Raw genomic sequence first — 144,179 nt, forward strand, 5'->3', positions numbered from 1 at the left:
GTGGTCATGCTAAATTGATCCATTCAATTATAAAAATTTATCAGACATGCATGAATATTCTATTAGGGATGCACCAAAATTAAAATTAAAATTAAATTATAGCTTGACAGACAGACAGACAAATAGATAGATAGAGTTAGATTTAGATAGATAGATAGATTAGATAGATAGATAGATTTAGTTTGATAGATTTAGATTTAGATAGATAGATAGATTTAGTTTGATAGATAGATTTAGTTTGATAGAGTTAGATTTAGATAGATAGATAGATTTAGTTTGATAGAGTTAGATTTAGATAGATAGATAGATTTAGTTTGATAGAGTTAGATTTAGATAGATAGATATAATGAGTTTGATAGAGTTAGATTTAGATAGATAGATAGAATGAGTTTGAATGCGTTTGAATGAGTTTAAATGGCTTAGAAATAGGAATGGCAGTTTAATTGAGTCTGTGTGTTTGAATTTGAATTTTGACAGTTGGACGGAATGTTCAGATCAGTCAAGGCAGTTCAATGAAAGTCAATGGGAGTTTTTTCCAGGTTTAATCAGCATTTTTAGGAAAACCGTAAGTCGGATCAGTCTGAAAAGATATAGCACACTAAGTCAGAACAGTCTGAAGGTCTAGTCCGAGTTTGGTGGTTGTAGCTTGAACAGTCTAGGAGGAGATGCATTTAGAAATTTAGTCTAAGAAGAATAATAATAATAATAATAATAATAATAATAATAATAATAAGCTTAAGACGTAGATCAGTAAGTTGGCTTTTTCAAGCCAACTTAATTATTATCTTAATGAATAATACGACAAGGAAGAAGCATGTAAACTGCGTTGTTTGTTTATTAAAACTAGTTTAAAATGTTTCCATACCTCCGATTTTCCTCCAGACTTGCTCAAAGTTAATTCTCCTGTTTTAATTTTTTTCTTTGCTTCTTCAAGCTCCATGTTGTACTTAAGCCTCGTTTACACTGTTCGTATGGCTCCGACAAGGTTTTGTTCCGTCCTCTGAGCGGTGTCAACTCACACCAGAAGCATTTCAGAAGCGAAGTTTTCGTGTTTTTAATGGCTAAATGGTTATATTTTGTCCGGTTTGATTGTGTTTATTGCTATGCCATACTTTATTTTGCTGTAGCCATACAGATGAAGTTAACACACTTAAAATTCCAGTTATGGACAACAAAAACAAAGAAATTTCAAGTTTTTCAACTTCGAATCTCTTGTCTTCCGTTTCTGTCATTGTAGTGATGTGAAATATCAGCAGGAGTTTACAGGATTATTTTGACTTTATTTTGTATTTGAGCTGCGAGGCGCCTATCTTTAGCGAAGCGGCGCAGTGAGCCCCTTCTGGGACGCTTCTCAAACGCACTGCGGCGCGGCTGGTGTAAACACGAGCATTGACTAGAGTAGCCGCGAATCAGCTCCGGTAGCCGCGTCGCAGCCGTAACGTGCCGCACACGCGTGCAGTGTAAACGAGGCTTTAAGCTACTGAATAGTACAGCATGCACAGCAGGTGTGATGCGTCACGCGTGCGAGACTGCGAGTGGACGAGACGCTGCGCATGACACGTGACGTGCTTTATCAAGGGCCCGGCCCGACCCGGCCCGAGGACGGTGGCGGGAAATATCGGCCCGACCCGACCCGCGGGCTCGGGCTCGGGCAGAGAATCTAAGCTCTACCGGTGGTAAACAAATACTCGTGTTCCAATACTCGTGCACGAGTTTTGGGAGGTGTTCCCTCGAAACGAGCTGTGAAGGAGGGGGGTTGTTCGTACCCATGCGCTCATTTCAAAAACTCAGTAACGATCTTTTCGTCGACTGAGAAACCAAAGACTCTCTTTAGGCACCTTTAAGTAGGACTTAATCTTTATGTGTAGTCTAATTTCATAATTACTTCTATTGTCTTTGAATTATGTGACCCGTGTTCGCAAAATGAGTCGAAATGCGCACAGGCTAATTACAAGCTACAGGCAAAATAAGCCAAAAATCACGATTTTGGTCGAATTTGAGGTTTTTAGAAAAATTGGTTGATTTAAGCCCTCATCTAGCGATCCAAATGCTTCAAATAGCAATTAAATGTCTAAAAGTATCTTTAGTTGTATGTTTTTTGAGAGGAGTAGGCTACCTTTCATTTGTCCATGAAAAATGCTGTTTTTCTCTGCTCGCTTCACCACTCAAGCTTCACTTCCCCTCAGCAATTTCCTCATTAGTCTAAGTTTGATATCGTTTTAAAGTGCAGCATTCCAACTTTGTGAATATTCATAGCGATGGCTTGAGTCTGAACCAATGAAATGTGATTTTCAATCTCATGCTGATGTAAACAAATCAGTGCCTGACCTCACAAATGCGCTTCTAGAAGAATGGTCAAAAATTCCCATAAACACACTCCTAAACCTTGTGGAAAGCCTTCCCAGAAGAGTTGAAGCTGTTATAGCTGCAAAGGGTGGGCCAACTCCATAATAAACCCTACAGATTAAGAATTTGGCAATATAGTGTATAATAAATATTTATAAAACAAAATAACTCTAAATGTAGTCAAGTACTTTACATGTCAACACATCAAAATAAATGTACTTTTTTAAAGCATGAAAAAAGATTGTAAAAATAATTATTTATATGTACTTAAGTAAAACAGTGAACTTCATTTAAAGTGTGCTTAAGTGTGTTAAGAAACACAGTCATAAAAGTGTCTCACACTCACAGTACACTTAACTCCAAGTACACTTTTATTTTATAAGTATTATATAATCTGCAAGTACAGTTTTCTAAAAATATACTTTTAAGATTTGAATATTAAGCACTTTTTCACAAGGGATGCCTATATAAGCAATATATTATGCTTTCTCTAACATCTGTCAATAACCGTTACACAACCGTTATGTGACAGGACCATGTATTCATCAGCACATATCTTCTGTAACAAATACTAGACATGTTGGAGAAATGTTAGTCTTGTTTGGCCATTGTGTCTGTAATCCATTTTCTACACTGAAAACCATAAAATATCTGACTTCAAGGGCTTTAATGTGTGAGTGTGTGAGAACAGCATGCGGCCATCTTTGATAAAAGGTTCCATTTGGCAATCAAATACACACAGATATGATCAGACATGGTTTGAACTCTCCACATTAAAGCGTTACGGTGCCTCACAGGCAGCACTATTCTCATTCACCCCATGTATCAGGCATTGGTTACTCTAATAATGTTCCCACAAAGAAAAACTGCCCCCCTCCTCAGTTCCCTTTCCTCCCTCACAGACGGAACCGCCTCCTCTCGGGGCTCTGATTAGGTTTTCCTTGTGCTGAAGACGCTCATAATGTGTGACTTATCACAATGGGCTTGCTCTAAACATGAGCCGCCGCAGACAACTGGTGAAGGGAAACGTAACTCCGACCGCCATGCTTCAAGACCTCACTATCAATTATTTAATAACATGGAAATGGATACACTCTTATAATCTCAGTTGGACCGCTGCGCTCATTGGCCTACTGACCTCTGTATAAACACAAAATTCATTTTTATTAGTGTAGGTGTGTTGTTAAAGTCATTTCTTGCACCAAACAGAATTGTGAATATAACTTGGTTTTAGAAGAAAATCATCTTTGTGGTGCTTGTCAGGATGACACTATGATGCTAGCATGTTGTGAGATAGGCAAATACTTAAGAGTCTATGGATGGATCATTATTACAGTGATTATTATTTTTCTAGCATGTTATATGTTTGACAACAGTTCTTCTACCCCTAACTGGTGGAGTGTGTAGCTTTTCATTTCTTAAACAACCATGTAGTAAGACATATCACGGACATATTCCAGGATGACAAAGCCAAGATTCATCAGGCTCATATTGTGAAAGAATGGTTCAGAGAGCATGAAGAATCATTTTCACACATGATTTGGCACCTCTGAGTCCAGACCTTAAATTCATTGAAAGTCTTTGGGATGTGCTGGAGTAGACTTTACTGAGTGCTCACCTCTTGCAATATCAAAACAAGATTTTGACCAAAAATTGATGCACCTCTTTAATGGTAATGTAAAAGTAATGTAAAAACATATATTGCCATGACTTATTGATCATATCATTTTTTTACAGTAGGATTTACCATTGTGTGAAAAAAAAAAAATCACATGAAACCCAGTCAATAGGAATCCATGCAGTCAGCAATTTTGCAATATTTCCCCACACATATTTCATTGTGTTGACCATCAGGTTTGAAAGTGACTTCTGTGTGAGCCGTGCTTCATACATCATACTTTTGACCATATACAGTGGACCTTTTATGCCCGCAAAATTTTGCTAATGTGATCGCAACTAACAGCCAGGCTAATAGCACACCTATCCTCATGATTTTGATTTGAAACATTTATGTCCATACCACAAACTTAAAGTATACATGAAAGTCTTATGAAGTTTGCTCGGTAATGCTTTAGATTACAGCCCGGAAAGTACTGAGTAATTACAACAAATTTACAGCGTAACTTTCAATAATTATAGTGTAACTATACAGTAAGTATGTGTAAGTCTACACAAGAAATAAATCATCTGGGAACGCTTTATAATGTAAGCTCACGTGTTCCTAAAAGTCAAAGCATCAAACAGCACATACAGCAATAACTACAGTAATCCATACGACCCCAATGGATAAATCGATGTCTTCTGAAGTGAAACGATACGTATTTGTAAGAAAAATACCAAATATTTGAATATTTTTAAAACTTTCGACCAACTGTCTCCTGCGCGTGCATGCGAGGGTTGAGAGTTCATGCTTGACGTAACTTGAAGCGTGACGTAAGCGTGCCGAGAAACTCACGCAGATGATGGATGCCGTCAGTGTTTTTTTTTTTATTTTTTTATTTTTTTAGTAATGCTCACAACAAAATACACAGAATAACAGATGATGAGAATGAGAAACAAACAAGACAGAATAACAGAGACGGCAGTTCTCGAGAAACAACAACAACCAAAAAACGGACAAAACGTGTTACTTTCTGTCAGGAAAGTAACTCTTTAGAGTTTGAAATGAAAAGTTGATTTAAAAAAATGAATAATAAGTGTTGTAGACCTGTTTTTAATGAAGTTGTTTTTCAAATAAAGGTTTCGGAGTCAGTGATATCAGATTGTTTGCATTTTATTAATTACTTACCCTATAACTACATGAAATAAGAGGGTAACAAGCTCCACTTTAATTTACGGCCCGTAATGTCATACGTACCCCTTAGTTATACAATATTTACAGTATAAATAATTTGTTATTTTCCTGGTTGTTACCCCTTTATTCCAGATACTTTGCATATTGTACCCCTATACTTACACATACTTACTGTATAGTTACACAATAATTATTAAAAGTTATGCTGTAAATTCATTGTAATTACGCAGTACTTTCCGGGCTGTAATCTAAAGCGTTACCATTTGCTCAAATTAAACTATGAATGGCATATTATAGGCTTATTATAGTTTGCACTTTAAACTTGAATAGGATTATTTTCACATGGAAAAAAACATCACTTTTAACATCTAAATTGGTAACTGAAAGGTCACTGAGTTTGATAGAACCATGAACAACCAGCATTTGCCCTTGAGCAAAATACTCAGTTCCACATTGTTCTGAGAGACTGAGCTCGATAACTTTTAAGAATTAATATGTTTGTTGTATTATAAAATTCCAGCCTTTCAGAAATAGGCTGTGCTTTGGTCAAGCTCAGCCACTTCAACTTTATTAATTATAGCAGTAGTATTTACACAATAGCATGCATGTAAAGAGCTAGAGTTGTCCATTTACAGTAGATTAAGGGATTAAGATTAAGATGACATTAATTTTATCTAAACTTTGTCAGTTTTTTTTTATTATTTTATGTTTTTAATTTTGATCATAAAGTGATTTCTGTACCAGAATGGGTGAGACAAATCAATATCATAATACATCACAGAATTCATGAAGTACATTGCTAATGATGTCATTGAGGAACTGACTATTTGAGTATTTCTGGTATGATTTAAAGGGATATTACAAATGACTTGAGTACATGGGATATATACACTGATCAGGCATAACATTATGACCACCTTCCTAATATTGTGTTGGTCCCACTTTTGGTGCCAAAACAGCCCTCACCCGTCAAGGCATGGACTCCACTAGACCACTGAAGGTGTGCTGTGGTATCTGGAACCAGATGTTAGCAGCAGATCCTTTAAGTCCTGTAAGTTGCGAGGTGGGACCCCAGACAGCAACATAGTCTGGCCCAGATCCGGCCCACATCTGGTACATGTAGATTATACGCGGACCACATGTGGGCCAGATCTGTGCCGACACTATGTTGCTGTTAGGGACCTCCATGGATCGGACTTGTTTTTTTTCAGCACATCCCACAGATCCTCAGTTGGATTGAGATCTGGGGAATTTGGAGGCCAAGTCAACAACTCAAACTCATTCTTGTGCTCCTCAAACCATTCCTGAACCATTTTTGCTTTGTGGCAGAGCTCATTATCCTGCTGAAAGAGGCCACAGCCACCAGGGAATACCGTTTCCATGAAAGGGTGCACATGATCTGCAACAATGCTTAGGTAGGTGGTACGTGTCAAAGTAACATCCACATGGATGGAAGGACCTGAGGTTTCCCAGCAGAGCATTGCCCAAAGCATCACACTGCCTCCGCCGGCTTGCCTTCTTCCCATAGTGCATCCTGGTGCCATGTGTTCCCCAGGTAAGCGACGCACACGCACCCGGCCATCCATGTGAGAAAACGTGGTTTATCAGACCAGGCCACCTTCTTCCATTGCTCCGTGGTCCAGTTCTGATGCTCACGTGCCCACTGTTGGCGCTTTCGGCGGTGGACAGAGGTCAGCATGGGCACCCTGACGGGTCTGCATCTATGCAGCTCCATACGCAACAAACTGAGATGCACTGTGTATTCTGACACTTTTCCATCAGAACCAACATTAACCTCCTGAGCAATTTCAGTAGCTCGTCTGTTGGATCGGACCACACGGGCCAGCCTTCGCTCCCCACGTGCATCAGTGAGCCTTGGCCGCCCATGACCCTGTCGCTGGTTCACCACTGTTCCTTCCTTGGATCACTTTTGATAGATACTGACCACTGCAGACCAGGAACACCCCACAAGAGCTGCAGTTTTGGAGATGCTCTGACCCAGTCGTTTAGCCATCACAACTTTGTCCTTTGTCAAACTCCTTACTCTTGCCCATTTCTCCTGCTTCTAACGCATCAACTTTGAGGACAAAATGTTCACTTTCTGCCTAATATATCCCACCAACTAACAGGTGCCGTGATGAAGAGATGATCAGTGTTATTCACTTCACCTGTCAGTGGTCATAATGTTATACCTGATCGATGTATATAAAAGTGATGTCCGGCCCAGGAAAATTGAAACGTTCACCCTTTATTCAAACATTTTTAAGCATATTGTGTAGTCATGCTTGGAATGAATTTTATTTGTAATAATGCAATGAAACATGCCAAATTGTGCGGACATCATTTTTGGCCATGCTGTCATACGAAAAAAAAAAAAAAAAAAAAAAAAACTTGCAAAAACAAGAGAGAACCAATGACATATTAATAACTGTTTATGTTGTAGTCATTGTATGCTTTTCCCTGTATTTTTTTATATAATTTTTTTAGCTCCCACCCCAATCAAACACACCTGAACCAGCTAATCAAGGTCTTAGGCATATTAGTATCTTCCAGGCAGGTGTGTTGAGGCAAGTTGGAGCTAAACTCTGCAGGACAGTGGCCCTCCAGGACCAAGTTTGGGCACCCCTGGTTTAATCGAACTTGTAGGGTCATTAAAAACAAATATTTCCCATCCGGACATCAATTTTGGCCACTGCTGAACACACACACATACGCTTTTACCACATGTTCGCTTGTGATAAACAAAAAACAACTAATATAATTTCCAATTTAATATTTTATTCAGGACATTAAGACATGTTGAGATTTTATGCCAGTCACGATTTAAAAGACACAACACCACAGACACAGACCGCCGACCTAGCAGGCAGCTCTGGTGAAAATGTTTCCTAGCTTATCGAACTATTTGTGCAATTTCAATTCAGCAAGAATAAATAGGTAATGAGATGAACGAAAACACTTCAGCCATCATTGTGTTCCCACTGGTATGACGATGAGCTATACCTGCAGAATCACAATCACTTCATCTTAGCTCGTTCTTTCTTCTGTCCTTTCTGGGAAATGCTTTTCTTGATAAAAAAAAAATTCTGACAATGTGGCCACTCTTCAGATTTGGCCTGTATGACCTTCACACACACTACCTAGAAGAAGAAGGTAACTATAAAGCCCAGAGACTAAAAGTGAAAGCAAATGTCAACACACACACACACACGTTGGCACACCTATCCTTATGAGGACATCCCATAGGCGTAATGGATTTTATACAGAGCTAATGAGATTTTCTAGAACCTAACCCTAACATCTAAACTTATGCATCACAGAAAACTTTCTGCATTTTTACTAAAAAAAAAAAAAAAAAAAATCATTTAGTATGTTTATTTAGCGTTTTGAATTACAAGGACATCAGAATGTCCTCATAAATGTAGGGGGCGTGGCCTGACACCTGAATACACACTACAATATAAGGCCTTAGGGTCCTCATAATGTAGGTCATACTAGTACACACACACTCTTTAAAAATACATTTGTACACACATCAAACAGGAACACTTTTAATGATCATACTCCTTATACAGCATGTGCAAAGTTCCGCAATAAGCCTTTTAATTGGATTAGAGCAAATTACCATTTGTAATGTCAGCTAAGTTTTAGTCATAATGATAATCTCCTGATCCTGCCACTGCAGCAATATTAATTACTACCTAAGACAATGAAAATGAAATATGACATGCTATCTACTATTTTCCATTGGAAGATCAGCTACATGTTCATATCACAGCCTTCCAGACTGTTTTTTTTATTTTTATTATTTTACTTCTGGGTAAATCTGATGAAAACGTGCAGTCTTCATATGAGTGTACATAACTTCAAACAAATTACGAAACTATTGGTAACGCTTTACAATAAGGTCCCATTGGTTAACTAATGCATTAACTAAATTAACAAAAAGCCACTCATTTGGTACAGTATTTATTAATCTTTGCAAATGACAGTTAATAAAAAAATACAACTAGTCATTGTTAGCTCATGTCAGCTCAGGTCCATTAAACAATATTTATTAGTCTTATATAATGTCTTATTTCACCCAAAAAAGAAATATGTGAGATTGACCCATGTAATTCTCTCTTACTAACAACAACAGGTACAATATGATGAATTGATTCTGCAAATTAAAGACAACCGGACACCAAAAGAGCAAGCAAGTCAGACAGAATGACATCGATCGAATCATTTCAGCTTCAACTGTTTAATAGAGATGTGGGATTTGCTCATGTTTCTCTGCTTCAGCCTCCAGACTTCATGGATCAGAATTAGAACAGAGATTTTAATATGGGATAGATGAGTCCAATCAGAATGTTGGCATTCAGGACACAACCTCCAGAGCTCAGCCTATCACCATACTGGTCCAGCAACTGCAGAGCAATCCCATTTGTCCATCCGAATCCCAACTATGGCAAAAAAATCAAGAGTGAGGGTTTGGGTTGTCAGTCATGTTTCTTTGCGCAAGTTATTCGCCCAAGTTTAATACGGTTAGAGTTCAGCAATAGCAATACTGATGCTTGCGACAGCCAAAGTCTGATAAAAAAAAAAAAAAAAAAAGACTTTCCATGATACATCTTTTGAAATTTATTCTATGAACTTGGAATTTGATGATCTGAGCTTCTATTAATTTGCCGTTTCTTCTCTAGACACTCTGTTGGTCCTCAGGGTCCGGGAGAAAATGAGATTCTACATTTCAAGAATGGTTCTGCTGGGCTGAAGAACTCTAATTTACCCCTAATTCCTCCAGAGATTAAAATGTCTCTGAAGCGCTGTGCCCAGCTCGGAAGCAGATTTATGAATTTGAATATGTAAATATGAACAGACCATTAATACCTGAACTTCATACTCGCCACCTCCTCCGGGCTTTCCATCACCATTGACATCGTACTGTAACAAGGACATGGGGTGAAGAGAATTGCAGAGAAAAAGAGAGTGAGGAAGTTAAGTGAACACTAAGTCATAACGTATTAATTTACAATCTACATATTTTTAAAGAAAGCAGTATTTCCAATAATATTTTACATTTTTAGATCCATTTAAAGATGTTGTGTGTCATTTGTGTGCACCATTAGCAAGAAACAATGGCTGTTCAGAATGGAATTTTACATTGAGCAGATCGCCTCATGGAGACTGCCATAATGAGATCACATGACCAGCTCAATATTGCTCACTTTTTCTTGGTGACTGCTAGAGTTCCACTTTAGAACTGGTTCTAAATTTCAGAGAACTGGAGATTCGATAAGAAACATGCATTTCAATTCTGCATTACGATTTCAAAACACTGCTTCATGAAGCTTTGAAGCTTTACGAATCTTTAATTTCGAATCAGTGGTTCGGAGCATGTATCAAACTGCCAAAGTCACACCCCCCAGTGGTGAACCACTGAAATTTCGAAACACTTATGACATAACGAAGCCTTGTTTACTGAAATCACGTGATAAACGCTCCGAACCACTGATTCAAAACAAAAGATTCATAAAGCTTCGAAGCTTCATGAAGCAGTTTTGTTTTTTTGGCGCACAAAAAGTATTCTCGTCGCTTCATAACATTAAGGTTGAACCACTGTAGTCACATGAACTATTTTAAATAGCTTTGTTTTTAGTAGCTTTCTGGGCATCTGAAAGTGTTAATTATTTGCTGGCAATAGAGGCTTCACTGAGCCATCGGATTTATCAAAAATATCTTAATTTGTGTTCCGATGATGTATGAAGGTCTTACGGGTGTGGAACGACATGAGGGTGAGTAATTAATGACAGAATTAACCCTTTAATCCACCCAATCCTTAAACTTAACAACTACCTTATTAACAAGTAATTAGCAGTAATTAGGAGTTTGAGGCAAAAATCATAGTTAATAGTTAATAGTGAGTATTGGACCCTAAACTAAAGTGAGACCAAATAAATAAAATAAAAAATTTTGTTGTTGTTGTTGTTGTTGTTGTTGTTATGACCCATGTAACGTATTCTAGTAAATAAGTCACCAATATTTTAGATACCGGTGAAATTTCACAATTCTCGATTGATTGAAAAACTACTAGTCTAACTAACATAAAGCTCAAAATTTATTGAAGACAAGTGAGTCTTCACTAATAAAATGAGAACAAATAAACAAATTACAAGCAACAGCTCAAATAAATACAACAGAAGTAAATACTAACAGTACTCAAGTACAGAAATTAACCAAATGTGAAATAACACTGCATAGTCTTTACTGTATAAATTAAATATAGATTAATCATTATTAACGTTACAGAAGACAATCAAGATCAGTGAGTTACTTTCTCTTTGTCTTTTGTTGTTTGATTAACATTGACAAACAACAGCAGAAATATTAGGCTGCTGTCACTGAATGCACGGATCCAATATTCTGTTACACATGTTTTCTTTCTCATTATGCTCAGTTAAGACATGACTGACAGTGTTTATGTGAATAATCGCAATGATGGGGATTTTGACACTGTATTTTTCCATTCAAGCGCAAGACGACGTGAAAGAGAACTCGATTCAGTACTCGCGAGCCATTTTAAAAACAGCGTGCGAGTACTGAATTGGGTTCTCTTTCGCGTCATCTTATGCTTAAATCTGAATGGCTAAAAATCGCTTGAATGTTTAAATTGACCAGAATTAATAACACATGCAAATGATAAACTTTTGTGACAATGCAGTGCTGTATCCAAAAGTGGCCCCTATTACAAACATTTTCACTATTCCCTTCATTACTCCACTACTATAGTCCACTGCGTGAGTGAATAAAAATGAGCGAGTGTGCCGGAAGACGACCTTTTCTACAAGACACAGGATCTCATTGAATTAACAGGAACCATGAATATTCTCTAGCAGCTAGCCATTGACACTCCTTGTTGTGTTTCATTATGGGATTGAACGAGTGCTCTCTATAATATTCATTATGGTTTTGAACACCACTACAAATGGTTGTTCCCTCAAATACTGCACTATATAAGAGTATAGGGGGTGATTTTGGACACAGCCCAGAGTGAATTTTAGTGGACTTAACCTTCTCAAACATGGCCTCATATTTGATGTAAGCCCGCCAGTTGGTCTGCATCCACCGCTGGGCCAAACTGAAGGCGAGCTCTTTAGCGTGGGCTGAATCGAGCCCGGAGAGACCTGCAAAGACATGATGGATGGGGTGAGAAGTGGGTGGGTCATTTAAATGGCAAATTCACCAACTACTGAGAATCATTAATCACATCTTAATAGTCACTTCCCAAACTCATAGACAAGATGTGACAGCAGGCAAATTGAATTTTGAAGGCAAAAATTTGATTTAGTTCACACTGAAGATTTTTCAGACACACTGCTTCAAGTTATAGCTAAAGTGGCTGATGTGCAAAATGTGTTTGATGCTGATGTATTACAGCCTGTCTGTGCCTTTGGATACACAGTAAACCACTGTCAGGAGTTGGAAGAAAACCAAACTGTTATTGTCTAGGATTACACTTTTTTTCAGGGATGTTCTCTCCCAATCATTTGGTTCCCAAAACACTCACACTCACTCACACACTCTCTCTCATATAGCCAAAAGTAACCCCTCCAAATCATTGAATTCAGGTGTTCCAATAACTTCCATGGCCACATGTGTATAAAATCAAGCACCTAGGCATGCAGACTGCTTCTACAAACATTTGTGAAAGAATGGGTCGCTCTCAGGAGTAGGGTTGGGTATCGTTTGAATTTGAACGATTCCGATTTCGATTCCTTGTTTCGATTCCGGTTCCTAACGATTCTCAATTCAGATTCTTTTAAAAGGCAGGGTCAAAGAAGTTTAGGATATTTTAAATGAGCTAGCTAACCAACGGTCTTTCTGAAGGAAATAGTTTGACCAATTTTAATTCTATGAACTTTTTACTTTTTATGAGCTTTACTATGAATTTCTCACAGGGCCGTTTTCAACTACAATATAAATATCAAATCTATGAACTTGAATATATTATAAATTATGAATATATTGAAAACACATTTACACATGAGTGTATGGCTGCATTTACACTGCAAGTCTTAATGCACAAATCCGATCTTTTGACCATATCCGATTTTTTGGCCAGTGTGTTTACTCATTTGCGACTGGTATCCGATATCTGCGTTTACATTACTTCCTGCCCCAAAATGATCGTCACTGATAGTTTTAAATGTACATAGCCTAGTAGATCCTCGGGTTTTGAATGGCCGTGCTATTGAAATTATTTATATATTTCATGGAGTGGCCATGATTAGCCTGTCAGAATGGATAGCCAAGTTAACAGCTGTCATGGATGTATTGCAGCGCGAATTCTGACTGAACGGATATAGACCGGAAAATAAAGGTAATTTGTGTTTGATATTTTATCTACATTTATTAGTTTTAGAATTCCGTTTTTTGAATGAATTCGAGCGAGCAATGGAGAGAGCGCGCGCGCGCGAGAGAGAAAAAGAGCTACAGTGAAGCTTTTGGCTTATAAGAAAAACAACACGGCGGTCTTTTAAATTAACCGGGCAAAGTTTGAAATTCAGCTGCTGAATATGTGTGTGCGTAATTTCTTTCACGACAAAGTTCCCACATCAATATAGAGCTGCGAATTTTTAGTGCGAGTGCATACATGCACGTCTGCTTCATAATACAACATAAGCTATATAAATTTAAATATATAATTAAATATATATAATTTAAATATATATTTTAGTGAGCAAACGTGCCGCCCTCGCCGTTTGATGGCTTGGAATTACAATGGGAATCGGATATGCGTGTTTAGACGTAAGTCGCAAGTTCAAAGATCGGATATGTATCGGATTTAAAACCACATTTGGAAGTGGCTCAGATCGGATACGAAAAAATCGGATCTCGTGTGGATTGCCAGGCTGGGGGTCGGAGCCAGAGGAAGAGGCAGCGGAGGACGGTCAGCACAGCGCGTCAAAGACATTTATTTATTTCTACTCCATGAACTCGGAGGTGCTTTATGTTCGACGTGCACCCTCCTATGCACGAAACAATCTTGATCGAGATTTCGTTCCATTTAGAAAAGTGAAGCCACACTTTGGACCGCCGACGCACGCTATCCATGTTCGACTCGCTCGGTTATGCCAACACTTCCGGTTGATGCTTCTTCGTTGGTGTTCAGCGGTTTCTTCTTCTAGTCGACGGACTGTGAATCGAAACTAGGAATCGAAATTTAAACTTTTGAACGATTCCGGGAAAATCGCAAAGCTAGTCCCGGTTCCAATCAATACTCGATACTCGATACCCAAGCCTACTCAGGAGCTCAGTAAATTCAAGCGTGGTACCGTGATAGATACCTGTGCAATAAGTCCATTCGTGAAATTTCCTCACTACTAAATATTCCACGGTCAACTGTTAGTGGTATTATAACAACGTGTAAGCAATTGGGAACAACAGCAACTCAGCCACGTAGTGGTAGGCCATGTATAATCACAGAGCGGGGTCAGCGCATACTGAGGCACACAGTGCACAGAAGTCGCCAACTTTCTGCAGAGTCAATAGCTGCAGATCTCCAAACTTCGTGTGGCCTTCAGATTAGCTCAAGAACAGTGCGTAGAGAGCTTCATGGAATGGGTTTCCATGGCCGAGCAGCTGCATCCAAGCCTTACGTCAAGTGCAGTGCAAAGCGACAGATGCAGTGGTGTAAAGCACGCCGCCACTGGACTCTAGAGCAGTGGAGACGTGTTCTCTGGAGTGACCAATCACGCTTCTCTGTCTGGCAATCCGATGGATGAGTCTGGGTTTGGAGGTTGCCAGGAGAACGGTACTTGCCTGACTGCATTGTGCCAAGTGTAAAGTTTGGTGGAGGGGGGGTTATGGTGTGGGGTTGTTTTTCAGGGGTTGGGCTTGGCCCATTAGTTCCAATGAAAGGAACTCTTAATGCTTCCACATACCAAGACATTTTGAACAATTTCATGCTCCCAACATTGTGGGAACAGTGTTATTTATTTTTATATATATATATATATATATATATATATATATATATATATATATATATATATATATATATATAAAACACTATTTCAATGGTTTCAAGTAATGTCAATATGTCAACTACCAGTAACTATATCTAACTACCAGTCATTAGAGTACTAGACTGTCTGCTTAATATCTGCTAACACTTTATTTTGATGGTCCCCCAACAGACATTCTACTGACTATACGTAACTTTACAATTACACGTCAACTTATTCTACTAGCATGAACCCTAACCTAACAGTGAACTACAGCCTACAAATACTCTAATGAGAGTTAGCTGACATGTAGTTGCAGAGTGTCTAAAGTGGACCATCAAGAAAAAGAAATTAAACTGCAATTGTAATGGCATACAGTGTTGATTCGCCACTTTATGTCCAAAGTAAAATGTAATAACCAATGACCTAGAGAGGTACTGGCTACCAGATAACATTAACCAATATCCTGCGCATTCTTGGAAGGGTGAACATTAGATCATGCATTCATACAATTGCAAATGTTGCAAAATGTTTAGCCCAACAAATGAAGCTCATTATTTATTATTTTCTGTTCTATTAATAGGTCAAAGAACTACACAGCCCACACACTCTCATTATATAAGGCTAAACATCACACTGCTGCTGGGTTTGCATGAGAGAACAAGTGTGAATCACAGTGTCAGTTAGCAACCAGACTAAAGATAGGGCTGATTATCAGGACAAATGGCATTCTGATGGAGACAGAGTCAGGAACAGACAGTCTAGTTTGTCAGTTTGAACAAAAAAAATAATACAGACAAATGGACTGATGAATAATGCACAATGAAACCAAGAATATGTACTTAGAAAGTAAATAGGGTCCATTTAAAAGGATAGTTCACCCAAAAATGAAAATTCTGTCATTTATTCACCCTCAAGTTGCTCCAAATCGTATGAATTTCTTTATTCTGCTGAACACAAAAGGAAGATATTTGGAAGAATGTCAGTAACCAAACAGATCTCGCTCCCCATTTACTACCATAGTAGGGAAAATAAATATTATGGTAGTCAATGGGGGGCCAGGGTGAGTAAATGATGACAGAATTTTCACTTTTGGGTGAACTATCCCTTTAAGCTACATACAGTAGTACACTCACATAAAGTGATTTATACTATATAGCAAATTAGAGTTATTATCATTAACAAAATAAAACTATTAAAACATTTCTGTTAATTGAAATAAAGCTGAAATATAAAATACAAATATTATTTGAAAAAATTTAAATGCTGCTTTACCAATAAAAAACTGAAACAAGTTTAAGTTGAGTCACTAAGATTATTAACTGGAAATAAATAAATAAATAAATAAAATTAAACTAAAACTGAAAAAAAAAAAAAAAAAAAAGACAAAAGCACATTACATTAATCTAAAATTAACATGAAAACTAAAATTATAAAAAAAACAAATGCTCATTCAAAATATTATAAAACCAGAATAAAAACTAAAATAACACTGTAGCAAATCTGCCTGTTTTTTCCCCCTATACAAAATGTAACTATATTAAATCACTCAGCCCTTTAAAGTTGGATGTATAAGTATGTTCATCTTTATCCGCATACAAACAGTATGTGTGGGGCGATATTTACTATATATCATATATTAACTGCTTGATTGTTTTAACTGTCACAGCATGTAAACTATATTATCACCCAGCTCTAATATGCTAATTGCGACTGTAAGGCATGAAGATATGAAGAAATTACAGTACAAACATTAACATCATGATTTTCTATAAAGCTGCTTTGAAACAATGTGTACAATGCGATACAAATACATTTGACTTGACTTACTTTGGTTTCATGTTGACTTTAAAGTCACAAAAAACAAGATTCGGTGACCATATACCTTCTATAATCATGTGTTGAAGCGGAGGCCAGGCGTTGGGCATGTCCCACTGCTGCCCACTTTCACTAAGAGATGTGGGGACCCCATTAGGATAGTCCAGACCTCCACTAGCCTAAACAGAGAAAGAGAAAGGTTTCAGAGAAGGTTTGTAAAATAATGTGCAAAGAGTGCCATCTGCTGTTGAGCATGGAGTTTGCTTCAGAAACAAGATGGGAATTGGGAACCTCCCTGTTTGAAGTCTCACTTCTTCCTGTGAAGCTTAAAAATACTGCTATTATTTAAGACCCTTTATAAATCAATACAGAACAAGCTGGGAAATGAACAGTGGTGTTTCTCAAGAGGGAATATATTATATATAAACACATTACAATATTAATTTACTGTGAGTGTGCATGGAAGGTGCTAATTAAAGCAGCATTAGGTCAGATGGTGAGACATCTGGAGCTTGTCTGCAGGAAGGAAGCATTGCATATGTTGTATACAGTCGATGTGCCCACAAAATCACCCACTATAAAAGGGTCAGTAAGTGACAGAAGGGTTTGTAATGTGACCGGCTCACTCTTAGGTACTGCACGGCCTGATCGCCCATCTCCGGCTTAGAGTAACAGCGCGCCCAGAGAGGTGCCAGGTTAGATGGGTAGAAGGACAGGTGCCGCGTCTCGTTCACCAGGCTGAAATCAAACCAGGCTCCTTTCTTTGCATCCCACAGTAGACTTTCAACTGCTTCAATTCTAGCAGAAAGTGCCTTGTCATATTCTGCTGCCTTATCTTCATTACCTACAGGAAACAGAAGTCAGAAAAAAAAAAAAAAAAAAAAGAAATTTTTAATAAAATTTTTAATAAAAGCTTTTAATAAAACACACAAATCATACACTGCTACCTTACCATGTTACCTAAGGGAAAAAAAACAAGCATTTTTATTTAATATACACTACCGTTCAAACGTTTGAAAGAAATGAACACTTTGATTTTAAAGACTATGTATTGTTGCAAAATATTTCTATTTCAAATAAATGCTGTTCTTTCAAAATGTAAAAAGGTTTCAAGAAATATATTAAGCAGCACAACCATTTAAACAACAATAATAATAATAATAATAATAATAATAATAATAATAATGATAATAATAATAATAAGAAGAAGAAGAAGAAGAAGAAGAAATGTTTGAGCACCAAATCAGCATATTAATTTCTGAAGGATCATGTGACACTGAAGACTGGAGTAATGATGCTGAAAATTCGCTTTGAAAGGAATAGATTAAAATTAAAACAGAACAGTAATTGTAAATTGTAATAATATTTCACAATATTACTGTTTTTACTGTATTTTTGAACAAATAAGACCAGAGCATGAGACGTCTTTCAAAAACAAAAAATCTTAACCTCAAACTTTTGAACAGTAGTTTTACCACACCCGTTATTATTTACATTTACAGTGGCCCTCAAAAATATTTAGATACTTTGTGTGAGTGTTTGCCCCGTTAAATACATATTAATATACAGTACAGTCCAAAAGTTTGGAACCACTAAGATTTTTAATGTTTTTAAAAGAAGTTTCATCTGCTCACCAAGGCTACATTTATTTAATTAAAAATACAGTAAAAAACAGTAATATTGTGAAATATTATTACAATTTAAAATAACTGTTTTCTATTTGAATATATTTCACAAAGTAATTTATTCCTGTGATGCAAAGCTGAATTTTCAGCATCATTACTCCAGTCTTCAGTGTCACATGATCCTTCAGAAATCATTCTAATATGCTGATCTGCTGCTCAAGAAACATTTAATGTGTACAATTGTACAAAATATTTGTGTACAATATTTTTTTTCAGGATTATTTGATGAATAGAAAGTTCAAAAGAACAGTGTTTATCTGAAATCTAATCTTTTGTAACATTATAAATGTCTTTACTGCCACTTTTGATTGATTTAATGCATCCTTGCTGAATAAAAGTATTCATTTCTTTAATTTCTTTTCAAAAAAATAAAAATAAAAATTCTTACTGACCCCAAACTTTTGAACGGTAGTGTATAATGCTACAGAAGCTTTAAATGCTATAAATGCTGTTCTTTTGAACTTTCTATTCATCAAGGAATCCTGAAAAAAAAAAAAAAAAAAACTGTTTTCAACATTGAAAATAATCATAAATGTTTATTGAGCAGCAAATCAGCATATTAGAGTGATTTCTGAAGGATCATGTGACACTGAAGACTGGAGTAACGATGCTGAAAATTCAGCTTTGCATCACAGGAATAAATTACTTTGTCAAATATATTTAAATAGTACACAGTTATTTTAAATTGTAATAATATTTCACAATATTACTGTTTTTTACTGTATTTTTAATTAAATAAATGTAGCCTTGGTGAGCAGACGAAACTTCTTTTAAAAACATTAAAAATCTTAGTGGTTCCAAACTTTTGGACTGTACTGTATGTTAATAATTATATTAAAAAATACTAACAATAATGAACACATTTGAATGTGTACCTAAATATATATTATTAAATAAATAATAAATATCTAATTTCAGTGCTTAGAGAACACAGATGACCATCGTCCATCCTTAACGCACTAGCCTAATGAAGTTACTAAATTAAATGACATTAACTGATTAACTACAGGTGATAGCCGAATATTTGAACCATCAATTAAAGTATAGTTTCCTCTATGTGCAATCTTCTGATTTAATAATGAGACCTTAGTAAAAGATAAAACACTTGTCATTTAAGTTGTTAAATTATTAAATATATTAATAAAAATTAATTAAATCAATATATCATTACCATTCTATAAATATTTGTTATATGTAATAATTATATTTGATGATTTATTAAAATCTTAAAAAAAAAAAAAAAAAAAAAAAAAACAGCATGACAACCAGCATGAATAAAAGGAAGATGGAAAAATGGAGTTCATTACTTTTTATATATTATTAATTCAACTGCATATTCAGAATTCAGACAATACTATAAAATGATTGACGACTGCACCAGGAGTAATTTTGGATAGGATTTTCTGACAAAGATTATCGATAAGTATTATAAATTAATAGTTTTGTTTGTTTAGTTGTTTATTAGTTTGCTGTATTCCAATTTTGGCTCAAACACGTCCTTTATCAATTTGTTATTTATGATGTTGTGAAAATAAGGAAATTAGTTTCATTCAACTAGCATCATCCATTTGAAAACCATTGAAAATGTGCAGGCCACTGGTTCAGCTGGACCATTACAATTTACTAAAGAATATTTATGAATATGTATATTTATTAAAATCAGGATTACAGTACATATAAATACAAATAAGTGTGTTTTTACTCTTTTACCCAGAATCCTGTGGAAGGAGGCCAGCAGGCGCTCATTGCGGCACATAATGGCATTGAGGTCAGCAGGCAGGACGGAGCTTGTCCGTGTGTCGCTCAGGGTGCCGTTGTTTCTGCCTGTGCTGTCTATATACCAGCGAGAAGAGAAATCCCAGCCGGACTCTGCCCCAGATGTCAGTTCCATCCAAAGTCTCTTCTGAGCCTCTGTAATACACAAGCACATAAACGCACACAAGGACAGTGAAAAGAAATGTGACAGTGACAATGAAAACCATAGGCTGGGATTATGAATATTTGTTACAAACCTACAAAGGTTTGTGTAGGAAATAAGATCAGAATTACTGACAACCAGTTTTGCAAACTAGATTTAGTGACATTTCATACCCCTTTAGTGACTTTTTTTTTTTTTTTCTAATTACAAATCTAGCAAATTTTTGGACTGCTGGTTAACATGTAGTCAGTCACTATATCATACTCGTCCAGTTGTCTGACAGAAAATATGTAAATGTGAACAGCTTTATTGGACATTCGCCTATATTTTATATTAAAATAAAGTATGTGAGCATGGATGTAAAGTGGAGAGAATTGGAACATGACATCATCTAGCGAAATTTATCAACTTTTTGAACAGGCTCCAGCTACTTTCCATTGAAAATATCTGGGAACACTGCTGATGACTCGTTACATGCAGTTTCAATTCTTTTCTCTTTTTTTGTGAGACATGTAACGTCTGGACCAATCAGCCACACAATTATTCATTGTATTTAATGAATTACCCATAAACTCACTCTCACTATCAAAGTTCTCTGAACTCATCCCCCTAAAACTGTAACCAGCATCCCAATGTTGCTAGCACACAGGCCAACCTAGGTGTCCTGTTACAGTTATATGGTACTTTTATGATCCAGAAGAATTCTGGAGAGACTAGTGACTCATTCTTCCTGAGAAGGACAAATAAACTCTCTTAATCCTATGTATTCTCTATATAACCACTTGGGAAATGTATAAACATGTATCCAATTTTCCCATCTCATGACTTTCCTTTTATAGGCTTTATTCTATGTATTAATTCTCTCTTTTGAACTATTTTGGTATTAATGTTCCATAGTTGCAAATGTATAGTTAACTGAGATCACATGGGCAGCATGTTTGGTATCTACGGACTCCAACTTTAATTTCCTATTTGGTAATTTATGTTACATGTTACTAACTCTGTGACATGTTAGAATTATAGGAAGCTAGAAGGTTATTCTCTCATTCATCCAATCCAGTGTCTTATGCTAATATCTTGCTACAGAACAAAGACTCGTAAAACTTCCCTCTGAAAGGGGAACTCCTTATTGGCTCAGACACCTCAAGAGGGTATGACATCTCCACCCCTTATATTCACTGATCACAAGGAACCCCTGCTCTTCCTGCTCGTCGTCCTCTTCTTTTCTTTTACTGACAAATGCTGACGTCAAGATGACGCTTTAAGAAGTTAGAAGCTTCTAAGGAACCCCAAGCTTGTGCCAGGCCTCGGCCTAGACCTTCCATTCACCAAAGATCCTCTGAATCCAACTGGTTCTCCTTCATCAAGACAATATCAGCCAAGATTCAACGGGAGCCTCCACAAATTGCATCAGGACAGTTTTAATTCAACTTGGAGAGACATGCAAGTATTAAACTTAGTCTCATTATCGGATACATTGAGTATCCTTACCCCTTTGAAAGATGGGCCTGTTAAAACTAAACTGATGGTTTGCTCAAGGCTGTTGATCTGCTGAAATGTACAACCATGCTGTAACCTCTTGCTTCCTGTACTCTGCTTTAGCCCTCCGTCTCTTGGTAAACTGTATGCATGTATGTGTGTGAATGTTAGAGTAGTTTAAGTGTTTAGTCTAGTTAATAAAGTCTTGTTCATGTCACACGTAAGGTTGTCCGTGTTTTGCGCTCATATACGGGAGTCCCTATTCATGTCGGTCCTGACTACAGGCTTTTAGTAGAATAAGATTGTTATTTCCCATAACCTGGAAATGAACATTTCTTAGAATTAATAAACAATTAACACTGTGTGTTCATTGAACAACAGGTTAATTGATTGTAATATTAATTTTATTACATTAAGTTAATTTTATTAACTGATTAAAATATGAATAATTAATTATAACTAGTTATGATTAATTATTCATATTTATTTTGAGCTAATTTGCTACAGACAATAACTCCATTTATCATGCACTTTGATCTTTGAAACTTTGCAAAGCTTTACATTCACAAACAGCCATATTACAAACTACATGAATGGTAATATCTTTATTAAAAAAAAAAATATCAAAAATAAAAGCATAATGGGGCACTTTAATATGACCCCTTTAATCTTCATCTTGTTGTGGCATATGCAGGCATTTAAATATTAGTAGGTGAAAATACAGTGTGATGATTCCTGAATCAGAGCTCAAGATGCCATTTTGGCATCTATAAAGCGCCTGGATTCTTACCTGTTGACAGACCCTCAGCCAGTTCGACATCATCACTGTAGGACTCAGGCCTGCAAATAGTCAGATTTCTATACTGTAAAGCATCCAGATGTTTTACTTTATTACAGTATTCACAGAAATAAGAATGAGATTATTATTAGATTTTTCCCCCCCATTACTGCAGTGTGAATTGGGGGATGTTATATTACATATATATATATATATATACACACACACACACACACAGAGGTGCTGGTCATATAATCAGAATATCGTGAAAAAGTTATTCTAGATTCCCTAAATGTAAAGTAAAACATTTCAAAAAAAAAAAAAAAAATTTTAATTTTGATGATTAGAGCGTACAGCTCATGAAAGTCCAAAATCCAATATCTCAAAATATTAGAATATTTACATTTGAGTTTCATTAAATGACCATCCCTACAGTATAAATTCTGGGTTGTCTTGTTCTTTGAAACCACACTAATGGGGAAGACTGCTGACTTGGCAATGGTCCAGGAGACAATCATTGACACCCTCCACAAAGAGACAGATGGTCATTACTGAATGTGGTGGCTGTTTACAGAGTGATGAATCAAAGCATATTAAATGCAAAGTTGACTAGAAGGAAGAAATTGGGTAGGCAAAGGTGCACAAGCAACAGGGATGACCACAAGCTTGAGAATACTGTCAAGTAAAGCCGATTCAGACACTTGGGAGAGCTTCACAATGAGTCAAATGAAGCCGGAGTCAGCGCATCAAGAGTCACCACACTCAGACATCTTCAGGAAAAGGACTACCAAGCCACTTCTGAAACAGAAACAACGTCAGAAGCATCTTACCTGGGCTAAGGAGAAAAAGAACTGGACAGTGAACAGTGGTCGAAAGTCTTTTCAGATAAAAGTAAATTTTGCATTTCATGTTGAAATCATGGTCCCAGAGTCTGAAGGAAGACTGGAGAGGCACAGAATCCAAGCTGCTTGAAGTCTAGTGTGAAGTTTCTGAAGTCAGTAATGATTTGGGGGGCCGTGACGTCTGCTGGTGTTGGTCCATTGTGTTTTATCAAGTGCAAAGTCAATGCAGCCATCTTCCAGGAGATTTTGGAGCACTTTATGCTTCCATCTGCTGACAAGCTTTATGGGGATGCTGATTTCCTTTTCCAGCAGGACTTTAGCACCTGCCCACAGTGCAAAAACCACTTCCAAGTGGTTTGCTGACCATGATATTACTGTGCTTTATTGGCCAGCCAACATGCCTGACCCCTGAATCTATGGGATATTTTCAAGAGAAAGATGAGAAACAGTCGATCCAACAATATACAGATGATCTGAAGGCTCAATAGTGCCTCAGCAGTGCCACAGGCTGATCACTTCCATGCCACACTTCACTGATGCTGTCATTTGCTGTAATATGTGCTGCCGACCAAGTATTGAGTGCACAAATTAACATACTTTAAAGAACTTGAACTTTTCTGTTTTGAAAATCCATTTTTTGATTGATCTTAGGAAATATTCTAATATTTTGAGATACTGGATTTTGGACTTTCATGAGCTGTAAGCTCTAATCATCAAAATAAAAAAAATAAAAAAACTTTTGAAATGTTTTACTTTACATGTAGGGAATCTAGAATATATGAAAGTTTCATTTTTAAAAATAATTTACAATAAAAAAAAAAAATGAACTTTTTCACGATATTCTAATTATATGACCAGCACCTGTATATATTTTGTATTGCAGTATTTTTTCATTACAATACTGTAACTGTATTACAACAAAATATCACAGTCAAATGACAGTCAACACTAAGAATAATCATAAACACAAAAAATGCATTACAATAATGAGTATTTTTGGAGAAATGTGCCCCTAAATAATGGCTAAATAACCAAAATGGTTCAAAAATAGCTATTATTTCTTTATGCAAAATATACTTTCTTATTTTTCCATTTTGCTTTTGCAGTGACCCTGAGTGTTAATGCACGGTCTCACCTGGGCCTGTCCACTGGTACGTTATATTGATTCAGGATGTGAGTCAGTCCATTTATTGCCACAACATGAGAGCGATTCTGCATCCAAAAGCTGTACTCTCTTTCCAGCACTGGCAAAACCTGCCTAAACACACACAGAGCACATGCGGTGCAGAGGTGTTGTTCAGAGCAGTTGAGTGCAACACCTCAATATTCAACAACCCTGCAGGAAGGCAATTTAGTAGGAAAGGTTACCCGAGGAAGTCTTTGTCTCTGGTGACCTCATAGAAGCTTTCCACCATTAGGGGAAGGAAGGGGGGCTGACTGCGGCGCTCATAATAAACCCGACCACCGTTTGGGACAAAGCCGTATCTAAATGGAAGTAAAGGGATAATATTTAATGTTATTTATTAAAATAATTACGACATGAGGGTGAATAATGAATGGCAGAATTTGAAGTGGAATATTCCTTAAGTGTTATTTAGTGGCACTGTTTTGAAACAATACAACTGGAGTGTGAAGTGTTTTGCACAGCATTTAATTGACTGTTAAAACTGTTAAAAGGCTATTTAGATCTGCAGCACATCTATGTGTGTGCGCGTTTGAAAGAAAAGAGTGCACCTTTCCACAAGGAACATGAAGTTTAGAATCATTCCTCGAGCTGTCTCGGTCATCTCAGACAAAAGAAGGCCGTTTATTACCCAGTACGAGTCCCTGAATAACAAAACCACAGAATCAACTTGATTATTACATTTTCTGAAGAAAATACGAGTGGTTCTTGCCAGTGCAGAACTCAGCATTATGATGCTTGGGTGTTGTGCGTAGTTGTCAGGGCACTGCATTGTCACCATGAAATCAAAATTGACAATATTGAATGTGCATGAGTGCATGCTGGCCAGTAAAGCCTCCCTTCAGCAACCTGTCACTCATACTCAGCAATCACAAACATTAACAATCCAATCAATTCTTGATTGACAAAATCAAGTCCCGCCCTACATTTTTTCTAATTTGAGAAATTATTTCACTATATGCGTCACAATAGGGAAGAAAAGACTATTGCAATTTTCATTTCATGTGACTTTAAGGTGTTCTGAGTAGTTTTTAGCTTGCTGCTATGGTTTTCTGGGTGGTCCACCTTGTGGATAATAATAATAATAATAATAATAATAATGTGCATGTGCGACATGCACATGCATGATCTAATTTTGTGCCTCTGCAAAATAGTGATCTATGTTATTGTATCATGTTGAATGTCAATGTTTTTTTGTGTCTATTTGTTAATGAGGGATTTGTGGACAGAATGTTTTTGGATTTGTGGAGTAAAAGTTTTATTTTGAAGTAAAAAGATAAAATTAGACCCTTGGGGTAAGACCCCATGTAGTTCCAAAACCGTAAGACTTTCGTTCATCTTTGGAACACAAATGAAGATCTTTTAATGAAATTTGAGAGCTTTCAGTCTCTCCATTAACAGCCTATGCAACTATCACTTTCAAGCCCCAGAAAGGTAGTAAAGACATCATTAAAGTAATCCAGTGACTCAATTTTATTAAGCAACATGAGAGCTTTGTTTGCGCAAAAAAACATAATTTACCAATTTATTTACAAAATATTAAATATTAACACAGACGATGTTGCACGAACACGCGTTGGAGATTAATATTTTGTAAATAAAGTGGTAAATTATGTTTTTTATGCACAAACAAAGCACTCATGTCACTTCATAAAACTGAGCTTAAACCGGACCCAACCATTTCCCTTGAAAAAATAAAGTAAGGGGTTACTCTTAAAGGGTTGATTCACCCAAAAATGAAAATTATTATTATTATTATTATTTATTACTCACCTTCATGTCCTTCATTCATCTTTGGAACAGGAATTAAGATATTTTTGATAAAATCCAATGGCTCAAAGAGGCCTCCATTGCCAGCAAGATCATTTCCTTTTTCAGTGCCCAGAAAGGTACGAAATCATATTTAAAACAGTTCATGTGACTACAATGGTTCAACCTTAATGTTATGAAGTGACGAGAATATTTTGTGCACCAAAAAAAAAAATAAAAAAAATAACGACTTTATTCAACAATATCTAGTGATGGGTGATTTCAAAACACTGCTTCATGAAGCTTCGAAGCTTTACGAATCTTTTGTTTCGAATCAGTGGTTTGGAGCACCAAAAATCATGTGATTTCAGTAAATCAGGCTTCGTTATGTCACAAGTGTTTTGAAATTTCAATGGTTCACCACTGGGGGGAGTAACTTTGGCAGTTTGATAGACGCTCCAAACCACTGATTCGAAACAAAAGATTTGTAAAGCTTCGAAGCTTCATGAAGCAGTGTTTTGAAATCGCCCATCACTAGATATTGATGAATAAACCGCTATTTTGTTTTGCTTTTTTGCCGCACAAAAAATATTCTCATCGATTTATAATATTAATGTTGAACCACTGTAGTCACATGAACTGTTTTAAATATGTCTTTAGTATCTTTCTGGGCATTGAAAAAGAAAATGATCTTGCTGTCAATGCAGGCCTCACTGAGCCATCGGATTTTATCAAAAATATCTTAATTTGTGTTCTGAAGTGGAACAAAGGCCTTTTGAGGGTGTAGAATGGCATGAGGGTGAGTTATTAATGACAGAAATGTCATTTTTGGGTGAACTAACCCTTTAATTTTTTTCTGTAATTACAGTTACTTCTGATATAATTGCATTAAATAAAACAGGGGATTTAACATCAAAATGTAACGTCTGATGTTAAAATGTATGTTTTTAAAGTAACCATCTCCCTTTAAATACTTTGGTCAGTTCAAGAATAATTGATGCAAATTTATATTTATTTGAAAGAATTAAAAGAGCAGTTTCATGCCTATCCTTGTTTTGTTTAACTGGTCGAGGTTGATATGGGATTTAGAAGTAATTAGTAATAAGTAATTAAATACTTTTTAGAGAGTAATTAGTACAGTAATCCAATTACACTGTTGTGATGTAGTTAGATGCAATGAAGTAATTAGTAACTAATAATTGATAACTTTTTTAAAGTAACTTACCCAACACTGGCTATGACGTCTGAATGACTGAAAACTTGTTCCGACCTCGTTTTATACAGTTAAGCATAATGATAAGCACTTAGGACACAATGTGAGTATGTACAATAACAGTGATACTGGCATTAGCAAGTACCACTAATTATTGTGCAAATACTTGTGTGTATGTATTTGATAAAGAGAGAGACTAACCAGTAATAGAGTTCTCTAAAGCGGCCACCAGGCACGACGACTGGGTGTGGAGTGTAAATCTGTGAGTACAGCTCTGGGTGGTCTCTGACATCATCACGGATCTGCACAGCCACGTATATAGTAACGAGATAAATATTAGGTAGCGGTTCATACATAGTCCCATACACACACACAAAAAAAATTATTATTATTATTATCATTATCATCATTATAATAATAACAACAATAATAACAATAACTAATTTTATATATATATATATATATATAAATATATATATATAAAAAACATACATACACAAACACAGGTGCTGGTCATATAATTAGAATATCATCAAAAAGTTGATTTATTTCACTAATTCCACACAGACTGATATATTTCAAATGTTTATTTCTTTTAATTTTGATGATTATAACTGACAACTAAGGAAAATCCCAAATTCAGTATCTCAGAAAATTCGAATATGAACATGAAAAGTATGAGCATGTACAGCACTCAATACTTAGTTGGGGCTCCTTTTGCCTAAATTACTGCAGCAATGCGCCGTGGCATGGAGTCGATCAGTCTGTGGCACTGCTCAGGTGTTATGAGAGCCCAGGTTGCTCTGATAGTGGCCTTCAGCTCTTCTGCATTGTTGGGTCTGGCATATTGCATCTTCCTCATCACTATACCCCATAGATTTTCTATGTGGTTAAGGTCAGGTGAGTTTGCTGGCCAAATAAGAACAGTGATACCATGGTCCTTAAACCAGGTACTGGTAGCTTTGGCACTGTGTGCAGGTGCCATGTCCTGTCGGAAAATGAAATCTGCATCTCCATAAAGTTGGTCAGCAGCAGGAAGCATGAAGTGCACTAAAACTTCCTGGTATACGGCTGCGTTGACCTTGGACCTCAGAAAACACAGTGGACCAACACCAGCAGATGACATGGCACCCCAAACCATCACTGACTGTGGAAACTTTACACTGGACCTCAAGCAATGTGGATTGTGTGCCTCTCCTCTCTTCCTCCAGACTCTGGGACCCTGATTTCCAAAGGAAATGCAAAATTTACTTTCATCAGAGAACATAACTTTGGACCACCCAGCAGCAGTCTAGTCCTTTTTGTCTTTAGCCCAGGCGAGACTCTTCTGACGCTGTCTGTTGTTCAAGAGAGGCTTGACAAGGAATACGACAGCTGAAACCCATGTCTTGCATACGTCTGTGCATAGTGGTTCTTGAAGCACTGACTCCAGCTGCAGTCCACTCTTTGTGAATCTCCCCCACATTTTTGAATGGGTTTTGTTGCGGTTATCTCTATTGCTTGTACACTTTTTTCTACCACATCTTTTCCTTCCCTTCGCCTCTCTATTAATGTGCTTGGACACAGAGCTCTGTGAACAGCCAGCCTCTTTTGCAATGACCTTTTGTGTCTTGCCCTCCTTGTGCAAGGTGTCAGTGATCGTCTTTTGGACAACTGTCAAGTCAGCAGTCTTCCCCATGATTGTGTAGCCAACAGAACTAGACTGAGAGACCATTTAAAGGCCTTTGCAGGTGTTTTGAGTTAATTAGCTGATTAGAGTGTGGCACCAGGTGTTTTTAATACTTTTCACAATATTCTAATTTTCTGAGATACTGAATTTGGGATTTTCCTTAGTTGTCAGTTATAATCATCAAAATTAAAAGAAATAAACATTTGAAATATATCAGTCTGTGTCTAATGAATGAATATAATATACAAGTTTCACTTTTTTAAATGGAATTAGTGAAATAAATTAACTTTTTGATGATATTCTAATTATATGACCAGCACCTGTATACATGTATGCATGCATGTATGTATGCATGTATGCATGTATGTATGTATGTATGTATGTATGTATGTATGTATGTATGTTTTTTTTTCTCTCTAAGGTTGTAAATAAAACAAATATAATTGGGAGTATGTTTTACAAGAAACTACTATTTCAGTCGTTCTACTTAATTTCACATTTAATTCAGTGTTAATTGACATTTCTTTGCAATTAATTGTGAAATATACCAGCAATTTCTGAATTAAAACTGTTTCTACATTTCCCCCCCACCCCCCCTCAGCATACATTAATGAAACTCATTTACCTTTCGACCAAGGGACTTCCACAAACCATGCAGTTCTTCAGCCCAACTGCGATATTTAGAGTCAGACACCCTGGATAAGAATTTTGGTCTGTAGAACAGGGAACAACATTAAAATTAAAATAGATGCCTTTATAAACTCACACGAATTACTTTCTTCAGTGGAACACAAAAGGAGTAATTTTGCAGAGTGTCCTGGCTAATGTTCCATATACTAAATGAATGTTGACTGAGGCTTCAAGCTCTACACCATGCAAAATTCCTCCTTTTGTGTTCCGAGAAAATCAGACTGGAACGACATGACACGACACAAAACATTCTTACTTTGAATGCCAGTCTGGAGGAGTCCACTGCTCAAACTCCTTACCCGGCTCTTCAAAGTATGTTTGCAGGAACTTCTGTAGCTCTGAGGATGGGACGGTCTTGTTTGGGAACCCTGTGGTCAGATTTGCAAAAGCCTCCACAACGACCTCTATGGGTAAGCAGGGGAATAGCAGGAAATCACAGGCCTTTTCAGAGGAGCATCAGAACAAATCAAACACGTTTGACTCACCAGGAGCTGTAGTCAACTTCATATCTACAAAGTACTTGTCATCATCAAACAGTTTTGCCATCTGGACCTGTCGCAGGACTTCTCCTGTGCAGTAGATTGGGCTGGTGGCAACAAACACATGTCAGGCAACTGAGGCACAAGAGTAACAGGGTAGTTGGTCTGGCACTCACAGGTTAAGCTCATAAAACCAAGATCAATAATGTTCTCTCTACTGCTCTTTAACAAAGGTTCAAAGCTCAGCTTCTCAGCATTCAACACTCCACCTGCTTTGTTAATGACTCAAAGTTCAGCCATAATGAGAATACCATCTGGTGGCTGTTGAAGTCTTTTAAAATATGGTGAGGACCAACTTCAAAGCTCATTTTACATCATAAGAAAACCCAAGCATCAGAGACACATTTGCAAATGTAAGAGTTTGTGCGCAAGTATTAATCACTAATATATTCAGCTTAATATTTAATGTGGTTATCTCATTGGATAATTCAGAAAAGCTGCTCAGATTTAAGCAATGAAGCCTTGATCAAGAAGATAATGGGAACTAACCTGTCACAAGGAGCCAGAAGCATGTCTCCAGAACAGAAAAGGACAGATGAAAAGATTGTCACAATTAAGCAGTGCATCTTGGTGAGCTAAATTATCAATAGTAGTAATGAACAGTCAGTAAACTGTAGCCTGACTTTTAAAGCTCTGAGCTCTGTTATCAATGATTAGGGGGTTAGAGGTCAGTTTTAAAAATCATACTGCAGTGATGAATCATTTCCAGAGCATAACACGCCTAGCCTGTACTTCGCTGTCGGATATCAGTATGGAGATTGTTACTAGGGGCAGAATGAAAATGTTACATAAGATGAATTCTTAGATTTTTAGAGACTAAAGCACAAACAAAGAAACTGTCATTGCAAGTCTTACAAGTGGAATTCACATTAAATTCATACACCAAAACAATGAATTTATGTCATGAGAAACTCAGCAAAAAAAAAAAGACACCTTAAACACACAGAACTTCAGTGAGCTTTATTTTTCAAACAAAAACCATCACAGATGTTAACCATTGCACTTTTACACATCTCAAATCTTTAAAAATGTAGCATCACTGAGAAAAATTCCAATTGATATTACCCCAATTGAAAAAAAAAACAAAAACAACAAAAAAAAAACCTTTGGATTTCTTAAATTTGGTTTGTAATTTTAATCTGCAGTATCCAAAAGTTCAGGGGGAAAAAAAATTATATATTTCAAATTTAAGGGCAAAGTTTAGAGAAATTTTTCCTTACCCTTAACTCCCAAATTGTTCATTTGAATTTGAAACCAATTCTCTCCATTTCCCACCCACCCACTAACCCAGACTGATGTATCGAAGCTCCCCCACTGAACAGGGCTGCATTTCCCAAAAACATCACAAGCCTAAACAGATCATAGAACCATTGACACCAATGGGCTCTACGATCAACTTGGCTCACAACGCTTTTGAGAACTGCAACAGATCAATCAAGTATTGGAATAGGAAAAGATACATCAGGGCAGCAAAAACCCATTCCCACCCACCCCAATACAAAAACAAAATGAAAATAAAAATAAAATAAAAAAAAAGAAAATATTGAAGAAAGAGTGGATTTCCAGGTGTCAATTTTTGTATGCTTCAGATAACTATTCAAACAGGTGAGATGTTCTCCACCCTATTCTTCTAAATAAAAGGAAAACAAAAATAAATGAAATCAAAACCCCAACCACCATGGCAAAGATCACAGCACATCCAACTGTGCCGCTTTACAGCACCTCAGGAATGAACAGTGATTTTCACGGCAAGTGGTTACTGAAAAACACCGGGCTGCTGCCAAAGAGCCCAGTAACTCATATATTCCTCTCTAGAGCTGATCTGTTTAAAAAGGCCCCAAAAGAAACCAAAGCTGATTAGCCTGGTGAACCATCCATGTCCACACCGGGGGGTATGTGCTATAGAGAAGAGGATACAAGCTTGGATTCGAGCAATGTCACTGGGAAAAGGTTGCAAGTGCTGGAATATGGGGCAAATAATTTTTACTAATAATTTGGTAACTAACCACAGTTAGATCAAACTTGCTCAATTGTCTCAGGAAAAATAATAGCAACACTCCGCAGTAGACAAAGCAAATCCATTTAGTTAAAAGAAAAAACATCTCACCTGTAATTGACTTTCTAATGGGGACGTTGGTGATGTTAAACTCCAACGCAAGAAAAAAAAAAAAATAATAATAATAATAATAATAATAATAATTCTGTGCCAATAATCAAATAAGCAAAATTGTATCCCTCCCAACCTCCAGCCCACCCCATAAAGTTACAACCCTCAAAACGTCACAAGTCAAAACACAAAACTTATTCAAAAAGCAGCAGAAGGGCTAAAGTGTCTCAAGCAAGCCTCTGTCAATCCCCAGAAAAAAAAAATAAAATAAAAAAATAATATATATAATAATAATAATAATAATAATAATAATAATAATTCACTCAAAAATCTTTAAAGGCTATTAGTGTTTGGGGGGAGGGGGATAAATATTCTGCTGCAAAAAAAAAAAAAAAAAAAAAAAAAAAAAAATATCATCATTTGGTTATCAGCACCCATGAAATACCCATACCCAATCTTAAATACCCTTGTCCCTGCCACAATACTTCCTCAAAACAAAAAACAAAACTCACCTTCGGTCTAAACACCTCTGCCCTAACCGAGGAAGTGCTCCCAGCATGTGTGCAGGCCGTATTATTACCCAACCCTTGAACTAAAGTTCAAACTTAAGTGCAGCCCACACTGCAAAGGTTTATATTCTTCTGTTAAATCTGTGCAGCATCTTAAGAACATGGTCTTGTTACAAAAAAAGAAAAGCCTGCTGACTCACGATGCACTGCATGTCTCTGCCGCTACATTATGTCAGTCCATCGTTTAGAAGTCTTGGCATCCAGTTGTTGTTTTTTTTTGTCCGTTTTTCCTTTTTCCAATGGGAACAAAGTTCCTTTCAATCCTCCCACCCCAAACGGTCTGTTTAAAGTCATCATGTCCTAGTGCCAGTGAACACAAACCCATGTAACAGCTACACATCTCGCTTAGAAATTCAACATTTTTGCACGTTGCCAATTTGAGCTGCACTGCAGCGAGTAGCACTATTACATGATGAAAATATTAAATTACCTCTATGATTAGAGTCACCAGAGTTAGGGGACCCTGCCGAGTGCCTCATAAGTCAGTGTTACAAGCAAAAGGCTGGAAAGCAAATAAGCCTCATGTTTTCTCAACCCTAAAATGAGGCCGTTTATTTGAGCAACCCACGTCAGGAACTTGTCAACACTGGGTAATGGATGCGAGTCAATTTAGTGAACAAGTGCACCACCTGCTGAAACACTTAGAAGCTTAGACTCAAAACAACTGAACAAAGTGTTTTTGGATTTAAAAAAAAAAAAAAAAAAAAAAAAAAGTGGGAGCCCAATTTTTTTTATTTGTTATAGCAAAAAGGTGGTGCACTACCTGGAAAGGTTTAAACTCGGCTAAACTTAATTCCCATGGGCGAAAATTATAGCATAAGCAAACAAAATAGTGCCGTCCAGTGCTGACAGAATCCTGATTTTAAAAGATCTTTCCAACATTCTTTTCAAATGGTCATCCAGCCTTTTTAGCTCGTTTTAAAACAATCCATTTAAAAAAAATAAATGAAGTATTTACAAAATGTTTACAATGTGCCAGATCTGTATAAATGGCACATTTAGGACAGAGTGCCTACCAATAAGAAAAAAAATAAATGAGGGGAAAGAAAAAAAGAAAAAAAAAAAAAAAAAGAAGAAATAAATCCACATTCGTCTCAAAGCAGGAGTCCTCATGGCCAAGGAGAAAGGCTGGTCTGAGTCTGGTCAAGTCTCTTAGTGTTGGCCCACTGAAGACAGAGGGGGAAAGAGTTATGGGTCTCTAGAGGCTTGGCATGTTCCATGAGTGGATGAAGGGGGTGGGGGGGGGAAGCCATTGAGGGCCTTGTGGGACTTTTGAAAGCTTGCCACAAGAACATTAGCTCCTATCATTGTCATCATGCTCACTGATATCATCTCAGTTCTCCGGGGGGCTTCTCTTCACACCATAGTCAAGTACGCCAGAGACTGCACAAAAATCGCACATGCCACCCCCATCCTCTCTCCCGCTGTGAAATCCTGTTCTTCATCGCCCCAAAAGTCTACAGGTGGCAAATGCAAAATTATTCTTCTGATGTGAAACAGGAGGGGGCAGACAAGCAATACCAAAAGCCATAAAAAATAAAAAATAAAAAAAAAAAATCAGATCATGTCTTAAAATGAAGAGTTATGAAGAGAGAAAGAAAAAAAAATAAAAAATAAAAATAAATCAGGTTATTACTTTTTGAACAAGTTAGACTGCTTGTTAAGGCACTTGTTTCAAATGACTAGAAACATGAAGATGTGCAGAAGGACAGAGAGAGAGTGGGGTGAGAATGTGCTTGCAGGCAAGAAGTAGTCATTTCTTTTCTTAGGAGATAAATCCTCATGTCCCCTCTTTCCCTCCTCAAGTGATTTGAAGTCTTCAGGATAAAAGTTTCGGTGAAGCAGTCCTTTATTAGGCCATGAGTCCTTCCCGATTATTGGGCCGTTGCGACATCACATTCCTTGTGGTGGCACCAGACAGAAAAAGAAAAAAAAAAAAAAAAAGTAGGGGAAGAGGAAGACAGACGGAAGATATAATTAAAAAAAAAAAAAAAAAAAAAAAAAAAAAAAAAATCCCCCATTCCCTATACACAGTAGGGAAGGAAAAAAGGTGGGGATAGGGGACAAAGGATTGGTGATCTGCAAGGGGCAGAAAAATAAAAAGATTGTTAAATCAAATTATACAGAGACATCAAAAGCAGTAGCATGATTGACCTTTGAACTCACCTCTTCTGCTCACAGTTTAACCTCCTCCCCACTCTCACTATGGTACTCGGCCACATATAGACTCTTGTCAATACTGCTGGGAATAGGCTTGATTTCAGTACCCAGCTGTTCTTCAATACCTTTCAGGTTAAAGCGGTCATCATAAGTGATCAAGTTAATGGCGAGACCCAAGTGTCCAAATCGGCCTGTGGGGAGAGGAGGAGTGTGTCATTAACACGGCTACCCTTTCAAAGCCACTGCTTGGCAAGCAGGCCATTTCAAATGCAACATTACTTGATCTCAGAGCGAGATCAAGATCAAAACAAAACCTTGCCCACCTGATCTGCCAATGCGATGGAGGTACGTCTCCCCAAGTTTGGGGAAATCGAAGTTGATCACTACATTCACAGCTTGTATATCAATTCCTCTTGTGAAGAGATCTAAACAAAAAGAGTAGGGGTCAAAAACACTACTTTGATTTAACGCGTCTATCATAAATGAGATTTGTTCTTACCAGTGCAGACAAGATTTCGACATAAGCCATTTCTGAAATCATGGAACACACGGTTTCTGTGTTCCTAAACAAAAATTAAAACATGCATTAGCATAATGAAAATAAGCAAGGCAAAAATTCAGAAAGCCCAAAATAATGGAAATTTTAAACCCTGTACATTCATTACATAAACACTTGTTCCATTTCAAAATTCTGCCGACAGCAGTGCAGTAACACCACAGGCCCCCTTTACTCCCACCTGTCTCATCTTGGCGTGAATGTAGAAACAGGAGTATCCAAGCTGCGAAATCTTCTTGGCCAGGAGCTCCACTCGCTGGGATGAATTGCAGAAGATTATAGACTGATTGATCTGGAGCTGCAAAATAAACAAAAATTAAAAACTAAAAAGGATGTCAGCATGTTCTGCAAAAGTCAGGAGAACAGTAAAGCTTTTTTTCATATCTGTAGTCAGATATGTGTGGCATGCACAAGGATCAAAAGGCTTTTACCCTGGAGAACAGAGTATTAAGGCAATGGACTTTCTGCCTTTCAGTCACATAGGCATAATACTGAGTAACCCCCTTCAGGGTCAGCTCCTCCATCAGGTTTATCTCATAGGGCTTCTGCAGATGGGTGTTCTGTTCACAAAAGCAGAGTGTAAATTAATACTTTCTGAACACCTCGGAACACAATTTCATACAATGATCATTATATTAGGCTTAATGTAGCAAACATACAAATCAATGTTTTCTACAACACTAGGCAACAATAAAACAAAGCATGCCATTCTATTTGCACACACTGGGTGCACACAAATACATGATGCACTAGAACTGGACTATTAATGAAATAGTATTCATTTACGTTTTTGGCTTCCTACGATTAAGAAAACAAAATTGCAATGATGCTCATTTTGTCACGTTTCAAACCCAATGCTCCCTTTACTTTAACACTGTTCTAGTGCACTGCAACAACAGTTATTTTTTTTATGAATTTTTTATATTGATATGATTTGTATTTACATGTCTACATATTTTGTTTTATTATATTTAAAGCTCAAGAAAATCCAATTTTTAAAAACACCAATAAGTTTAATAAATGCATGTTCAAAATCAAGAAGTAATTCTGTTTGATAGCTGTGATTGACTAAAATGCTCAATTATAATTATTGCCATAATGTATGAACAAATGACTTGACTAATTCTTAATGAACTGGGTAGGGTTGCACCAGCCATTTGTAAGTTCTTGAAGGGATAGTTTACCCCAAAATGAAAATTTTGTCATTCATTACTCGCCCTCATGTCGTTCCAAACCTGTAAGACCTTCGTTCATCTTAATTGGAACACAAATGAAGATCTTTTTGAGGACAGAATTTATTTTGGGGTAAACTAACCCTTTAAATTGGAATGTAAAATCCACACTAGAGGCTTAGTAACCACTAGCTAGTTTGTAAGGCAGAACGTAGCTAGTAAGGCGTAACTTGTAAAGTAATGCGTTGTAGCATAAGACATTTACCTTCAATGATCCAACAGCAGCCTTCAAATGTGTGCAAAAGCGGTTTAAATGCTGTGAATATCCTTCATTCTAACTTTTGACACACATAACTAATGGTAAAAATAAGTTTCCATTAAATACAATACTAAATCATGAACAACAACAGGTATGTATGTAAATAACATTCAGAAACTATCAAATAAATACTGATACAAAAACATAAGAAATGACATTTATTTTTAATTGACATACACAACACAGACACGCGCTTTAGGACGGGTTCGTGTTGAAGAGCCGCAAACAAAGTAATCTATTCACATAATGTTCTTGCCCTTAAAATATAAGCGAGTGTAAAAGTCAGCATTATCATACATGTCTAAAGAATTGAAGTCTGTCAGGTAAAACAAGAGCTTATTGATGCAGTTCAGTCAGCCTGCTATTTTATTCCAACCATTACTCCTGATCGGAGGCTTCCGTAAATAAGTTTAATGGTGCAACGCAAAAATATTTCGTAGGGCTCATGTTATAAACTTGGAGCCCATTTATGTCAAAACTAGGCTGTAACTTACTAAAAGTAAATAGCTGGTGTAACCGGCCCCCGGTCAAAAAGACTTGTGAACATTAAAGTCATTACCAAGTTGGTACCTAGTTAAAGTTACACGTTCACAATTATTCTGTTATTATTATTATTATTAAAAAATAAAATAAAAATGCATACTTAAAACAAATGTATTTAAGCAAGTTTTTTTGTTCTTGTATCCAAATCAGTTGCCTTACCATGAACTTTTGCACACTCAGTGGGAAGGTGGCAGAGTACAGCAAAATTTGCCTTTGTTTGGGCAAAGAGCTCAGCATCTCCTCCATCATCTGTACAAAGTCCTGCGACAGGAGCTTATCTGCCTACTCGGTAACATGGGTAAAACATTAATGAGACACGAGCATTACCGTATGGCAATTAAGCAAGTACTGTAATTAGCATACCTACAAGATTAAGCTCTTATTCACATACCTCATCCAATACGACCATCTGTACTTGATTGACTTTGGCCACTCCCTTTTTGATGAGGTCTAAAATTCTTCCTGGAGTGGCAATGACAACATGCACTACAAAGGCAAGAGTTTAATCCAGTAAGACCCAGGGTTTATGAAAGGAATATGTACAGTAGCTCAAATCATTTTAAAACCGTTCCCGCTCACTTATGATCACTTGCCTGTTTCGTCGAGTCTCATGATGTCATCACGGAGGTTGGTTCCACCTGTAGTTGCCATAACCTTGACCCCGCCCATGTGTTTGCTGACCTGGATACAGATCTGACTGACTTGTAGAGCCAGTTCTCTAGTGGGCACAATGACCAATGCTGCAAAAAGCATTTAAAGCATGAAATCACTTAAAAGAAATTAGAGAAATCATGTACAAAACCTATAATGGTAAAACCTAATGATGCCCAACATCATCTTGTAAATGTGTCAAACCCAAGACAGTCACTGACCTTGTATGCTGTCTTTCTTCAGGTCAATGCGTTCAAGTAAGGGAATGAGGTAGGCGCCACTTTTTCCTGTGCCGTTCTTGGCTCTGGCAAGAATGTCCCTCCCAGACAACGCAATGGGAATGCTCTCCTCCTGCGGGGATGAGAGAGAGAACACGGTAATGAGCAGATTGGTCCGATTAAACGCAGACTTCTCTTGCCTTACACTAGATGGGAACTGTATGGTCACTATTAGACAAAAAGGTTAAAAAAGCCTACACAGTATGAACCTAGTTAACATAAGACATTATCTTTCACTTAAAGTGAGTTCAAATACAAATTAATAAATAATTCATGCACAGTGACTAGCAAAATTAATGACAACAATTTAAATATGAATTCTGCATGTCTCTGTGTGAATGAGAGCCACGGTTTCATCTATTACTTCATGTATGTTTGTGCTATAACTTGTATTAAAGTGGAAGAAAAGACTCACACTTTGCCCTGTCACTTGTACTGAGGCACTACAGCAATCTGTCACGTCACATTTAAGAGCGTCAAAATGCCATTGTTTCAATTTCATGATGAAATGGGCAGAATTTGAAAGATGAAACTTCCTAGAACTTGCATTTATGTTGTTATTTTTTTAACTTGCCCTAAATTCAACAAGATATTTACTTTACAAAAAGTATGAAATGCAGTCCGACAGATTTTTTCACCCCCTTTTGATTGACAGGATATATTTAGCTCTGATCATCAGCAGTTTTTAAACAATTGGCTGATAGCTGACAGTGGAAATTAATTGCTTCTATCAGTCAATACAGTTTATTGGCCAATACATTGGTGCAGCCCTAATAATAATAATAATAATAATAATAATAATAATAAATCTAGAATTGAGATTGCTTTCTCCAGGTATATCATATATCTCTTTAGCTAGGAGTGATATACATCTGAAATATTTGCCATGATCACATGTCTGTTTTTTTGCCTCTTACCTGTATAGGTGACGGTTTCTCCCAGCCCATTTCAAAGATGCCCATAAGCAGCTCCCGTTTCAAGCAGTAATCCTCAAACTCATTTCCCTTGGTCGCCGTCACATCCTGTAAGTTTCACAATGATTGCACTTCAGAGTTTTCTAGACCACAACAAGCACAGAGAAATATTCTGTTTCAGAGGCTACCTTTTTTGATTAGAGCTGCAGGATTCTAGATAAACCGAGAATAAGAGGTTGACCGATTGATTGGTTATCGGAAAAAATCCATACCAATAGTTTTTTCTGGGTTACGTCCATTGCTGGAGCTGCTGAGAAGGGTCTGCTGTCATTACAGTACGAGAGCGGCCTCTAGAGGCGAAATAAAAACCATCACCGACGCCTCGTGGAGTTTGTTTTGACACGAGACTGCGTGCTGCACAGCGCAGGACACTTCAGATGCGGATTTAGTACATGTTTTCATATCAAAGTAATCTGTTGACTAGATGTTGCATTAGTGGACAACAGCAGTACGTTTGCCGTCAAGGCTGAGGGGACGCTAACATTAGTAGTACCTCAACCAGTTAAAACAATGTAAAAAAAAAAAAAAAAGGAAAAAAAAAAAACAGATGCATGTCCGACCCAGATATTTAATGTCACAATTGATACCACCTGTTTGCATTAGTTTATATCCAGCTGGTTGTTTTTATGCATTTGTTAAAGCTAGTGACACAAGAAAGCAAACTGAACCGTCAGAAACACATACAAATCAGAAACGCATCCATTATTTTTTTTTTTAAATCACTAATACACATGTTGCAATTTTGATTAGATAATCATGACTGTTTGGATTTATATGAAATAGTAACACTTTACAATAAGAGTCCATTTGTAACATTAAGGCAGGGGTGGGGAATGTTGATCCTAGAGGGCCATTGTCCTGCAGAGTTTAGCTCCAACCCTAATTAAACACACCTGAAGCTAATCAAGGTCTTCAGGACAATGGCCCTCCAGGATCAACGTTCCCCACCCCTGCATTAAGGTATTGCTCGCTGTTAATTTCAATATTTACTAATACATTTTTACAAACTAAAGTTGTATCTTAACATTACTTAATGCACTATGAACTAACATGAATGCTCAAGTTATATTATTAATATTTTTATATTTAACAAGTACAGTAGATTTTCATATTACTGTTTTTCAATTTTTTGTAATAAAGTTCAGCACTATTTTGTGTGTTATGTTTTCAGTTGGTATCCAATTTAAAAAAAAATAAAATAAAATAAAAACCCTAATCAGTTGATTAATAGTTATCAGCCAGTGTAGTCCAACCCAGTTATCGTTATCTGTAAAATAAAATAAAAACAAAAAAACAAACAAAAAAAAAAAAAAATTATTTATTTTTTTTTCTTCTTTAAAAGAGATTTACAATTCTCCAACTATTTTGAAGAGACAATTAAATTCCATTTAAAAAAATATATATTTAATTTGAATTTATCAGTTTGAATGAATGATTCAATAACTCACTAATAAAAACTTCCACTTGTTTCATTACTGGATGAATAAATCTCTTGAATGACTGATTCAATGACATACATTTTTTTTTTACCATTAATTTTTGCCACCTACTAGTGTATCTATGTAATTGATACAATCTTTATTTGAAGCGTCAATTTTCCATTTTTATTTTGATCACTACCGTACATGTAGGAATAAGATCGCGTGGGTGTCTGAATTGAGATCATGATCTTTTAACAATTAACCGTGCAGCTCTAACAGTCATACAAGTAAACCGGTTAAAGATGGACTTACTGAAGTTCTCATGCGCAAATCCTTCGGAGGAAGCTTTAGATTCTTCTTCCAGTCATCCCCAGGCCTGACAAGAGAAAAAAAACAAATCCCAATCATCACCATTATAAAGCAGCACTCGCTGCATCATCTGCACTCCCTCAAGGACTTACTTGATGATAGTGTTGGCTGTGGGTGCAGGCTGGGAGTTGCCATTGTTAACTGTGCTGGAGGCTTTGACCTGGGCAGGCTGCATTGTTTGGGACCCCCCTCCACCTCCTCCAGGACCCCCTGCTGGCTTTACAGAGCCTCGCATTTGGCCATTCTGATTCGACAGTCCCAGAATCACTGGATTCTCCATTCTGGCTGTACTCATGACTTAAATATTCTATCCTCCAAACAGCGAGTGACAAACAAAAGTGGAGATAACACTATCTTGATGGGCTTGCAAAACAATTCGCAAGTTGTCCTTCCCACAGCTTTCGCAGTGTCCAAAGCGCGCACACACACCAAAAAAAAAGAAAAAAAAAAAAAAAAGTTAAAGCAATATTTTTACCAGTTCTTTGTTCCTCAATATGCAAGTCTCTTGTGGAACATCTCAATATGAATGTCACTCAAGCAACAGGTCACAGATATTATAAGCAGGGAGATTAGCTTCAATTATCCTTCCATGAATGAATGAATCTTTCCTCTGCAAAAGGAAAGTTTCACAGACCAGGGGCCAGGAAGCCAGTGTTAGTCTTTTCAATGATTCGGTCCATTCCTTTCTCTCCAATTAGTCAACGTCAACTATTTCAAAGGTTTTCCACCTGTGTGTGAGAGAAAGAGCATCTTCAAGCACATATTATGAAATGTCAAACAAAACCACCGATCAAGATTTTAGTCAACGCCGATACCATTTATGTAGGACAGGGGTAATTTCCCAGAGTAGATTCTTATTAACAACTTTACAAAAACATCACCTTAACGGCTCATTCTTATACTGCATTTAGAAGAAAAAAACAAAAAAAACAAAACAAAAAAAAAGTATTATGCTTTGATAAATAAAATACCCCCCCCTCATGGTGCAACAGACCCCTGGGTGGCTGATATTATGCCAATATGTAAATTGCTTAAAACATAGGAAAAAAGATAAAACTACTGATTTTAAAAGCACATTTTACACAATATACAGTAGCACTTTGACTATTTGATGTAATCTTTTACATTACATTTTAAAAGATTCAATTAAAATGATGTTTTAGACCTTCATTTGATTACCGTCGTTTTTGATAGACATCTAAATTAAATCCAGAATTTAAACAGACAACATTAAAAACATCAAATATCCTTATAAACAAAGTTGTTTATGGCTTAGGTGAACGAAACAATTGAGAAAGAAAACTGTATTTTGGGTCCGTGCATTCAGTCTTAAAGTGACAGCAGCCTATATTCCTGCTTTCTGTGTCATGAGTCAATACATTGATGCGTCGCAAATCAAGAAATTATTCTGGCTCGATTCTGTTATTTTCCGCATGTATCGCGATTCTCTCTTTAATCAATTCTGAGCTTAGTTTTTAACAGCAGATGGCACTGCGTGCTTTAGAAACGCCCATACGCTGCTTCCAATTCCTTACACCACTTGAACTTTCTACAAAATAATCATTCATAAAGTTTGAAAAGGTTGAAGTGAATTACAAGGGTGTTTGCAGTGGGCCGTTTACATTAATCTTGTCAAGCATTCTGAGGTGCAAATACATTCACAGACCCAGCTGAATGCATGAGCGGTCTTTTTTATAAGCATTTGAGCGTGCGGTTTAAAAAAAAAAAAAAAAAAAAACGCCTAAAGCGTTATCTGCTGTTAAAAACTAAGCTCAGAATCGATTTGCAATGCATCTGGAAAATATCAGAAACGATCCACAAATCCAGTTTCCATATTTTTATTTAATTTGTATCTCTGTTACATTTAGACTATCTATGCTTGTAATTTGTTCATTATTTTCTATGGGTATTCACTCGCCTACAAAATCCCTATTCAAGTCAGAGTTGTTGTTTTTTCCCCCCCTTCATTCATACACATATATATTCATACACATACACACACACACATATATATATATATATATATATATATATATATATATATATATATATATATATATATATATATATATATATATATATATATATATATATATATATATATAAAACCACAAAGAAAAAAAAAAAATATCGCAATGTCAGTTTTTTTCCAATATTGTGCAGCCCTTTCATAGGGCCTTATGGGGTGTTTACACCACCATTTTCTAACTTAACTTTCATGCATTTTGGTTGTTCATTTACACAACAATGGCATTTTTGGGGACTAAAATCTAGGGCTGGGACAATAAATCGATGCATCACTTGATTCTGAGATTTTCTGTATGCATCGTGATTCTCTCTCAAATCAATTCTGAACTTAGTTTTTAACAGCAGATGGCTAGGCTAGTTTAACGGCACACTCAAATGCTCAAAAAAAAAAAAAAAAAGGTTCAGCTCGGCTGATTCTGAGAATGTATTTGCATCTCAAAATGCTTTTATGATGTGAGATTAATGTAATTAGCCCACTGCAAACACCCTTGTAATTTACTTCAACCTTTTTGAACTATATGAATGATTATTTTATAGAAGGTTCAAGCGGTGTGTGTAAGGAATTGGAAGAAAGCAGAGTACAACTGTTTCTAAAGCACGTAATGCCATCTGCTGATAAACAGAACCAATTTAAGAGAATCGCTACGCATTCGGAAAAAACTCAGAACCGATCCAGAATCATTTTGATGCATTAAATTATTGTCCCAGCCCTACTGAAAAACTTGGAAGTGTAAATTTGAAAACAATACCATTATAGTCTGTGGGTACACTACAAAAACATTGTGAAAACAGTGATGTCAGTTTAGTACCACTTCTATTGCTCGATGCTTGATTGTTTGTATTCACCACTCTGTAGAGGAATGCGTATGTGTGCAGGGGCTTCATTTCTTTACAAAGTGACATCGCCAACTACTGGCCTGGCATGCATAATACAGCACTTTTAGTGGATTTTTGTTTCATGGATCTCTGTGAACGAGGATTGTTTTGACAACTGTATCGTCTGTTTTTAATATATCATTGTCGTGTAAACTTACCCTAATATTGTAAAAAAAAAAATAATAATAATAATTAGTATAAGCTACATTATAAATTCAATTGATTAGGCATGATTTATATAAAATCATTTAAAATATTTACACAATATTTAGTTCATTCACAAAAACCACAAAAAAATACAAATGTGCACAATTCTTTGGCAAAACAGTTACTAAAATTTGAAAGTGACAAGTGTGGTTTTATCACCTCTTGCCTCCTCAAAATGGAAAAAGGTGTTTTGATTAATCTGCCTATCATTAATACAGACCAATTTGAGTAGTAATTTAGCATGTGCGCACATTTACACAGACTTGTAATGTTACAGCAGCAAAAGAGTTAACACACTGGAGAAGAAATTATAAACAGAAAAAAAAGCTCTGGCAGAAGTGGCATAGTAAGAGTCTATCAAATCAAAGATCACTCGTAATCAAACTGGAAAAGAAAAAAAAAAAAAAAAAAAAAAATGGGTTGAACATACGAACAGGGACCATAAACCTTATTAGATGTCAAATCTGACCTCAATAATGATGGCAGCAGCATCTGGCACAAAGTCAACACGATAGGCCTCATATTAAGACAGCTTCTCCGGTACTTAAACAATTTTCAGATTACATAGGCATTAATATGGTGACTTTGCTGATGTTGTATGTTTGTAAAACAGATGCAGTAGCAGTTTGACTAAACAACTGTGGAATCTAGTTAAAATTAGAGACAAGGTAAAGGCTAGTTAGCTTAAGTTAACTGAAAGTCCATAGTTCACTAAACTCACTAACGGAACACGGTAAACCAATTTATCTTAATGTCACTCTGTCGTTGTTTAGTTAACACTATTAAATTTTAACCGTCTTGCTTCAACATTCACAACGTGAAACTCGCTGTCACGCAGTTAATGCTAATGTTTAGCCAAGCAGCTATCCATTGCGGCTTCATATCAGTCAGAATTTAACAGTCGGATAACGTTTAAACAGTTAGGGAATACAGCTAAAATAAAACCATTTTGACATATTGCTTCGGTTAGAAGCTAAATTAAATATTTGCACTGTGTGAAAAAAATATTATTACTGTGCTAGTGTTCATTAGCTTTTGCGTCCACACAGGCCGCACGCGAATGAACCCCTCAAAGATTCACAATTAATGCTCTAAATCACTAAACACCCATTTTTATAAATAAGGATAATACATCGGTAAGAAAACATTTACCGTTTACTGAATCAATTAGCTGAATGCTGTAACGGAGACAAAAATATTCATGACACCACAGACAAATATGTAAACACGCAGCTACAAAGAAACGCACAAAAAACAAGATTTAAAATCTAACTATACACCGCATAAATGTGACTTTCTGCAAACTTACCTAATGTGGCTGAGAATATCTTTCTGCGTGTTTGTGAATTATAGGTGTAGAGCTCTGACATATATTTAGGGGTGTAAAGCGAGTGTGTAAGATGGCTTCCAGTCATCTTTAAACCCTCCCATAATCAGTCACATGAGAACCCCGTCTAATCCACAAAACACCGCGCATATTAGAATTATTAAATGCATTTTTACTGCGGATTTTATTTTAAATTCATGATTTTATATATAATAATCATGAATTTAAAATAAAATCCGCAGTAAAAATGCATATATATATATATATATATATATATATATATATATATATATATATATATATATATATATATATATATATATATATATTAAACCGTGTATACTGGTAAAACACTTTGCTTTGCACTTTATTTATTTTTATTTATTTTTTTGCTTTTTTTTTGGCGTAGTAGTGCGCCACAATTATACTTAGTCCTACGTGGCAGCACTGTTTAATTCTTACCTGAGCTTGTTTTTGTCTTGACTCTTGGCAGAAACCTGACATGTGAAGGGAGTCATTTAATTAGGTTAGCATGTTTGTGCTTGACTAATTGGTAGGTTATGTATGTATTAATGTGATTTAAAAGAGGATTGCCATTTATTTTAATCCCTAAAAACATACGTTTTCATTATTAATACTTATTTCAAAGGGTTGAAGAGGTTTAGTATGCACGAATCTGTTGCTAGGGTCACCTGTGGGATTCAGTGGTAATTAATTGCCTTAAGTAGCTGAATGACTCTTTCCTGACCAATTAGACTGAATTTAGGCTTATTCTTCCCTGGCTGAGACCCTACACAGGATAAGCGGTTTGGAAAATGAACTTTATAGTTCCATTCTAGTTAATGCTAGAAAGTTCACTATGTTGGTTACAAGAATTAAATCAGGCACAAAATTAATTTCTTTCTTATAGTAAACAGGAAACACTCCAGCAAGCTTTACAATCAGAACGCATCCAAAAGCATAGCAATCGTTTTCACAACTACAGGTTTTTACATTTCCTGAGAAAAAAAAAGTGAGCAGTAGCTAGGCTAATCGTCTATGCAAAACTTGCTGCCACAATGCAGGAGTGTTGTAGGTGGTTTCTTGAGGTTTAGGCTACATGTAAAAGTTCAACATGTAATACCAGCACCAAAATATGAGTAATAGTGAAAGTTGACACTTGCCTATAACAGCACAACACTTGGCATGCAATAAGTGTCAGATGTTTTGAATATATAACCTTTATACTGTATAAAATTTTCAGATTTATATATTTATCATTCATATTTATAATTAATCATAATTTGAAATGTGTGACCTCTGGAAAAAAAAAAAAAACAGGTAATTTTTTCAATCCAACCGCAGTGTTGGTTCTGTTGGGTCATTTTTGGGGGGTTATTTTTTCCAGTGTTTGGGTAGTTTTTGTGTAACCTAGCTTCTGGGTCAGACGCAACAACAGTTATTTATCACAGCCTTTTTGCATCTTCTTCAGAAGACAGCAGTTCTTGGGAAGTGTTAAATAAACTGGTTAAATAAACAACCTAATTTGCTGTGTAAATTAGCCCAACATGTGCTCTATCCTATATTACATACCAAATATATTTAGTAAATGGTAAAGTATTAAAAAGTGACCAAAGTGCAGAGAATTTTCCTTTATTATGTGCTCTTACTCTTTAATTTAAAAAGGAACTAGAATTAAATCAGTTGCGATTTTAATTTAGTAAAGCAATTCATACATAGGCACAGTATATATTTGTTTACTTTTATATATTCATATTTGTCAACAAATGTTTGTTGTATAAATGCAGCCTACATGCCAAAACCAAAGTTACTTAATAAAGTGGAGATTTTGATATAGGTTTCTGTAACCAAGCCAGATTGCTGGGAAAAAAATGTAAGGTGCAAAAGTTTTGGTCAGCCAGGTGCTAAAAAAAAAGAAAACCACTGCCGCTTACAAGAATAATGATCCGCTCAACAATGATTAAATTGTAAGAGTAGTGTGTAAGTCTGTACATCTTAAAACTATACCAAGTATAAATCTGACTGAATTGCAGGATAGTGGGGGATGTGTTTGTTCTGTAAAGGAAATGTGTGGGTTTCATTGTTTTTGTAAAGAATTCAAATAAGGTGAGTTTGAGTCCTTGAGGTAATTTTTAAAGAGGCGTGCCTTGACAATCTGAGCGCAAATCATGGGTCGGTTCTTCAGAGAGGTTTCATTACCCAGACTGGACGAGGACACACACTTCTGAGACAATTTTATATTCATCCACATCAGGACAAACATGGACATGGATAAAATAACAGATAAATTCACTATTGATCTGAATTTTTCTGTGAGTATAACTCTCAATGCATTTTTAGGAAGTTATGGTTACAGATTTCCTGTAGTTATCACTGATTTAATTTGCATCATGTGGAAACAAGCTCTATTAATTAGAAAAATATACAATATGAATTGTAAATTTTGAGAAAGAAGTCTTTAAGAACAAAATGATAAATTTATTATTATTATTATTATTATTAGTGGTTTTATTAATACAAAATGATCACAGTACATGATATCTTTGAATGTTTTCCTGTGAAACATTTTATTTGTCTAAATTACTTTTTGCTACTATTACTATTTATTATTAATATTATTAATTGTATTATTAATTTTATTTTAAATATGAAAAAAGGAAGTGAGACACTTCCTTTAAACAGCTTCCTGTAAACGCCACAGGTGGATGTAAAACTGCTTGCTATATGCTATTTTTTTTTTATTATTATTATTGTTGTTAAATAAAAATAAACAAGGGGAAAATAATAAATTGCAAATGATTACGCACAAAGATTTAAGGATCCAAATTATATATAAAAAATCATTTAGACTGATCTTTATTGGTGTGCATCTTTAAATGTTGCAACTTGCAAATCAATTGTTTTTGACATTACCGAAATGTGTATTTTCAGGAAGACTATTTCAGTGAATATGAAAATGTGACAGAACAACCTGATGGAGTGCAGTACATCTGTAAGAATGAAAAGAACCCACTGCATCTGTTTCACACTGTGTTCCGACCCCTTGTATATAGTGTGGTGTTTCTCCTGGGCTTAACAGGAAATGGTCTCCTCTTGACAGTTCTGCTAAAACGGCGGAGCAACCTGCGCATCACAGAGATCTATCTGCTACATCTGGCACTGGCTGACCTGCTCCTCCTCTTCACTCTTCCATTCGCAATTACTCAAGGAGCAGCCGGGTGGCTTTTTGGAACCTTTCTGTGCAAGCTATTGGGCCTTATTAATCGCCTCAATCTGATGTGTGGGAGTTTGCTTTTGGCATGCATCGGCTTCGATCGCTACCTCGCCATTGTGCACGCCATCCCCAGTCTCCAGGCCCGTCGGCCTAGGACGGTTCACCTCACTTGTGTACTGCTCTGGCTCATCTGCCTATCTGTGGCCATTCCCAACATGGTGTTCCTGTCCGTGATGAAAGAGGTGAACTCTACCAGGTTGTCTTGTGATTACCACAACTATGGCATCCATGCAAGCAACTGGTTGTTGACCAGCCGCTTTCTCACACATCTGCTGTGCTTCTTTCTGCCTCTGGTGATCATGGGGTACTGCTACACTTCTATAATCATCACTCTTTGCCAAAGCCAGAGAAGTCTGGAGAAACAGGGAGCAATTCGGTTGGCCCTACTGGTTACACTGGTTTTCTGCCTGTGCTGGCTACCGTATAACATCACCGTTTTCACGCATACCCTGGTAGTGTTGGGTGTTATGCCTAAGCTGGACTGCCATGCTCATGACGCACTGAATCGGGCACTGATAGTGACAGAAAGCATTGGCTTTTCCCATTGTTGTCTGAATCCAATCCTGTACGCCTTCATAGGGGTCCGTTTCCGAAGAGACCTCCTGCAGTTGCTAGCAAAAACAAAGTGTCTGCGTGCATGCCTGTCAGGTCTTCAAAGAAAAAGTCTTAACAGGATGTCGATCACAGAAGCCATTACTACCACAACAAGTAACCAATACATATAAAAGCATCTGAATGTTTTTGTACATATTGTTTTCCTTTTCTTCCTTTCCTTGGCAGCTATGAGATTTACAGATTTACCTGCGCACTGAGCCAATCACTGCAAACATGACTGAAACACATATGTGAGTGTATGAAATCATATAAATTCAGACAATCTGTTAGTCAGAGATTGAATTTCATTAATAAGCAAAACTGAGCATCATTCTTAACCTGCTGTAGTGCTTTGCATTGTTTTCAATGGATTATTATTAAATATGAGATAAAGAATTGTTCTGTAACAAATAACTGGAAATAAAAGAGTGATATAATGGTGTCATGATTTTTTTCTGTAATGTGATCGCTAGTCAAAATGTCCCCTCATACACATCAAAGAAGGCCAACACAAAGTAGCTGAACAGATTTTTTTTTTCATATTTTTGTTATTAGATTTCTAATAAAACACAGTATACAGAACAGTTGCAAACAAGCACAAATTGCATCTTATTTACAGCAACTATATATATATATATATATATATTCATATATATATATTCATATATATATTCATATATATATACACACACACACACACATATATATATATATATATTATATATATATATATATATATATATATATATATATATATATATATATATATATATATATATATATATATATATCTTATATTTATATATAGATATTTATATATTACCTTCCACAACAGTTTGGTAGCCAGAATGTAATTAGAACATAGAAACCCAGAGGCTTTTTTCCTTTAACCTTTGCAATCAAACACATTGATCTCAAATATACATATTTTACAAATATCTTAAAAAATGGCTTCAGATTTTGTTACTTAACTGTAATGATAATTCTCAACAGTTTCATTTTCTCCCAATGTTAACTTCAGCATCAAGAGATTATTACTTAAACCAAAGTTTTTAGCATTTTATTGCCACAGTTAGTCAACGGCAATAAAAACATGTCCAAATGAGAAATAGCCATTAAGAAACAAGGTTTTTACAGTATTACAGATAAGCTAGTTTAAAAGGGCATGTTGGCCATACTGCCAGGCCCGTAGCCCAATGGGCTGTCCAGTGACATGCTCCGTTGTCTGAGACTCTGGGGGCCCATCATGCCAGACTGTGAATGTGGAGGTCCCATCATAGGTCCCTGAGGGGACATGAGGGCGCCCTGCTGGCCAAAGTGCTCCCCAGGGAGAGCCATGCCCCGCTGCTTAGCCTGCATCATCATCAGATTCTGCTGGGCCATAAGATTATGAGGGTGCTGCTGTGGAGACAGCATGCCACGGGGAGGGTGGGACGGGTGTTGTAAGAGGTTATTGGCCATCATGGCCTGCTGTTGCTGATGGTGGTGTTGTTGCTGGAGCTGCTGTTGAGGAGACATGCCTGTCCTGCCCATCATGTGCCCTGGGTGGCATATGGGCCCCATCCCACCTCCTGATCCCATGCCCCTGGAGCCAATCTGAGGCATGCCCATGCCTGGGCGCATTCCACAATGTGAGTGTGAGGGGTGTAGGGGCAGCTGTTGCTCAGCCATCATGTTCTGTAGGTTAGCAATATGGGGGTTGGAGGAGGGGACGCTGCTATGGGGAGGTCCAGACGAGGAGAGCTGTTTGAGCAGTTGAGCAGAAGAAGCCTGTGGAGGCGGTTGGCCCTGGTGAGGATTTTGCTGTGGCTGGGACATGGCTTCACTCTTGGGGAAGTACTGTAGGGTGCTGCTGGGCTTGTCCGCAGGAATGATACGGGAAAGATCAAACTCAGGAATGCCTGTATGTGTGGGCCTAATGACCTCACTTAGGTCTGGACCATCACCCATGGGCATGGATGGAAAAGAGTCTGGTTGGTGAGGAGGCCGCTGGTGAGACATGCCTTTACTTAGAAGATGCATCTGTTGGGGCGGTAAGACCTCATCAGGACGCTGGGGGTACTGTTGCCCCATACCACCAATAGGGGAGTGAAGGGGTCCCTGCATACGAGGGAATCCTCCCATCTGGTTTTGGGGGTGCATTGGGGAAACATTACAGGGCCCTATTCCATCTGGAGGTCCACCTCCCATTATTGCTGAGGTCATTCCTGGTATTCCCATAGGGTTTGGGGATGGGAGCATAGGTCCAGAGGGATCATGGGATAGCTGTGGGCCTCCTTGGAGAACCATTCCCATTGGACTTTGCGGACCACTGTGAGGTCCCATTGAACCCTGCGAGGAGAGGAGCATCTGTGTAGACTGGTGATTTCCCATGTTGCCAACTGGAAAAGAGATTACATGTAATGATTTTAATGAATAACTTCTCTATTAAACAAACAAAGCAATTGAAAAGGCAAAATAATATAATGGTCATTGATCTGAAGGAGAATAAACTCATTTTTATAGTATCATTTCCATGGTGCATTGAGTTCTGGATTCTAAAACAGGTGATCAAATATCAAACATAAAATCTGTACCTGACATGTTGATTCCAGGTAGGAGGGGTCTATCGGGAAGCATCTCATCATCCGATGTGGCGATTGTCTTGATGGCGTCATGGTAGAGCGGAGTGGAGCTAGGCATGGCATACTTTGACATCTGAGACATTATAAGGGATAGAGGATTCTGGGAGGGAGGGGCATCTGGTGAGGATGTAAAAGGCATGCTAGGATTGATAGAGTTGGTAGGCTGACTGATGGGCGTTGAGTTGGAACTCCTAGGTGGCAGGGACATACCTAATGTAAACAAAAAATGGTGGAAGACATGTAAATCATGTAAAAAGCAAGAATATACACAAAATTCATTTTCATATTTATATGAATGAACAAAGTCTGCACACTAAAATTGCAGCTCCAACGAGTTTCACCAAAGAGATTTACCAAACAGCACACCTTTTAAAGAATTCAAAGTTCACGTTTTTTTATTTCAAGGTGTTATTTCTTTGTACCATGACTCTGTGTGTGTTTCTGATCAATTGTCACAGGACTTTGTGTGTGTTTCCAATCTTTGCTATCATGTGTGCTTATAAAGAATTGAGTCTCACTCCACAAGGGTATTGTGCCCAATGAAGATCTGACTGGTGGAAAAGTTGCACTGATTGGTAAATTTTTGGAGTTGCAATTTCAGTGTGCTGTCATATATTTTCTTTGTTCATTCATTGTTATTTTGTTGTCCTGCACCTGAGCCCAATTTGGTTTTGGATGTACACACCATTTTTGTATATTTGATTCATATTCATAAGAACATTTTTACCTGTATCAGTGGAACTGCTGCCTCCATTGCCTGCGACCTTGACACTAGGAGGCCCTCCAGGGCTAGGCATAGCAGTCTTGGGTGAGGCAGTCCAGCCAGGTGAAGCGACAGGCATGGTCGGAGATTTAAGGTGTCCAGGGGAGCCAGATGGTGAGCGAAGACCAAGAGAAGGACCTATTACCTGGGGGGACTTGATAGAGGTGGAAGAGGGCGTTCCAGCCCCAGAGGCTGCTGGTAGAGGAGGGTGAGATGGACCACTCTGTGGTAACTGGCTGGGTGATTTCAGGCCTGCTGCAGAGGGTGAAGGCATGAGGGGTGATGGCTCCTGACTAAGAGAAGGCGATTTAAGCTGGTGAGATGGCGGTATAGCTGGGGAACCCATTGGGTTAACACTAATGGGCAGGTCAGGAGGGTGTCGAGCACCAAGGTCTGTACCCCTTGAGCCAGAGTTTATGGGAATGTGACTAAGTCTTGAGGTGCTGCTCATGTGGGGAGGACCTGGCTGGTCTGGTCCAAACATATCAGAGCCTGGCTGCTGCATGTATGAGCCATCACCTTGACTACCAGGAAAGGAGCTCTGATTGGGGAACTGAAGAGGTCCATCTGGCCCAGGGATCATTCCTTTGTTAGAACTACCCCGGCCATTCTGTGAAGCCCTAATACGGGAAATGTCTTCAGGGTTCAACATCTCTCCAAGCCGTCCACCAATTCCAGGACCTCCCCTCAGCTTCTGAGCCAACAACTGCTGCTGCTGTGGATTCATATTCATGCCCATACTCATATTGAGGTTACCCCCTAATGGAGAGTCAACTATGTCTCTCATTGTGGGGCCACCATCACTGCCTACTCCACCAATAGGAGAGCCCATTATAGTCCGAGAACCAGGAAAGTCCATTGGATCACCACGGGAGGGTGGGCCTCCACCCATTCCAGGATTGGGGAAGCCTGGTCCCCCAGAGTTATCTATCATCCTAGGGCCTCCAATCCCTGCCTGCTGCTGCTGTCTGGATATTTGCTGCATGTCTAGTCTATGGAGTCTGCGGAACATCTCTTCCCGTGTTATAGGGCGATCCAAATCACCTTGAAAGTGCTGGGGAGGTCCCCCAGGCCCCCCTGGAGGATAGCACCCATGAAATGGGCCTCCACCACCCATGTTTGGAGGCATTTCTTCTAACCAGCCCATGCCTGGCCTTGGAGGTCTTTGAGGCCCCAACCCCTCCATACCTAGAACTCCTCCAGGGCTTTCTGGGTAACCCCCAGCACTTGAAGGACCTCGCATCTGTCCAAGAAACCTTGGCCCTCGAGGACCTTCCTGGTGCATGTCCAGTATTCGTGAATTCCCTCCCATTCCTCCCCCTACCATTGGCCCTGGCCCCCACTGTTGATCACCAGGCTTACTGTGATATGGTGGTGGGGGGCCTCTCATTAGCATTGGAGGTCCCCCAGGCATGCCCATTTCTGGGATCATGCGGAAATGCTGGGGATGTTGGTGGGGGTTCATCTCGTGTTGCCGCCTTTTCTCCTGGTAGTACTCTTCTTGTAGCTTCCTCCAAGCTAGCTGCTCTGGTGTTACACCCTCATGTCCAAGAAGGGGCCCCATGTCTAACCCTGAGGGTGAGGAGAGGTGGTGGGAATGTGGTGGCATACCATGGTGTGGGCCCATCAGCGAGTCATCCAATCCAGGCCCACCAAGATTTTGTGTCTGTGAGATGATGGACTGTAATGGCTCCTCATATTTTTTCATTCCACTGACATGAGGCATACCAGCATTGTTGCTATGGCAATTACCAGCATTCCCCCCACCATTCTCACCATCTTCCAAACCCCTACCCCCATCATTACTATTATTGTTGTTGATATTAGTGCCATTAGGATTGCCATTAGGACCTCTTGGTTCTTCATGGCCAGCACCGGCTCCACTACGGAGAAGCAACCTCTCAATGTCTCGAAGAGTCTGCAAAGAGCGTTCACGATGTTCCAGCTGTTCCTTAGAGAGGCCATCTGTGTTTCCTGACCCTCCAAGTTGGCCCAGTTCACTCTGACGGTGTGCAGATAATGCAGAGGGACTTGAGGAAGGAGACACACCTGCACCATGGTGTGGAATTGTACCTGGCCTGTCCACTCCTTCTGTTCCTGAAACCCCTACAGACTGTGGGCCTGAACTTCCTGGGCCCAGTGAATGAACTGCAGAGCGGCTGTTGCTGCTTGATGTTCCTCCTCCTCGGTGGGTTTGGGCTGGCTCACTGTCTGGATGGCCTGTGGAAGAAGGAGTAGTGGTGCCAGGAAGATGTCCTCCCACAACTGCACCGACGGAAGCTGGCCGGGGCGTACCACTTTGGGATTTGGGTGTGCCAGTGGGTGGACTATGACTAGAGCTGATCTGCTCTGTTAGGTTGGAGAGTTTTCCAACACCAGTAGACTGCTCAGACAAATACAAAAAGAAAAAAAGAAAAAAGAAAAAGAAAGACAGAGGTGGGGGTGCTGTTAATGCCATTATTAGTCTCAGCTCAATAAATCACAAAAGACTACTGTTTCATATCAAAACAGAAACAGGAACAAAGATGAGCATTGTGATTTAAATAGCCATTTAAACAAATACAATGTCTCACACCATGTAGCACCTGCAAGTGTAGATGTTATGATACATTTTTTCCACTCTACATTGTATTTTAAGAGCGTTTACATATGGATCATGATTACAAACATAAACACACCCATATAGCTTAATCATTTTATAATCTAACATAAAAATATGCAGGCATGTATGTGCACTATATGTCTATATTTAAAGACAGACCTGGTCCAGCTTAGTGCGAGGGACATTCTGCTGATGATACAAAAGGATGGAGTCTGTATGGCCATGCATCACTGCCTCTGCAGCACTGCAGAAAATAAAAATAGCTTGTTGAACAACAAAATAATTATGAACATTTTTCTAATATTTTCATAGTTTTCTATTCAGTCATGTGACAATGGCTCGTAAAAGCACACTCCTACATCTGTCACAAGAGTGTGGTGGAAAATGGTCTGCTATGTTAATACAAGTCAACTCCTTTGTTGTGGCTTTCTCAAACATTTTCGGCTTAAACATGGCAATATAGGGTAAATGTCCCATTTGTTCATTTAAAAAATAGGCTGTCAAGCTGCAGAGTCTATTGGGACAGAAACAAGGTGGTCATACTGACCTGTTGGCTAGGCTGGTGGTGAAGACATACACTACTTGCTGAGGGGGTCGAGGATGCAGATCTGTGCGAATACTGGGTCCATGGCCAGACCCTAATCCTGGACCTCCTGGATCACTAACATGGCCTGTGGCAGATGAAACAGAGTGGCCCTGACTAGGACACATCACATGCTCACCTGTGCAAGTGTTGCAAAAGAAAGAGAAGAATAGAAGATAAAAAAAGGTGAATGAGTGAAAAAATATTTGTAATGACAATTGATCTTGTTACATACAGTATTTAAACATTTTACAAAGGCCACCTGATGTCATATGGCAGTGTTTTATTTACAAAAAAATGTCACATTACAAACACTGATAGCAGTCATTCATATGACAAATAATTAACTCAACAATCATAATGTCACTTGTGAATGTGCGTGCCCAACTATCTTTTTAAGAGAAGGTAAGAAGCAATAATAATTCTTATTTATTAAATAAATATTAATTATTATTTAAATATTAATAATAAATAAATAACAGAATATTGACATACAAGTGATTTTGTAGTTTTTGTAGCACTTTTTTTATAATTAAAAAAAAATAAGATTATAGCTCTGGCTGTTTAGGTGAAATAGAATGGTGATGAAGGTGATTGATAATTGTTACACAATCTGAAAAGTATGAGAATCATTGGCTTATTATATCACTATCTTGTACCCTTTATGCATTCAATATGCACTAATGAATTAGTATTACCACTTATACAGTCTACTCTTATAAACAGAGATGTTTGTTTATTACAAAAAAAAAAAATACGTATTCCGGAAAACCACAAGGAGGAGCTAAATCCCACAGAAAACTTCCCAGAGATTCAGTTCCATTATAAATGTCTCATAGCTAAGCATTTACGTCATGAATTTATGTGGGCAGATATGAAACACTGAAGATTTGTACAAAATAGGCCATGTTCTGTCACATGAAAGTCACATTAACAGAATGGAAATCTAGTCATAAATTTGTGAACAAGTTACAGCACACAAAATATTAGTGAACTTTGATTCATCCTAATATCTTTAAATTTCTGATACTACTCAGGCAAGGTCAAGGTTACAGAGCTGGGCATTTTTCTTAAAGGGCAACACCAAGTATTTAGTGATGTTGTGTTGTCCTTGTGCAGGTAATGTTTCACGACACACCTTCGGTCACGTGTCTATACACAGATAAGGGAAGCTGAGCTTACTTCACAAGAGGGGACAATAGCTCTGAAAGCTCAATATCATACCTTTCATGCTATTAAAGGGCAAGTTCACATTGTAATGTCAACATTACAAGTCAGATACAAACGGCATTATAAGGTGTAGTTGTAGTTAAATATCTTTAAAAAACTGTACATTTAATTTATACAATGAATAACATATTTTATATTTGATGACTTCATTTCTGTACCTGAAAACTTTTGTTCTGTTGTGCTTATGTATTTATGTTGGCCTGTTAAATGTTAAATGGATCCATTCCATGTTCAATAGAAATTATTTGATGATGTAGCAATAAACTAGCTAGTATGCATGTTTTTTTTAAATTTGCTAATTTAAAACTATCAAAACACAAATCTATTTTAAAGACAAAAGTTCAAATAAGAGAGAGTGATAAAAGAGTGACAAATATTGGAATTGGTGAATAGTTGTGTGTTTAAGAAAAAAACTTAGAGATATATATATATATATATATGTACAGTACAGTCCAAAAGTTTGGAACCACTAAGATTTTTAATGTTTTTAAAAGAAGTTTCATCTGCTCACCAAGGGTACATTTATTTAATTAAAAATACAGTAAAAAAACAGTAATATTGTGAAATATTATTACAATTTAAAATAACTGTTTTCTATTTGAATATATTTGACAAAGTAATTTATTCCTGTGATGGCAAAGCTGAATTTTCAGCATCATTACTCCAGTCTTCAGTGTCACATGATCCTTCAGAAATCATTCTAATATGCTGATCTGCTGCTCAAGAAACATTTATGATTATTTTCAATGTTGAAAACAGTTGTGTACTTTTTTTTTCAGGATTCCTTGATGAATAGAAAGTTCAAAAGAACAGCATTTATCTGAAATACAAAGCTTCTGTAGCATTATACACTACCGTTCAAAAGTTTGGGGTCAGTAAGAATTTTTATTTTTATTTTTTTGAAAAGAAATTAAAGAAATGAATACTTTTATTCAGCAAGGATGCATTAAATCAATCAAAAGTGGCAGTAAAGACATTTATAATGTTACAAAAGATTAGATTTCAGATAAACACTGTTCTTTTGAACTTTCTATTCATCAAATAATCCTGAAAAAAAATATTGTACACAAATATTTTGTACAATTGTACACATTAAATGTTTCTTGAGCAGCAGATCAGCATATTAGAATGATTTCTGAAGGATCATGTGACACTGAAGACTGGAGTAATGATGCTGAAAATTCAGCTTTGCATCACAGGAATAAATTACTTTGTGAAATATATTCAAATAGAAAACAGTTATTTTAAATTGTAATAATATTTCACAATATTACTGTTTTTACTGTATTTTTAATTAAATAAATGTAGCCTTAGTGAGCAGACGAAACTTCTTTTAAAAACATTAAAAATCTTAGTGGTTCCAAACTTTTGGACTGTACTGTATATATATATACAGGGAATATATACACTGTCTTTGTTACAGTGCAATTATACATTTAAGTACTGAGTAATGTTAATTAACTATGTGTACAATACTTACTATAGGGTTAGGATTAGGTATATATGTATTTTTCTTTCATATATATATATATATGAAAGAAAAATACATATATACCTAATCCTAACCCTATAGTAAGTACTGTACACATAGTTAATTAACATTACTCAGTACTTAAATGTATAATTGCACTGTAACAAAGACAGTAAAATAAAGTGTAACTGAAAAAGAAATTCTATTTTGCTTACAATAATATGCATTTTTATGACAATTAAACCCATTAACACCACCTTAATTCTCATTATCGTAATACAGTGGAGGATTTATACACTCTGACAGATTCAAATCTACAGTGCTGACAATACACACAAGAACCAATTAAGTGGTAACACTTTACAATAAGGTTCATTAGTTAACATGAACTAATAATGAACTGCACTTATACAGCATTTATTAATCTTCGTTAATGTTAATTTCAACATTTACTAACAAATGAACCTTATCATAAAGTGTTACCAATTAAGTTTATACGTCAGCATAGATAAACTCATCATGTTCTGATTCTCGCATCTTTGATTTGATGCATTATGCACTGCTGCATTTTATATATAACTCTGGTTACACTTTATTTTAAGGTGTCCTTGTCACAGTGTAATTACAGATTTAAGTACTGAATAATATTAAATAACAACATGTACTTACTTTTTTCCTTCCAGTAAAAAATGGTAGTGTCGTTCATAACCGTTACTATGGCTGTTTGTTTTTATTTCTGTTTTTTGTCTTCAAATAGCTCTTTCTCAGCTTTATTCTTAATAGCAGGGAGCACACAGTGTGCAGGGTGCACACACACTCCAGGCTTGTGGTCACCAACTGACAGATGCACAGCCATGCTCGCAGACACAAACACACACAGTTTAATGTGAGGTGTTGCAGTGGAAAAGGAATGACTGTTAGAACACTTGGCAAAGATCTAAACGATATGCATTTATAAAAGTAGTCATGTAATTTTTCTTGTGAAATATATTATAAATGCATTTATCAGTTTAAATGTAAAAAGAATTCTTACTTTACTCCGTCAGCCGTAACGCAGCAGCATTAACTAGTTTTCTGATGCCAATGTGATATGACAGAAAGTATAGTGTTAAAAATATATATTAAATACCCCACGTGTGTGAAAATCAAGTTTTTAATGTTGTTTATATGTCTATGTGGTGTTTTTAAGACAAACCATGTGCAAATTCATATGTCAGCACCAGTGGTGTGCGGTGGTGTTTTAAAATGAGGAGGCAACGTCCTCATTTATGTCCCTGTTACACAATTTTCCTGGTTAAGTTCATTCATTTTCTTCCGCTTATCCGCTGGTTAAGTTAACATTACATAAAAAGAGAGACCAAATACTATTCTATTTTGTATTTTTACACAATGTAATGTTCTATTTATTAAAAGTTAGTGTTTTTACGCAGTTTTACATTTATTCCAAAATAATAACTATTTGCAGTAACAATTTAAACAATATATATTATTTATAAACTAATATTCAGCTTTTCTTTTTAATAGCAGTCATCAAGCTTGTACACACTGGTCACTCACTCACAGACACAAAGATGTACTTTTAATTTCACCATGCTGATTGCTCACACCATCACTGTCTTCATTCAGGCCGATTTGACAAAAACGTAAACAACAGGCGGGATTTATCGCACGAACCAATCATATCCAATCATAGCGTGATGGAGGCACTGCCTCCTCTAATGTGTCTTTCCCCCATTCATTCTCAATTACCCCCCACTAAACCCACCGCATGCTTTGGGGGCTCTGCTTTATTTCTATGAGCTGAGGGGAGGCACAAGAGACTCCCCGCTGTAACTTCACCTGCGGGTGTCGCTGTTTGACAGTGTTTCTTTAGAAAAACGAGTGACTTTTACACTTTTTAATGTCAAATTTTGTAACATTTGGGATATATTTTTGTAATATTGATTATTTTCTCATCCCGTTTTTTTTGAGGAGGCACTGCCTCCCTTGCCTCCTCGGAGGAAACGCCCCTGGTCAGCACCATTGCTGAGTATTTTCTCCTTAAAACTGCAATGAAAAAAAGACAGTCTCAAACCCGCGGTTTGAAATCGCTGGTGTTTCTGCCGTCACAAACTACCGTGTAACCAATAACTTCAACGTGCTGGCGGGCTTTAGCATATCATTAACACCAAACTAGCAGGGGAGTCTCGAGAGAAGCTAGGTTATCCCGGTAAATTTTTCTGTTGATATGAAAAATTGTGTAGATTTAGCAATATGGCAGGTGTATGACGTATATATCGATGTTATGATGAACTATATGCCTTTCTTCACTGACGTTCTAAGTTGTTCAAAAGGATACTGATTTTTAGAAAACTCGCAAACTGGAACATGGTCTGTGTAACATTAGAAACACATTATTAGCTGTTTGATAACAAGCAAAAGGCTAATCATATTAATTACTGTTATGTGTCCGATGTTGTAAAGAGCGATTCCATTGTGCAGCGTTTACCTCAGAAAGCTGACCGAGTGGATCTCTGAGCTGGTGTGTGCAAGTGGAGGCGGGGCTAATTTGCATATTCATTGATCCACGTATATTAAAGGGTTAGTTCACCCAAAAATGAAAATTATGTCATTAATGACTCGCCCTCATGTCGTTCCAAACCCGTAAGACCTCCGTTCATCTTCGGAACACAGTTTAAGATAGTTTAGATTTAGTCCGAGAGCTTTCTGTCCCTCCATTGAAAATGTATGTACGGTAGACTGAAAGTCCAAAAAGGTAATAAAAACATCATCAAAGTAGTCCATGTGACATCAGTGGGTTAGTTAGAAGTTTTTGAAGCATCTAAAATACATTTTGGTCCAAAAATAACAAAAACTACGACTTTATTCAGCATTGTCTTCCGGGTCTGTTGTATATCCGCTTTCACTCCACAGTGACGCTGCTTCTTCTTTCCTGTTTTACGGCGGTTAGCATCCAGCTTATTGGTGCATTACCGCCCCCTTCTGCTCCGAACAGTGATGCGATTAGAACATCCGCGACATGCACACTTACGCACCATTTAAAAAAATATAGCAATACCAAATACAAATAATGTAGAATAGCTTGAATACAGCGTGTGTCTCCCTCAGACTGTAAACGAAGCTCCGGCGCACCAGATAACACGTCATCAGCGTCACTGTCCGGAGCAGAAGGGGGCGGTAATGCACCAATAAGCTGGATGCCAACCGCCGTAAAACAGGACAGAAGAAGAAAAAGCAGCGTCAATGCGGAGTCGTGAATGCGGATATACAACAGACCCGGAAGAGAAGACAATGCTGAATAAAGTTGTAGTTTTTGTTATTTTTGGACCAAAATGTATTTTAGATGCTTCAACAAATTCTAACTGACCCTCTGATGTCACATGGACTACTTTGATGATGTTTTTATTACCTTTCTGGACATGGACAGTCTACCGTACATACATTTTCAATGGAGGGACAGAAAGCTCTTGGACTAAATCTAAAATATCTTAAACTGTGTTCCGAAGATGAACGGAGGTCTTACGGGTTTGGAACGACATGAGGGTGAGTCATTAATGACATCATTTTCATTTTTGGGTGAACTAACCCTTTAAATGAGGCAAGGGTTTATAGTTACATGCAAGCTATTTTAAGGCATTATTATTATTTTTTTCATAGGGAAAAAACATTTAAATATGTCACTTTGACACACTTTGACAGTTTAAAAGGATACAATTATTGACTATAGGGGGACTTTAAGTAAAAAAAAAAAACGTTATCACTTTACATTAGGTGTCTTCAACTATGTACATAAATAATAATTTTAAAAAAACTGTTAGGTACAGTGTACTTATTGTGTTCATGTTATATTGCAAAACACTTTTGCTGGTGGGATACGGGTAAGGTTAGGGACAGGTTTGGTGGTATGGGTAGGTTTAAGGTGTAAAGGAAGGGTCAACAATGCAATTATAGATGTAATTACATGCATGTATTATTTAAATATTAGTACAATGTAAAACAACAATGTACACAATAAGTACATTGTATCAAATGATTAAAGGGTTAGTTCACCCAAAAATGAACTAACACAGTACATAGTAGTTAAAGACACTTAATATAAAGTGAGACCAATAACTTATATTAACTTATATTTGCAATGTTAATAACTGCAGAAACATGTCATCACAGTCTGTGAAAAGGGCCCATTTTTGTGCTAAATAAACAACATTGATTTCATTAATGTAATTGAGTTTTTTTTTTTTTTTTTTTCAAATTCTGAAATGTATATGTGAGCTGAATTACAAAATGTAGACGTTTTTCCCCACTGAATCAACAGGACTGCGTGTTTTTATGACAACGACGTCAACCAGACGTTTATGTAAACAGTCTACAGGAAGAAACATTCATTAAGGTTTATAAGACAGTGTTTATGTACAGGTAGAGCCTGGCAGTACTGTGTGTGTTTGTGTGTGTCTGTGTTTTTGTGACATATCAGGACACAAATTTGTATAATGACATGGGTATGACATATGTATTACAAGGAGAGGGTGACTTATGAGAACATTACCCCATGTCCACATTTTTCAAAAGGTTTATAAATCATACAGAATGAGTTTTTTTGAGAAAGTAAAAATGTGCACAGTTTCCTGTGATGGGTAGGGGTAGTGTAGGGTGATAGAAAATACAGTTTGTACAGTATAAAAACCATTACGCCTATGTAATGTCCCCACAATTCACAAAAACAAACGTGTGTGTGTGTGTGTGTGTGTGTGTGTACTCACGGTGTGTGGCAGAAAGCGGTTTCTCATCCTCTTCCTCAGTTTCGGCCCCTGAACACCATTCATCACCACTGTAAGGCTGCTTTCTCTCCAGCACACACCGGCGTTTGCTGCGCATCACGCCCTCTACTGGACACCATTGAGAAAAACACACAAGGCACAACAACGTAAACATGCTTCAAATCGATTACACGTTTATATGTGACAATACGGTTTCTATCCACACTACTATAAGCAAACACCCACAAACTGCCTCAAAAAAAGCACATTTAAAACTGATATTATTGTCACGTACTCCAGACACAGAGCACTCCAGAAATGTTTTGGCATTTAAGTGGTATGAGAGGACACAAGGCCTCCAAAGCCTTGAAACATCCCCTAACCTTGAATACCAGACGCGGCGAGGGAGAAAACAGGGGAGAGAGAGTGTGAAAACGAGAGGAAGAGAGCACACAGCGTTAGGTTGTGGTGTCCTCGGCCTGCGCATGCCGTGTTGGCGGCGGGCAGAGATAAAGAGCTGACCTTTTCTGCATCCTCTTTTGTTCCCAGCAGACATCAGTTTACGTAAATGAGTGAGTCAGCTCTCTCTCTCTCTCTCTCTCTCTCTGGTCTACTTTCTCTTTAATCATTGGTCCTTTCCAGGTGTGGCAGTCGAGTGGTCTGAAGTGGCTGACTTGCATTTCATTTGAATGTCTTTCTGTTTGCTTTTCTACCGGGTGAACAATATTTACTCAGAAAGAGAGAGGAAATTCTCCCTGACAAACAGCTGGATAGTGACAGAAAGGATCTCGCCACCACATTTCTGATCAGCTCCACTCTTTCTCCACAACCAAAGAGTATTATGTTTAAAACTATACTATAACTGAACTAAAACTAGAACCAAGCACTTCCTCATATTTTTATTAATAAATTCCATGACTTGACAATTTTAAATTATTTTAAGATATTTTAAAATATTAGTATTTATATTTTAAATGTTATTAAAATATTTAATATTATTTTAAAAATATCAAATTTATTAATACTATTTAAACATTTCAGTAAAATGACATTTTTTAATCAAAACACTAATTGAAATAAAAATAAATTTTCAAAACTATAAATTCTTTTTAAAATTATTTTAAGATATTCTAAAATATTATTTATATTCTGAATGTTATTAAAATATTTAATATTATTTAAAAATATCAAATATATATTTTTTCAAAACAATAAATTACTTTTGAAATTATTTTAAGATAATTTCAAATATTTTTTATTATTTATATTTTATATTTATATTATATTTATTTATATTTTAAATGTTATTACAATATTTAATATTATTTAAAAATATATCAAAAAACATTATTTTAAACATTTCAGCAAAATTACATTTTGTAATCAAAACACTAATTGAAATAAAATTTTCAAAACTATAAATTCTTTTTAAAATTATTTTAAGATATTTTAAAATATTATTTATATTCTGAAAGTTATTAAAATATTTAATATTATTTAAAAATATCAAATATATATATTTTCAAAACAATAAATTACTTTTGAAATTATTTTAAGATAATTTCAAATATTTGTATTATTTATATTTATATTATATTTATTTATATTTTAAATGTTATTACAATATTTAATATTATTTAAAAATATATCAAAAACATTATTTTAAACATTTCAGCAAAATTACATTTTGTAATCAAAACACACTGAAATAAAAATTTTTTTTTTTTTCAAACCTATAACCACATCTTCTACCTTCCATGCGGTTATAAAGCCAAACAGGTGTGTGTGTTTGTGTGAAAGCGTGAGAGTGTGTATTCACACACAAAGGCGCTTCAGTGCTATTACAGGAAGCTCAGATGACTCAGTTTCTCAAAATCACACTATTGCCCCGTTATTTCCCCTGATCGCTCGCTCTAATACACACACAACATACACAAAGCACTGGGCAAATGGAAATAAAATAAGAATCGCACAATGAACCAAACAAAAAGAAACTGCACACACACACACACAGTGAAAAGAAAAACACGCCTCCGCAGTCCAGGAAGAGAAGACCTGTTATTGCTTTTTATATTGGGCAGAAGCTGTTTGGGTGATTCTTACGAGACCTGTCAGGAACATGCTTTGCTCGTATTCCCCACCCCATGCTTTACACATTCTCACCACCTCTAATTCTCAGTCTCGTTCGCTTTCACACATTTAAATCTACCGCGCCGTCAGGTTTATGCGCTGTCGGCCTAGACAATGCCAAAGAGCTCAAAGAGATCTTTGATATGAGTGACATGTGGCATAAAAACCGGTTAACAAGGAATGACAATGCACAACATTTTAGCGGTAGTGGCATTCATAAGTGTTACTAGGGCAACCAGAAGTAGACACAGAGTAGCGTCCAATCAGTACAGCAACTGCTGACATGCAGCGAGTCATTGGTGAATTTTCATTTTGGTGAATGATTCCTTTCATGATGGTCCTGGTGAAGCAGTTACACTTTTTTATATTTATTAATTTATTTTGGGATATTGTAAACCATTATTTAATAATGGTTTACAATTTATTTAATTAACCATTATTTTATTTAATTAACCTTTTTTTTTTTAAATAATTTAAATATATAATGCATTTTTATTTTTGCAAAAATAAAATGTAATGTAGACCTACTGATGAAAAGTGCAATCACTAATTTTCATTATTTTCATTTTTTATTATTTAACAAAAACAAAAAAACAGATTTTTTTTCAATAGAATGTGTGGCCAATTAATTGGTGATCAATTGTATTTTATTTTATTATTTTATCTTATTTGCATAACTGTAAAAAACTGTAAAAAAAATTAAAATTGTAGTATTTTTGTACTGCCTTTTTTATGTTTTTAATAAAAAAAATGTACTGTACATTTTTAGTCTAATTCAACAAAAATAACTGAAGTAATTAAAATGTAATGAGAATCACCATTAAGTATAATGTGGTGATTAATTACAGTAAGTATAAGTATTAAGTGTAAGTAAGTATAATTACAGAACACCCCCCCACCCCCCACCCCACACACACACAAAAACAACAACAACAACAACAACAACAAAAAACCACCCAGACTTTCTAACGTCCCTGTGAACCGAAAGTTGCAAACAAGTTTTCTCTAGTGTTTTGACGTTTTTCCAAGTGAAACAGAATATTGAATAGAGGGCAGGGTTTTACTTTAGCACTCCTCCTCTCCATCTCTCTCTCATAGCAGACTAACGGTTGGAGGGGAGTGGTTTAAGCGTCTTCAACTGACGTCATCAGAGAAGGAACGCCATTGCAGACCGGAAGTAACTTTTCAGATTTTGATTTAAGATTACCACGACAAACTTTTTTTTTTTTTCTGTATTAACTTGCACAAATTAATTGTTCACCACAAGAGTAGTAATATGCGCTAACAAAGTAAGGACGACTTTAAAGTAATGACAATTTAAGGGGAAACTGTGCTTAATTGTCTTGAAAATAATATCACAATGAAAAAAAAAAAAAACATCTCAATCTTAAAATTGTCTTTGGCAAAATATAATTTTGTATTTTCTGCTTTCGCTTTGGTGTGAAACATGTTTTTGGCAGAATCACCAAACCACATAAGGGAACTGTGTATGTGTGTGTGTGTGTTAGTGTGTGTTGACATTCAGGAACTTGTTGCATAGAGTCTCCCTCCCCCTCAGTCTCTCCACCCCGCTCTATTCTACTTCCTGTCTGTGTGCAGTGTCTTTCTCTTCCCCCGCTTAATTAGTGAGTGACACACAACAGGACGACCAACAGGAAAACACAAGCACTTGTGCGCACACGTATTGCGCGCTGTTTCAGGAGCATAACATCTGACATGATACACACATATAAGCATACACACACACACACACACACACACACACACACACACACACACACACACACACACACACACACACACACACACACACGTGTGCTCAGAAAGGTCAGGACATTTTGGGGTAGCAGAAAACAGGCAGTTTCATCTTTACTGTGTTTCCAGTTAAAAGGGGAATTCCAGAAGTGTGGCCTTTTTAGGTTGTTTGATCGAGAGATACATATAAATGAGTAAAATGAATACGTGTAGTGTTGAATTTAGTCGCGCACGGTCTGTTGAGTATCACATGCGCATGAATGTGTGTTTGCATTATGCTAGTCTCCCATAGCCTGACTTTTAATTATGGACATAAATATGGTCAACTTTACAGCATATTCTGACCATTTAGAGACAGAACCATCAACTTAGACAGGAAAAGATTCTCTAAACAAAGCACAATGTTCAAACTTTTTAATCCCAAGTGTGAGAGATCAGCTTCCTAAAATAGGAAGCTGTGTGAAAATAGTAAGCATAATATTATAATGATTTTATAGTAATGTAATATTTTCAAGACAATTAAGCACAGTTTCCCCTTGTCATTATTTTAGAAAGTCTGGGCGTTGTACTTTTGGGTTTCTGTAATTCACATTATACTTCAATGGTGATTCTCATTACATTTTAATTATTGTAATACAATTATTTTTGTTGAATTAGAGTAAAAATGCACTGAACATTTGTTAATTAAAATCATTACACGGGTGCCAAATCCAGTGATTAGTTCTTTATTTCTCAGGTGACTCAGAAAACTAACAGATATTACGTAAATAGTAAAGCTAGTCAGTCAGATTGGTCTGATGTTTTTGAGAAACCTCATGCCATTTTGTGTGCAGTATGCATCAGACAGTCAGTCAACGGACTGTGGGCGGCCCGTGGACATTCGGTCTAAGGATGCGAGTAGCATTACGCCTACCTTTGGCATCTGGCTCCAAAACAGGGGTGAGTGACTCTCTTTGGTCTCCTGTGTCCATGGAGACGCTCCTTTCCCTCTTTGCCTTGGTCTTCATCATCCCACCAATGCCACCACCTGATTGGTTGAGGCTCTTCAGTCCAGGGTTGCCAGGAGAAATCTGGTTGGATTTGACTCCATGGCTCCCAGACCCACTGCCCTTTGACCCTTGGTTGCCAGCAGGTCCTTGCTGCTGTGCTTGGTTTACATTGGGGAGCTGTGATTGGGACCCGCTTGTCACTTGCTTACCATGATTGGATAGTTTATTTTCAGAGTGCATTTGATTGGCCGGTGATGGAGAGGAAGCTGAGGGGGTTGGGTTGCAGCAATATGTTGTGTCTGTCTGTCAGTGAGACTGCAAACAGACAGCTAAAGAGAGAGAGAGAGAAAGATGAAAGAGTGTGAGAGTTTGTCTTATAAATTTCCAGTAATAACATACAGTAAATTTCACCCACTTCATCTCCAATGCTGGAATAACAGTTATCATTAAAGAGTGTTAAACTCATGTGAAGTCACTATTGTGCATAAAGCTGTTATTTTTTAAAATGGATATATTACGATTGTAGCTCATCCAACCAGACTTCAGAGTCTGAACTATTTATTTTATAATATTAGTTTTATTAGTATTTTGTTTTCAATTCAAGAGTTACAAAATGTGAAGCTGCTTTTGCACCGATCTCTTTGTTTATGTTCATCAACTTTTGAATACAATGAGAAAATAAAAGTATTTAACTTGCTGAGATATTCAATACAACGCATTACTAATTAAATGATTATTTAATATAAAAAGAATAATAATAATTATTATAATAAGGGCTTGACATTAACTTTTTTGCTCATCAGCCACTGTGGCTAGTGGTTTTCCAAAGTTTCCACAATTTTGACATCGATACCAAGGGGAAAAACTGCCTTATAAATATTTTTAATATTATCTCATAATTTGGCAGCAGGTATATTAGGCTGCTGTCACTTTAAGACCTGATGCAAGGACCCATTATACTGTTACACATTAGGGCTGGGACAATACATTGATTCGCGATTCGCGATACAATTATCCTGCGTCGATTCTGATATTTTCCAAATGAATCGCGAATCGATTCTGAGCTAAGTTTTTAACAGCAGATGGCACTACGTGCTTTAGAAACGTACTCTGCCTGCTTCCAATTCTTTTACACACACCACTTGAACCTAAAATAATCATTCATAAAGTTCGAAAAGGTTGAAGCGAATTACAAGGGTGTTTGCAGTGGGCTGTGTTTACATTAATCTCAAGTCATAAAAGTATTCTGAGCCGAGGTGCAAGTATATTTAACCACTTACATGACTCAGCTGAACGCACAAGCGCTGTCCAGCACTCTTCTTCGTGAGCATTTGAGTGTGTGGTTAAAAACTACCTAAGAGCGCCATCTGCTGTTAAAAACTAAGCTAAGAATCGTTTCGAGAGAGAATCGCGATGCATTCAGAATATATCAGAATCGATCCAGATTAATTGTATTGCGAATCGATGTATTGTCCCAGCCCTATTACACACCGTTTTCTTTCTCAACTGTTTACGATCACTTAGTGACTGTGTTTACATGAATACTCGCCAAGACTGGAATTTTGATATTATTTTGTGTGTATTTGAGTGTTTACGCGCAATAAGCAGCGAAAAAAACTCAACTCAATTTCGTATTGGGAGGCAGTTGGTTGTGAGAACACCATCTGTGAACAACAAATGAGTAAAATTATGCGCAATACGCAGAAATAAAGCCCTGTAACACCAACAATATTCATCCGGAGCAAATGAAACGAGTGAGTGAGGGGAGGCGGGTTTGTGTGTCAACTCGCTGTCGGAGAGATGTGAGAGCGAGAAAGCGCAAATAGTATTGTGTATCTATTCTATGGAAAATAAGTATTGGAAGCGTTTCAAATATTTCAGTATCAATATGTACTGAAAAATAGAACGTTTTGACAACACTAAACTGCAAAAGTTTATTATTTCAGATGCATTTAAAAGACTACAAATGAAAAATGTGCATTATACAGTGGCAAGAAAAAGTATGTGAACCAGTTGCAGAATCTGTGAAAATGTGAATAATTTTAATAAAACAAGAGAGATCATACAAAATGCATGTTATTTTTTGTTTAGTACTGTCCTGAGTAAGATATTTTACATAAAATATGTTTGCATTTAGTTCACAAGACAAAACAATAGCTGAATTTATTAAAATAACCCCATTCATAAGTATGTGAACCATTGGTTCTTAATACTGTATGTGGTTACCTGGATGATCTACGACTGTTTTATTGTTTTGTGATGGTTATTCATGAGTCCCTTGTTTGTTCTGAGCACTTACACTGAGCTCTGTTCTTCAGAAAAATCCTCCAGGTCTTGCAGAAATTTCAGTTTTCAAGCATTTTTGCATATTTGAACCCTTTCCAGCAGTGACTGTATGATTTTGAGATTCATCTTTTCACACTGAGGACAATTGAGGGACTCAAACTCAACTATTAAAAAAGGTTCAAACATTCACTGATGCTCCAGAAGGAAACACAATGCATTAAGAGCCAGGGGGTGAAAACTTTTGAATTCAAATATCAAGGTAAATTGTATTTAATTTGTCTTCCGGGAAACATGCAAGTATCTTCTGTTGCTTCAGAAGGGCAGTACTAAATGAAAAACAATGATATTTAAACAAAATAAGAAAAATTGTGACATCTTCATTCCTGTTCAAAAGTTTTCACCCCCCAACTCTTAATGCATCGTGTTTCATTCTGGAGCATCAGTGAATGTTTGAACCTTTTTTAATAGTTGTGTTTGAGTCCCTCAATTGTCCTCAGTGTGAAAAGACGGCTCTCAAAATCATACAGTCACTGCTGGAAAGGGTTCAAATATGCAAAAATGCTTGAAAACTGAAATTTCTGCAAGACCTGGAGGATTTTTCTGAAGAACAGAGCTCAGTTTAACTGTTCAGAACAAACAAGGGACTCATGAACAACCATCACAAAACAATAAAACAGTCAAATGGTTCACATACTTATGAATGGGGTTATTTTAATAAATTCAACTATTGTTTTGTCTTGTGAACTAAATGTAAACATCTTTTATGTAAAATATCTTACTCAGGACAGTATTGAATAAAAAATCCATCTAAAAAAATCCCTCTTATTTTATTAAAATTATTCACATTTTTACAGATTCTGCAAGTGGTTCACATACTTTTTCTTGCCACTGTATATAAAATTCAACCTGCCAAAATGGCTATTAGGAGTGACTGCGTTACACGCCGCTGCTGAAATCCACCCGCATTTGGCAGGTTGGCGGGTGTTAATGTCAAGCCCTGATAATAATAATACATATTAAAATTATTAACATTTTTTGTTCAATGTCATACCAAATAACTAGATTGTGATATATAACATGATATAAAATTACTTACAGCCATACCTTGTACCTGTAACTTTCATGGAAACAATCTGAGGAAGGTTTATGTATCACTAAACAAGTTCTCAACATGTCTATTCATTTCAGATATCTCTTCATTTGTCCTTCATTCTGCACCAAAACACACTTAATGCTTCAACAGGATTCAAAGGTCATTGCCAACAACACAATGCACCTCACAAGAGAGATGATACAACTCAATAATTGTTCACTATTTTTATACAGCCATAAAATGACTCATTACTCATAACTAAAACCATGTTGGTTACACGAATAAACCATACATTCACAGAATAAGGAAACAGTAAGTAAATTATATGCATTAATAAATTATATTAAGGGAATGCAATTTGAAAGTATATATATATATATATATATATATATATATATATGACAGAGAGAGAGAGAGAGAGAGAGAGTTGTGACACCGCATGAGGAAGTCACAGAGTATAGGACTCTGTTTATTATAATGAAAATGATCTAATTTTGTTCATGTTTAGTGCAGACACAATGTCAGGACATTGATGGCAGGTTTGCAGAAGATGCTGCTGGTTTGATTTACGCACCTCACTGGGATGAAGGTCCAACAATCAAGTGCATTCTGACGTCTTCTCACTGCACACACACTGATCTGTAACACACACACAAACAAGAGAGATTTAATTATGCTTTAATTGAATTCAATTATGATCTATTATCGCACAGAAACATAAAAAGGAAATAATGAGCCATTTTAGCATACTGACTGGAGAGAAATGAAAACCTTTGTAGAGGTGTAACCGTCCCTTTAAGAAGGGGGTTGTAAATGATGTTTGGACACCCTGATGCCCAGAAGTGAGTTTCTTGTTTAATTTGCTCCACCCACAGTGAGCAGAAACCACAAAAACTCCCCACCTTCAATAATAATACCCAGATTGTCTCATTTTTCAACAAACTATTCTTATTTTCACTCTTTCTCGCTTTTTCTCATTTCCTACTCCCTTTCTTTGCAAATGCAGAAAATATTAGACACCTTGTGAGAACTAAAATAGAGCGATATTTACTTCTTTCATTAAATTCACATCTACTTATAAAATTGTCATATTTACATAGATCCTAAATATCCAAAAGGTCATCTATATGCTGGTTTACTCTGAAAAGGTGACTAAATGAACCCTTAGTATATATACCCTTTTAAAATGTACAGTCTATCACTTCTGGAAATGGACTGATGACTCATCTTGCACTCAGGGGCATGTCCATTTTTGTCCAATCAAAGGCTCTCTAGTCTAGAATGAGAATGTCCTTCCCTCTAATGCCACCAAAGTCCCTTTAAGACAAGTCATTTCACTCGGCGGCCATCTTTGAAACGCCTCTTGGGCATGCAAGTGCAGCTCCGATCTCTTTGAATGGGGAAACAGCAAATTCTCCAAAGCTCTTTGCCAAGCTTTCAATTAAATTTCATATTTGAAATCACCAATGCAATATGACAACAACTGTCTCATAAATTTTGTTTCAAAATGCTCAACTCGTGACAAAAAAAATGTCATTTTTCAGGCTGGATCAAGCTAATGCGCATGCGCAGTCCTAAATGTGCATCTCGTGTCTCATTTCGGAGGCGCGCATCTGACTGTTTCTATAGGAACCGGAGCTTCTAACGGCCGCTGCAGTGACGTGATGACTCTACCAATGGCCGATTGCACGTTGCACTTTTTTTCCCATTCAAAACAATTCCAGTGACGCATCTTGTGTTATTCTATAGTCTTTGATGCTACTTACAAATGACTAGCAAAAGCAAAGAGCCACCAAAGCAAAAGGCAATTTAAAAAATGCATCAAGACATGAAAAGAAAAACTACATTTCATGGGCTCTATAAAGTTGCCATGAATTAATTTTTTTTTTCTTACAGAATGTTGCAGTGCTTATTATAAACAATTTATCCATGCACATCTTTTTTTTTTAATTCATATGCCCTCGTAATCTTTAATCAATAAAAAAAAAAAGTATCTGTTCTCTTCATGACGGGCTATACAGTACAGTCCAAAAGTTCGGAACCACTAAGATTTTTAATGTTTTTAAAAGAAGTTTCGTCTGCTCACCAAGGCTACATTTATTTAATTAAAAATACAGTAAAAACAGTAATATTGTGAAATATTATTACAATTTAAAATAACTGTGTACTATTTAAATATATTTGACAAAGTAATTTATTCCTGTGATGCAAAGCTGAATTTTCAGCATCGTTACTCCAGTCTTCAGTGTCACATGATCCTTCAGAAATCACTCTAATATGCTGATTTGCTGCTCAATAAACATTTATGATTATTTTCAATGTTGAAAACAGTTGTGTACTTTTTTTTTCAGGATTCCTTGATGAATAGAAAGTTCAAAAGAACAGCATTTATCTGAAATACAAAGCTTCTGTAGCATTATACACTACCGTTCAAAAGTTTGGGGTCAGTAAGAATTTTTATTTTTATTTTTTTGAAAAGAAATGAAAGAAATGAATAATTTTATTCAGCAAGGATGCATTAAATCAATCAAAAGTGGCAGTAAAGACATTTATAATGTTACAAAAGATTAGATTTTGTTCTTTTGAACTTTCTATTCATCAAATAATCCTGAAAAAAAAATATTGTACACAAATATTTTGTACAATTGTACACATTAAATGTTTCTTGAGCAGCAGATCAGCATATTAGAATGATTTCTGAAGGATCATGTGACACTGAAGACTGGAGTAACGATGCTGAAAATTCAGCTTTGCCATCACAGGAATAAATTACTTTGTGAAATATATTCAAATAGAAAACAGTTATTTTAAATTGTAATAATATTTCACAATATTGCTGTTTTTTACTGTATTTTTAATTAAATAAATGTAGCCTTGGTGAGCAGACGAAACTTCTTTAAAAACATTAAAAATCTTAGTGGTTCCAAACTTTTGGACTGTACTGTATATCTTCTATTGACTGCAAACTTCCATTCAGACCTGCCTCCATTTAGTTATCAACACCCAACTTCCTACAATCTAATCAATTACTAAAGGACGAAATTAAATCCCGCTCTACATTTTTCTCAATCCAGAAGCCGTTTTACATGGATATATGTCACAATAGTAAAGAAAACACTATCACAATTCCGACTTTAAGATATATTTACAAACTGAGATTCTATCAGTGGAAAAATAGGAGTTGAAACAAACTGACCACATTCTTCTGACGACCCAGAAGAGTTACTTTCAGCCAGGGCTGAAATGTGTGAAGTATTGGGTTTCTCTCATGTGAATGAAGAGAAAATACATACAATCCTAGAAGCCACCTGCCTGTGTCCATAACCTGCAGACCTCTCCTGCGTGTGTGTGTGTGTGTGTTTTGAGGGAGTTCCCATGCGGTTGCTGCAGGTCTGTCATGTAGAACATGTAGTAGAGGCATGCGGTACATGTGATACATACAGGTCTGAACAGGACACCCTGACACCCTATTGAACAAAACACATCAGCGTTCATGCAAATGATCAAATGAAATATGCCTTTTTTTTTCAGATTCTAAAAGCTACTTGCGATAAAAAAACAAACAGAAAAAAAAACAGTGCTTGTTAGTAGATCTGCACAATTTGGCCAACATTTTGTGATATAAATAAGGCTAAATAAATAATAATAATATATATATATATATATATATATATATATATATATATATATATATATATATATATATATATATATATATTACACACACACACACACTTCAGTGGGGTACAACAGGTTGAATGTCCAAATTGCAGTTTAAATGCAGCTTCAAAGGGCTCTACACGATCCCAGCCGAGGAATAGAATAAGGGTCTTATCTAGCGAAACAATGTCATTTTCTAAAAAAAAAAAAAAAAACAAAAACAAAAAAAGTATATACTTTTTAGGGGTGTAACGATACATCGATATGGATCGATGCATCGATCAAACGTCTAACGATACAATGCATCGATGCCACATTTATAATATCGATATGAGGTACCTTTATTTTGACACCCTCCACAACCTCACGTAACGTCTGCATTTCCGCCAAAGCGCGCATTTTCGTTTTCTCACCATACAGTCTGCCTGTGTGTCAGATTGTGAATGCGATGGAGCAACAAAGCGGTTGTAGCAGCGAAAAGACAGATGCAGAAAAGTTTGTGCCTGCTGTAGGATGCAAATCATGGGTTTGGAAACATGTTGTATTTCTGAAAAATGAAAAATTATTTGTAAACTTTGCCAGTTCAGTTGAAATACTCGGGAAATACTACAAACGATGTTTACTATAAATACTATTTTTATTTATTTTAAAAAAACTGTAATTTTGTTTTTTTGTTGTTGTAAATGTCCCAATTGGGATAGAGGGTGTGTAATAATAATAATAAAAAAAAGAGATTAATAAAAAAGTTCATGTTATCAATTTTGGTTGTGATTGTGAGGTAATAAAAATATGACTCGTTGTATAAACCTGGCACATAATATCTAAATATCGATAAATCGATCGATATAGCCCTGAATCGAATCATAATCATATCGTGGAATTTTTTGAGGTATCGGCAAATATCGTATCACTGGCTGACAGAATCGATATCTTATCGTATCGTGATGACCTGTCCGATTTACACCCCTAATACTTTTTAACTACAAATGCTTGTCTTGCACTGCTCTGTGATGTGCCATGCATGACGTAATCACATTGGAAAGGTCACGCATGACGCAGACGGAAGTACTGAGCAAGTGTCTACAAAGTGAACATGCAAAGACTAAGCCAAACGCCCTTTACAAAAAAGGTAAAACAACGATGTCGGACGATTTTAAAGTTGGAGGAGACAATGAGATGAGTTTTTCGGCCTATGTCACGCATGACCTTTCCAACATGACTACGTAATGCGCTGCATCGCAGAGCTAGTGCAAAATGAGCATTTGTGGTTAAAAAGTATTTATTTATTTATTTTTTTGAAAATGACCAATCGTTTTGCTAGATAAGACCCTTACTCCTTGGCTGTGATTGTGTAGAGCTGTTTGAAGCTGCACTGAAACTGCAAATTGGACCTTCAACCCGTTGAACCCCACTGAAGTCCACTATATGGAGAAAAATCCTGGAATGTTTTCCTCAAAAACCTTAATTTGTTTTCGACTGAAGAAAAAAAGACAAACATCTTGGATGACATGGGGGTGAGTAAATTATCAGGTGAACTAATCCTTTAAAGCAACCTAAACTCAGAGCAGATGCAGAGATGGAGTTTGTGTGGAGCAGCATTTACTGTGAACCGAGCCACTCTGAGATGCTGAACACACCGGCGGATCATGTATAAAAGAACACAGCGCTGCACTACACTTTGAAACACATCAGAGCGCATATACAGTATTTATTTAATTAAATCATAGCCGTTGTGATTTGAAGACATACCGCAATTTCTGTATATTTTTATTGATTCTGCAGCCCTAAAAGCTAGTATTTTAAATTTTACTGAAAGGGTTAGTTCACCCAAAAATGAAATTTCTGTCATTAACTCCCTGAGGTCTGAAAACGCGCCGGCGCGTTTTGCAGGATTTTTTTCACATTGAAGCAAAACAGACTTAAAATACTCTGTCATTTCTTGTCATAGAGACATAAGTAATATATCAATTGAAACTATAGAATGTCTTCTTTTATTTGTGTACACTCAGAGTAAAAACACAACGTTGTGCTTTTTGTAAAATAAAGAAAACTAACATGATGCGTGATCTCTCGTCTCCCTCTGAACGAAGTCCAATCTGATAGTTCTCAGAAAATGAACTGTAACTTATGAATACTAATGACAAAAAAAAAAAAAAAAAATGACACTTGCGTCTAAAGAAACGTTGAAATGTCAGGTTTTAAATCGTGCAAGTCAAATCGAAAACAAACATTCTGTGTTTATGTAATCTGTATGAAAAGAGAGCCATGTCAGAAGTCTGTGATTCAGCTCATTATCCGCTAATGCGGCCACGCCCACGGAGCCAGCGCTATTCAGACGCAAATTCAGAGGCAATACATGCATTCATCGTCTCAATCGTGTATTTATTGTCTTGAAAAGTGTTTATTTGGATGTTAAAGCAATGGTTAGCGATCTCTAGAAGACATGCCGTTAGTTCCTAGTTCATTTTCTTCTTTATATGAATTTGTGGCCTAAAGGTGTACAGAGAGCGCCCTCCGGCTGCAAGTATGAATTAAAAATACCATTCCTGAAATGTCCTCTTCTTCTTTGGAATAATTTGTGGACTAAAGGTGTACAGAGAGCGCCCTCCGGCTGCAAGTATGAATTGAAAAAACAGTATCCAGCACTCATAGTGATGACAATAAATATTACTTCTCAGTATAGACAATTGACATAAATATATAAGAATCCATCAATATTTCTCCAAATGTGCATGCTTTTAAGCTAAAAGCATATATGAAATGCCATAGAGGTAACATAATTGTTCAGACACTTTGCATCACAGAAATACATTTTATTTTAAAGAATATAATAGAATACCATTATTTTAAATTGTAATAATATTTCACAGTATTGCTGTTTATGATGAGCTGAGATATTATTACAGAGGGGGTTTTTTTCACAGCCTACCTGACTGAAAGGCCTCATTAATATGCAAGTCATTTCAGGTCATTATTATGTGGTTCTTTTGTCTTCTCAGGTGTAAATGGCCCATTATTCATGCAGATTCACACCTCCACGCATACTGTGTTTCTTGACAAAAAGTGTCTTACAAAAACTAAATCAATATATTGTTTTATATGAAGGAGTAGGCAGCATAATTTTTACATAATTCTGAAGCAAAAACTCTAGTCTACAACCTCCAATACCCAAAAGTCTTGTGAACACAGATTTAATATACTTTTTTTGGCCTTATTTCAGTGACTTAAGTTTTTTGTTTTTTCAATAACCACGCATAAACATTATTCCTTCAAAAATACAAACATGTACATACATGTTCCTCACATATTATTGTAGCCTAGTTTGTGCTGAATACAGTGTAATGACACTTTTGTCATTTATAGGTTTATGAACAACTGAAAAAAGCACACATGTCAGGGCATGTCAAAACTTCTCCAAGCCCCAAATCAGCCTCAGACTCCAGAGGGTTAATTACTTCCAGTACCTGGAAGCGCTGTACGTAAACAACATAATACAGAAGAGAAGATATTGTTGAATAAAGTCATTATTTTTGTTTTGTTTTTGCTCACAAAAAGTATTCTCGTTCCTTCATAAAATTAAGGTTGAACCACGGCAGTGACGTCGACAATGTCTTTAGTACCTTTCTGGACCTTGAAACGGTCATATACCTCTCGGACTTCATCAAAAATATCTTAATTTGTGTTCTGAAGATGAGCAAAGGTCTTACAGGTGTGGAACGACATGAGGGTGAGTAATTAATGACAGAATTTTCATTTTTGTGCGAACTAACCCTTTAAAACCAAAATTCTAATATTTACTCATAAATAGGCGGTACATATTACACACACAGGCACACAAACACTTCCAGTCAGATGTAGAGTGTGTCAGTGACGTTAACGGGGTCCCACACATATTTCCATCCCAGAGGCATTCAACCTCAAATTGACCTCAAAAACAAAAGAAACATTATCGGTCCCTCTCTCACCCCCTCACTAGCACACCTCTGCCCCTCTCGCTGCCTCCATCACACTCTCCGTCTCTTCAACGGGAAACTTTCTTTTTCCACTTACTGCTGTTCACAAACACCCTCTCCTTCCTCCATCGAGAGTTATTTGCACCCTTTCTTCCTCTCGGTCTCAAATAATGCACCCCCCCCCCCCCTCTTTCTCTTTAAAGTGAGGCGTGTCATTTCTGAGCCACAGCGGCACCAAATGGATATGCAAAAATAGTTAGATTTCAACATTTTCTGAAGATGTGAGTGGCGTTTGCCAGTGCAAAACTGAAACAATAACATTGTTTATTTGAAGCGTGCGCCACTTTAAATGCTAAAGCTCTTTAAAGTCAGCTGGATTCTGATTGGTTGTCAATGTTTTTATCATTTATCAGCCGGTAAAAATCGTTCTGAAAGTGATTCCAATGATAGTGTTGTTATAGTTGTGGTGTAGACTTCATTATCTCCAAAGAATTAGAATGATTACTAAACCTTGATAGCAATACAGTAGTGTGAATGGGCCTTTAGCCAGGTTTTTGCTATGCGATTACTAAGGTATTCTGAGTGTTTTTTTACACATATTGATGCTGTTGCTGAGATTTTTACACTTGTGTTGTTGTTAGGGTTGTCTGAATGGTTTTTATGCATTGTTGCGTGGTTGCTACAGTGTTTTAAACTGTTTTTATGCATTGTTGTGAGGTTACTAAGGTGTTTGAAATAGTTTTATGTATTGTTGTGATGTTGCTAAGGTGTTCTGAGTATTTTTACACATTGTTGTGTGGTTGCTCTGGCCAGTTCTATATTACTGTATTTATGTTTGCTGTACAACTTATTCGTCAGTTTCTTGTTATATTTCAAATAATTACATTAATCAAACAAACAAACAGATAATCCCACCCCAAATACAGTCACTGTTTATATATTTTTCACAGGAATTAACCTGAAATGGCTTACTAATAGTCACTGCTGCACATAAACTGTAAAACAGGTAATAAGTCTCCTTTAAAAAATAATAAAAATTCACACTTTACCATTAAATTGACGTTTCAGATGAGTTACCTCACACACAACCTGCTGGACACCAATTAGTCATTAACCAAAACACACACAGTGTTCGTTACTCATTAACTCCTAGAGGAAATTCTCTCATGATAATGTATCGCAACACCCTTTGTGCTCATCTTCTCGAGTGGACAGGTCATGTTGACTGCACTAACTAGAATCATTAGCTTTAGTGACTGACCGATATGTTTTTTTAATGGCTGATGCCAATGCCAGTGTCTAGAGAGAAAGGTGGCATGATTATACATAGTCCCAAGTGAAATGGAAGTACTTTTTACCTATACTTTAAAAGAATATACTTAAGTGCAATGATTTCAGACACTTAATTACATGTTGTGCAATTAAATTAAACTGTATTTTGTTTAAAATTTATATTAGACGCAATTAGCTGAACTTTAGAGATCTAGTGTTTTGATCCACTTACTGTAAGTAGTCAGTTTAAAATGTATTAAATTTAAATGTAATATCAAATAATACACTATAGCTAAAATTATAATAAAGAACTTTAAATTTGCTTTAGTATGTTAGTCAGCACGAGATTATTAAAACAATGTTTGAAAATGTACTTTCAATTTGACGACATTATTACAAAGTGCAGAAGTGTACTTAAAGTCCCCCTGAAATCAAAATTTAAGTTTTGCAGCTTTCAGTATTAATTTGTAATCCTTAAGGTTATGAATAAGCTTGCGTGTTCCAAAACAATGATAAAATTTGCATTTAGGAGATATAAGCATTTAAAACTAACAGTCTCTCACTTCCGCTAAAATGGATCACGGATTTACATGACATCGCACTTCAGCTTCTCATCAAATCTTCTGTCCAATCAAATGCTCTCTAGAATCTGAAGTCCCGCCCCCTCCTACACTATAAACAGACGCTGAAGCTGCGGCTGAAATCGGTCATTTGTTCACACATTTACTAGTTTCTACATTGTGAATGGCACATAGTGCACTATATAGAAAATAGGGAATGATTCAGACAGTGTAAATATGCTTTCCATTGACACAAACGTTTGTCACATGAACCGCCGCAGCGCAAGCACAGTCTGCTCTGGCCCAGAGACACAAGAGCACAGACCGGATCATATGCGCGAGTCAGCACAGACCACAAAACGTATTGGACCCATTTAAATTCTGCACAGAATGCTTTATTTTAAAGTGATATAGAGGAGATTAGGAGGAGAAACGATTAGAAATTAAAAGGAAACCAAAGCTTTACCGAGCTCAGCGGCTCTGGCCGAGCTGTGACATAAATGAAACGCTATTGGCTATTTTTTTAAAAAGGGAGGGGCTGTTTGATCCCGCCCTGTCTTCCTGTTTCAGTTGAAATTACGTCAACACGTTGAATAATGCTTCGCGTTCCAAGACACTTCAGTGGGCCTTTAAGTGTGTTTATAGAAACAGTCATGAAAGTACAATCTTTTTAATTGGCATTTTCTTTCAGAATTATTATATTATCTGCAAGTAAAGTTTAAAAAAAAAATGTAAATACTACATGTGCACATTTAATACACTTTAGAACACTTTTTTGACATGGGGAAGGACTGTCAATCAACTAAAATATTAATATAAAAATATAAACAGAGACTTTCAAAAACACTGCAGACCCCATTTTAGTTTGAAAGCGGCGTTTCAGTGTAAACGGACCAAAACGGAGACTTTTGAAAACAAAGACTGCAATTCAGTCTCCATATTATTGTTTACACAGTCGTCAAGGATACGCAGAGCGATTATGGGCTTTGTTGTAATTTTTAGCAGTCACTGTGCAGTTGAACACAGCATTTTTTTAATACTGCAGCTACCTACATGCGCAAGAGGCAACTGTTTACACTTGTACGCATATGCCCAGTGTGCATGAACAGTCATGTGACATGCATTTTCGGCCGCGTAGTATAGATGGAGATAGTTTCTGAAACGCTGTTGAAATGGCAGTGTAGATGAGGATCGTTTTCATTTTAAAATGCACTAGTGTAAATGGGAGCTGTTTACACAACACCATTTTCAACTAAAATGGTCACTGTCGTTTTTTTACACGACAGTGGCGTTTTAGGAACCTGAAAACGCAAACTTTTGAAAACAGGTTTCAAAGTGCAAGTAATACCTTTATTGTCTCTGTGTAAACTATAAAAATGCAAATTTGTGAAAAAGGTGACATCATGCTCCTGCGGATTATGTGTTCAGTCAACAGGCGAGTATTGTTTCTTTACAAAGTGACATCGCCAACTACTGGCCTGGCAGCATAATACAGCATTTTTAGTCATTTTAACATGGATCGTTTTGACAATGGTGTCGTCTGTACGCGAAAAATGCAAAGGAAAACTTTTCCGTTTTTAGCACATGAGCTGCCCAAAAAGGTAAATAATGTAATTTATTACTCACCCTCATGCCGTTCCACACCCGTAAGGCCTTCGTTAATCTTTGGAACGCAAATTAAGATATTTTTGTTGAAATCCGATGGCTCCGTGAGGCCTGCAAAGCCAGCAATGACATTTCCTCTCTCAAGATCCATTAATGTACTAAAAACATATTTAAATCCGTTCATGCGAGTACAGTGTTTCAATATTAATATTATAAAGAGACGAGAATATTTTTGGTACACCAAAAAAAAACAAACTAACGACTTATTTAGTGATGGCTGATTTCAAAACACTGCTTCAGTAAGCTTCAGAGCGTTATGAATCAGTGTGTCGAATCAGCGGTTCGGAGCGCCAAAGTCACATGATTTCAGCAGTTTGGCGGTTTGACACGCGATCCGAATCATGATTCGACACACTGATTCATAACACTCCAAAGCTTCCTGAAGCAGTGTTTTGAAATCGGCCATAACTAAATAAGTCGTTATTTAGTTTTTTTGGCGCACCAAAAATATTCTCGTCGCTTTATAATATTAATATTAAACCACTGTACTCACATGAACTGATTTAAATATGTTTTTAGTACATTAATGGATCTTGAGATAGGAAATGTCATTGCTCCCTATGCAGGCCTCACGGAGCCATCAGATTTCAACAAAAATATCTCAATTTGTGTTCCGAAGATTAACAAAGGTCTTACGGGTGTGGAACGGCATGAGGGTGAGTAATAAGTGACATTATTTTCATTTTTGGGTGAACTAACCCTTTAATTTGCTTCCTGTTCTTAAAACATTAAAGATCCCATCAAAACAAAGTATTGATGACTTTTGTACAATCAAATGCTCTCTAAAACAAGAATGTCCCTCCTCTGATACCACCTGTGACAGCAACTATCTAAAAAAAAGTGGGCCCTTTGATATGTCCCACCCAAACTTCCTGTTTAGAAAGTTTAGTTACATTTGTCATAGTTTGTGTGCATTAAACCAGAAAGTCTTTAAAGCAGCAATTACACCAGTGTGTCTGAATAACTGTCTTAGAGGAACGCAAATGCACACCTCTTAGGCCAATGAACTGTTTGTGCGAAAGAGAAAGAGATTAGAGAGAAAGCGAGAGCGAGTAAGAAACAGAGAGAGGAGAGAAAGTGAGACGTGGGAGAGAGCAGAAGAAAGACAGACAGAAAAACAGAGAACATCTTAAGAGAATGACCCAGAGAACCCTGTGAAAAGCGTGATTTTTTTTTTTCAACCGTTTCTTCTCAAAACTCAGCTATTACTGCTTGCCACTTTGATCCCATTTACACAGTCCAGGACAAAACAGAAAGAGGCTGATATGGAAAAAAACAAGAACTCAAATGGGAGTTTGTCTCTTGCAAATGGCATTTGAATTGAGAACATGAAACTGACATCAGCCAAAGAAACTTTCCAGAGATTCAAGTTTTGTTTGACAGAAACAAAATGAATATCTGAGATGATTGGAGGAGGGGGGGTTTGGAACACATGTTTGATGCTCACAAAAGAGAGGCGTGCTGATGTCATGAGGGGACCACCAGCATTTAAAGCTCAGGTTGCACATGACAGATTCAGAATGGACATTCCCAAGTGTTTGTTTCTGTGTGTGTATGTGTGCGTGTGTGTACTGAGAAAAATTTGTACATTACACAACTAGCAATCCCCATCAGATGTGTGTGTGTGTGTCTACAATTTCTCCCATCTGCTCTACAAATGGGTAAATATTCAGCCAAATAACAGCAAAAACAAAGTGCAGGGAAATGTATGGCCATGAAGGGCAAGGGCAGAGTTTGCTACTTTGAAAGTGTAGCTTGCCAAGCTACTCATAATTTAAAATAGTTAAACTACAGTTAAGGGCCATTCACACCAAGAATGAGATCTATATATTTTTTAAAATTATTCTAATTCTGTGAGAACATACCACAGCTATAACGATAACGATACGTTTATTAAATAAAAACTAAAGATTTTTCATTGTTAAAGGGATAGTTCACCCAAAAATGAAAATTCTGTCATCATTTACTCACCCTCAACCAGACAGTTGAAGGTAGCCATTGACTTCCTATAGTACTTTTTTCCCTACTACGGAAGTCAATGGCTACCTTCAACTGTCTGGTTACCAACATTCTTTAAAGTATCTTCTTTTGTGTTCAACAGAAGAAAGAAACAACATAAGGGTGAGTAAGTGATTTTCATTTTGGGGTGAACTATCCCTTTAAAAACAAATGTCAAAACTCGTCTTGTGTTTTATATAATTGTGTTAGCTAACAGGAATGCTACATATACTCAAAATCAAAGATCTCAAAAGTATGTGTGCCAACACCAATGTGTTGGTGTTTATTTTTCAAAGTCATTAATAAAGACTAAATAAAGTTACTTGTAAAATTATGTGTAGGTACTTCTATGAACTCAAATGAGTGATCATTACATTATATGAAATAGATGACAAACTATGCGATCCAAATAATGAACCAGAATGAATCAGACTTTGCAACACTATGTGACAGACAGTGACACTTTCTGGGACAACATGATTCTTTGATTATTGGCAGTTTACTGGAACGCAACACATGTGTGACAGAAAAAAAGGTAAAAGCTACAATTCGCTATTATTCGCTGTTTGTACAATTGCGGTGCAACCATTGAAGACATGCAATACAAAAATGTTTTTCTATTTATTTAACAATTTGTGTCTGTGTGTGTGGGTGTGGGTGTGTGTAGCGGCGCTGTAGCATAACCTTGTTTCCACCGCAGAATAAAAAATTAAAATAAGGTAATTGTATCTCAATTCTGACTTTTTTTCCTCACAATTCCAAGTTTTTATCTCACAATTCTGAGAAAAAAAGTCAGAATTGTGATATATGAAGTCACAATTACCTTTTAAATTCCTTCCACATCAGCGAAAGAATGCATATGTTAAAGAACCGTTACATGAAAAAGAAAAAAACTCATTTGAAACTAGCAGAAACCAACCCCAACACTCTTATCCATGTAGTTTTGAAATCTAGGAGCAAGTCTCCAACAGACAAGTACACACACACACACACACACACACACACAACTTACACTGTTGCACATTTTTAGCATGCTGAGGTATATTTATAGCTCCAAATGCCCAAAGGAGAGCAGGAGAAAAGTAATAGGAAAATTCTAGGCCCTCTCCTAAGACACACACACACACCTCTCGCCCTCTCTTATACTTGCGTAAACACATAAATCTCTCACACACATGCACACAGAGCCGTACTGTAGGCAATACAGGGTCAATACTGTGACCAAAGTGTGTGACAGAGGAGTTAAACGTTAACAACACACACACAGACACACACACAGGGAACGCTTTATGACATTGGCCCCAGCTTAACAAACTACATTTGAGCGCGGCGCCAGTGGAAATGTGGGGAGGGGAGAAAGAGGAAAGAGAGAGAGAGAGAGAGAGAGAGAGAGAGAGAGAGAGAGAGAGATGAAGAATGAAAGGGTCTGATGGCCTTCTCTGTCCCAGCCTGTCCACTTAGACTTAGTCTCTCTGGCAGACGAAATTGTTTGTTTCCAAAACAACAAGCTCTTTGACTTTTGCAACTTAACTTCGTCAATGTTGCTGCCAGATTTAATTCAGATGAGAAAATGGTGCGAGATGAGAGCTGTTCTCCAGTTGAATGACAAAACTATACTGATTGGGGCCTACATTAATGCAAGAATGTCCTATTTAGCAGCGTTTTATAAACTAATATGGGTTTATTGAAAGGCTGATACCAATATCTATAGCAGATCCATACACAAAATTATGAATTTTAATAAAACATAATAACATTTTACATTAACATGAAATAATATTTGCAACACATTTTATTACTGCAATATGGCATATTTCCAGGTGAAACAGAATGTTAAACAACAACAACAACAACAACAACAAAATGTAGGCTGGGAATTGATTTTAACCATCAGGAAAGTTTGCAGGAGGACAGGGGTTAAAAACAATACAGTCTGTCCACTGAATCATGTAACAATGTTACAATGTCGTCGTTTATAATTCCTGATCACACAAAAACATATGTCCAACAATGTATAACTAAACATTTGCTTAAGGTATACCCTAATAACGCAGCATCATCGGCTAGCGGTATGCTAAGCTAGTATGCTGAGCAGTTACAAAACAAAGAACAAGACAATTTTATATAGCTATTAAGGTTGTCACAGTACCAAAATTTCAGTACTCGGCAATACGGTTGTCTAAAATTGTCCTATTTTGTCTCGTTCATTGGTTATCACTGTCAATCATCGCAGTTTCCAGTTAAAATGAAGCTAAACTTGAGCTAAACTTGTATTTAGATTGTGAATGGGTAATAAACAGAAAGCAAGAGAAGAGCACTCTCTAAAGCGCACCTCTTCCAAGAGGGCTAGGGATGGCTAAACGGACTGCCCCCGGGCACGGAACGGAGCGGTCACACTTGTCAAACGAACCGGGCTTTGGGGGTCAAACGCGTTCGGGCATGGTTCAGAGCGCCTAGGGTTGTAACGGTATGAGATTTCCACGGTATGATAACCGTCTGAGTAAATATCACGGTTTCACGGTATATGGTATTAAACAATCAATTTTTATTTATATCATTAATTAAAATGACCAATAAATTAATTAAAATGTTTGTTTTCTCTATTCAAATTTCAATAATCAAAAACAATCAAATACATTTAATAAATTATTATGGATTAGAAATTGAACAACTTTTATTAATAATTAAAATTCAGAAATTCTGCTTTGACTTCATTCTTCTGGCTTTTATTTTTTTAATACAAATATTATGAAAAATGACGGAAATTAAATTAACTTTTTTTATAATTATTTTGAGAAGTACATTCTATTTAACAATCATAATAAATTTGTCAATTTCTTCGAGTTAAAAACCGGTCTTTTATTTTGACGGGATGTAGTGAAGAGCTTTGAGTTTCAGTGTATTTGACAATGGTTTTTCTCAAATAATGAAATGCTCATTAAGCGCTATCTCAGAGCAACCGTGAATATGTGTTCATGTCCTCTGATAACGAGACGGCAAACACTTAAAAAAACAATAAGAGCGCCGCGCATACTTAAGTATGTAGTACACGAAACAGCGCAGCTCATTCACACAGACTGACACGCAAAACAAACAGATATATTTATACAGCCGTCTTTTTGCGTTTAATATTCAAAGACCCCGCCTAGACCATGTCGCGATTTGATTTAATGTACAGCTCTGCTTTCGTTTTATTCATCAGTCCAACAAATCGCGCGTTTTTACCTGACATCGCTGCGTTATACTGTACATTCCATTTTCATGACTGGATTCCGGGATTCCCTCTCCATCACGCACATCATAAACGGAACATACCTGCATCTACACGGATGGTGTTCTCGAATATAGGTCAACATGTTTGATGTGTTTCTTCCTTTTGCAGGTAAGGTTAGGCCTACTTTGCGCCCGCATTGTTTTTGGATATCTACACTCGAGGACAGCCCCGCGTTTGTTTTTCTATATCTAAAGTATTCCCATACTGCAAATTGTAACTTATTTTTCAACGGGGCACAGAGAATAGAGATAGCAACTTCTGTCTCTGACATTGTCTGCTGTATGTGTGGGTGTGGAGCAAGTTTAGTGAAGTGGAAAGTTGTTGTCTATGCGCAAGTGAAATTCTGCTTCTTGATTTTTTTTTTTTTTTTACCATACCGTAAGTAAGCAAATGTACACGATATGATAATCGTACGTGTTCATACCGTTACCGGTTCCATACCGGTATATCGTTACAACCCTAAGAGCGCCTAGTGTGAGTACACCCTTACTAACTAGCACATCTGATAGGCCATTACGTTCACACGCTCAAAATGTATGATTATGATTGGATACCAGTGTTGGGGGTAACGCATTACAAGTAACTTGAGTTACGTAATCAGATTACTTTTTTCAAGTAACTAGTAAAGTAACGCATTACTTTTCAATTTACAACAAAATATCTAAGTTACTTTTTCAAATAAGTAACGCAAGTTACTTTTTCAATTTATTGACTGACTGTTGTCCCCATGTTGAGAGGAATACAGTGCAGAGATATTGTGTGCGCTGTGTAAGCAATGATGGTTATTGTAGTTCAGACTAAATGTGAACATGCATTTACTCATCTCACTTGCATGAAATCATTCAGTATTCCTCAAAATGAATAAAAACAGTGAAATGCAATCTCAGAATTTTTGCAAACCTGTAATAATTAACTATATTAAATTACACAAATATACTTTATGTATTTAATCTCAATTATTAACCAATGTCTTTGTTGCTGACCTTCAATTCAACCATACTAATAAGCAAAAAATACTTTAGATTAGATTTAGAAATAAGAACTAGAACTTCCTTCTACTGTATCCTATTCTTCTTAAATCCAGAACAACAGAACATCTGAAAGGTTTGTTTGAGCTGCGCCCTCTACTGTACAGGTGTAAATATGCTTTTCCTTCAGCCTAAGGCTATTGTTTCACTTTTGGTGTGAAAGGGCCTTTTTGCCAAAAATATAACTTTTTTGTTGTTATTAAAAAACAAAACAAACACACAAGCCCAGCCCAGGTGAGAAAAAGTAACGCAAAAGTAAAGTAACACATTACTTTTCATAAAAAGACAAGTAACCAATTAGTTACTTTTTTAGGGATAACGCAATATTGTAATGCATTACTTTTAAAAGTAACTTTCCCCAACACTGTTGGATACAATGCTCAACGTTTGTAAAACGAGCACTCAAACACTCAAGCACTCAAACAAAAAGCAGCGTCTATCAGAGGATACCTTATATACCGGTACTCTGTACTACCTGTACTGCAGAAATGCTGGTACCGTTTTTTTAGTACCAACTGGTACCGGTAGTACTGGTACATTTAACAATGTATATTTGACAACCCTAATAGCCATCCAGCTTATATATATATTATAATTGCTTGAAATCACTTCAAAAAGGAAAATAGAGTTAAGTCCAGCATACAGTCAAGTCTGTCAAATAGGCTACATAATATTACAATCAAAAACTGTAACAAAAACATTATAATTATGTGCTTGGGACATGGCTTTTAATGGTGAGACTTTTGTTTTTATAATCAGGCTCTCAAAAATGATTATATATATATAAAAAAAAGATTTAGATTTATCGGCCAATATATCTGATATCGGCTTTCAAATATAAAGAATTATCAGTTATCGGTATCAGCCAAAATTTTCATATCGGTGCACCCCTAGTAAATGGTTAAAATAACATATTTCAGATGACATGCATCATAAGCAGTTTTGTAGGATTTCTGATCAGGCTCTGAATAAAGTTTTTGAGACGATTCAACAGGCGGATTTATTTTTTTGTTTGGAATAATATGCACCAATGAATCAAGTAAAACCAGAAGCCAGTTGCATAAACATAGCCATTATGTTAAGACTAGTCTGACCAACTAGCAGTTAGTAAGAGGTAATCAGTCTTACTTTTCGGATTTGAATTAGATCAATCTACCCTATTATGTAACATCTGACTTTTAAAAGATGTGTCCAGTCTTGAAGAAAAAATTGAATGACTAACTTATAAGACTAGGCTAGTCTAAGTATTTTATGCAACCGACCACAGGTATTATGTACATACGGTCAAATTTGATTTCATGTCAAATTTAATGATGGAAAATGAGATGTACAAAAATTGCTAAAAAGACCTTCGTTCATCTTCAGAGCACAAATTAAGATATTGTTGATGAAATCCGATGACTCAGTGAGGCCTCTATTGAGAGCAAAGCCATTCAAACTCTCAAGGTCCATAAAGGTACTAAAACATATTTGAAACAGTTCATGCGAGTTCAGTGGTTCTATCTTAATATTAAGCGACAAGAATACTTTTTGTGCGCCAAAAAAAACAAAATAAATACTTTTCAACAATATCGAGATGGGCCGATTTCAAAACTGCTTCATGAAGCTTCTGTGTTCTGAAGATGAACGAAGGTCTTACAGGTGTAGAACGACATGAGGGAGAGTAATAAATGATGTTATTTCATTTTTGGGTGAACTAACCCTTTAAAGTCTCTCTTTTTCAGGTAATATTTAAAATTTACTACAAAAAAATAAAAAATAAATCAGGCATTAACAAGGCAGTTTTTTCTCGGCAAACACCTATGACAAACTTCTGGCAACCATTTTCAGCGAACTGTATTCGATTCCCACAAATTAACCGCATGTTTTGTGCAAATAAACAGATTTTGCCAGGGCTGTTACTCACACACTTCATACAATCAATGCAAATCACAGACAAAGGCTAGTTACTATGACAAAAGTTTACGTACACACATATGTTGTCAACTGGCTCCTATTTGGCATGGAGATCAAAGGGTCAGCGGCACTGTAATTAAACCCACTACATCACCTGATGCCAAGACCTTTGCTCACACCACTGAGCACTATAAAGGAAAGTTAAACATGCTCAAGCTGACTGCCATGCTGAAAGCTCTAATCATTCACCTGCTACTGGCATTTAAAAGCCCATAAGCGCGTCCAGGTCACAACTGAGCATTCACCACCGCCAATCGGGTCTTTCCGCTACTGTACGCTCGGCCAAGTCCAGAAATGGCGATCTGAGCTTCAATTACAACAAATATGATGATTCTTTTTTCTGACTTACAGTATTGTGCACAAAGGTCACATCAAATTATTTCAGTCCATGATTTTGAGTCATGAATTTGGGTGGGGAAATTTATTTTTAAAGGCACAGTTCACCCATAAATGATTGCCATCATTTACTCGCCCTCATGTCTTAATCTGCATACCTTCTTCCATGGAACACATTTGCTGTTATTTACTGATAGACAAACTTGTTAACCACTGTGACTGGATCACTGAGTCATCTAGTTGACCTTGAGAACAATTCAACAATGGACACACTGATATTCTGGTTTTAGATATTTCTGGTAGGGATGCGCACACACATTTTCAAAATCTACTACATGGGTCATTGATGAATAAGGTTTTTAAAAGTGTAAAAAAAATCTAATGGTGATGGAGAGTTTTATTAAAGGCGCTCTAAGCGATTCTGAGCGGAGTAACTTCCTGTTGACGTTCGAAGTGTTGTCAAACAAAACAGAGGCTAGCTAGAACCTCCCTCCTACTCCTCCTGGCCCTCCTCTCCATGCTTCCTGAAACAGTCATGAACGCGCATTTAAAATGTAAGTAGCTTGCGTATTGACGCTGCTTGTCGGTTATTGGCTGGAGCATGTTTATTATGTTAAGTGGTCCAGGCTGCATCAGTTTGTTTTTATTGCAGTTTTCGGAGCTTGTGGCGACTACAGAGACCGCGTTTTTTTACAGTGTGTTCAGGGGACAGGCAGCTAGCGCATAGTGAGGAGATGTTTGCGGTATGTGACAAAAAAAAAAAAAAGGGCCTAAAAACGCATCAAATCGCTTAGAGCGCCTTTAAGTATTAACAATGAAATTATGTGATTTTTATAATCAATTAACACTGCTTTTGTCCTTTTTTAACAAGATTGTCACCAAAAAAGTCATTTGGTTTAACCAAAATTTCGGTTTTACCGAATGACACTTTTGGTTATACCGAATGACAGTATTTTCAAACAATGCTAACAAAAGGACAATCAAACATTTTATATTTAGTACAAGTTTTTAAAATATTACAACATTTTCCATGTTTTATAGCGTTTGTACCGAATGACCTGATGTTCCAGGACATGCGTATGAGCAAGTGAAAACATGAGTTTTTCAAATAGTTTAAAGAGAGTTAGTTACTTTTCTTCATGAACATGTGGTCCTCTGCAGGTGTCTGAGTGATGTCACATCCTGTCACATGATATTGACCGCATGACTTGATCCAAAATGGTCCCTTTGTATTGGTTACTCTAAATGACATCAATGAAATTAATTTTTTTCTTATAACAAAGCAATGACTTCTACACATAATTTTAAACCATTTTGCACCATATTGATATATGATGTTATAAAATCATGCCAAAATAAAAAAATATATATATTTATTACATTTTAAGATATTTTAAACACAAATAAATTGGCTGTATTGGCCTTTGGATGGTTAAACCGAATGATTTTTGATCCTTCAAAATCTTTAAAATACCTTTATATGTAGCAAAATATAATTAAAACCTTTTGGATTCAATAAAAGAGATCTAGTTGGATATCATATATTTGTTTTTTTCATTATTATTAAGGCCTTTGGACAAATAAAAATGACCTGTCATGTCATTGACCCACATATTTTCCCTCTAATCCCACTAAGGCAAAGGCAAAATTAAAGGAAAAATAAAATAATAAAATAAAAAAAATTTGTGAATGAATCATTCAAACAAGTTCGGTGAACCATTTCATATTGATTTGATTTAAAAGATGAATCCATTGGAAAATAGGACATAGCTACAGGGAGGGAAGAACACACAGCTGATGAACAAAGAAAATTTGGCCTGTTTCTTACAATAAGCAATGTTACAGCTTCGGAAAACTTGAAATACAATGCGCAAATAGACTTCTGTGATATTTTATGGTGATTTTGTGTCCTTTTGAAGCCTTAAATCATAATTGAATGGAAAAAAGCAATTAACATTTTTTTTTTTAAATGTTCTCATTTTGTATTTTATTGGAAACTTCAAAAAAAAAGAAAAAAGAAAAAAAGAAAAATACTTTGAACAACATGTGGGAGAGTAAATGATGACTATCACTTCACAAAAAAAACAAACTTCCCCTGTAACTCTAAGAAACTCAGAACTGAGCTGGCTTATGGCACTGCCATAGAAAATATCGCCCCACACCCAAATTACGACCGATGACTCAGCGTTCGACAGAATAGCTACTCATCAGAATGAGAGAAAGACAGAGAGGCATAATTGTTAGAAGTCGGGATCGCGTCTTGTTTGAACATGAAACTTGCTGAGCCGAAACCCAATTTCCCACGCGTCAGCTGAAACCACCTGAGTCAAACATGCGTTCATCCCGAGTCTGACTAATACAGACACAAACGGTGACTAACACACTTTCTCACTTTCCTTAATTTCTTCCCTTCCTCTGAAGCGGGGACTACTTCACACCGTCTGAACACTTCCCCTCTCCCCGTCGCTCTCTATTTCTGTCTCGGTATGTGTTCCGCTCATTCCCTAATGAAGTGTGTGAAGAGGGAGCCATTAAACATGTTTTAAATCATGTTCAAACCCATTATTCATGCTGCCTGTAGGATCGCATTTGACATTTGACTGAGCATCAATTATGTTTGACAGCTCTATAAATGATACATAAAAGACTTGTTGGTGGGGCTTGCTGAGGCAAGCATAACGATTACTATTGCTTATACGTAGGGTTTGATGTTCATTCAAATTTTGAACTCTAATTAGTAAACTTCAGCACATGACTCGTTTGTGCTACAAACATGAATTACATTTCACAATGTACACTTGTTGAGAAGAGGTGTGCTACTACATTTCTAAGTGATTGGACAATTTTTTGAACCATTTTATATTGATTTGACTCAAAGAATGATCCATTCAAGGATATAGATACTAATCTAATGAACATGGCAGGAATAGCACGGGACGAACAAACAATATATGGCTTGGTTCTTATATATACAAAGTCTTACGACTTCAGTAGACATATAAAGCGAAAGTGAAAATAAAGTGAAATATAAAGCACAAATAGACTTGCTTGATACTTTTATAGTGGTTTTGTGTCCTTTTTGAAGCCATTATTTTAACTGAATGGAAAAAGCAACCAGTACATTTTTCCAAATTTTGCTACAAGTAATCGTAATGTTCAACTTTTGACAAAGTGAAAGAGAAATATGTTTAGCATATCTAGGAACCAAAATATGAGGTATAGTTCATCCAAAAATGAAAATTCTGTGATCATTTACTCACCCTCAAATTGATCCAAACCTGTACGAATTTCTTTTTTCTTTTTCTTTTTTTCTCTTCTTCATTCTATGGAAGTCAATGACCCTGCAGTCAAAGGGCCCTGACTGGCTTTTGTGTTCAGCAGAAGAAAGAAATTCATACAGGTTTGGAACAACTTGAGGATGAGTAAATGATTACAGAATTTTCATTTTTAGGTGAACTATCCCTTTAAGTGTGGGCCCAAGGCTAGTTTTTATTTCAAATTTTTTTATGTGCGAAAACACATTTTCAAAATCTACTACATTTTTTCCACTAAAATTTTCCCTCTAACCCTTCTAAGGCAAAGGGAAAAGCAAAGGCAAAAATAATAACATAACAAATATTAAAAGGCACAATATGTAAGATTTTTGGATTAAAATATCCATAGCCCACTAGAACAATTTTATATATTTTGTTGACTTGTGTACTTACATTATCTCAAACGTTTGGGATAACTAGATCCAACTAGATCTCTTGGAGACACAGATTTTAACCAGGACACAGATTGTGTCATCATACCTACGTTATCCTCGATTTCCAGTTTTATTTTGTAGAAACCATGGAAACCACAAAAACACTTTAATATATTATGTTTTATTATACAGGTGAGCAACTGTTTGTATGGATACATTCATCGACAGAAAAATAATCATGTTATATAGCTCAACACAGTAAGTCTTAGGCCGTGTGTCCACCAAAGCGTTTTTTCCAGCTGCTAGCATACTTTTCCAATTGTTTTCAATGGGAACGTCGCGTTTTTTAAACGCCAGGAGCATAACGAAGCGCTAAGCGTCTTTTTCACGCTCAAGCGCTGAGAGCTCTGCGTTTTTTACTGGTTGCCTCGAGTTGAAGAATGTTCAACTTTGAGTAAAACGCTGCGCTCATCACTGTCAGTTTTTAGCCAGCTGTCCAATCAGATTGGAGGAGGGGCGGGACAAATACTACAGCGGCCAACTGTCACAACATTCTTGCTGTACAACGACATTAACAAGCAGAGAACGGAACAAAATGAATGAGAAATTAATATTGCTGGTCTCCGAAAATACATAGCAAGTCAGTTATTTGTGTCCTTCTTCCCTGTCAAAATCAGTTATAAGTAACAGTGCCGCGGATATTCCGTATCGTAGCAAAAAAGCGTCTTACTGCAATGTGCAACAAGTGTCTCATAGCAGCCGCCGAGTGAACGCAGAGTAGCAGTATAACAACTTTCAACACACAAATGTATCTAATATGATAAAACAGCGCTGCGTTACCCCACATACGCTTGACTGGAAGAAGCGGAAGCGGCGACTGTGGCATAATAAAAGTTCCGCTGCCGAGTTCCGAAAATGTACACATTGTGCCTTTAAAAGTAAAAAAAAAAAAAAAAAAAACTGTAAAAATCTGCATAAACTAGTTAACCTTACCAATCAACTAGTGTGTTGTTGGACACGCAGTTGACTATTTGACCATTGTGATCAATCCATAATTTAGTTTCAATTTTTTGTAAATATAGATAAGTAAAGAGATGAGGAATTAACAGAACATTTCCCGAATTATCTTAAATAAGAAAGGCATTTACATATAAGATGCCAGAAAGATGCCAGAGCTTTTAAATCTACTTCGGTGCTATTCATTGTCATGTAAAATCCTATCCCCCTACAAAACAGCCACTGGAAATGCTTTAGGGTCCAATGGGGATAAAATTTGACATATCTCAGTGATTTTACAGGGGGGTCGGATTTTGCATGACACCATTATCCATTCCAGAAAGACTGTATTATTGGAGGCGGGACAAAGCCTTGCATGGCTGTGTGATTTGCAGGCAGTTTGGAGCCTGTTAGTCACAAAACGGGGGCAGCTTACTGGATTGAGAGCATTTTCAGTAGAATCACTGGATTAACATGCCATCATCTGCAGGTAGGATGTGTTATCCCATGCAGACACAGATCAGCCGTGAAAATTACGAGACTATTTAATTTTAATTTTAAGTTTCACGTACTTGTAGTTTTTTTTATTTACTTTGCATTGGTTATATTTGTTCCCATTAAAGACAATATTTTTAAATAAACAGTTTTCTTTTTAGTATAAGCTACCACCTAGCAACCTATCAGAACATATTAGAAACCAACAAAAACAAGCTATAGCAAGCACATAGCAACACCCAAGCATTGAGGTGGAAAGTTTTGCATGTAGAAGTGTAGTACCTTTTGCAATGGGTGATGGGAAATCTGGCTGCTGGGTAAAGAGGTATTAAGAGGTCAGTAGGTCACGGAAATCTCTTTCCTGCTGAATCATGTTTGAACGTAACTTGTAAACTGATCTTGTGCACGTAGGCTTTCAAATTAATGTTGCATAACTAGGAGACGAGTAAATATGGAAAATAATGGAGCTGAACACTCCCAGTCTTGCTTTTAGAAGAAGAAAAAAAATGGGTTAGATTGGTAAATCCTGTTTTCATTACAATAGAGGGTTTACCTAGAAATTTCCCACTGTCAGAGTGTCTATCTAGTCATTTTCTCTCAGTCTTTCTCTGTCCAGCTGTGAGTCTTCCCTCTTCAGTCAGTCCATTGTTCTTACGCTGCAACAGGCCATTTGTTTTGCAGTTGCCTGTTGTCGTGGGAGTGAGTGCAGTGCAGTCTCGAGTAGAACAAAAGGTTACGAGAGTGCAACTGTCATTTGTGCAAGACAGCAGCAACAGGGACCACGGTGAGGCTGCAGGTGAGAGCATGTGTGACTTTATCAGAAATTAACCGGGCCAGACCCTTTACTCCCATCCTCCAGGACAAGCTGAGTGCAGTTTGGGAGCACCGAGACTTTAGGACGCCAACTGCAGGCTGCATGCGTCAAGAACTTGCTCATTCACAGTGATCTAATTTTCTTCTGAATATTTCACTGTCCAAAGCCTCACTGATGCGTCACAGAAAGCCATCCGAAAAATCTAATCTGCATGATTTTTGTCAAAGTGACTTTGATGATTTTTTTTTTTTTTTAGACCAGTGAATTCCCATGACTTTTCCAATCAATCGTGGTCATGATATTTATGTCAGTACAGTTATGCCAAAAGTTTTGAGAATGACTTTTTGGGAGTCACTCTCAAACTCACAATGGTTTATTTAGTGATAAACATGGTAATATTTTGACATCAAGCTGCTGTAAATTGGCATTCTTTGCAACTAGGTATTTTAATTGTTACATTAAACACATGTAAGGTACTTGACATCAATCAATCTGTCACTATGTAATATGATCATCATCTGCCACTATCTTTCTGCCCATTTAAAATGACTCCAAATTAATTACGTACATTATGTGCATCCATGATTACACACTAGAAGAATGGAATCGCTCTAATCCAGAGCAGTCATGGGAAGAAAAGTCTTTAAAGCCACATTTCTGAATGAACAGTAACTCTCTGAAACGGTAATTCTCTTGTAACTGTATTTTCCTTGATTATTTGAAATGGGTTTGACGCACTACAGACATACTCTCAAAAGTCCCTTGACAATCCAAAAGAATCATTGATTTATGCACGGGTTGACCGGCCATAAATCGGAACTAGATGGTTTTTGCTCCAAACACACGATTTTTAGTTTTATTTTGGTCAATCTCTACTCCAGGCTTGCACAAAAACTACATTGCAATTAGAGATGCACCGATTCTTTAATAGAGAATTAAAAATAATTAAATACTTGCTCAAACAAAATGAAATCTGTACAAAATTCAATAAGGGCTGCCTAGGGCCAGGGTAAACGACACTCGGGACAACTGACAGAACTGTCACTGGCCTGATCATCTTCGCAAAAGTTTATCCTCTGCGCGTGTTTTTAAGCCTTGCAAATTTAAATATTCAAGCGCAAGAAGACGTGAAAGAGAAGTCAATTCTACTAACTGTGCGAGAAGTTTTGTGTGCACACATCCAAAGTGCGCACCTGGAAAGCCGCATTTTAGACAGCATGCAAATACTGAATTGAGTTCTCTTTCATTTTCATTTCTTCTATTTTATACAATTCTAAAATAATATGGCTTGCTGAGTTAATGGTCGAGACTCGAGACAGATGTCACTTAAACAGTCACTTATTTTGGTTAGCTTGGGTGTACATGTGCACACATGCGGAAGATAAAAAGAACACATGTTGTTGGATCGTCTTGGCATTTGCTAAAAGTTTTCGTGAGATTTACTACAATGACAAGGCTCATTTGTTTGTGAGAGCCTAATGTGTACGATCATATACAGTTTTACAACATAAACTGCTCAGATTGCATAATTTCTTGAAGAACGATGATGGAGAGCAGATCATTCAGAAGAAATGTGATGCAAACAATAGACAATGTATCATTATTTCATGGATTTAACGCTTTTGTTTTTCAATGGACGCTCATGGACATTTTACCCAAGTGCGACAGATTGTATTCATCTCACGATCGCTATTTCATTACAAAAGTATGAAGTCCCTTTTTGCCTGTTGTCATTTTCACACCCGACACAAATAACAGTATTACTGTTGCTGGAGCCTCTATATCGTAAAAAAGACACCGTAGATAGTAAACTTTTAGATCTTTTTAATTATATAACTTATCTTTATTAATATGATAAATCAGATAGATAGATAGATAGATAGATAGATAGATAGATAGATCCCCTTTAAATTGTGAATGTGAATGTCTCTGATTTCAAATGGATACAGATATTTTTTAAGGCCAGTTTGCCTTTTAAATAAACAACAAATAAATATGCACAAAAAAAAAAAAAAAATCAAAATCGTCCATGAAAAATCATGATCGGCGCATCACTAATCACAACCATGAACAAACATGGCATCCCACAATGAAATATCAATACTTTTCAGCAACATAGTCCACCCAGTCACAGTAGAGTAATAGGGAAGGAAGTAAGATAGATACTATTATTAAACATCCTACATCTAAAGACATACATCAACACAGGAAAGAAAGCCACTCCAGAAAACGATACTTGCAATGCATTGCCCAAGCAGTCACATCTGCATTTCCGTACTTGTGTAGAGAATGTTTCTGGCCTTAGAGGAGACTTGTATTACCTCCCAAGTGTGTACTGAACATCCAAGACACCCCGCTGAACAACTTTGATAAATAACAATCAACAGCAACTCACGACAAATTATAATCACTCTCAAATTCCTTTTTCAATGTCAGGTGATTACTTTTCTCAAAAGCCAATTTGGTAATTATCTATAATTACCGAAAGCTTCTCTTCCAGTTTCTCAGAATCAGTTGGATACATGCACCTCATGCCAGGATATTTGCAAATGCAAACTAATCATAATCATGTTGTAATAAACATGACTGGCTTTTGCAAAAAAAAAAAAAAAAAAAAAAAAAAAAAAAACATGTATATCTGCATTCTTTGGTGCACTGTAGGAGACTTGTGCAATGTATTGTGGGACTTGCACAGGTGAAAGCCAAAAAATCAGCCTGTTGGGGGTTCAGGCAGGTTGCTGTGGCAACTACGCATGACATGGGTTTCGGCAAATGAAAGCAGCATGAGAAAAGAGTGAAGAACACGAGGCCTAAAGCGGGCTGGATGATGACACGACAACAAACAGAGCAAGTGAGAACGGAGGCAGTCAGGGGGAAATTATCTCGCAGCCTGGCTTGTTTGAAAACACTGCCCATGCCCCTGCGCCAAGAAACAATGCCACAACAAAGTGAAAGAATACTGTTTATTTAAGTGGAAGGGAGGACAGACTGCAGCGGTCTGAAGGAGGGAAACAAGGAAGGAGGAGTGGAGCAATCAAAGGCAAAGGAGCCAATATAAACACTCTCACTACAGATAGAGCCTGAGAAACTGTTAAAGGAATAGTTTCCTCTAAAATAAAAACTCTGGTCATTATTTACCCACCCACATGTCATCCCAAACCTGTTTGATGTTTTTTTTTCCTATGGAATACGAAAGGATAAAGAGGCCATGTTATGCCCTTTTACAAAGTCTTGATTTTTTAGAAAGTTTTCATGCTTGAATGTTCAACAAACACATTTGTTGCGTCCCAATTCGCATACTATCAGTCCTAAACAGTATTCAAAATTTGAATTAGTATGTCCCAAATCGTAGTACAGCATGTTGAAATGAGTATTCCAAAGATACCCGGATGGTCTGCTTTTTCCGGTTAAAATTCATAGTGCAGATCTGTGCACAACTCTAACGGCTAATATTTCCCACAACCCATTTTGCGTTGGACTTGGATTCTATTAGAACTACAAACATGAATAAAAAGTGTTCAAAACTACAAACATGGTGGATGTGTGAGACCAATAGTTAAAGAAACACCCCACTTTTTTTGAAAATAGGCTCATTTTCCAAATCCCCTAGTGTTAAACAGTTGAGTTTTACCGTTTTCGAATCCATTCAGCCGATCTCCGGGTCTGGCGGTACCACTTTTAGCATAGCTTAGCATAGTTCATTGAATCTGATTAGACCGTTAACATCTTGCTCAAAAATGACCATGGGTGCAGCAGGCGCAATGATATTACGCACCGCCTGTGACCCCCTGCTTGCACAGGGAGCATGCCTTGCAACCATGGAGACATTTGTGAGAGACGCTGCATAATATCATTGCGCCTGCTGCACCCATGGTACGGCAGCAAAGTTCCTTGATTATTACGCCAGAATGAGAGTATAGTTCCTAGCCATATCGGCCTAGAAAATTGCAACTTTTCATTTTCCGTCAGTTTTAGTACACAATGTAACTACAAAAGAGTCAAGTTTGAAATAGGAAAAATATCGAAACTCTTTGGTCATTTTTTAGCGAGATGCTAACGGTCTAATCAGATTTAATGAACTATGCTAAGCTATGCTAAAAGTGGTACTGCCAGATCCGGAGATCAGCTGAATGGATTCGAAAATAGTAAAACTCAACTGTTCAACTCTAGAGGAGTGTTCCTTTAAGTAGAGAGGTTAAGATAAAGGGATTTAACTGATTAATAATCAGTATCTAAAATGACGAAAATATTTTTATTCAATGTTATTCACATTATTTTTCATCTGCAACCGCATTGTGAACTTTTGTAATGATACGTTTGGCTATTAACTTTTAAATGCAGAGTTCTCCGCATGAAAAACCCACGACTGGCAGATCAACATGATACTATTTCTCTCCAATATGGTAGGAAATTAAATTAAATTGAATGTAGAGGATTTTAGCAAGTTTAAACGGTGACAGGATGCTCGTAACTAAGCGACAGTGCTGTCCATTAAAGATGCAATTATGACGAAGTAGTATGCCCCAAAGCTTGCCTAGTATTGTGCTACACACTTAAAAGTATGTACTTTTTCTTCAGAAAAACAATACATACTTTTAGGGTGTAGTATAAATAGGCGAACTGAGACACAGCAATTATTTTACACTGTTGCAGCACCTCTCTTCACAGTCTGACAGTAAAGCTTAGTTTATTTCCTATCTTTATGAAGCCCCTCCTTCCTCACAATTGCTCTGATTGGTCGGCTGGACCAATGTGTTGTGATTGCTCAACAATGTTTTGTGATTGGTGTTTCGGAAATGTTACACCCCTTACTAGAGCTGAAAAAAATAATCATTAAAAGATCACAAACTCGATTCGAACACCCACACAATGACAACGATACAGCTGTGTCTATTAAACCTTTGTCAAAATCACAGTGGAATATTAAAATCTGCGTTGGTGCTGTCGCTGACCCAGAGAGAGCAGAGGTTATCTAGGTATAAAACAGTTTCACAAGTCTTTTCAACCAAACAGTATCATTATTTCCGTGTTACAAATATTCAAATTATCACAGAAGTACTGGGATAAAAGTTTATAGTTCTTCAGAGATAAACACTGATGTCTACAGAAGCGATTAAAATAGAGCAAATAGCTTTTTGAAAGTAACTCGGTGCTTCAAATAACGATTGTGTTGGTTACATCGTTACACCAGTAGGTGGCGATAAGTGAATGCTAAAAAAATAAATGTATTTGTCATTAAATTTTTCATTCAAGAGATTTGAAAGCCAATTCATCCAGTAATGAAACAAGTGAAGTATTTATGAGCGAGTCATTAAATCATTCATTCAAACTGATTTTTTCTAAATAATTCATTCAAATTAATTAAACATTTTAAATGGATTGCAGCATTTAACTTAACATTTTGTCAGAACCTCTAGCAAATGACATGTTATTTTGTTTGGTTGTCTGTTCAGAATCGTGGGAGAATCGCAATCTCTCTTTAAAACAAACAAACAAAAAAAAAAAAAAACGTGATTCTCAATTTATCCAGAATCCTGCAGATCTACCACTTACCATAACCACATAACCAAGTTTCAACACACTACTAATGCAACTCAACCTGGCCTCACCCGTTTTTTTTTTTTTTTGTTTTTTTTTAGGCATATGCCTTGGGCAGAAATTATTTCAATGAGAAATATTGCGACGTGTATGTTCCTGGAAGAGAACTCAATACTACAATCAAGGCATTTCAGGGAGTCCAAAAACAGTGCTTAATTATATAGAGAATAACTCTTTTTGCTTTGTAACTTTGCAGACATTTTCCATGCTCAAACAGCAACATTACACAATAAAGAACGTTGAAAATGTTTAAAAAAAAAAAAAAAAAAAAAGCATAATAGGTCCTCTTTCAGCAACACTTTTTCATCCAACGACTGCTCATAAAGATTTGACGATAATGACAAAAAAAGTTTAAAAAAAATTGGTTATTGCGTGTCTCATGACATCATTGATCTCCAAGCTGACATGACACATCTAACTGTACCATATTTGATTTGAGAATACTTAGAATATAATGCACAAGTCATATGCAACTCTTTTATTAGGGTATAGTTAAAATACACAGTTGCACTAATAACTGTTTTTGTATAAAGAGCTGCACGAAAAAAATAAGTTCGAAATGACAAGAATTCATATTTTCATGTAATTTTGTTATTATTGGATAAGGGATTTTTTTAAATATATCAAACTCTGATTAAACTGTGAACTTGATGGACTACCTCATTGAAAAAAAAAAGCAAGTTTTAGCAATATTTAGCCAAATAATTATTAGGATTATGTATTCTATACAAAGTTACATGTCTTTTTCATGGCCTGCAAAACATTTTCAAATACCTGATATTTTCAGATTTTCCATGTTGTGGGAAAAACTTAAATAAATGATATGATTTCTGTATGACTGTACGTGTGCATTAAGTCAGCAATATAATTGTTATATAATTAGTCCTTGTGTTCCTTCAGTGAAAAACTGTGGAAAACATACCTTGATTATTTTTTAAGCTGTGTAAAGTGTGTAATTTCCTTTCACTAATGCAGCCAAATGGAAAAAAAAAAATATATATCATATTTTTAGGTGTACTGAACACTCCCCCTCAACTGCCATTGGACAGACAAACAGATCCTGCCCCAAACTCACACCATTGGTTGAGCCAGTGTTGCTGTGTTGGCCTGGTAAGGAAATTCTTACCCAGATCTATCTGCAAAAATGACTACAAAGGGCGAGGTAAACATGTATGCATTCATTTGGGTGTATACAGAATGATCACATCATGGAACAGAGTTTCTTGGAGCACAAACCATGTGACCCTGAAGAGAACAGCAAAACAGAAAGCGAGAGAGAGGCGGGCGGCAGTACATACAGCATAAACAGATTGTCATGGCCACAGAACAGCAGTGTGAGTGTATGCGAGTGCAGTGACACAGGCCGCAGTCCCTCGGTGAGCTCTGCAGTCTCTTTCTCGGTTTCATTCTTTCTCTGTAAAGACAGGGAAGAGCTCGGCTCACTTTGCATGGGGGGGTCAAGGGTTGTATCTTTTCCAACACACTCTGGGCCATCAGCCAACTAGAGCAAGGAAAAAGAGCGAATTGCAGCCGCAGCACAAACAGACAGAGGATGGTGAGAGTGAGACGGAGAAAGAGACATGGAGATGTGGACTCGTGTGGACTCCATTCTGTAGATCTAGAGTTCAGCATGAGCGAGATACAAGCTGGAAAGTGAGACATGCAAGTGTAAACTAGATTTGTATATTTTCTGAAGACAATGAGAGTGGTGTTTGCCTGCGCAAAAGGTTGCTGCCACAATGCCAGAATGTTTTCAGGGGGTCAAAACAACTCACTGCCAAGTTACTAAGATATTCTGGTCTCTAGATATTCCTTAACACTTACGTTGTTTAAATCACAAAAAAAAATATGCAATCCTGCAACAGTAATCTGTCACTAACAAGTAAGAGTATCAAAGATGTTTTTAAATATTTTTAAAAAATTTACTTAAAAAAAAAAAAAAATATGTGCCATGTTCTTAGAAATGTACTTTAGTAGGGATGGGTAAAAAATATTGATTTCTCAATTTTAATCGATTCTCATTTTTATGAACTGATATCGATTATTAAATCCCAATAATTGGTTAGTCTATCCTGTTTTCAGTTGATGAATGAACGGATAGCGAGCCTCCCATCCAATAAATCGCAATAAGCTTTGTGCATTGTTACTTTTGATATGAAACAAGGTCTCAGATTTCAAATTCTGTCCATTTTATTACAAAATAATAAATACCATTTTGACACTGTTTAATGTGGCGTGACAGATCACATTAGCACCTCAGTTCAAGAGAAGTGGTCGTGCGATGCGAACGTGAATATCCTCTCCTCCACTTTAATAACCAGTTACAATGCAAAATAAACTTGAATGAACTTTTTTTTTCCCAACATACTTTTTTAAATCATATTATTAATTAATTAAGAAATATCATGGAGTTTTGTGAAGTCTTGATTTACGCATTTATGTTTCTGCACAATGGTGTACCACATGACTTGAAAAAATTGTTTTTCACATATTATATTTATAATATTTCAACAAAACAGCTAGTAGAAATATTAAAAATAAGATTATGCCAAACTACTTAAAGGGTTAGTTCACCCAAAAATGAAAATTCTGTCATTAAAGGTGCTCTAAGCGATCCTGGGTGGAGTAACTTCCTGTTGATGTTTGAAGTGTTGTCAAACAAAACAGAGGCTAGCTAGACACTCCCTCCTCCTCCTCCTCCTCCCCCTCCCCTCCATGCTTCCTGAAACAGTCATGAACGCGCATTTAAAATCATTCTTGTCAGTTATTGGCTGGAGCATGTTTATTATGTTTCTTGGTCCAGACTGGACCAGTTTGTTTTTATTGCCGTTTTCGGAGCTTTTGCCGACTACAGAGACCGTGTTTTTTTACAGTGTGTTCAGGGGACAGGCAGCTAGCGGATAGTGAGGAGATGTTTGCTGTATGTGACAAAAAATGTTTTGGCCTAAAAACGCGTGACATCGCTTAGAGCACCTTTAATTAATTAAGAAATATCATGGAGTTTTGTGAAGTCTTGATTTATGCATTTATGTTTCTGCACAATGGTGTACCACATGACTTAAAAAAATTGTTTTTCACATATTATATTTACAATATTTCAACAAAACAGCTAGTAGAAATAATAAAAATAAGATTATGCCAAACTACTTAAAGGGTTAGTTCACCCAAAAATGAAAATTGTCATTAATTACTCACCCTCATGTCATTCCAAACCTGTAAGACCTTTGTTCATCTTCAGAACACAAATTAAGATATTTTTTATGAAATCCAAAAGGTATATGACTCTTACAGAAAGGTAATAAAGACATTGTTAAAGACCTTAATGTTATGAAGCGACGAGAATACGTTTTGTGCGCAAAAACAAAACAAAAATAATGACTTTATTCAACATTCCCATACATTGTTTACATTTTCATTATTGGCCGTCTCCTGCATCAGTATCACACGCATATGTCCTGCTGCTCACGTGACCGGTTTTGGCCAATACTGACCCGATAATGACAGGAAAGAGAAGAGATTGTTGAACAAAGTCATTATTTTTATTTTGTTTTCTCGTGGCTTCATAAAATTAAGGTTGAACCACTGCAGTCACGTCAACTGTTTTAACGATGTCTTTAGTACCTTTCTGGTCCTTGAAACTGGTGATTATACTGGACGAGTCAGATACCTCTTAGATTTCATCTTAATTTGTGTTCAGAAGATGAATGAAGGTCTTATGGGTGTGGAATAACATGAGGGTGAGTAATTAATGACATTATTTTCATTTTTGGGTGAACTAACCCTTTAAGAAATTATTGGAAATAAAACCCTATTGGGGCTTATTTTATTTAAGATACTAGGACAGTTTTATCACCCTGACATTTCTGATTTCATACCTGAAAAAAAAAAAAAAAAAAAAAAAATTTATATATATATATATATATATATATATATATATATATATATATATATATATATATATACATTTTAGCCATTAAAAATGTATATATATATATATATATATATATATATATATATATATATATATATATATATATATACACATTTTAGCCATTAAAAATGTGTTTATCACAGAAGAGGTGTATTCGAGTCATTGTATGTTTAAAAGTGCCATCGAACGTTTTTTTACAAGATGTAATATAAGTCTAAAGTGTCCCCTGAATGTGTCTGTGAAGTTGCAGCTCAAAATACCCCATAGATTTTTTTGTATTAATTTTTTTAACTGCCCATTTTGAGGCATAATTAGAAATGTGCCGATTCATGCTGCGGCCCCTTTAAATCGCGCGCTCTCCGCCCCCTCCCTAGCTCTCGACTCTATCACTGCATAAACAAAGTTCACACAGCTAATGTAACCCTCAAAATGGATCTTTACAAAGTGTTCGTCATGCATGCTGCATGCATACATCGGATTATGTGAGTATGGTATTTATTTGGATGTTTACATTTGATTCTGAATGAGTTTGAGGCTGTGCTCCGTGGCTAACGGCTAATGCTACACTGTTGGAGAGATTTATAAAGAATGAAGTTGTGTTTATGCATTATACAGACTGCAAGCGTTCAATAATGAAAATAGCAACGACTCTCGTCTCCGTGAATACAGTAAGAAACGATGGTAACTTTAACCACATTTAACAGTACATTAGCAACATGCTAACGAAACATTTAGAAAGACAATTTACAAATATCACTAAAAATATCATGTTATCATGGATCATGTCAGTTATTATTGCTCCATCCGCCATTTTTCGCTGTTGTCCTTGCTTGCTTACCTAGTCTGATGATTCAGCTGTGCACAGATCCAGACGTTAATACTGCCTGCCCTTGTTTAATGCCTCGATCATGGGCTGGCATATGCAAATATTGGGGGCGTACACCCCGACTGTTACGTAACAGTCGGTGTTATGTTGAGATTCGCCTGTTCTTCGGAGGTCTTTTAAACAAATGAGATTTACATAAGGAGGAGGAAACAATGGAGTTTGAGACTCACCGCATGTCATTTCCATGTACTGAACTCTTGTTATTCAACTATGCCGAAGTAAATTCAATTTTCAATTCGATGGCACCTTTAAATTAAAATTGTAATGCATTTTTAAATAAATTAATAGATTCTGACAAAAACAATAAGCGTCATGTCATCCATCACTTTTTTACTTTTTTAATTTTGTGAATCGCAAGCTGTTTTCACATCATAACAACATACTTGATATTTTTAATTAAAGGGCTAACTGGTCAACTGAAGCCTGATTAATGTTTTACCATGTTTTGCTACAGTACTACACCATTTTTGCATGGTACACACCAAGGCTTTTACCCATTGCACATTTACAGGTCTTTGCAAATCTAAATGAATGACATACAATCATCATTACAGGGGAAAGAATACAGTAAATTTTCTCTTATGAGAAAATTGCACTCCATCATTGGCGCATAAAAGTTAAATATTTAAGCTTTAAATTAAGCCAGTGTACACACACTCTGCCATCCAGCCAATTGCAGCGCTGGAGGAACAAACTCAATAGGAATCTTGTACACACACAGAATAATTTCCATTCCACCTTAAATGTAGGGCAAAGTTCTAGCTCGATTCAGCCAAAGAGTTTGTACTAAGGGAAAAATAGGCTTGTTGTGTTGAGCATGGAGTGTTCTGAGTCTCACAGCTGGGTGCTGTTGTTTTCGGTGCGCTGAAAGCTTCTCAATATCACATTATTCTTTCATAGCTCGCCTTAGCACCGCGACTTGTAACTCATCTGGAAGCTCTCAGATCACCTGACCAGATAAGAAACACTTTGTTTCAAACGCTGGATCTTTTTGTCCTTCCAACGCACTACAAACAGCCTTTAATAGACCCAAAACACAGATCTACACTTGATGACACATTTCACCTTCCTCTGCGTAGCCGTGCCTGGCTTGTGATAAGATGGATGATGTCATTGCCTCGCAAAACCATCGCCAACTATTGTTGTTTTTCATGATGAGGTGATACTGTGGTGATGCGTTCAGGGATTATATGACATAACGCAGATCTGCTGTGGTTCTTGCGTGTTACGGCACACAAGCACACCGAAAGCCAAGCACCACAGGAATGATCTGTGAAAGGAATGATCAGTTGATGTGCTAAAAACACACACAGTCTTTTGTGAATATGCATTCCCTGGATGCCCATCTCTGTGCCTGAGAGGATACACTACTTTTCAAACAACATGAAAGCAGATGGTAGCATAGGGATGAACGCTGTCCCTTAGCAGAGGTGATCTGAAGTGTGGCATCACACGATCTCAGGTGAGAGGCCATATGTTAGGCAGTAAAAAGTTTGCACAGGCCAGCATGAAAGAGGTCCATTTCAGCTCTACAGCAGAGGAAATTAAGTGGCATTAGAAAAGGAAATGGGTCAGCAACCTTATACCACATCTAAACCGGATGCGTGAGGACATCGCAACATGTCAAAACTTGATCGCTCCCATTATAATCAATGGAGCGGGAACTTTAGCCCATTCATTGATGGATCCGTTTCTATTTTAACGTGCGTCAGAGCTACTTAAGCTGGTTTTCTTCATGTATTATCAATTTATCTATCCATTTAAATTGCTATGACTTGTTTACTTGTTATATCTATATTGAATATAACATCAAAGCAAGCTTATTATGGTGCAAGACGCTGGAGAAAGAGCAAGATGAAACGTGCCAGATAAAGTCAGAGCTAGAACTACACAATTATGGATATATTGAAAATCACATTTTTTTTTGTTTCAAATAGAGATCACGATTCTGAACAGTCAAGAGACAACTAAACAAAATAACATAATTTACTAGAGGTAATGTTAATTGCTGCAATCTATTTAATTAATTTGAATGAATTATTTATGTTTGAATGAATGATTCAATGACTCACTCAAATACTTCACTTGTGTAATTACTGGATAAATCAGCGTTTTTTGAACAAATCTTTTGAATGAATGATTCAATGACATACATTTGTAAGTCCTTTGTCGCCACCCTACTGGTGTAATAATGATACAATTTGATAATCGTTATTTGAAGCGCCAAGTTACTTTTAAAAGGATTTGCTCAATCGGTGTTTATATCCAAGCTATAAACTTTTATCCCAGTACTTGTGAAATAATACAGAAATAACGAAACGGTGTGGTTGAAGTGTTTGTGAAGCTGTTTCATACATATACATGATAACTGCTTTGTCTGGGTCAGCGGCAGTGCCAACACAGATTTGAGTGTTCGCTGTGATCATACTTGACAAAGGTTAAATAGACATAATGAATCATTGTCATTTAGGAATGAGATCACGTGGGTGTTTGAATCAAGATTGCGATCTATTAACGATTAATCATGCAGCTCTATTCAGCACGGTGAATAAGTAAAAAAAAAAAAAATTTAAATACATTAAAAGACATTTCATTTCAAAAAGGTTTATCAGGTATGCATGCTTAAAGGAACAGTTCCCCCAAAAATTTTAATTCTGTCATATTTACTCACTCTCATGTCATTGCAAATCTATAAGACTTATGGCCCTATAATACACCAGACGCAAGTGTTTTTTCCTAGTTTCAGCCTGACACAGTTATCATTTTCACATCCAGTGGCACGTTGTTTAAATAGCAAATGCACTCGCACCCATCTGTTCACCCATAGATGTGCTGGTCTGAAAACGAGGTTGTGTTCAGGTGCGTTGTTGGCGTGTTGCTATTTTGAGGCAACTGAAAACGACTGCAATATTGACCAACAAAAACCTGATCTAAAGTCAATGGCGCATTATTTTGTTATTTAAAAGGCACATTTATTTAGTAATATACGCCTATAGGCAGGTGGACAACGCACGTACACTGCTTGTTACACACACAGGGACGCTCAGCAGCACACATTTTTAAATATTAAAAATAAAAGGATTCCTCTCTTGAGAAGCTTGCAAATTCCGCCATGTAAATAGCGAATCCGCCATGGTGCAAGCACACCTGGCTTTTAAATGGAATGGGAGATGAGACTCTGATTGGTTTATTGCATGTTATGCCCAAAACACACCCATTACTCACTGAGAGACTCGGTACAACCCTATTAGACCATGCGCCTGGCGCGCCAACCATTTTTTCCATCGTTAAACTAGCAAAAGAGGATTCGGATAAGCCCTAAGTGGACCTGCACCATGTGCTTCAGAACATGTGTATAAATCATTAAATTAGGGCCCTTAAAGCCACCATGAAATCCAAATTGTTTTTGTTTTTTTATGGTATATTGCAGTATTTGTTAAAAATTCTATTATTACAGCAATTGCAAACCACAACTACCCAATAATCCAATCACTTCCCGACGGAAAAAATGAAGTCCCGCCCTACATTTTTTCTTGTTTGAGAAGCTGTTTCACTCGGATATACACGGAAGACTATCACAACTTCCATTTAATGCCGTCTTACATTTTCAAAAAACAAATAAAGATATTTTTATTGAAACCTACGAGATTCCTGTCCATCCAATGAAATGCAACCAAAATTTTGACTTTCAGAAAGTTCAGAAAGAGATTGTAAAAGAAATCCATATGAATTGAAAGGTTAAATCCATTGATCTGTCCATAACCATGGATCAGTGCACATTCACAGAGCTCATCAAATATGGTAAACATAGAAGCTCAACCGTGTTTGCTTGACACGATCTTAAGGTCAAGCAGGAGCCTATGCGAACAGGTTGGTTTGGCTGTGGGCTGAATGAACGCGTGGTAAATGGCTAACACTCACCTATCAAAACCTGCCTTTCAGCAAATTCGTGTCATATTGCTGGTGAGATTTACCATCTGCCATCTTTGCCCCTGTCTAGCTGTTGAACTATCATGCTCAGTTCGAATCCAGTTCATGTCATTCACTGTTATCACTTCCTGTTTTTTCACCCATCATTTCCCCATTCATCTCTGACTCACTCTATAAAAATCTTTCAAAAAGTATCTCAAGAATTCAAGTGCATTATCAGAGAAATGTTCCTCCTTGCTAAAATGTGACGTCAAAATGTAGTGTAGTCTAGTTCTTTAAAGAAGTTGTTTATCCTCTGTTCTTTCCACAGAAGGAGGAGTGAATTGAAGGGTTGAACTCAGGTCAACTCAGGTCATTCTAACCACACTCAGGCTACGTTAACACTGAAAACCTTAAAGGGATAGTTCACCCAAAAATGAAAATTCTTTCATCACTTACTCACCTGCATGTTGTTCCAAACCCGTAACTTTCGTTCATCTTCGGAACTCAAACGAAGATATTTCAAAAGAAATCTGAGAGCTTTCTGTCCCTCCATAGACAGCTACCCAATTACCACTTTGACACTTCAAAAAAGTTCATAAAGGGATCATAAAACTAACTCATATGAATTGAGTGGTTTATTCCAAACTTTCTGAAGAGACTTGATCACTTTATATGATGAACAGATTGAATTTAGGCTTTTAGAAGCTCAACTGAACCATCTTGGCGCATGAGAACAAACCTCTTTGCAGAAGCTCAAACGTGCTGCGAAACACACAAGAATGAACCTCACTGGTTCTAGCACACGTAAAGCAATCATGCTTGAGCTACTGTTAACCACAACTGATGTGTGAGTTGATGAGTGTTTATATGTGAATAAAAGTTCAATCTGTTCATCATATAAAGCGATCGAGTCTCTTCAGAAAATTTGGACTAAACCGCTCAATTCATATGGATTAGTTTTATGATCTCTTTATGAACTTTTTGAAGCGTCAAAGTGTTAGTTGCGTGGCTGTCTATAGAGGGACAGAAATCTCTCAGATTTCATCAAAAAGATCTTCATTTGTGTTCCGAAGATTAACTAAAGTCTTACGGGTTTGGAACAACATGAGCGTGGATAAATGATGACAGAATTTTTTTTTTTTAGGGGGGGGGGGGGTGTGAAATACGCCTATCCCTTCAATGCTCAATTCCGATTTATTGCCGAGATCTGATTTTTTTTTTGTATAGCTGTTCACATTGTTGTTTTAAATGTGGCCCAGTGTGAACAGATCATGGTCCTGAACTGACCCGTATGCACAAAAGAACGATAAAAAGACATCATGCAGCACGTTGTCATATGGAAGTAAACACGGAGGACATTAAAGTAAGCGACTACATGTTTATTTATTGTGTAATCTGCCGCAGAACCCAGCCAATTTATGCTCAGGCAATATTAAAAACAAACACGAGGATGTGAAAAAAGAGAGCAGAGTTTTTAAACATTTATAATTTTTTTCTTGTATATAGAGTTGTAATACTTATGAGCTCTGACACATTACTGTATGTGATAACTTCTGGTATGCAAAATATTTGAAGTGACTCCCATGAGCGCAGAATTGTGACGAACGTCAATCTAGAGTGACATGAAAGTCGCATGAATTCCGATTTGACTGTTCAGACTGCAGTCGCATTGCAAAATATCTGACCTGTACTGGATTTAGGACCACATATGGAAGTGGTCCAAATCATATTTGAAAAGATCAGATTCCATGTGGTTTGTGCTATTCACACTGTCATGACAAAAACACAATAGTCACATTATGAGCCAAAAAATTGGGCCACATTTACCTGCAGTCTGAACGTAGCCTCAGTTCTTCAGCAAACTCACAATTGTCCAGGAAGAAAGATTTTCACGCAAACCACTGCTTGAACGCTTCTATATATACACACATAGGTTTATCTGAACATGTTTTAAGGGAACTGTTTTTTAAAACTGTTAAAATAATTTATCCTATCCAGTTGAATATGCAGCGAGAACTACAAGTGTGGTATTTCTAGGTCGATTCCCCTGAAAAAGTGTAAACACTGTGACTCTGTGGCGCTATTAAAACATTGCTCTGTTTATTTAAGAATCCCAACCAGCCCGACACAGCAACATTGACTAACTGCACCAGTGGTGTGGGTTTGGGTGAACTATCTGCTTGTTTAACCAATGACAGATGAAGGGAGTGTTCAAGAAACCTGTTTGCAGAGAGTGTTGAATGGCCGAACAGGAGAGCTTGAGCAGGAAAAACCCTTATATAGAGATGGTTTGGGCGTGTATCATGCTAATTAATTAACTGTGGCCACAAACTCCCTCACTAAAAACAATCCAGATTAGGCAACTTATGGTAAGAACCAATTTGTTTGCATACACACTGTAAATTCACCAGAAATGCTGCATGAGAACCTTAATTGCTTATATAGGTCAATGACATATAAGAGAGTTCACTATATTATATATATATATATATATATATATATATATATATATATATATATATATATATATATATATATATATATATATATTTCAAATCAAGTACAAGAAATGTACTCTTGTATTCATGTTGAGTTCAAAAACTTTTACATTTTTAATAAAAGTTTACATTTAATAATGCTAAAAAAAAAAAAGTCACCACCAAGTAATATAAAAATTATTTAACTAGCATACATCTTAATATGGAAGCTCGTCTCCACCACTGAATAAAATATAAAAAAGGTAAGTGCGACCTTTTTATCTCACAATTCAGACTTTTTCTACAGAATTACATGATATACACACACAATTGCGAGAAAAAAAAAGTCAGAATTGCGAGTTTATACCTTGAAATCTGTACTTTATTTCTCATATTTTGCTAATTTAACTTATATGTCACAAATTAAGAGAAAAAAAGTGAGAATTGTGAGATAAAAACAAGCTTCCATACCTTAATCGTTATTTTTATTTTTGAAGTATATATTTCAAAGTAAAAAGTATATATATATATATATATTTTTTATTTTTATTTTTTTTTTTTTTACAAATACCATGATGTTTGTCACACTATATGACATTTCACAACCTGAACTAACCTTGTCTAGTCATAAAAATCATCTGATATTTTGACTTATTGATCTTGACAGGGGTCCTCTCTATGATATATGTTTGAAGCAGATTTGAAGCAGTTTAATAACAATGAAAAAATAATATGACAACACACTAATATGGTTTCCTTTTTAAGAATTAGATTTTTTTTTAATTAGGCCTTTTTAATGATTATCACCATGACATTTTTGACTTCATGCCAACGTATAGAGAATAGATTAGATTAAATTGGTGACGTCATTAACTGACCCATTAGTAACTTCACTTGAGCTCAATTATTGTGCCCAATATCTTCTCATAAATCAAAGTTGAATTGGGTAAACACCTAATAACGCACTTACGCCTGTACGGTACTGTCCCTCCAGCATGACGACGCAAAGGCTACAGGGTAGAGTCAGACAAGGGTAAGTGAATTTTCCAAACACAAACCATTACGTTCACCATGAAGCACCGTCACCTCAATTTGAGAATGACATCACGTGATCTCCCTCATCTATGTGATGTCACAACTGGAGCCTTCACACATTATAGATTATCTAGATCACTTTAAAGGCAGATCCCTTGGGCAGTTCTCTCTAAAACACTCGCTGAAGTCTACGAGGTGTTGAGCCAATGTGGGGCAGAGCACACTGTGAGCCTTGGGCCTCAAAGACAATTCAGATCAAGTTGCAAACTCTGTGAGCTTCTAAAAATAGTGTGGTAGGATATCACGCTCACAGCACTAGCTAATGGCCTGTGTGGCCAGTGGGCTAAAGAGCAGCCAAACACTGCCAGAATACACTTCACACATTCTCTCTCTCCGCTCACACTGCTGACTACTACTGACGGTCTGTCGGGTTCTTATGATGGAGGAAAAATTGGGAAAAGACGTGTTTAATTTAAACAGACCGCTGTGCCAGAACTATCAGGAGAAAACGCAACATTATCGGTGCTGTCTAATCTGGGGTCAGCTCATAGTATCACTATCTCTCCCTCTATCACACACAGCACTAACTTAATCAGCTTGCGTCACCGAGGCCCTGGAGATTTGTCAGGAAAAGAGAATTAGGGGGAGCATGTGAAGGGTTTGAATGGGATGCAAACTTCTATTCAAATATAAAGAAAGAGAAGTATTAAATATCACCCTATTTGATATCATAATATATGTTCCTAATACATTGGCGCACATTATTTCAAATAATCATCACGAACCTGACGTCATCAAGCCCCCACTTTCACAATCCAATCAATTCCCAATAGATGTAATCAAATCAAGCCCCACAGTTCACTAAGAAATGTTGATATTAAAGGAATATTTCAATCCAAAAATCAACTCATGCTGTTCCAATCCTGTATTCCTTCCGTGGAAAACAGAAGAAGATAATTTGCAACCACTCATTTCCATTCAACGAAAGTAAATGAGGGTCTTATTTTAATGTACGCAAGATTCAGACACAAAGATATCACATATAGCTTCCGAAGAGTTGGAATATAGGGGACAATTCATATACACTACTTTTAGGGTGTCATGTTTGGAGCTCAACAGGCCCTATCCATTTCTGAAAAATAATTGTGTTCCAATGGTTGACCTTTTTTGGTTTAATTATTCCTTTAAGAACATTAAAGTCATCCCAAAGCCAAAAAAGCTTGTCTTTTGGTCAGAATGAACATGACTACATCATCTCTGAAAGTACATAAGGCTGTTAATTAATCATTTCATTTTCAACAGGAATATCTGATAATATACTGACTGAGGTGAACTATGTACAGTGACCCCAAAAAAGCATTTTGGACACACTAAAATTGTTTAAATTTCATTCTAATAGACACAAAATATCAAATTTAAGGAATAGTTCAGAGCTTTGTAATGTCCGTGAATAGTGCCTGAGTTTTTGAAGCTTCAAAAAGTGCATCCATCCATCATAAAAGTAATCCATACGACTCCAGTGGGTTAATAAATGCCTTCTCAAGCGGAGCCTATAATCACTGGCTTCGGGCAACGGCCGTATATGTGCGTTCATGAACGAGTTGAGTTCTGGCAGAAGGGTGACCTCTGACCCGACTTATGATGCATAGCATAAGCTTAGGTGAGAACAGACGCATCTCGCGAAAATCACGTAACTCTCTCATGAACGTGCGTACGGCCGTTGCCAGAAGGCAGTAATTATAGTTCTTAAAGTTTTAAAATGGATATTTTTCTACCCATTGCTTTGTTTCAGAAGGCATTTATTAACCCACTGGAGTTGTATGGAGTAATTTTATTTTGGATGGATGCAATTTTGGCGCTTCAAAAACTCGGGCACTATTCAATGCCATTACAAAGCTGGGAAGAGCCAATATATTTTTCAATATAACTCTGATTGTGTTTGGCTGAAAGAAGATAGTCATTTACACCTAGGATGGCTTGAGGGTGAATTAACTATGAAATAATTTTGGGGTGAACTATCCCTTTAAGTGGCATCTGCAAACAAATCAGAATTACACTTCGGAATTTAATTTTACTAACTGGTCCTAAAGTCATTTTTAGCGAATGTATAAATTCAGTTCCTCTTAAGTTCACACAGGTGTGCTAGCAGAGTAACCACAGGTGTAGTTCATCACAATGAAAGGATAGTTCACCCAAAAAATGATTTTTCTTTTCTTCCATGAAACATATCCTGATCGCTCTTTTCAATATAATGAACATGAATTAAGACTGGGCCTGTCAAGAGCCAAAATGACAACAAAAATAGCAGTATGGAAGTACCATAAAAGTGGTTGATATTCTATGACTTCTGAAACCAAACAACAGGTTTGTGTGACAAACAGAATGAAATTCAAGCGATTACTGAAAATCTTGACATCTGCCCCAGCTCTCCTTGGCAGTTGACACGTTCACAAAAGTTCATGACTGAATTATTCTTTTCAGTGATTCTGCTGATCCAGTTCACAAAACCAGTTTGAATGATTTGTTCAAGAATCTCACTAATGTGGTTCTTGATTTCAGCTCAATGACTCAATACAGTCGCAGCGGTTAACAGCTCACTGGAGTCAAATTTCAGTCCGCTCCTCACACAAAGCTGTTGTATTGCTTCGAAACATCATGCACAAGTCATACAAATCACTTTTATGATTTCACTTTTGCCTCCTTTTTGAAGCTTGAAAGCTTCAATCCTCATGTGTCGTTACTGCACGGAAAGGAGCGACCAGTACATTCCTCAGAAATTCTCTTTTAGTGTTCCACAGAAGAAAAGGTTTAAAACAACATGAGGTTTAGACTCAAGTTAGTCTTCGTTGCGAACAGTGTATTTGAAACATGCCAAACATATTTTGTGTAATGTTTTGCTTACAAACTGTGCTTGTGCTATCTTTGTTTACAGTAAATGCCTCTTGGTTTGGTATTTTGTTATGTGATGCAACGACATTCAAACATTTGTGGGGCTTAAGTGGGGCCACTGTATGTGTGCACAACACTCATTTGCACAATATTCAAAATTTAAAGAGAAACTAATGTTCTACATGACAGTTTGCAGCACACTTTGGTAAAAAATCTCATGAGATCTGTTGCTGACGGTATTACTACAGACAACCGCTTTCTATTGACTTCATGAATGTGATGGTGAGCAGCGGCCACATTCACCGTCACATTCTTCAAGTGCCTGCCTCTTTCTGCCAATCAGTCGCGACATTGTAACTGCCTAGCTCGTTTTCCTCAAACCAGACCTTCAAACGACAGTCAAAACGCCCTAACTCACTCTAAAACAGTAGCTACAAGTCCTTCCTGGCTTTTCGTGTCTTTTTACGGTCACATGGAGACGGGCCCGACGTTACACAGAGCCTATCGTCAGCTCATTAGCATCCATTGCATTGAAGAGAGGCAGTTAGCAGGCGAGGCTAACTCCAGGATCCCCTACAGCTGCTGCTGTGACTACGAGTTCAGCACACCGGAGCGCTACACTACAGACGCGCCGTGATACATGCAGCCGACTGACAGTTTGATGGTTTGGCGTTTAGTACGCGCCGCGCTGTCACGGCATTCTACGCCGAGCTTGTGTGTGTGCGTGCGCGCGGAGCTTTCCTACCCCATTCCGCTGTGTTTCTGAGAGCGGAGGCCGATGTCAAGAGTGACGGCCAGCCGACATCACCCGAAGTGTCCGCCGCCACTGCGCAAGATCCTCCCCGGCTGTGTTAAGCGACCAATGCTATGCCCCGAAGTAAAGCCGCTGGTTAAATATCAGATGCTTCAAAATGTTGTTTCGGTTCGGCTCCGAGCGGAAGACGAGACCTGGGGAAGACGGCAGATCATGACTCCGCTGTTGGAGACGCTGTCTGCATATTCCAGCTAGTAGTGTAGAGGTAGCAGAAGGCACTCAGACAGACAGTCGCTCTCGCGCTCATTACTCAACTCACTGTACACACATATGAGTGACACGCTCACTCACTCGCTCGCTCGCTCACTCACTCACCCAGAGCTATATGAGGACTGTTTCAATGTGCTCCTTTCATATTAGATCATAATAATACACCGCCACCGCCAATAAGAATAATATTTTTTTATTATTTTGTAATGATAAATATTATTCATATCATAGATGATTAGATATTATCCTCAAATATATGTTTACAATGAGCAAAAATGTTTACACTAGCAAAATAACAAGAAAATAAAAATACAAAAAATACACTCTGCACAAAACAACAAAATTCTCAAAAATATACTATGCTATAATGCTAGCTATATATATATATATATGTATATGTATATATATATATATATGTATATATATGTATATATATGTATATGTATATATATATATATATATATATATATGTATGTATAGATATATAAATATATATGTATATATATATATATATATATATATATATATATATATATATATATATGTATATATGTATGTATATATATATATATGTATATATATATATATATATATATATATATATATATATATATATATATATATATATATATATATATATGAGTGTGTGTGTGTTTGTGTGTATGACCCTGGACCACAAAACCGGTCATAAGGGTCAATTTTTTGCATTTGAGATTTATACATCATCTGAAAGCTGAATAAATAAGCTTTCCATTTATGTATGGTTTGTTAGGATAGGACAGTATTTGTCCAAGATCCAAGTATTTGAAAATCTGGAATCTGATGGGAAAAAAAAAAAAAAAATCTAAATATTGAGAAAATCGCCTGTAAAGTTGTCCAAATGACGACCTTAGCAATGCATATCCAGACAGAAAAATAAATTGATATATTTACAGTAGGAAATTTACAAAATATCTTCATGTAACATGATCTTTACTTAATATCTTAATGATTTTTGGCATAAAAGAAAAATCAACAATTTTGACCCATACAGTGTATTGCTACAAATATATCCGTGCGACTTATGACTGGTTTTGTGGCCCAGGGTCACATGTGAACATTTATACATTAAAGAATTATCAAATTAAAAGGGAAAAAAATATTTAATGCATAAGGTGTATATGCCATAGTAAACATTGTATACAAATCATTACTGTATTATTGTTATATGATCTCGGTTATGCCCATGTTTTGTCTACCACTACAACAAACCTTTCAGATATCCATGACTGTTTAAGATTGATAAAATGTGGCCTCTTTATGGCCCAACTATAATTGACTTATTTCAATATATATATATATATATATATATATATATATATATATATATATATATATGTTTTAAATTTACATGTAGAATAACACAGGAGCCACTCATGACTGATCAGTGTGTTTCCCTAAAACTTTGAGGTGCACAGTTATGCGATTGTGGTTGGGTGAATGAAACTCACGTCTGCTCTGTCTAAAACATCAGACACATAACCTGATCTGACAACAGAGGTATCAGATGTATCAAGCCTCTTAGATCACTCCTTAACTGGCGTATGCCAAGATCAGTACTCTTTCCCTGGGAGGCATGATACCCTCTGATACATTTGGACCCTCAGCGCTGGTTGTTCAGTCATCATTTCACAGGTGAGCACTCCCTCTGGTGGTGCAGGAAACTGTTAAAAGTCCAAAAAGTCCCTTTAGTGAAGCCCTGATGAATTTAGTGTTCTACTGTTAGGTTGTCAAAGCAGGCAAACCTTCTAAAACAAAACTATGATTATGTAAACCATATGTGTCCCAAAGTGAATTAACCATAGTTTCATATCCGACAGACTTGCACAAAATGCACCAAAAGTTGCACCACAGAGAAATCAACCCCTCTCTAAACTGAAGCATAAGCTAATCTAATTGTGCGCATACAAATAGCTTCTTTATGAGCTGGTTGTGTTTATATTTTTTTACCCCAAGGATTCATGCGTTATAATCTCATATACATGATGAAACCTAGAGAAATTCAGGATTCTAATTATGCTGTTAAAATTTGTGTAGTAATCCCTGCCAAATGGACAGAGTGGTGTACAGTTGAAAAGTAAAAAAATTAGGATGAGATATATTTGCACTGGCAAAAGTGTATTCCTGAAAAGAACTGGGCTCTTTCTCTTTGTCTCCCAGATCTGGTGTTGTGTTACACTCTCAAGTGCCAAGCCTGGAGGAGAAAGTGGGAAAGAGAGAGAGAGAGAGAGAGAGAGAGAGAGAGAGAGAGAGAGAGAGAGATGAATGAAATGTAGAGAATGTAGAAATACAAAATTGTGCTTTGGATTTAACCCTCGTGTTCTCTTTGGCATCCAATAGACCTGAAGTCTATTGCTTGAAAGGAATATTTCACAGAAAAACTAAAATTCTGTCATAATTTACTCACACTCATTTCCTTTCAAACTCGTATGTCCATGCAGTGAAAGTCAATGGGGGTTTCCATACAGGTTTGGAATGACTTAAGGGTGAGTAAAATTGTCATTTTTGATTTTAAATGATCCCTTTAACATTTAAGCTTCATGATGAGACAATAGTTGTGTCCCAAATGACATACTGTACACTATATGCAATTATGTCCTCGACCATCTAGTGCATGAATTTTAGAAGGTTATTTTGTCATCAGACTCCCATTCCGCTTCTTAAGGAATGCTGTGACAGTTGACTGTCCAAAATTCCACACATTTTTTTTTTTTTCCAGTTAAAGGGGACCTAGTGTATCATGCCCCGTCTTGATTATGTTTTTGGGGTCGACTATAATACACTTCATCCTTGAATGTTTAAAAAAAAACTTTTTTTTTCACATATTTGGCATTGTTGCAGCACCTCTCTTTCCAATCTGTCAGTAATGCTCTGTTTAGTTCCGGTCTCTATGAAGCCCCTCCTTCCGAAAAAGCGCAATGTGCCGATTGGTCATCTGGACCAGTGTGTTGCGATTGGTCAACCACTTTGAGCGTGTCTCAGGAAATATCACGCACCTTACCATAACCACGAGTTTCAACACAATAATTTAAATGAGGGATATTGTGACGTATACGTTCCCGGAAGAAAACTAAGGGCTAGTTCTTTGCGTCTAAAAACGGGAGACGCGGCGCTCAGGAATGGTTTAAAAAAGCGCAGCGCAGCACGCAAGGGTCTCAATACTCGCTTTTGAGATGTGATGCAATAACGGAAATAACAGAAATAGCCAAACAGCAGAACAGACTACTATTTTTGACATGGGAAAAAAAAGAAAATAATCGCACTGGCTATCTGGACACAAATAATCACACTAGCTACTGTAAACAAAAGCTCACGCTTCCCCCGCCTCCTGTGTCAGCTGATTGGTCCACTGTTATGGAACTGACATTGATGAGCAGTGCTGCGTGTAAAAGTTAAGATTCTTTTAAATGATGTTTAATTAACAAAGTTTGAGAGGAGCACGTTCAGATAATTAACACGAGAGGAGCGCATTTAGTTAATCAACTCAATTAACGATAAGGAGGTATTTATACAGTGGGTACAGAAAGTATTCAGACCCCCTTAAATTTTTCACTCTTTGTTATATTGCAGCCATTTGCTAAAATCATTTAAGTTCATTTTTTCTTCTCATTAATGTACACACAGCAGCCCATATTGACAGAAAAGTACAGAATTGTTGACAATTTTGCAGATTTATTAAAAAAGAAAAACTGAAATATCACATGGTCCTAAGTATTCAGACCCTTTGCTCAGTATTTAGTAGAAGCACCCTTTTGATCTAATACAGCCATGAGTCTTTTTGGGAAAGATGCAACAAGTTTTTCACACCTGGATTTGGGAATCCTCTGCCATTCCTCCTTGTAGATCCTCTCCAGTTCTGTCAGGTTGGATGGTAAACGTTGGTGGACAGCCATTTTTAGGTCTCTCCAGAGATGCTCAATTGGGTTTAAGTCAGGGCTCTGGCTGGGCCATTCAAGAACAGTCACGGAGTTGTTGTGAAGCCACTCCTTCATTATTTTAGCTGTGTGCTTAGGGTCATTGTCTTGTTGGAAGGTAAACCTTCGGCCCAGTCTGAGGTCCTGAGCACTCTGGAGAAGGTTTTCATCCAGGATATCTTTCCCTCGATTGCAACCAGTCGTCCTGTCCCTGCAGCTGAAAAACACCCCCACAGCATGATGCTGCCACCACCATGCTTCACTGTTGGGACTGTATTGGACAGGTGATGAGCAGTGCCTGGTTTTCTCCACACATACCGCTTAGAATTAAGGCCAAAAAGTTCTATCTTGGTCTCATCAGACCAGAGAATCTTATTTCTCACCATCTTGGAGTCCTTCAGGTGTTTTTTAGCAAACTCCATGCTGGCTTTCATGTGTCTTGCACTGAGGAGAGGCCTCCGTCGGGCCACTCTGCCATAAAGCCCCGACTGGTGGAGGGCTGCAGTGATGGTTGACTTTCTACAACTTTCTCCCATCTCCCGACTGCATCTCTGGAGCTCAGCCACAGTGATCTTTGGGTTCTTCTTTACCTCTCTCACCAAGGCTCTTCTCCCCCAATAGCTCAGTTTGGCCAGACGGCCAGCTCTAGGAAGGGTTCTGGTCGTCCCAAACGTCTTCCATTTAAGGATTATGGAGGCCACTGTGCTCTTAGGAACCTTAAGTGCAGCAGAAATGTTTTTGTAACCTTGGCCAGATCTGTGCCTTGCCACAATTCTGACTCTTCAGGCAGTTCCTTTGACCTCATGATTCTCATTTGCTCTGACATGCACTGTGAGCTGTAAGGTCTTATATAGACAGGTGTGTGGCTTTCCTAATCAAGTCCAATCAGTATAATCAAACATAGCTGGACTCAAATGAAGGTGTAGAACCATCTCAAGGATGATCAGAAGAAATGGACAGCACCTGAGTTAAATATATGAGTGTCACAGCAAAGGGTCTGAATACTTAGGACCATGTGATATTTCAGTTTTTCTTTTTTAATAAATCTGCAAAAATGTCAACAATTCTGTGTTTTTCTGTCAATATGGGGTGCTGTGTGTACATTAATGAGGAAAAAAATGAACTTAAATGATTTTAGCAAATGGCTGCAATATAACAAAGAGTGACAAATTTAAGGGGGTCTGAATACTTTACGTACCCACTGTATATATACAGCAGACTTACCTCTGTTTGTTGATAGTTTATCAGCATCTCTCCACCACCCCATCTCCTCACTTCTAGTCCTAACTATTCTTTTCACAACTGGGGGGAGTACTCTGGGTTTGGGCCAAAACACGCCAAATACGCATAATCTTTACTCTACTTAATTATATATAAGTCTGAACTTGTGGACTTAACACAGCGTTTAAAAAAAGATGTAAGCACAACGGTCATACTCGTCCGTCTAGCGTGTTTATGTAACCCCTCTACCCAGGTCCTACTCGCCCTGCTCTGCACGGGCCTCGAACCTGGGTGTCGGATGCTCTAACAAGGAGGCTAAAGGCTGCAACCTGTAGCATCAGTCGTTAGAGCATCTCTTGAAATCAGAGGAGTGAGGTTTACTCGCACAGCGACTACTAGCTGGCCTCCGTTACATTTACATAGAAAAACAATGGAATAGTAGCGCATTGGAATGGAAAAAGGCATTCTGTGTACCGGCACTTTCAATCGGAATGACTTTGTGACATTAGCTTATGTCCTGTTTGCCACATTTTATTCCTGTCAACATGGAGTTCCATTATTTCTTATGCACACTGTTTTTATGTAAAGTGTTGCTCTTAATCAAGCAACAGCATGGATTTGTAGCACATTACTGCTGGAAGGTATGAGGAAAATATGGGCACTGGAAACTGAACTTTTTGGTGGCCTCTCAATACTACCCCTCCCTCCTCTGAAAAGAAGAAGTGTGTGGATGAAGGTCCGTAGTAATGATACACTGAGTTCCTTCAATGTATTTAATGAATGTGTTTTTCAGTTTTATTCCAGTTTGATTTTGCCACCGCCATTATGCATTCTGACGACCCCCGAACTCTTGATGTGATGACATAGACGCAAAGTAATCGGTTTAACTCGTTTACATGGCAGTATTTTTATTTTGTTCGGTTTATACAAACCCGATTCCAAAAAAGTTGGGACACTGTACAAATTGTGAATAAAAAAGGAATGCAATAATTTACAAATCTCATAAACTTATATTTTATTCACAATAGAATATAGATAACATATCAAATGTTGAAAGTGAGACATTTTGAAATGTCATGCCAAATATTGGCTCATTTTGGATTTCATGATTTCACATTCCAAAAAAGTTGGGACAAGTAGCAATAAGAGGCCGGAAAAGTTAAATGTACATATAAGGAACAGCTGGAGGACCAATTTGCAACTTATTAGGTCAATTGGCAACATGATTGGGTATGAAAAGAGCCTCTCACAGTGGCAGTGTCTCTCAGAAGTCAAGATGGGCAGAGGATCACCAATTCCCCCAATGCCGCGGCGAAAAATAGTGGAGCAATATCAGAAAGGAGTTTCTCAGAGAAAAATTGCAAAGAGTTTAAAGTTATCTTCATCTACAGTGCATAACATCATCCAAAGATTCAGAGAATCTAGAACAATCTCTGTGAGTAAGGGTCAAGGCCGGAAAACCATACTGGATGCCCATGATCTTCGGGCCCTTAGACGACACTGCATCACATACAGGAATGCTACTGTAATGGAAATCACAACATGGGCTCAGGAATACTTCCAGAAAACATTGTAGGTGAACACAATCCACCGTGCCATTCGCCGTTGCCGGCTAAAACTCTATAGGTCAAAAAAGAAGCCATATCTAAACATGATCCAGAAGCGCAGGCATTTTCTCTGGGCCAAGGCTCATTTAAAATGGACTGTGGCAAAGTGGAAAACGGTTCTGTGGTCAGATGAATCAACATTTGAAGTTCTTTTTGGAAAACTGTGACGCCATGTCATCCGGACTAAAGAGGACAAGGACAACCCAAGTTGTTATCAGCGCTCAGTTCAGAAGCCTGCATCTCTGATGATATGGGGTTGCATGAGTGCGTGTGGCATAGGCAGCTTACACATCTGGAAAGGCACCATCAATGCTGAAAGGTATATCCAAGTTCTAGAACAGCATATGCTCCCATCCAGGCGTCGTCTCTTTCAGGGAAGACCTTGCATTTTCCAACATGACAATGCCAGACCACATACTGCATCAATTACAACATCATGGCTGCGTAGAAGAAGGATCCGGATACTGAAATGGCCAGCCTGCAGTCCAGATCTTTCACCCATAGAAAACATTTGGCGCATCATAAAGAGGAAGATGCGACAAAGAAGACCTAAGACAGTTGAGCAACTAGAAGCCTGTATTAGACAAGAATGGGACAACATTCCTATTCCTAAACTTGAGCAACTTGTCATCAGTCCCCAGACGTTTGCAGACTGTTATAAAATGAAGAGGGGATGCCACACAGTGGTAAACATGGCCTTGTCCCAACTTTATTGAGATTTGTTGATGCCATGAAATTTAAAATCAACTTATTTTTCCCTTAAAATTATACATTTTCTCAGTTTAAACATTTGATATGTCATCTATGTTGTATTTTGAATAAAATATTGAAATTTGAAACTTCCACATCATTGAATTCTGTTTTTATTCACAATTCGTATCAAATTTTTTTGGAATCGGGTTTGTAGAAAGCTTTATCCCATCCCTCCCAAACTGATTACAATTTCATTAGGTTTGGGCATTTTTATTCCGATTGAGGTGTTTATATGAAGCATTTTCATTCGGATTGGACTTCTAAACCGATTTCGATGCTCCATGTAAACGCACCTATTGATTAGAGCTGCTGTGCTGTTGGCGACTAACAACGAACACTTATTTACTCTTCTGTACTGTACGTTAATTTTTTGTACTTCGATCCTTGTCATTCGTTCATCAACTGTGCTTTATATTTCATGAAGCATTTTGTTGCACGTCAGCTGTGATAAACAGTCATCCACTCGCATTTAAAAGTTTGCATTTTCAGGCCCCCAAAACAGCTTTGTCTTGTAAATGAATGTCCAAATTGCTTAAGAAGTTTTCTGTTTTTAGTTGAAAATGGTGTCATTTAAACAGGGAGTTCAGAAACAGTGCTTACTGATGTAGAGAATAATTGTCTTTGGAGTGGACTTTGTGCTTTGTAACTTTCTAGAGCTTTAGAAAGAATGTAAAAAAAAAAAAAAAAAACCTTCTGCATCATCTGAGCATTTAAAGTGCAATTCTTGTCATATTTTTCAGTGTGAACACAATACTCACACTATACTATAAAGTGTTATATAATAGTGCATAAATATGCAAATTGGAATGCAAATAATGTGTTGCTGGGATTAAACTGACCCTAAACAGAAACAGTGTTATTAGTAAAGAATAATGTACAGTCATGCGGTCATTATCGTAAAATAAACACCAACAGAGTGGCCTTGTATCATCCTTAAAATGTTGTATCATCCTTAAAATGACAAGTGAATGGGCATTATCCTGCTTATTACATGGCCACTTATCAAATAAAAACAGTTATTGACATGAAATATTGATTTAATTTAAAATAGTTGTAATATGTGAGACAATGAGACCACAGTGTGTAACCAGAGACATGAAACCGGCAGAGCTATGTAGGAAACAACCATTATACGCAATTATTTGAACACAGAATGCGTGATTGGCCAATTAGAATCAAGTTCTCCAGAGAGCCGTGTAATAATATTAGATAAACATGGTCACATTTCGGAAAAGTGCATGGAAACATATTAAAAGATTCGGAGGGGAAAGAGGTTCATTTCAACACGACTCTGGAACAGTAACAGTACAAACTTTTTTTTAATCCTGTGCACATTAATTATGAGTAGTTTATAAGCCCGTACCCAATGAATGTGATGATTAATATCATTCACACAGTTATTTAATTATATCGCCCATATAAAATGATCCTTGGTCTGCAGACAGCAGCAAATAAAAGCGTCAGTAGACAGTGTTTTGAAACAGAGACAGAGAGACGCCCAAATCATTTCCTCCCGGCACTGATCATTTAACACACAGAGAGCGTGATGTGTGTTAATACAGACGTTTGGGATGCATCTCCCTCCTGCCCATCTCACTTCTTCACCGTTACCCTCAGTCGCTGCGTGCCACGGCAGCAACCGCATCAATTAGGCAAGGAAATGAGAGTTAGACACAAGAACCAAACAGAATATAAAGAGAACGAAAATGAGACAGAAGAGGAAGGTCAAGAGTAAAGAAGGAGAGCGAAACAGTGGGGAATGAAAGATCCTGAGGAGGAGAAAGGGGGAGAAAGAGTGCGAAAGCAGTGTTGTCATGGAAACTGGCAAGGATCTGAAGACCAAAACAAGAATGTAAATTGGTTTACCCTCCGCGAGTCTGATGGAATTGGATAACAAGAGGAGAGAAAAAGAGTGAAGGAATGATAAAAAAAGGATGAGTGATGTATGATTGAGGTGGAAAGGAAATGGTTAAGAATGTCAAAGTCACATATTAACCAGATCAACCTAAAATAATCAAACCTGTGCAACACACGGCACAAATATATCAAATCTAGGAAATGCTTAAGAGAATAACTGGTGCAACAGGAGCAATTGGAAGAAAGAGCATCTAATTACTCAGCCAAATCAGTGACTTAAGTAATTACGAAGTGCTTTTAATTAGCCTTGGGAGGAACTAAGGTGGGTTAAAGAGAAGCTTGTGTGTATGTGTGTGCGTTTCTTTGTTGCCTTGTTTGTCTTTCGCGAGTTTAATTTAGCTTGTTAGTGGTGGGGAGTTCTCTGGAGACCTGGAGCTTCCCCCACATCAGTGTTTTATAGAAAAATGAAATAACTCCATCACAGACAGCCACCGGCGGGAAGAGAGAGCAGATTGGACGAGTTCCAACAGAAAACTGAAGATATTAAGCATAGATAGTAGTTACAGACTAATATTTCAGAGTCTACAATATGTGTATCACCAGTGAATTGTTTAGTATTACTCGAAATTGGCCTGAAGCAACTTTTCGAGGATGATCAGAAATATTTCATCATTATTCATTTTAAGTTTCACTCAAAGGTATCAAGTCATTCTTCTTTGGGTAATACTTTACGCAGAAAGTGTAAAACTCTTGCAGTTCACAAAGCTTACGCTACGTCCTACTCCTTCCCTATATTCAACTTATGGAAAAAGCTTAACTGACGTGATGCCAGTTTACACTTTCTTCGTAACTTCAATACGGTCTGGCGGAAGCTACATATTTTACTTTATAACTTGTTTAAATATGGATATTTTTTTACACAAACGCATCGCTTCGCTTCAGAAGGCCTTTATTAACCCTCTGGAGCCATGTGGAGCACATATTTATGATGGATAGAAGCACTTTCTTCAGCTCATACTCATTGATCTCTATCACTGCCATTATAAAGCTCATATGTGTCAGGATATTTATTAATATTTCTGCGATTATGTTCATCAGAAAGAAGAAAGTCATATGCACCTAGGATGGCTTGAGGGCTTGGGCTAATTTTCATTTCAAAGTGAACTAATCCTTTAAAGCAGGGATGGGCAACTTCAGTCCTGGAGGGCCACTGCCCAGCAGAGTTTAGCTCCAACCCTAATCAAACACACCTGAACCAGCTAATCAAGGTCTTTAGGATTAGTAGAAAGTTATAGGCAAGTGAGTTTTTATCAGGGATGGAGATAAACTCTGCAGGACACTGGCCCTCCAGGACCAGAACTGCCCATCCCTGCTTTAAAGGCACAGAGATCAAGTGCTTGATTTGGATTTGCAATCCATTTTACTTCCATAATTTGACATATTTCTGTGCGAAACAAACTATTCAGTGGAAAAAATGTAGGGCTGGACTTGGTTGAAGAGGAGAGGATGAAAGCAAGAGGGGTCTGTGACATCCAAGGGGTCAAGGTTAGGCCGCTTATCATGGTCCAGTTACACTATGTTTGTAAAGAGTATACTTCAGTTTTAAGATGAATACTTACCTTCCAAAGTATACTTCATTTTATTGTGTGCCAACACAGGTGCTCAACACATGCGCCCTAAAAAGTTTCATCCTTGTCCAGGGTCTGTGCTATTTCTCTCCAGAAGTTGTTACCAATAAAAGCCTCTTTGTACTCCTTTAACCCTTTAAAGCGTTAGTTCAGCCAAAATTGAAAATTCTGTCATTAATTACTCACCCTCGTGTCGTTCCACATCCGTAAGACCTTTGTTCATCTTCGGAACACAAATTAAGATCTTTTTGATGAAGTCTGAGAGGTTTCTGTCCCTCCATAGAGATCCGATGCAACTAACTGCTCCAAGGACCAGAAAGGTCCATCATTAAAGGTGCCCTAGAATTAAAAATTGAATTTATCTTGGCATAGTTGAATAACAAGAGTTCAGTTCATGGAACTGACATACAGTGAGTCTCAAACACTGTTGTTTCCTCCTTCTTATATAAATCTCATTTGTTTAAAAGACCTCCGACGAACAGGCGAATCTCAACGTAACACTGACTGTTACGTAACAGTCGGGATCATTAATGTGTACGCCCCGAATATTTGCATATGCCAGCCCATGTTCAAGCATTAGACAAGGACAGGACGTCTGGATCTGTGCACAGCTGAATCATCAGACTAGGTAAGCAAGCAAGGACAACAGCAAAAAATGGCAGATGGAGCAATAATAACTGACATGATCCATGATATCATGATATTTTTAGTGATATTTGTAAATTGTCTTTCTAAATGTTTCATTAGCATGTTGCTAATGTACTGTTAAATGTGGTTAAAGTTACCATCGTTTATTACTGTATTTACGGAGACAAGACTGTCGTTATTTTCATTTTTTAAATTCTTGCAGTCTGTATAATTCATAAACACAACTTCATTCTTTATAAATCTCTCCCACAGTGTGTAATGTTAGCTTTAGCCACGGAGCACTATTAAACTCATTCAGAATCAAATGTAAACATCCAAATAAATACTATACTTACGCAATTAGACATGCTGCATGAACACTTTGTAAAGATCCATTTTGAGGGTTATATTAGCTGTGTGAACTTTGTTTTTGCACTGTTTAAGGCAAGACGAGCTCCGTGGGTGGGGAGCGTGAGCATTAAAAGGGGCCGCAGCCTAAATCGGCTCATATTTAATGATGCCCCAAAATAGGCAGTTAAAAAAATGTATTAAAAAAAATCTATGGTGTATTTTGAGCTGAAACTTCACAGACACATTCAGGGGACACCTTAGACTTATATTACATCTTTTAAAAAGACGTTCTACGGCACCTTTAAAGTACTCCATGTGAATCCAGTGGCTTAAACTCAATTTTAAAAAAATAACATTATTTACCACTTTATTTACAAAATAATATTATCCAAAGCGTGTTCATGCAATAATGCGGTAACACTTTATTAACTATTAACTGTATTAACTATTAACTGTATTAACTAACATGAACTAACCATGAGCAATACATTTGTTACTGTACTTACTAATCATCATTAACGTTAGTTAATGAAAATACAGTTGTTCATGTTAGTTCACAGTGCATTAACTAATGTTAACAAGATTTTTATAATGTATTAGTAAATATTGAAATTAACATTAACAAAGATTAATAAATTCTGTGTAAGTGCAGTTCATTATTAGTTCATGTTAATGTTAATGTTAACTAATGAACCCAATTGTAAAGTGTTACCAATAATGCCAGCTCTTGCATGAACACAAAATGCATGCGTCGTGATGCTCTCATGAACACTCGCGCATGTACGTTCTGTTGACGTGCAAATCTGAACACAATACGCATGCGCTGTGAAGCGCTAATGAACACACATTGCAGAGCAATATTTTTGTACGTAAAGTGGTAAAAAAAAAAAAAAGTCTGCAAACTGGAGTGTACTGCTAAACTGGAGTGTACTGTCTATGGGCACCATCTAGCTACAAAAAAAATTAATAACCATATTTTTCAAACCTACTGCCTTGATCAACACAAAATGTGCATTTGAAAGCTTAGAGTCTGAGCTTTATGAGGAATGTAGCTAATTTTATTAACTCCTAAGTAGTTATTTAATTGCTGAAAAAAATGTTTTCATAATTTATGAAATACTTTTTTGTTCTATGTACTTAAACGTGTCAAAAACATCAGCACAGATAACAATGTGTCATAAGTCATTTGAAAGGTCTCACGGAGTAGAATACAACAAGCATAATTGTTTTGTGTCAATCACGAGATATTCCTCATGGAGGAACGTTTTTTCAAAATGCCCATTAGGGGGCGTCAAGGGGTAAACAAAAAGGCTACCTTGGTTCCAAATGCTGTAACTTTTGATTACTTCATGCTATCACCACAAAATTTGATCCAGATACAGCTTTTATTTAGGGGACTTCACCAAAAAAAGAATTCTTCACCTTATATCCTTCCTGAGATATTGCATGTCAAATAAGAAAGATATGTAAAATTACAACACTAAAAATGACTAAAAACAACTCTAATTAAAGCTGCAAGCAGCGATGAAAGGGCCATCGCACCCGAGGTCACTGCCACCCGTTGGCCTTAGGAAAACAGTGAACAGTGGGCAACGTGTTTGAGCGGGTAAATGTAGGAGTCATTTTGATGTGCTACACTTCCCGCTGCCAGCAGGTGGCGCTTTGACTATAACTGAATATTGCCATGTAGATGTGTTCAGGCCAGGACTATTATCAAACGTGAATTTTGGGGCAGATCGGACATTGAAGTTGCAACAATTTCCTGTTTCGTGGCATCAATCGCGCATTAGTGCTTAGCCAAGTGTTGCATGATTTAACGTGTTTCTAGCTTATTTGGTATTTCATGGCATGTTTGAATATGTTTCTGAGAGGGAATTACAGTGTAAAGCATGCCAATTCCTGTTACCCGCGGGTGGCGCTATGACTGTATGCCTGACTTACAAAAGCTTCCTGTTTCATGACGAAACATCAGATTTTGTCAGGCCGATTATTTAACATCTAACGTCGCAATTTAACATCTCTAAGGCCATAAGATTAGACTGACCAAGATTGATGTTGATCTAGTTAAATCTCTACAAGAAGTTAATCACAGCATGCCATTTCCTGTTACCCGCGGGTGGCACTATGACTGTAAATGAATATTGTAAATGACTTCAGGCCAGGACTGTAATAAAACGTGAAGTTTGGGGAAGATCGGACATTGTATGCCCGAGTTACAACTTCCTGTTTCATGGTGAAACTTCAAAATTTGTCAGGCTAACACGGACACGCCCTTCAGTAAAAACACAAGATCTTCGTAATTTAACATCGCTAAGGCCTTTAGATTAGACTGAACAAATATGATGTTGATCTGGTTAAATCTCTAGGAGTTCGTTAAAATACAACATCTGGAATTTTGCAAAAACTGCAAAATTTTGCAGAGAAAATTCAAAATATCTCACTTCCTGTTGGGTTTACAGATTTTGCACCAAGGGGCTTTTTTGTAGGTATTGGGCTGTTACATCTGTCTACTAAATTTCATACCTGTACGTGAAACGTGGCGCGAAGGGCACTTAATTGAAATTTTGTAGGTGCCGCTATCAAGCCATTTTTGCACACCTAATTCTGAAACCTATATCGGATGTAAATTTTCACCACCTCTGACGCATGTGCAAAGTTTCATGAGTTTTTAATCATGTTTAGGCCCTCAAAAATACGATTCATTTCGGAGAAGAAGAATAATTGACTGAGCGATTACAATAGGGTCCTCACACCATCAGTGCTTGGGCCCTAAAAATGCCTTCAAGAAGGGGTTAAACTAGGGTTGCGGGTATCTCTTAACCCCATCATATCAATGCTCGTCAATATAGGCATCAAAACTGAAGTATAAGCCCGAAGTACACCTCAGTTTTGATGCGAACGCTCAGCATAAACTTACAGTGTAAACTTCTGTATTTCATAGAATGTATGAGCACAGACGCTCAACATAAGTGCACTAAAAAGTTTTATCCTTATCCAGTGTCTGCGCTATTTCTCTCCAGAAGTTATAACCAAAAAAAATGTCTTTGTACTAAATTTAACTAAGGTTGCTGGTATCTCTTAGGCCCCTCACACAAGTGGGCCATAGTTACTGTTATTGCGTCTCCAGGGCCTTGGCTGGGGTATTCGGGGCCCCGGTGCAGGTTGTTGCTGCAGGCCCCTTGAAATCGTATTCTGGGGTGGGGCAGGTTCGGCCAAGGGGGGTGGGTTTGTGCCCCCCTCAGATGAAGTCGTGTTCTGGGGAGTCCCCCTCCGGTGAAATCACAGGCCCCCTAGATTCATCACCTTTCACCCCCACTAGCGACAGCCCTGTGTGTCTCCAGTAGTTTGTTGTTGTTGTTCCATCTCTTCCATTACTTTTTCATCTGTAAAGCATGAAACAACAAAACCTACATCAAAGAACAAGCAACGACGAAATCCAACTGTGTTGTGAAGCCAACCGTGAAGATGTAAAATTCGAAGAACATTCTCTCTGTGCCCTCTTGTCTTCATCATTTGCTTGCTTTTATCAGTTTCGTTCTCATTCTGACAGTACACGATTTACCTAATACGAAGGAACAAATGAATAGATGTGCGTTTAAAAAGTAAATTGTATTCATTTTGATTCCATGGTGACTCTACAGGACCCAATAAATACTTTGTATAGATCAATTTGCGGCACGAAGCTTTAATCACGTCCGCTGCATTGTCTTCTTTGATGAGAAATGGCGGCCACTCACTGCAGTTTGTCCTCAAATAGCGAAGGACGTGTCACTGATGATAGAGGATTCATTCAAGGCTGGAACACTTCCAAGGCCAGGTACACTTCATACAAAGGCTGGTGTTAATGGACATTTAGTCATAATACACTCGCTAAAGGCAAAGTATGTCACTTCCCACAAATTCATTCTCCTCAATGACTGAAAGTACATTTTTGCATGTTTCCTGTTTCAATACCTTAAATTTCTGATCTTTTTACATTTTCAAAGCAATACTTTACTCTTTCCACAGCTTTCCACCCACCCACATTTCTTCCTTTCTTTTTTGTCTCACACACACACTCAAACATCACGCAGATGTATTTTAACACTCTGAGCTGCTGGAATCCCATCATTAGTTGACACGCTCACAGTCTTGCCTTGATAGGTCAGTTGCCTGGCAACTAATGGTTTCCGTGGTGACAACAATACCCCTGCCATTGTGTCTGTAAGTCATCTTAACCTGCTCCTCGCCGTGAATGACCCTCATTTCTGAAAGCACTCTGCATTAGCCCGCTATCGCTCATACCCGCTGCTACGTGAAAAGGCAAAACTGCATTTTAAAACATCTACAGTTCTCTCAGAATCAGAATGTACACCACGCATCTAAACGAGATGCGTTATACAGGTGTGCTGAATGGGTGGTACGTGTTCTTCACTCCTGACCAGCTCTTGTAAAATTACCTGTTGATTGCCGTGTTAACGTTCACGCACTGTAGTGTTAATTGGGCTAATGTGAGGTTTTGCAGGGCTAATGAGGCACTAAATAATTCATGAATCTCCCAGAAGCCCGTAATCGGAGGTGGGAGATGTTCTGCTACCTGCATATACTTGTACATGTGAGTGTGTTCACTAAAATCACAACATGCTTTCTGAGCCTGCTAGTTTGTAAATTAGTATTATATTAGGAAATGAATTGTTTAGGAATTGTTCGTTTTACAGAAAGCGACAGCAACAGCATATATTAATTATTAATAATAATCATGTAAACAATTCTTCCACCAAGATTGTAAAGCAAGATGAACGTGATTTCACCAAGTCATCATCTTTGTTGATCCTGGAACAACATTCCAGTCATCCAATCAGATTGGAGGGACAAGTTTACAGTTTATGTCAAGTGTAGGCTTGCAACCAGGGTTAGGTGCTTCTACATCAGTGTTATTCACCTATCATTTCCCTCTGATTTTAGGGATAAATTATGGGTACGGTTAGGGTTAGGAGTAGGGATAGGGTTAAGACTACATTTGCAGACAGGAATGTTGTTCCAGGATCAACAAAACATGTTTTTCTTGGCGAAATATCTTACTTGGCAAAATCACGGTGACCGCTCATAATACAGAGTATCAGAGAAACTAGCCATTTTAGATTTTACAATTTAACATACCTAGTTATATACCTAGTATATATCTATTATATGTGACCCTGTACCACAAAACCAGTCATAAGTCTCATGGGTATATTTGTAGCAATAGCCAACAATACATTGTATGGGTCAAAATTATCAATTTTTCTTTTATGCCAAAAGTCCTTAGGACATTAAAGCTGCAGTCCGCAACTTTTTTTGGTTAAAAATTATCCAAAATCAAATTTTGAGCAAGTACATAACCAGCCAGTGTTCAAAACGATCTTATTATCTTAGCTCGATTCACAACGGTAAGCTTGTAATAATGTTTTATAATAAGAGCGACATGGTGGATTTCCGAGGGAAATTTGAGCATGCAGCAGTTCGTCTGTGCGTCATTACGTCACGTCCGTAAACAGAAAGGAAGGAGTCCCGTCCAGGCTAGTCAGTTTTATCTCGTGAGGATGCTGCTGGTATCATTTATAGCCTTTTCTCACAGCAGCTGAAATATTTAAACTTATCATTTTGATGGCGGATTGTAATCCAGAAAGGTCCAAATGACAATCATCATTGACAACTGGAGATTTACCCGTAGTCAAAAGCAAAAGACTTTGGACTGTGGAGTGACTACAGAAATTGAAATCTACAGGTAACGCTAATATACACTAAATACACATAGTCATGCAATGCTGATGTTGTTAACATTAACAATTTGAGAGCAAAGTATAACAGTAATAATAATTTGCATGGTTTGACATTATCCGAGCTTAGCGATCGTTAGATTTAATCATCATTGGCAGCACAATTTATTGTAGGCCTAATGCTTTTTTCCTCAGTTGGTCAGAACAAAAGTAGCAGACATGTTACTTACTTGTTCAGATGATATTTTCCAGTGAAAATTCTTATATTGGTCATACTTTCAAGACGCAGAATCTGTGATTCTGAAATACAGTATCCACACCGATGCGGTGACTGACAGCAAGCATTAGATTCATCCGCGCTGACGAGCTGTGCCGTTGCACAGCGCACGTAGGCCTACAGATAACTGTTCCGCATATGACTGCAATTGCAGGTTTCAAACAAGAGATGGCGACAAAGAGGAAAAATCGCGTAAAGACCATGTTTCTATGAAGATATTTTGTACCATAAATATATCAAAAATGTATTTTTGTGAGTGGATATGCATTGCTAAGGACTTCATCTGGACAACTTTAAAGGCGATTATTTTTTTTAATTTTTTTTTTTGCACCCTCAAATTCCAGATTGTCAAATAGTTGTATCTCGACTAAATATTGTTCTATCCTAACAAACCATACATCAATGGGAAGCTTGTTTATTCAGCTTTCATATGATGTATAAATGTCAATTTCCAAAAATGAACCCTTATGACTGGTTTTGTGGTCCCGGCCGGGTCACATAATCCCAAAAACAGAGCAGTAGGAATATGGTAGTTATGGTAGTATGGGTAGCTGCTCTGACAAGTCCTGTGGTATAATGGCATTTTGCTCATTATTATAAATACATAAGCTCATCTTATTTAAAAGAATAGGCGTACATGAACTAGTTCTACTTATTATTAAATTATTTTGTAACACCACTAATTCAAATGAACTGCCTATACAGCGTATTCTTCATCATAAGAATCAAACATTTCCTGAAGCAGGAATAAATGCATCAATAAACAGACACATAAAAAGATACTACATCAAAATCTCAACACATAATACTAATAGGTATTTCTACCCAAAAAGCTTTTTTTTTTTTTTTTAATTTGCCAGATGTGGCCCTATTTATAACCCAGATTACATGTATAACCACTAGATGGTGCAAGAGTCTTTCCTAAAACGGCTCAAACTTTTTTTTAGAACAAGAACGCTACTAACACACAGTTTCTCACACTACAGTTGGACGGACTATAAATGCGAGTGTTGAGCAATAATATTGATTGTAATGCCAAAAATAAATATCTGAAACATACTGTTTACAATTTTATTCGGGTTTGTAACATTAAAGTGCACAGCGAGAGATTAATAACGACATTCTCAATCATAGGCTACATCTCCACTGCCTGCTAAAGAATAAAAAAGATAAATAATGAGTGGTTTTTAAATCAGTAGGCTAAAAATATACACAATGGGAGCATCAAACCTACACCAATGTGCCAAAATGTGCTTGTAAAATAATGAATTTGAACGTGCCTATCTCTGTTATGATAAATTAAGTCGCTGTGCTTCTAGGTTTCATGCTTACAAACATACTTGTACGCCTCATCTGGAACGAGAGCACCTGATAATCTGGACTGCATTAGATTCTTTTGTCTCTCTTCCTCCTTTCTTCTCCCTTTCCCTCCTGTTTTTGTACTTTGTGCTATTCATATTCCTTTCATTAAGCAATGCTGCTCCCACAATGCACTGCTCCTGGGCTGCCTGGCAGATGTTTCACAGTTTGTGGCACCAGTATGTAAGTTAGATCAGTGTGTGTGTGTGTGTGTGTGTGTGTGTGTGTGTGTTTTCCTAGATTTTAGGCATGAATGTGACTGTTTGAATGAATCATTAATGATTTTCATTTGCACACATTTAACATCTGCAAGTTTACGGACATGTTTTGAATTATATCCCTATACCCCAGCTAACGAAAATCTGTTCAAAGAATGTTTTGCTAATGTTCACATTAAGTTATGAAAATGTTATTTCTGAATATTCTCTGAACATCCAAAATGTCCATTTTTTTTTTAATTTTAAAAAGTTTTTTCGTTCTTTCTTGGCTATACGAACATTAAAGGGTAGTTCACCCAAAAATGAAAATTCTGTAATTTATTACTCACCCTAATGTTGTTCCACACCTGTAAGACCTTTGTTCATCTTCAGAACACAAATTAAGATATTTTTGATCAAATCTGATGGCTCAGTGAGGCCTGCATTGACAGCAAGTTCAGATGCCCAGAAAGCTACTAAAGACATTTAAAACAGTTCATGTGACTACAGTGGTTCAACCTTAATGCTATGAAGCGACGAGAATACTTTTTGTGCACCAAAAAAACAAAATAACGACTTTATTCAACAATATCTAGTGATGGACGATTTCAAAACACCGCTTCATGAAGCTTTGAAGCTTTACGAATCTTTTGTTTCGAATCAGTGGATCGGAGCGTGTATCAAACTGCCAAAGTCACGCCCCCCAGTGGTGAACCTTTGAAATTTCGAAACACTTGTGACGTAATGAAGCCTTGTTTACTGAAATCATGTGACTTTGGCATTTTGATACACGCTCTGAACCACTGATTCAAAACAAAAGATTCGTAAAGCTTCAAAGCTTCATGAAGCAGTGTTTTGAAATCGCCCATCACTAGATATTGTTGAATAAAGTCTTTTTTTTTTTTTTTTTTGCCGCATAAAAAGTATTTTCGTCGCTCAATAACATTAAGGTTGAACCACTGTAGTCACATGAACTGTTTTAAATACGTCTTTAGTAGCTTTCTGGGCATCTGAAAGTGTTAATTATCTTACTGGCAATAGAGGCCTCACTGAGCCATCGGATTTTATCAAAAATATCTTAATTTGTGTTCCGAAGATGAACGAAGGTCTTACGGGTGTGAAACGACATGAGGGTGACAGAATTTTCATTTTTGGGTGAACTAACCCTTCAATGATATTTTGCTAACTTTTAAATTGGAGGAAAAAATTTAAATATGTCAGATGAAAGTCCAACTAAAATGTTTCATGTGATTGATGTATAGATAATGTTTTTGTGCTAATGTTTTGAGAACATAATTAAAGACCAGAGTTTGAACGAATGTTCTATTAACGTTACTGGAAGAACGTTTGTGTGTAACTTTGAGAGAACCTTTCCAGAACATTCCAAGAATGTTCCATGTTACCTGGGGTGTATTATAAATTGGACGACGAGACACTGAAAATTAACAAAAACGATCCTACAAACTAATGTAGCTGGCCTGTGATGTTTCGCTATAAAACTCTCTGCAGAAACTCATTACAAGGACCAGTATCACAGGGAGTGTCCGCAACTTCCCAAACATCAACCAATCCACAGCCAGACTCTATAGACACACTATTTAAGCTACAGGTCACAGCAGCAATAGCAGTCAATGTTGTGTGTGTGTGTGTGTGTGGACGAGACTGCACAGAGTTCTTGGTTCCTACCCCCTCCTCCCTTTTTACTTTCAGAATGCTGTCCCTGTAATTGATCCCAGATTGTCTGTTTGCGTTGCCAGAAGCGATTCATATCGTTTTTATCTTTCAGACAAGCCCTCTACCGTTTCCAGATGGGGAAGGCACAACAGGGTTCAAGTTTGTTTTTCAGAAAATGTAATGCTATAATGTCTTTGACTCCCCAAAAAAAAAAAAAACTACATAAAGCAGCAGGTCTGTAAATGAGTACCTCTAGCCTCGGACAGATGGAAGAGAGAAAGCATGGGAGAGAAAAAGTGAAAATGTCCTTTCTTCTTTGTGGCTGTGTTCTTGAGCAGCATTCCTGAGTATAATTTGTTTACTCGTCTGTTTGTTTGTGCACCAATGTTTGTTTGCTCTCCTAAGTGTTAAGAAAGCATATTATCCTTGTACATTTCAAACACTGTCATGGTTAGCGATGTGATCTGGTTTCCATTGAGAGAGAAAACTTTGTGATGGTGGCTTTCCAGGGCAGTTCCGTTGCCATTGGAGTCCGATGTGTGTGTGTGTGTGTGTGTGTGTGTGTGTGTGTGTGTGTGTGTGTGTGTGTGCGCGTGCGTTTTTGTGACATATCAGGACACTAATTTGTATAATGACATGGGTATGACATAGGTATTACAAGGAGAGGGTTACTTATGAGAACATTACCCCATGTCCCCATTTTTCAAAAGGCTTATAAATCATACAGAATGAGTTTTTTTGAGAAAGTAAACATGTGCACAGTTTCCTGTGATGGGTAGGGGTAGTGTAGGGGGATAGAAAACACGGTTTGTACAGTATAAAAACCATTACACCTATGGAATGTCCCCACAATTCACAAAAACAAATGTGAATTTGTTTGTGTGTGTGATGAAATGTCTGCAGCCTGAGAAACTGACGTGAAAATCTTGCCCTTGTCAGTTCTTGTATTTTGTGTTTACTTTATAACATAATATAGTTAAGAACTACGAATCAGCTCCACAGCAACTACATAATCATACTAGCTATAGTGCTGTTTTCTCGAATATCAGCACAATTGCAAAATGTGATATTCATTTTATACAACAGTTCAATAAACAATAAGTTTTATAGACAAATAAAATTTTTATAAACAACATTGTCAATTCAGTTTTTGCTCTATTTTGCCATTTCCAAACAAAGCAGAAAAGTTGCGTCTCCCATTAACACACGGCGGTGTTTTGTTCTTGAATGATTCAAAAGTTTGGATATAGTGACATCAATAATCAACAGCATGCCACAGATGTATTTAACCCTGAAATATTCCTTGAAGTATCTTGGAAGAATGCACATTGGCTAGTCGCTGCAGTCCTGTGCCAGTTGTTCTCAGCTTTGTCCTTGATGTCTCCTTATGGTGTTCTTCATCAGTTATCTAGCCAGGTGTTGAGAGGACAGCACCGGCCTGATCTCTTTGAAGGCTGTTCCATCCAGCTATCCTCCAGATTTCAATGTGCAGCCTAATCTCCTCTCTTTATTCCAATGGCATTTATCCATGAGATCATCAGAAGCAACACTGGATTGTAAAGGCTAATTGCACATAATTGCTCACTGGCTCTGAGACCGAAACAAGCAGCTCTGGGAGCAAAATTGAGCCACTGAGCTGAAGAGATACGAGATAGACATCAGAGAGAGAGTTCAGGAAGTCATTTACCGAAAGATACCATATTTTCCTACTGACCGAAGGAGGAATTGTAAAACTCTTACCATCTTGTGGGATCACAAAGGGGTCACTGAGAATGTGAGAAAAAAGTGTGGAGTGTCTTTAAGATTAAAGAGGTGGTTGATTATGTTTTCACTTTTTTAACTTTAGTGTGTAATGTTGCTGTTTGAGCATAAACAACATCTGCAAAGTTACGACACTCAAAGTTCAATGCAAACGGAGATATTTTCTTTTAAAGAATTCTCTGTTTAAGGACTACAACAAACAGCTGGTAGGGACTACAACGAGCTTCTTCCCGAGTTAGTGACATCACTAACCCTAAAAATTACATAAACTTTGCCCCCGAGAACACACAACAAAGGGGGTGAGGCCATGTTGGGCTGCTTTAGAGAAGAGGAAGAGTTGTTGTAGTAGAGTGTTGTTGCCATACCGTCATTTTACAGTCGACTGCTTCACAAACGAGGGTCAATTCAACGTTGGATTTGCACAAAAGATTAACATGCTAGTCGATGAGTTGAATCAACTCCACAGCAACTACATTAATTTATCCACTAATCGTTCAGAAACGTCCAGTGTCATTCTAAAAGTTGTAACTTCTTCCTGAGTCTCTCCATCAGAGTCCGACTCCGGTTTGAAGAATGTAAGGCTGAACACTGGAGAGTGTTCATGTTCAATGACAATTGTCAATTTGGCTGCGTGGGATTCTCCAGCTTTGTTGTTGCTGAGCAACCGAAGCATGAGCTGTTAAAGCTCCACCCTCTTCCAGAAAGCAGCTCATTTGCATTTAAAGGTACACACACAAAAAACGGCGTGTTTTTTTGCTCACACCCAAATTGGGGCAAATTTGGCAAGCTATAATAAATGATCTGTGGGGTATTTTGAGCTGAAACTTCACAGACACATTCTGGGGACACCAGAGACTTATACTGCATCTTGCAAAAGGGCCATTATAGGTCCCCTTTAACTCCCCACCATTGACGGAATTTTCCGACTCTCCATGTTTTCACTGTTATGCGGAATGCTATTACACATCTTCTGAAAGAGTACTGAATCTCCTGATCAAAACACAGGCGAAGAAGAAGCAGAAACAAGCGATAGCATATGTAAGCATATGAAATAATGCGATCATCAACATTAAAACAGCATATAAATCAAAACCGCCTAACGTTAACAAATGAAACCAAGGACAAGCTACAGGTCTGTGCAAGCTTTGGGGTGTTGATGGACTCATCATATTGAATCCGATCCAGATGCAGTCTTTGACAAAAAGTGATTTTCTCAGCTTTTTGCTCAAAATGTTGATTTATTTATGAAACTTACCTACATTCAAGGATTGATAAAAAAAAATGCATGAAGTTAGAATAAAACTTTTTTTTGTTTGTTTGTTTGTT

General features: G+C 37.0%; 4 protein-coding genes across 8 annotated transcripts; 1 reads left to right on the forward strand and 3 right to left on the reverse strand.

The window, feature by feature from the left end:
* Window positions 1-9,093: 9,093 nt before the first annotated feature.
* On the reverse strand, window positions 9,094-33,912 carry treh (trehalase (brush-border membrane glycoprotein)). Of its 4 annotated transcripts, XM_048168049.1 has the most exons (16): window positions 33,315-33,417; window positions 31,185-31,209; window positions 30,642-30,742; window positions 30,413-30,560; window positions 30,092-30,179; window positions 27,999-28,099; window positions 25,387-25,479; window positions 25,021-25,137; window positions 24,788-24,910; window positions 22,823-22,872; window positions 20,346-20,546; window positions 17,577-17,794; window positions 17,018-17,129; window positions 12,197-12,309; window positions 10,016-10,069; window positions 9,094-9,588 (listed from the first exon to the last, which is right to left on the reverse strand). In XM_048168049.1, exons 2-16 carry the CDS (start codon window positions 31,205-31,207, stop codon window positions 9,451-9,453), a joined length of 1,680 nt encoding a protein of 559 aa, XP_048024006.1. In that variant the 5' UTR covers window positions 31,208-31,209; window positions 33,315-33,417; the 3' UTR covers window positions 9,094-9,450. The 4 variants fall into 4 exon arrangements, with proteins under 4 accessions (XP_048024006.1, XP_048024007.1, XP_048024005.1 ...); XM_048168050.1 differs by lacking the exons at window positions 31,185-31,209; window positions 33,315-33,417 and adding an exon at window positions 33,802-33,912; XM_048168048.1 differs by lacking the exon at window positions 31,185-31,209 and having other exon boundaries at window positions 33,315-33,453.
* ddx6 (DEAD (Asp-Glu-Ala-Asp) box helicase 6) lies at window positions 31,641-46,370 on the reverse strand. Its single transcript, XM_048168052.1, has 14 exons — window positions 46,235-46,370; window positions 41,907-42,542; window positions 41,758-41,821; window positions 39,968-40,072; window positions 38,994-39,123; window positions 38,715-38,861; window positions 38,513-38,607; window positions 38,281-38,403; window positions 36,519-36,647; window positions 36,269-36,385; window positions 36,031-36,094; window positions 35,855-35,956; window positions 35,538-35,722; window positions 31,641-35,450 (listed from the first exon to the last, which is right to left on the reverse strand). The coding sequence occupies exons 2-13, from the start codon at window positions 42,107-42,109 to the stop codon at window positions 35,547-35,549; spliced, it is 1,455 nt and encodes a 484-aa protein (XP_048024009.1). The 5' UTR covers window positions 42,110-42,542; window positions 46,235-46,370; the 3' UTR covers window positions 31,641-35,450; window positions 35,538-35,546.
* A 1,767-nt stretch (window positions 46,371-48,137) lies between these two features.
* On the forward strand, window positions 48,138-50,561 carry LOC125254667 (C-X-C chemokine receptor type 5). Its single transcript, XM_048169394.1, has 2 exons — window positions 48,138-48,564; window positions 49,184-50,561. The coding sequence occupies exons 1-2, from the start codon at window positions 48,514-48,516 to the stop codon at window positions 50,249-50,251; spliced, it is 1,119 nt and encodes a 372-aa protein (XP_048025351.1). The 5' UTR covers window positions 48,138-48,513; the 3' UTR covers window positions 50,252-50,561.
* Window positions 50,562-51,154: 593 nt separating this feature from the next.
* On the reverse strand, window positions 51,155-120,027 carry bcl9l (bcl9 like). Of its 2 annotated transcripts, none has more exons than XM_048169393.1 (9): window positions 119,572-120,027; window positions 72,978-73,042; window positions 68,949-69,353; window positions 64,154-64,276; window positions 56,657-56,831; window positions 56,269-56,353; window positions 53,472-55,890; window positions 52,697-52,954; window positions 51,155-52,501 (listed from the first exon to the last, which is right to left on the reverse strand). In XM_048169393.1, the coding sequence occupies exons 3-9, from the start codon at window positions 69,262-69,264 to the stop codon at window positions 51,276-51,278; spliced, it is 4,602 nt and encodes a 1,533-aa protein (XP_048025350.1). In that variant the 5' UTR covers window positions 69,265-69,353; window positions 72,978-73,042; window positions 119,572-120,027; the 3' UTR covers window positions 51,155-51,275. The 2 variants fall into 2 exon arrangements, with proteins under 2 accessions (XP_048025350.1, XP_048025349.1); XM_048169392.1 differs by having other exon boundaries at window positions 64,154-64,279; window positions 119,572-120,026.
* Window positions 120,028-144,179: the final 24,152 nt, after the last annotated feature.

The sequence above is a fragment of the Megalobrama amblycephala genome, linkage group LG19 (genome assembly GCF_018812025.1).
Source record: "Megalobrama amblycephala isolate DHTTF-2021 linkage group LG19, ASM1881202v1, whole genome shotgun sequence".
NCBI lineage: Eukaryota > Metazoa > Chordata > Actinopteri > Cypriniformes > Xenocyprididae > Megalobrama > Megalobrama amblycephala.

Excerpts from the sequence above, each read along its gene's own strand:
- bcl9l (XM_048169392.1), bottom strand. The coding sequence starts at position 69,264 with ATGCACTCTGAAAATAAACTATCCAATCATGGTAAGCAAGTGACAAGC. Across the intron at positions 64,280-68,948 it reads TTTGGAGCCAGATGCCAAAG|TAGAGGGCGTGATGCGCAGC; the intron begins GTAGGCGTAATG and ends AATGGTGTCCAG. Across the intron at positions 55,891-56,268 it reads CTCGCACTAAGCTGGACCAG|TCTACTGGTGTTGGAAAACT; the intron begins GTCTGTCTTTAA and ends TTGTCTGAGCAG.
- treh (XM_048168047.1), bottom strand. The coding sequence starts at position 31,261 with ATGCACTGCTTAATTGTGACAATCTTTTCATCTGTCCTTTTCTGTTCT. Across the intron at positions 30,561-30,641 it reads GAAGTTGACTACAGCTCCTG|AGGTCGTTGTGGAGGCTTTT; the intron begins GTGAGTCAAACG and ends GCTTACCCATAG. Across the intron at positions 9,589-10,015 it reads GTGGCGAGTATGAAGTTCAG|TTGGGATTCGGATGGACAAA; the intron begins GTATTAATGGTC and ends TTTTTGCCATAG.
- ddx6 (XM_048168052.1), bottom strand. The coding sequence starts at position 42,109 with ATGAGTACAGCCAGAATGGAGAATCCAGTGATTCTGGGACTGTCGAAT. Across the intron at positions 41,822-41,906 it reads ACAGCCAACACTATCATCAA|GCCTGGGGATGACTGGAAGA; the intron begins GTAAGTCCTTGA and ends TTCTCTTGTCAG. Across the intron at positions 35,957-36,030 it reads TCGAAATCTTGTCTGCACTG|ATCTCTTCACAAGAGGAATT; the intron begins GTAAGAACAAAT and ends CTTTTTGTTTAG.
- LOC125254667 (XM_048169394.1), top strand. The coding sequence starts at position 48,514 with ATGGACATGGATAAAATAACAGATAAATTCACTATTGATCTGAATTTT. Across the intron at positions 48,565-49,183 it reads CTATTGATCTGAATTTTTCT|GAAGACTATTTCAGTGAATA; the intron begins GTGAGTATAACT and ends GTGTATTTTCAG.